Source organism: Asterias rubens (assembly GCF_902459465.1).
Source record: "Asterias rubens chromosome 8 unlocalized genomic scaffold, eAstRub1.3 super_scaffold_89, whole genome shotgun sequence".
In the NCBI taxonomy this organism is placed as follows: Eukaryota; Metazoa; Echinodermata; class Asteroidea; order Forcipulatida; family Asteriidae; genus Asterias; species Asterias rubens.
The window spans coordinates 851477-995655 of record NW_022985693.1 but is presented as its reverse complement, the minus strand read 5'-3'; the positions used below and the strand labels follow the sequence as shown (position 1 = coordinate 995655).

The window sequence follows — 144179 nt, the reverse complement described above, 5'->3', positions numbered from 1 at the left end:
TTTGTGTAGGGTCATCTGTCAGCGCAGACCCTTAGGGAAAACACCACACACAACTCTTTGATAATACAACCATGTCACTGACATTTTTAGTAAGAATTTCTGGGTCATTGTACTGAAAAAGTGGGTAAATAATTATTAAGAATTTAAGGTGAAAGGCTTTCAAGCTGCAAGATAAGAAAAGAATTTGCAACATCTTGCAAATATTATTTTACTCGTACTTAGCATTGCAACAATCAATCAATTTGATCATTCATTACTATTGGCATACAGAAATGAATTTAGCATGAAGCTTGCTTCGCATTGATATTGGGGGCGTGACCAAAAACATATAAATGCACTGTACATTACCATGCATGGCGTAGACATACAGTATTTCTGATATTCAAGTTGTCAGACTTCTTTATGGTTCGCTAGTCTACTATTCAATAACCAACATATTTCACTTAGAAATGACTGAGATGTCAAACTCTTTCTCTCTGTGACTTAGTCCTACATTTGCGTATCACTCAGTCAGTCATCCATAAAACCAGACAAAAGAAACCATTTGCTTTTGGAACTCGAAAATAACATACAACATAGATTTATTACATTGCTACTTGGTATGACTTTATGGGAGAGTGTATACGTGCAAAATAGAGAGATGTTTTTCAAAATGAGCCTAGACTGCAACAATAAACTTCTGAAACAATAGTGAAGGTGGATAATAGTTAATAACCCTCAACCCCAAACGGATCCTGTTGGAGTTCAAATACAGAGCACTGCCTTTTTTGTTGTGTAATACTACTGTGTTAAAATCATCAGTGGCGCCAAAACCAGCTCACCTAAATTTGTTGAAAATTTGATGTAACAACTAACATGCCCACATAGATGTACACATAAACACAATTTAAATTGGCAAAAGTATAAATTAGTTTTGGTTTTAATTCATTATGATTTATACTCCAAATAACAGTGGCTAGGTCACCCAGTTCTGTGCACAAAAAGTAATTGAAAGTACTGCGACTGACTAAGTGCAAAAATGATTAATTTGGAGGCTGCAACTACTGTTAGAATCACTACGCTAGATATAAGTTGTCAATCATTATGTGAACCTACATGTAATGTGCAGTATTAGACAATCAAAGATGATTTCATATTAAATCAACTAAATAAAGTTAGAACTCGAACGTGACACAAACCCTAAAAGATAGTTTTTAGTGTGTCAAAAATCTGAATGGCTTTCGTATTTTAGAAATCATTACAAAACTTATCAGAAAGTGAATCAGAAGGACTTGCCCTGAAACCAAACTGCTGATTAACATTTCACATAATATTGCGTGTCAGACTGATTAAACTGCAAGATAGTATTCCTACAGCCAACATGGCTAAGCATGTCTCAAGATGGTTCATTCAAACCAAACTGAAACAATCTATTTTCAGTAACTTGATATTTCTGCATTTCAATTGAATGTCTAATACCTTTACTGTGTATGAAAATAACATCAAAAGTCACATCTAAAAGCAAAGAAAAATCGGCTGATGTAAAATAAAATTGGCAATTTATAAGAAATACTAATGAAATAAAAGCAATGGTAACAACTTCATATTATTACTAACCAGACTGTAACAAATGATTTCATGGAAAGGATAAAAGATATGTAATAGTACAACAATAATTCTTGGATCAAGTGTTTTGAGTTTTCATTTCGAGTTTTCTAAAACTTCATCAAATAACTTTATTTTATTATTTTAACTATTTTAAATCTTTGGATTTAGGTACACACAGTATGGGTCCTAAAAACTACAACCAATAAAAATAATAAAAAACACTATAGGGGCGTGCTAGATGTGGTGTGGTCAGGCGACATTTGGGTGCACAGACCAGGTCCGCTATCCTGTTCACAGACAGACCCAACCCATTACCAGAATTTAACTAACTAGGGTCACATCAGGCCTGAAACTTCACAGAGGCAACGAAGGCGATGGCCTCCGTGTCATTGCCTTGGTGCCCTTGAAATGCTCCAGTACAAATTTGCAATTTCATCATAGGGTGCCCTATACCAAGAAGAAAATGCCTTGGTGCCCTTGCCCTTTCAAAAACGAAGCATACAGCCCTGTCACATTATAGACAATGTCCAGCCAAAGCTATAGTACGTCAAGCCAAACCAAACCTGTTTTGCGCTTTATTTTTAAAGGATAGGTACGGATGTTTTCAGAACTAGTTTGGTGTGTCGCAGCCTTTAGTCAGAAACTGAAGGCAGAAGAAAGTTATTTGAAAAAGTCTAACATTCATTTACAAACAAGTAGACGGCCTACGTGTGGATGAATCTTGTCTCAATTCCCTACCCTTATTATTTCTTAAATTATAGGAAAAACTTCTGTTGTAGATTGCAATAAAACTTGTACAGACAAAAGTTTCCACTGTTTGATGTATGTGGCTTTGTGTGATATTTAAGCTTCAAAGAATTTGATCAGCCCCAAAATGGATCATTGAGAAAGGAAGAATTCATGCATACAGACAATAACAGATCATTATAAAGGTCAAACCATATCGGAGAAAAGAACCAGGTTGTTACTCTTCGCTTGACTGGTTAACATTTTATGGGTAAAGTCAAAGTGACGCCAGTGTAAATAAAAAGGATGTCATCATTGTATTCCAGGCTTAGCTCTGACCATGTTCTGCTCAAATTATATTTTTGACTTTTTATAAGTTATCAAGTGCATTTTGTTTCCATGTTTTGTCTGATTTGAAAGATGTTTAGTCCATAATTTTTAAATAAGATAAAATCCACTAGAATGAGAGTTGAACTAACAAGCTCTTTCTTTGAATATAGGGGGAAAATTCAAATAAACCTTACTTATACCCATCAAGCAAGATTACAAGGGTGACAAGGATAGGAGACTTTAGAACACTAGGTGGCAGCAGACTAACCAGGTAAAGTTCTGTTGTGTACAAAGTTCTGAGCATGCGCACATTTCTAAGAACAATGGGTTCACCCGGTAAGTCTGCTGCCACCTGGTGCCCCTAACATGATGAGGGGCTGGCAAATAATAATAGAGACACCATGAGGCTGGACACCATGAATGATTAAATGAAGATCCTGTACTGGTGAAAAGAGACATTTCCACCATGCAAAATCTGTTTCGAAAATCTGTAGATTTCAGCTAAATTTTGTACGATGAATGTCAAGAATGTTTTATCTATCATAAGAAGGAGATGCCTAAAGTTAGGGGGTGTTTTGGGTTATAAATCACTGGCAGGCCTTCATAATTCCTCCCTTTGATAAGATTTGATACAGTACAGTGCTTTATTTTGTTGAAAATCAATGACTTATTTCCCTATATAGCAGGATTCCCGTGGAGACCCCAATTTGTTATTCCTCATTCTCAGATCCAAGTGACATCATCATCATCATCATTCCCATCACTAGACAGATACCTGATCTATGACATGAGTAGTAGTCTATCATTTTAAGCACGCAGCTGGATTCAATTCAATGTTCCCTGCTAGATATTCCTAGGTGTATCAACCAGTGTGTCTGACAGACAGACTTCTGACTGTACTTCCTGATCCATGTTAAATACTTTCTGTCAATTTGTGGACATATCCTGAATCATGGAAAATGAACATACCAACCAAGGGTCAACAGTCTCTGATAAAATATTAAGTAATAAAGACAAATACCAAATTTCTTTTGTGATGTAAAAAGAAAACTAAATTGATTATTCAGATATTGGAGAGACAAAGAGTTTTGCTGGCAATTATCTTAATGGGGTGCAAATTTTACCTGTAACATGTTTTCAGCAAATGGTGATTGTGAACAGATGAGCATTAAAAAAAACTGCAGACATTGATACCCTATGTTTACAAATAAGACTCCTTGCTTACGAGGTCTCAAGCCCAAAACATTGGCCGAGAGTCATGCGCAGCACACACAAGTTTCCATTGTTTAAAATCAAAGATGGCCGCCAATGCAAGGGGTCTTTAGCCACACCAGAATCAAGTTACTTCGGATGGGGCTTAGCATTGGCAGACTGTGACATCATTAATTGGGCATGCTGGCCACTGCAAAATCCATTAATTCCAACACAGTCTGTCATTCATTTCCACTTCTGCCCATTCACTTAGGGTTTGACAGTGATTAATTGAAAATGACCAACCAGGAATGACCAAATAGGAACGGCAACCTTGAATGACCAACAATACACTTTAAACTAAATATTCTACCTTTACATAAATTATGCAAATGATCCTGAGCACTACAACCCAAGTAGTTGTGAGTTGGAATAATATTTCTATAGAGCGCACAGTGAATGCGTATGGCTGATTGACCAGAAAGGTCATATATAAACTCACGGTGGATTGAATCTTTTGTTGAGAGTGAGTACTTGTTGTTGAACGAAGTCTCCGTTGTGATATGCAAAGCCTCGTTTGCTTGTACATTTTACATTATATTGTACAGAGCAAGAAATCGGCCAAGATGCGCACTATAATATTACATTGTATGAATATTTTAGGTTGGATTTATTGGGGCAGATACCCCTCCATCTTGACCACATTCAAGAGGAAGAGTCTTTGCGACAGAAACGTCATTTCTTATTCTATCCTTTTGTCTACATGTATGCGCTTAAATTCTTTGCTTGAATTGTCTTTGTTTATTTCTTAGTCCATACCAGGGCACTGACTACAAACAGAGATTAATACTTAAAAATAACCTGAAAAAAAAGACTTTCTCTAAAGTGAAGACACCATGTACATTATCTATCCATCATGTTTTATCATGGGTGTGTGCCTCAGATAAAGACAACCAAGGAAACATTACAATGGGGGTGTTGGCTCAAATTCCTCAAAATAAATCTAACGCATTTGGTAGTCTTTTAACAAAAGGCATGGGGTACAACATGGTGCAAGGGAAGACAGTTAATCGGATAATCTCAGGGATTGGATTATTCTAGGTATTTGCTTCCTAGGAATTCTCTTTGGAGGTAATCAGTATAGAGGATACACAGAGTCGCATTAAATTAAGAATAAACCCAGACATGCTGTGCAAGTTGTATTTGAATAAGTAAGACACCACAAGGCCTCAGAAACAATCAAGTGTTCAACTTTCTGTAGTCAAGTTTCATTTTTGATACCATAAGTTTGACCATGGTTTGACATGTAAATGGCATTTTATACTTTGTTTGAGAGTCGTTTATCTTTCAAAATGAGGAAATACTGTTAACGAAAGTCTAAACCAAAGCTTGTGTTTCATAAAATGATACAACAGACAGAACAATTACTTCAAATATTCATTTCAATTTGACATAACAATTTTCTTAATAGGCATTAAGTTACATTTTTATGACATTGAAGTTAATCATGTGTGTAGTTATAGATCTATCGAAAGGACTGATATAGACTCTAGTTTCATAACGTATGCAATAAGTTGTTACATTGTAAATGGCAACAATAAATCATTTGCAACGTTCTAATATAACCGCAAACAAAAACAGGAAAACATGAAACACTCTACAAATGTTGTTTTGGAGAGGAAAAATTGTTTTGAGTTAATACTTTGGATCTGGTCTATGAATTAGTTGCTTGAGTGACATATTTCATGGTTTTCACTGCTGGAGTTCAAATTAAATTGCAATTAGCTTGATGCAATCTGATAGCCAAAACCTTGAACTATGCAAAGAGACAACCAGTTTAACAGTTTCGGCAGAGAGGAAACAAGATGCCTATCAAAAGTTATCATAAGGAGAATTTAACATTCTCTAAAAAAAACAGGGAAAGTTGTAGGGCCTACATAGACCAAAAGTCTTATTTAAAAATTAAAAAAACACCAAGCAACAAAAAACACCCCAACAAATAATCAAATAAACAAACATAATTAGTGCAATAATTACTCCAAAATATGTACTATATTGTACTCAAAGATGTATGTGTTTATTGTCAGTCTCAAAATTAGTGTCGGGGGGGGGGGGGGGGTCACGGGCACAAGACTGCATTACATGTACAAGTAGCTCGAACATTTACTGGACTAGAATTTTGTGTACAATATATAACAACGTTGAAATGAGAATCTTCTTGTTCTTGAACAAAATGTATACTTTTCTACACAGTTTAACAATTGAAGTATTTGAATAAAGGGTAAGTATTCTTCTGAAAGTCAACATTTAAACACAAACACGAGACCACCAGACTAAATCCAGTCATGAGTTTACAGGCCGGATGCTAGAATCACAAGCCTCAGGCCTGCAGTCCACTGTAAAACTCAAGCCATTAAATAGTGTAACCTTGTGTTCGACAAATTGGCTCTGTTTTCTTGAAGAGAAAATTTACTGTGCAGCTAGACTGTCATGTTGGGAGAAAAACCTATTTGAAGTTCAAATATTTTTGAAAACATGTTATTATTTTATGGTATAATAAATACTATTTGCCATTTAAGTTATGTTTTTTTTATTGAGACTATAAGAATTGGGCGCTAAAAAATGAAAAACAGGGATGAAATGGAAGCATAATTCAGTGCTGTATTATACAATGGAACTATAGATTGTACTCTGTGGTAAATATTCATAAAAGATAAGTATCAGTTTATGAGCTTCACATTATGTGCATAAAGTATAAACATTTTACTAATGGGAGCAAAGAACACGCTTTATACTTTGTGTACACATAAACTATTGAAACACGTTGTGCAAATTATAAAATCAAACAAAATAAAAAGTATTTATGCGGATTAAGTCCTTTGTAAATCTCCGCAACGATTGCCTTTTTTATGGACCAATTACGTCTGAAGCAACCGATAGTTTATTGTTCTTTACACCAGGATTGATCCCTGGTAGTGAACCTGGTACGTGTCAATGGTCCCAAAGGGCAGAACAATGATAACTGACTGAGGTGTTGCTAATCTTTCACTGTGCAATGGAGCTGACTAGTCTGTGATTGCATTATTAGGGTGTAGGCAGGGGCTGTGATGGCTTCTTCTCAATTTTATCACAAGTTTCTTTGATAATTGCCAAATATAAGAGCCTGTTTTACAAACTCAATGGAAACTTGAGAGGATTGAAGTTGACTTTTAAGTTCCCCTGACTGATCACAGTTTACCTTAATCAGTGTATCACAAGACAACATAGAGCAAGGATGACATTGCTCTATGATGATCACACTACATTATCAGGCAATCCCACTCAATTAGAACAATTTGAAAGTTTGGACGGAACAATGCACTACTACAGGGTGCATCATGGCCTGGTACATTTACAATAATAATCCTAACTTGAAAATGATAAGAATTAATATCGAGAGACTCCAAGTAATGAGTGCAACCTGTGTAACTTTAATATAAAGACTATTTTGTCATTACATTGTAGTTCATCTCTAGACCAAGGAAAGATTGACAGACAAAACAGTTGGGACTAGTTATTGATATTAAGATGTGCACTGATACTGATTAACCACTTATAATCTATCCTTGATATAAATACTTACAGCATAAGACTTATTATGTCTCTGTCTCCGATGGTGCAATCAAGTGTGGTTACAATAAGTAATAACATTCATTGAAATTATCATAAAGCACTGTTCCAGGAAAAATCCAAGCAGTCAGGTAGGGACTGAAAACCTAATCCACGTAGTGCCCCTACAAAATTCGAACCAGGGTCCTAGAGGTGGAAGGCGAGCCAACCCGACCACTACATTCAACAATACAGCTAAACACACGTAATATTTTACAGGATGGAGAGGTCAGGATTGGTTTTTATTTATGTTTCTTTTTAAAATGTATTCCAACACAGTGCACACTCAGTCGCTTCAATTGGACAGTGAAAAAAACATGCATTTCATTGCATGTACATGTACTCAATAAGTGAACGGCATCATGTACACGCACATGTCCATGTACATGCAATGGGCAGTTGGTGTGGATAATTTCATAAGCATTTGTTGAGTCTCATTGTAGAATTTGAGATCAATGATTTTCATTGATTGGATCAGTGTGTTATATACTACATTGAATGGGCTACCAACACACTGACCAGAGAACCTTATCCTCTACTCCATTCATTCAATGAAATCAACTCAATATAAACAGACAAAAGAGGTATCTTCTTTAAACTGCACATAAAATTCACGCTGGCCACGAATCGAAGATAAATGATCAATGTCCGTTTGTACATTTTGTACATCCCTATTTTAAGAAGTTCATCGAAAAGTTGGGGATGACAATGTTTTAGAACCCTTCAAAATCCAACTGCATGCTTTGCTATACTCTTTTGCTCTACGGACTGCACTAGTAAAATAATGTTGTTGTTTAAAGGGATCATCAGTAGGAATGTTGTACAGGGGGTTAGATAACCACCATAATCAGAGTCCAAACAGTAAGTACTGGGTAGCCTAATGCCTGGTGTTGGTTTTAGTGTGCGAGCGTGAATAAGATTAACATGTAACCCTTGCTCAATGAACAAACCACATTATAACATTGAAAGCCACTAAGATCATTGTATGATATAATTTTCAGGATAAACATTAACTTGTCGTGTCTCCTGAAGACAACCAGAGTATACTGTTGGAAACGTCAATACCAAACCGGCTCTTTTCAGACCCAACACTCACTCATTAAGAGATTTACACTTATGGTTTTACCCGCAAGTTTACTTTTTATTTAAAGTTCCTTCTTGTTAACTTGTCGCTGGGAAAACGATGGATACCCCCGCTTGTCCTGAATGAAAATTGATGATCAAATCAGGGTGTCCCAACAAAAAGACCAACTCTAGGAAACAGAAATTCAAAATAAAGTTGACAAATGAAAAGGCTTAATTTAAATTGGGGTGTCCCAACGAAAAGACCAACTTCAAAACAGGGCATCCAAATGGCCAAATTCAAGACAAAGGTGTACCAATACAAAGGTCAACAAACGGAGAGACCCCTTTAATTGGGCCAAACAAAATTACATTCCTTAAAGACTGCATCATAACAAGTATAGAAGCATGGTGGTTTAAATCTCTCATCTCATTTATAAACATCATTTTATGACAGGAAATAAATACCACACACTCTGAATAGTGACCATAAACACTCCAAAAGAATGACTCATTTTATCCAGCTACACTAACCAGCCCTAAAGACATTGCTAAGATAAGAATGAGAGCCAAGTACAAAACCACTGATGATAACAGCAGAACAGAAGATTAACAAGTAGCCATGACAACCACTACAACCTGCTAATGTTATGAAAAACCATCATGTTATGCACATCATAATTCAAAATGTTTAAACATTAAAGATTTGTTTATCGCACGGGAGGTTGCGAGTATCTTTTTAAAACATTGTGTCTTCTCTGTGCATGTAGTGTGCACCTTTATACATTCCTGTCTATTGAATAGCATAACAGCTTGTGAGCGCAAACAGAGTCATGGAATTCACAACAATAAAATAGCTTCAAAAGGTATACAACTCTGCAAACACAGTTCCCATGGGAAAGCCATTGGGGTATTGGTGTAAGCTTGTGTTAACAATGGGTCTTGTAAGGCTCTATCATATTCAGGGATTAAACCAAATAAGTAGTTCGCAAGGGATCTTAAATGCCAGAAAGCTAACACCAAATAATATCCAAGTTTTAAGAACCCACTGTGAAAATCATGCTGGAGTTGTTTTTACATCAAGCTAGAGATTGTAGATAAGGAAATAATGTATACATACATTGATGTATCATAGGCCTACCGAGTCTGGGTTCATTTTGGCAGTAAGAACCAAACCCCTTTCGGTTGAATTAGCCATAATAGCTTATCAATGGCCAATGACCGAAACAGTTTTGTGTTACGACCCTCAAAACACACCTCAGATTCTAAAAAGGTGAAAATAATACAGTACAAAAAAAATAGATCAAAATGAAAAGTAGGCTATAGTGCATACAAGCTTGACATCTTTGTTTGAAAAAAAAAACTTTGTAAAAAATCCCATGATGAAAATGTTGATATTTGATAACAAACAAAGTTCTCAATAAATGAGATAAGGGTGTGTTTAATGGAATCTTTTTTGCAACAGGTTTTTCTTGATATCTATTAGAGAGTCTAATATTTTAACAGTCAGAACATTTTTTAACTCATAAATCTCAGCTGATACTAAACCAGCACAATAGAATATTCCGCAAGTACATTCCTAAGGTCAATTTACTTCAAAGGCCATGACCCAGAGTGAAACAAGATACTGTATTGATTCAACTCCAAGGGAAGGTTGCAATACAAAGTCATTTTGTGAGACAATGATCAAAGAATTGGGACAACTACAACTGTGTTTAGATCTTTAGTTTCTTATAAAAAATGCTTTAAACAACAAGCAAATAGTTTCATCCTTCATCCAGTGTTAAAAGTACGTAATTCATGTGGCCTCAGGTAGCGTACATAATATTAACTTCTAGACATGACTTTGAAACAACATGTGTACAGACAACATAATAAATAGTGAGAAATACAAAGTAAGATCAGATTTAAGAAAGAAGATGTTCTTGAAGATGACGGAACCAGGCTTTGACGAAACTAAAGATTTGTTAATAAAAACTGATCACACAGGAGAACATTCACAAGATATTCACAGCAGTGCTTGGGGTGGATTTCACAAAGAGTTCAGACTAGTCTTATCTTGAGTTAACTCATCCTAACTTAGGTCCAGCCTAAGTTTTGAATATCTCCTAGGAAGGACTAAGTCCAAACTCTTCATGAAATTGCCCCCTGAAGATGTGCTGCCTCAACATTACTGCATGACTGTGCATGATCAATGCATGGTTCCTCCATAGTTCCAGAAGGCTGAACAACCACCCCACATTGTGTTTTAAATGGAGTTTGAATAATGGGGCTTTATTAACCTGTTTTATGCAAGACACAGTGTTGTGACAGATTACTCAGTAGGATGAAATGATGACAAAGGCTGTTGTTTGGAAACACTGAATTGGCCAGTAAAGAGAATAAAAGGCTTACTGAGTGTATCCCATGTTATAGCTGTAGCTGCTGGCAAAACACCCTTTAACTTTCACTAGAATGTAGCGTTAACAATTTACCATTGAAGTAACCAGCTTATTAAGAATTTTTGCTCCATAAATTCAAAGGCATTTTGTTGAATTGAATTGAGTAATTGAGCTTCATTTGTACTTTTGTTGGTTTACAGCCCAACGCAGATTTCCTTCCTACCTAATTTTATACATCAGTACCTGGGGTGTTTCCTGGATATAATTTAAATAGACTGATAACATAATACAGTGTAAAGTGGTTGAAGCCAACAACTTCCTGAACAAGCAATCACACAATTAGACTGGTCATAACCCAATGGTAAGCAAGGTCTCGTTGAATAAGGAAGGAAATCATTTTGTTCTGCCTGCCCCCCCCCCAGAAAAAAATTTAAAAAGAATTTCATAGAGCTGACCAATTCTACTTTAGCAGAAATTAGCAGGATACCAGTCACAAATTGTTCATGTGACACGGTAGTTCTAAAGCTGGATAATCTTTTTCTGGTAAGCATAGTTTTGTTGTGCTTAGCTGCTTGTTGTGCTTTAAGCTGCTCTATGAAACTGGGCCCGGGTAATGTTAAGCCCACAAAATTTATCTAGAAAGGGTAAATTTATAGTTAGTTTATAGTTAAAATAGAATTGCTTACCTGTAAAAAACAGGAACCAATCTCAGTATCTTCTGTTATGCTGGCGTTATACGATGACATGAGAAACTGTGGTTGATTATCATTAACATCACGGAGTGTAACAGTTACTGACACATTGGCTGCTAATGATGGATCTCCAGAATCTCTGGCTTCCACTATGAAGGTTACTATCTCTTGAATCTCTCGATCTACGAGCTCCTTGGTTGTTATTAAGCCAGAAACCGGATGGATTTGAAACCAGTTTGAATAGGACCCTGGTGTGTCAAGGATGCGGTATGTTACAGCAGCGTTGCTACCAGCGTCAGCGTCATCTGCTTGCACTTGCTTCACCATCGATCCAATCTCAAAAATCTCAATAATTGAGGCACTATATTCAACTTCTTCAAATATGGGAGGGTTATCGTTAATGTCTTCAATGTATATAGTGATGTTTTGTCGAGTATGAAGTGGGGGTATACCAAAGTCATGAGCGTGTATGGACAGATCATAACTTGGAACAAGTTCTCGATCCAATGGCCGTTGAAGACAGATGAGATAAATGATATTGTTGCTTGTTATAACACCAAACTGTCCCTCCCCACCAACAAGGGTCACATTAACGTTAGTAAGCTCACCATCATCAGCATCATTCACTGAAACACGAGCAACAAAATCTCCCGGAGTTGCAGCTTCTGAAATTTTAGGTTCACCATTACCACTAAGGAAGACTATGTTGATCATGGGTGGTTGCTCGTTAACATTGAGGATGGAAATGGTTACAAAGGCATTTGCACTTTCTGGTTGAGTACCATTGTCTCTGGCAATGATCACAAGGACATTTGAAGAAGCTGTTTCATAATCCAAAGCTTTATTGAGATAAAGCCATCCAGTGATTGGATCGATACGGAAAAGTTCTCCTGGATCACTTTGGCGACGAACTTCATAGATGACAGCTCCGTTCAAACCTTCATCAGCATCAAAGGCTGTTACGCGCAATATCTTAGTACCAACTGCTAAAGTTTCATTCACAGTTGCACTATAAAGTGTTGGGCTGAAAACAGGTGGGTTATCGTTAATATCCAAAATGTTTATGTTTAGCGTCATGTTTCCTGTCTTGGGAGGAGTAGCACCATCATATGCCTCAATGATGAGAGTGTAATTAGATGTGGTTTCGCGATCAAGGCTCTGGTAAACAACTAAATCAAGAAAGACTTCACCGTTTGGTGCTGTCCGGAACTCCAAGATAAAAGTTCCATCCTCGTTACCAGATAGGATCCTGTATCCTTGGGTACTAAATACTCCTTCATCACGATCAGTAGCAGAGTCTAGTGATAGTTTGGTACTTATTGGAGTGGCTTCAGACAGATCAAGATGTGTTTCCAGGTTAAGGAAGACAGGGTAATTATCATTCACATCAGTCACTGTGATTTTAATATAAATCTGTGTGGTAGAACTAGACAAAGGTACAGCAATGAAGCTAAAAAAAGATAGATCCTCATGATCTAGTGGTTCTTTAGTTTGTATGACTCCTTGACTTGTCATCTCAAACGGTTGACCTTCATCTGGTATCAGAATAACAAGGTAAGGTCCTGGTGCACTCTGATCACTACTGATGTCACCAACTATAGATCCTGCTGGTAACCCTTCCTCAATGTTGTAATTGAGTTCCGTTAAGGCTTGGCCATGGCACAAAGAAATACACAGTAACAAGATGAGCATTGAAAACATTTTACTTCTGGATTTCCAATGTTTAAATGTTGACTTGTTATTGGTTCTGTGACATCCAACACATGGTATGGATGCCATATTTGGGTCAACTAGATTATCCTTCATCATTGATACCACATAAGCTTTGGATTCCAATGGAATCGCTTTTGACTTGCATGTTACTTCATAACAAATTGTCACATACTTTTACTTTCCTCAACTCCAATGTTCCTAAAGAAGGCTTACTGGCTCTCTGATTGCTGAACGTACACCTGTATGTAAGTGGAGCTGCTATGGATTCTATTTCATTTCTGAAGAGTGATGCAGGGGTACTACAGGATTTATCCGTTCTTGTCCAGGTTTGCATCCAAACACCCTGTTGATCAAACACATTCAAAGTAAACATGATCAGTTTCAAAAATGATTTTTGCAAGATTTATTGTCAATCTTTTATTCTTTTTTTAGTTTGTTTTTAACATATTGAAGTTTAGTTTAACTGAAACTAATTTGAAATCATTTTCAAATTTCTGGAAAAATATCATTGACATTGCATGCACTAAGACTACAACTATTTTATAGTACACTGTTACAGGATATAATGCCGCTTTAGAAACTCAGATTTAAGACTTTTGAAACTTGACCTTTTATTTTAAAATGCTACCTTTTCAAGTGAATAAGCAGGAAAAGCTATTACCAGCTCACTCACTGTAGTGTACTGTTAGTGTTACTTTTTGACATGCAGCAAAATTTGGTTCTTACTGAGCCGAGCTGATTGAAAAATTCATGAAATGCTTCATCCATTCTCATGATTCTTAGTTTATATTAGCAAGGTCTAACATTAATAAACATTTTGATAGATAAAGTTAACACTTTTTAAAATAATGATAAAAGCATGGCCTGTGTTGGATTAGTTAGTTAGAGTAACTATCAGTACTATTACCTTGCTCTATTATTAATTAATGTAACTGTAAGTAAGACTAGGTCTACGTCTAGGGTGTGTTTTCACTGCTGTCTGGAGAAAAATAGGACATTTTGTAAACATGTTATTTATTGTGAACCATTTTAAACTGAAATATATTTGCAGACAAATGATCTTGAAATTGTAAATCACTCACCAGAGTTTAATCCAAATCTAGCTTAGTCCTCGCCATCAGATTATTTGACTGCACTACTGTGTTGTGTGTTGTTGATCAATAGTCCATCAGTTGTTGGCCAAACAAAACGAAGATTTGAAACATGCAAACTCCGCTACCAGCTAGCTCCAACTCTAACAAATAAGTCTAAGAATATGAATCGATTCTGGACAATATCAACCGGTCTCAATGGCCACTAATTTAATTTACATGAATACGATAACTTTGTCCAGAATGTGCTCCAAATAAGTCGAAATTGCGGCAATTATTCAGCATACACCGACAACGATCTCACGGACGACCATCTCTTCTTGTGTCCTCTCAACACACGTCTGCCCAATGGGGTCAGACTATTTTGTTTTCCTCTTAGTGATTAAATGCACACCTTTGGATGGAAGTCAAGGCACCGTACAATTTACCATAGCATCACTGCCGATGTAAGTGTGCGCAGTCTGTACGCGCATACAAGGTATTATTTCTTATGAATATTCATAATACTTTTTATTGTACTCCAAGTTTTTGTACAGGAGACGGGTGGTTTGGAGAATTTACTTCGACCAATCACATGACGTTATATACGCTGTGGTTAGAATTGTCACTAGTGGGTGTGGTACTGGTAGGGACCTCTTATTTAAAACTTGCCACTTATTATATCAATAAAAAGATAAATAGATGGTGGGTTTTACAATGGGAATAAGATTTTGCTCAATCTAAAGAACAACAGCGTTTCAGGCCCAAGAAACAATGCCCATTAATATGCTGGATGAAAGAACCAGACGACCATCACTAAAGTGTAGAGACTCTAGCTGTTGACGACCAGAAATCAGCAAAACTTTTGAGCTTCAATTCCCACATTTCAGTATTTTAGACTACACTTCTCAAGCTATCACTATTTACCAAATTTTACAAAACATTCTTTATGGAGACTGATTGATAGTATACTGAGCCATAATTATGTGTGCCGGCTCACTTGCTGCATAAAGTGCAGGCAAGATGCTGGGCATCGACTACATCCATCCCGTGTGCATGTACTGTGCACGCACGACGTTGCTACATACAGCATGCAAGCTACACTGGAGCTGAAAATTAACGATGGGTCTGAAGTGCGCCCTCTGTTGATATAATTTATTTTACGTGTATATAAAATTATTATTTCCGCTCCTATCCCTCGTGAATAATTATTAGTAATAAAAATACTTTAACAATATTTAGAGTCGCTCAACCTCTTGAAAACCAATCAAATATGTTTTCAGACAACTAAACTTCAGATTTCTTCCAGTTTTTAGCAGTTCAGCCAATTCAACCTAGTGCTGTTTACCCCTGAAAAATACACCTGAATGTGCTTTTCCAAAACTGGCTTGCTCCCAGTGTACTGAGGTGCTCTTCAAATTAATTCCAAGAGGGAAAATTAATTGAATTGTTGAATAAATTATGATGATAATTGTGGACGGATGTTTTTCCGTCAACAGCCCTTTTTCATTTTTACAACGCAACGCCAAGGGCAATACTATTCCATTCCATTCCATTGTTCACAGGCCGATGGGGTTATTAGTCAAAATTATTGTATTGTAAAGAAGGCAAGAGGAGTGATTTTCCGTGATTTTCTGATCAATCTTCTTAACCTTTCAGCTTATCATTACTGGTTGAACTAAATAAGATGATAATTTGCTAAAAATGCCTTACCTTTAATAGATATTTAAATTGCTCCAAATAGTTTGTCTCATTTTGTTTTAGAATGATAAATGAAATATGATTTATAATGGATTTAATAATTCTCAAAATCATGCAATAAAAATTAATGTGACATTCCACACAATGACACACATTTCCACGAATAACGTCCAGGATTTTAGAAGTTAAAGGGGGTATTTTAAAGATAGTGCTCAATCTAGGGGCAGCACTTTATCCGATTTTGAGCAGCTCAATTCCAAGCGGCGGCTGACCTGCCAAAAATTGAAAGAAATCTTAAATAATTTAGTTGTCTGAAAACACATTTTGATTTGTTTTCAAGAGGTTTAATTCAAACTCCGGTGATTCTTATCAGAAAGTGTGGGTTCGAATCGAGACGTGGCACTTGTGTTCTTTAGCAAGACACTTAACCATTGCTCCGTCCTGAGGATAGGACGTAAAGCCGTTGGTGCCATGTGTTGTGTAAACGCATGTAAAAGAACCCAGTGCACTTATCGAAGGTTTTGCCCCGGTGTTCCTGGCTTGCAGCATATTGCGCCTGGGCACCTTATTAAAAAAAACATCACATGGTGCCAAGGGCGTCTCGAAATTCAAACTTCTGGCCACTCACCTTCCAGTAGAGTACCTGGCGCTTGTTGTCCTTTGGCAAAAGGCGCGTTATGATACGGTTATTATTATCTTGACACCTAGAAACAAAGTGCAGTCTTGAGATGGATCTTTCCAATATCAAAATTATATTATTCGTTTTTTATCATGGGGGTGTGATGAATCCATAAAGTAAAACAAAATCAAGCAACAAGTTTCAGACCAACGGGATATAAAAAAGCAATAAATAATTCCCGGCGGTGAGGGAGCACTATACACAGACCAAACCAAAGTCTAGTTTGACAGATCAAACTTCCATCCAAAAAGGGCTTAAATTCAATTAAATTCGTTGAATTCATTTCAGACTATACTTCTTAAGATATAACTTGAATACAAAATATTTATTACAAAGTATTCTACATGAAGACCGAAGAGTCGCACCAGTGTGTGTCATTTCTAACCTTTGGGTGCAGTCAGTGCATATTTTTTATATTATGTTCTGCGGCTCTACATGCCGCGTACACGTACACTAGAGAATAGCTCTCTGAAAATATTAACGGTGGGTCTGAAGTGCGCCCTCTGTTGAGATTGATATGTACATTTATTTCGCTTCGGCTAGCCTAAAATATCTGCCATCGCACTTCGAGGCTCGTGAATAAATAATATTAAAAAAAACTCAACAAAAATTAATATTAAGAGTCTCCCAGCCTCGTATGTTTCCAGACAACCAAACCTTTTTTTTTGCAGGTTAGCCGTTTGGAATGTTTGCTATTTACCCCTGAAAAACACCCTGACAATCTGCTTTTTTTAAATTCTCAAATCGTTTTTTGCATTTAGTTTTCATGAGGCACTCCTCTAATTAATTCCCAAGCCAAATAGAACCTTAAATTTATAGAATCTCCTCAAAGTTGAATCACTGAGCCCCATGTTGTAACAAATTGCTATTACTCAAGACTCAAAATTGTCTTGATAAAAACATTCAATTTGTTTTCCCTTTGTACAAGTACGAGTAAAGGCATAGCAATAGACAAGAATAACAACTCACAAATTCACAGAAATATAAAACTGGAAATTATCCATATGTTTATTAAGTTTTTCATATGGTGATTGGAGGTTTCCCCTTTTGAGAGAAATTTAATTGAATTATGGAATAATTGATGAAAAATTAATTTATTGTAGACTTCGGCCGACCTGACAAGGTTAGCTCATATCACACAAGACGGATGTGCTGCCATCAACCACACTTTTTCAATTTGACAACGCAACAGTCAAGGGCAGTCATAGCAGTACTGCACCCTCAATTGTTCCACTGCCAAACAGCATGATAGGCGGAAGGTCCCACTTTAATCTGGGCCCAAATCCACAAAGCTGTTAAGTAAAAAATACTTTGCATTAGGCAGGACACCAGCCACAACAATGCAAACCTACTGTTTATGCTCATCAATAATATTTTGTGCTTAGCAAGTTTTTGCGCGAAAGAATATAATCTAGAAGGTCACCTACTTTATCAGGCCTGATTCTTCATGGAGGCAACGGAGACGATTTCCTTCGAGGCCCCTGGTAATTGCCTTGGTGCCCTTGAAATGCTCCAGTACAAATTTGCAATTTCATCATAGGGTGCCCTTTACCAAGACGAAAATTCCTTGGTGCCCTTGCCCTTTGTTCATGACACCTTTTTTATAATGCACATCTGTCCCAAAAAATACAATGTTACTGTATTGGTTTGTACACAGCTTACATCCATAGATAAACCACTGTGTAATGAACAGCTTTATAAAACTTTAAGATATCCAGATGATGCACTTAGTCTAAGCAGCTGTTGTTGCTCTTTATTCAATCCTTGATGACAACATAACTTCTACATCAATCCTTGATGACAACATAACTTCTACATCAACCTGCTAATGGTATATGGCGTTCCATTAGCTCCATCCTACTTCAGTTCTATGTAGACCAGGATCAATGCTACCTATTTAGTTTGGAAGTGAATAAGTCCATAATGATGACAGGATCTGCTCTGCCATGTGTTACTTTCTGCACTTCCCCCATCAGGCGATTGATGGCTCTCTTGTGACCAGATTTGTAAGATTCAACCTGAAAAAGAAAATAATCAACAAATGAACATTAATGGCAACGTTGTTTATACAAAACATATAATTCATACACTCTGGTCTTGATGTGCGTAATCATAGGCGCTATACAAATTACGTTTGATTGATTGATTGATTGATTAGATTTTGCAAGCTTTGTTAAATCCAGCCTTGTTGGTCTCCCTGATACTACCTTCACAGTAAATCCTAAACTTGGGTGTGATCACTGCCCAGTTACAGGTTGAATAGCTTCTGACTGGAACCCCAAACAAAGATAATGACAAAATAGAGAGACCGCCAACTTAGAGCTAGATAAAGCGCTGAACGAAAATACATTAATCCAGAAATGGATTGTTCAACCAAAACTTTAAAATTTACCCAGTCAGTTTTCCTTGTGATTAATTACTTGATTTTGTATTCTCTTTGCACAAACAAAATGCATATAGCACTTTGTTTTGTAGGTGTCTTATTTTCTGTCTATAAAAGGTGAGTTAATTTGATGACAAGTCATTTGTGCTGAGGGTGATTCAGGGATGTTTCTTTCTAGTAACTCACCACTTGTTGATTATTCTGTAAAACTTGATCACAAAGTTGACTCAGTTCCTCTCGGTTTGTAATTTGTGCCCAGTCACCGTCTTTGATCATCTAGAATTGAATCAAAATTCATCTTATCATTATCCTGTAGAATATACACTGACAAATAAACAAAGTTGATTCATTTGTATTTCATTAACAATGAAAAAACACGTCTTCTTACTACTAATAATACAATAATTATAACAAATTGTTATATAGTGCACTTAACCTTAACCATCTCAATGCACTTGACATTAGTGCACTGGTCATTGGGCCAATACACATTCCTTTCAATCTTACTCAGCTCCCTGGGGAGTATACAACCTTTGTCGGGCAACCTTAGTGCTCCAAAGACGTTGTCATACACAATATCAACCTCTACTCTCGCAGGTACCTATTTGTACCCCTGGGTGAAGAGAAGCAATTACACTTAAGTATCTTACTCAAGGACACAAGTGCCACAACCAGGATTCGAACCAACACTTTGATGACTTAACCACCAAAACGTGAATGCTCCCAACTTCGATGCTCTTAACCACTCGTCCATGACACCTTACTTACCATAATATTGTGGCCACCAGAACTCAGAATTTACTAACTCCACTAGCCACAACTTTATACAAGTGAGACTTGATAAGCAAGCTGGTCATATATCATGCTATCATGTTCACAACTATCTACTTTTATAAGTGTAAGGTTTTGATGCTCGTTCATTGAAAAATTAAAGGCACACAATATCCGTAACAAGCATGGTACATACTAAATTTTCTCACATGAAATGATCAAATCCCAAAGCCAATTATGAGAAACTTTGTTGTCTTTATTTTGTTAAGTCAATGTTCCCTTGTGTGTGGCAATACAATTTTCAAAGGAAAACAATAACTCAAGAAGCCCCAAAAAGTTCTGAAAAATACTACCAAGGTTGGGCACACAAAATATTTACAAATACTGACGCTAAGTGGTTGAGAAATTTAAACAAGTATGAATTAAAAGTGAAATGTCTTGACAGCACAAATGAAACTAGCTCTTACCTCTTGAATGGTTCTTGTGTTACCGTCAAATATTTCTGTCATGATCTTCTTCCCAATTTTGGAAGAAATTGTTCCATCCCTCATTAGATCACAAAGCTCACCTAGTGTAGCAGAGTCAAGTGGGCTGCAGAGACAAATACATACAATCACATCAAGACTATCATCCAATTGTTGTAACAGCCATAGCAAGAGGTTATTGCATTCTCCACCACCCCTTTAACTAGGGGGGGGGTCTTCCAAGTTAGACTCAATATGATTATATTCACGGTTTTAATGAACTTGGAAAACACGGGCATTGTTTGTAATAGACACTGCCACAGTTACCTTTAAGTAACCTTTAGCATTGATGCATCACGCCCCCACCTTTGAAGTAAAATGATAATTAAACAGAGCAAAATGCACATCTGTGTTTGCAAAGCGCATAGTGTCAGCCAATGAAGTACCTTCCCTTGACCTTTAGATGAAGATGCCCTACTCAAATTATTTGCATAGGGTCTATAGAGAGGTCATACTGCAATACACTTGGCCTTTTAGTTACATACTCATTTAGGCAGTGTCTTAACTGGCGGCTGCGGCAGCAGCTAGAGCTATGGGTGCTGCTATGGGCTTCAAATGCTTCAACACATGTTGACATGATGATCAAGCCAGTCTTGGCCAATGGTTCCAATATGCCAAAAGGATGTAATTAGCTCTTACCTTTCAGCAACATGGAGGTCATACTCATTAAGGCACCTCAGGAGTTCAGTCTCAATCCAATTCACAATCTTTTGTGGATCTCGCTCAGAATTGTCTTGGATTACAGCTTCAAAGAAAGCCACTAAACCATCTTCATTCTGCACAACAAAAACAAGTAAATTATTCTTGTTATAAGGTCATTTAGCTGACAAAACAATGGTCAATGAAGAGTAGGATTTGTACAAACTTTTTAACAACAAAAATTGTTTTGTATCACAGCGATTGATAAACTTGTTACACAGATAATTAATTGAAGTGGGTTCAAATATACTGCAAGAGAAGCAGTTATGGTCAAGTGCCATGCTAAGGACACAAGTGTCATGACAGGGAAGCGGACCCACACCCTAAAGATTCAGCCATCAGAACTCAAGTCCGACGCAGTAAAACCAGTGTTGATAGACTTTTGTTTTTCCTACAATTTATACTGACACACGTACCACAAGCTTGACCGCACTATCCAGCCTTATGCCATAATCCACAACAAGCCTTCGTCTCTTAGCTTCTGGTAACTCTGGCAGCTGACCCCTGACCTCATCAATATTCACAATACTGCTGTTATGAGAGGCTTTATTAATGGTGTTACTATCATAAAGGATGAGTGGTGGTAGATTAGGCTCTGGCATAAAACGATAGTCTTGCTTTCCTTCCTTGTCACGCATGGGGACAGTCTGCCTGAAAAGATTTGAAAAGAACAAAACTCTTACAGTCAAAATATGTTGGTTCTTGAGTATGTAGGTAGTCTGAACCAAGCAAATGTGACGTTTATACCTTAAAAAAATAACAATAACATTTAAACATGACTTTAAGCTCACTGTATCTAGGTACTTCACACTGTTAGTACAACCATCATCCACACAACTTTGGAGGTTGGAAACTAAACAAAAGTTTGCAAATACTTCATAACAATATCTACTCCTGTAGTTACAGACTCACTTTGTGCTTCAGGAGATGCAATTATATTGAGTTAAAGGTATGACGATTATTTGGCTTGTGTCAACATAATGCTGATTAACAGAGGCACTTCAGACAAAGTGATTTTCCACGATCTTTAAAACAAGTAGGCTTTGGATACAAAATTACACAATTTCTTAGTGAGGTCGAACACCTAAGTACTATTCTACTTTTAATTGTTTAGCTCAAAAACACCATTACTTTGCCTTGACTTCGGTGCACATTTAGCCAAGACACACTAATAATAACTTACCCTGTTTTAAGATCAAAGGAGCGTGTTTCTGCTATGACATCGTGACCATCTTCAAGGAGCTCTATTTGTCTTTTGATCTCATAGTCTGAAAACAAAACCATTTTGACTTTATCTTTAATCCTCTGAACATATTAAGAAAATGAAATCCTTCAATTAGTCATCAAACTATTCAGAGTACCACAAGCACACTTATCATATATCTACTGAAACACACCTTGGCTTCATGGGTTATCCTCCTATTCATCGGGTTGCAGGTGGGGTATGGAAATGTGATATGTGGAGAGGCTGTGTGATTGAGGCTGGGGTGTGGAGACCTGAGGGTGTGGAGGGCTGGGAATGTGGAAAGCTGTGTGAGAGACTGGGTGTGGGGGGCTCGGGTGTGGAAAGCTGGGCTCGGAAAGCGGTTTGGGAGGAGCTCTGGTGTAATGGTGTGCCAGGAGCTCATCTGATTTTAGCAGTTTCCATGACTGAGTTTATGATATTAACATACCTATAGCATTCCTAACAAAGCGGACACTGTTGATGTTCTTGACCTCTGCCCTTGTACCTGGTGGGTCACCTGGTCTGTTCACAGAGACATTGGCATCAACACGAAGGGAGCCCTCTGTTGAAAACATGAAACATTTTTAGTGTAATCATTTAGCAACAACTCTCCGTGTTTTAGTCATAAATAGAAAAAATTAAATAGAGAATAAACACAACATGGATACATAAGTTTCATCTCACAATACTTGAGACCTAGTTAGCAGCAATATTTGTAAAGCACATATGGCGCATATTGGGGAATTTAGGCTGAAATGTGAAAAGTGCACTGGAGTTTTGATGTTATTTCAATAAGCAACTTTTTTTGATAAAACAATAGTATATAGATCATGATGATATTACAAACATTTGCTTGCTGAAATGGTGCCAATGCGCATTTCACATTCTAAAAAAGTAGATTGACCTCTAGTTTCCCATCATTGGATAGCAGTATTTTTTAGATATGAAATGAATCAAATGTCATGAATTTATGACAAAGAAAATCCTTACCATCCATACGCCCATCACACGTTCCGATGCATTGTAGAATGAGTTGTAACTCTCTGACTAAGGTTGCTGCTTCCAGTGAGCTTGACAAGTCTGGTTCGGTCACGATCTCCATCAATCCAACTCCTAACAATGTAATAATAATAATAGTATGCAGTTCTTATATAGAGCAATTATCAACTCAAAGCACTCAGTACTTTAAGTCAAACTACTAGCTCAATTTAACGGGACACCTCTGCCTTATTGGGCAATTTGGTGGGGCACCAGCCACAACAATGCAAACTTATTTTTTATTTTGACTGGTAATACGTGTCTCCTAAGCAATGCTATACTGTGCTTAGCAAGTTCTTGTGTTTACATGCTTTATGAAAATTCGGCCCAAGTTGTAAACATTATTCTGTTTTTGTAAAAATCTTTGTAAATATAAGATTAAAAACTTACCAGCTCGATTGAGATCGACCAGCGTCTCATGATTGACGTCATCGTGAAGACTCTTTCCTGAATCTTGCTCAAGTTGAACTTGTTTGATTCTTATTCTGTGACTTGTTGGCTTTTCTTTATGTTTCTTGTCAAATAATGTGAAAGTAATCTGACCATTCACTGCAATGGGAAGTCTCTGCTGAGTGATCTGGTACCCTGACTGCATTCAAGATCATAAACGAGAATATACTTGATTTACTTTCCTACTTACAGCTAAATTATGCAAATTCATTAAAAATTCCAACCCTCACATGTCCCAGTTGCTATTGAACAGGAAAGGTTCTGTTGATGGCCAGCTGTGCTACCACTCGAATGGTTTTGATTGGTTGGTGCATTACACCTCTGTGTGCTACCATAAATAAATGGAGTCTTTGTTTAATGAAGACTAATAATACAAGGCCTATCAGCTTATCTGCCACTTTACAGTTATGTCACCATTTTAAACAGTGACAGTGAATGGTTTCAAATTGGTGCATCAACTTGATATTTTTTAAAAGTACCAAAGTAGGAGGGTTAATAAACATAAAAGCGTTCATAGTATTACATATACCAAACATTCCAAACTAAAGTTAATCCATGTGTTGCAAAATACTATTTATTATTTACTCTTCTTACCTACCGGCAGGTCTGCATAGAAGTAGTGCTTGCGATCAAATAATGATCGTTTGTTGATTTGACATGAAAGTGCCAGTGATGTTAGGACACCTGCTTCAACACAACGCCTGTTTAATACCTACACACAGAGGAAAACAAAAAAATCATTTTAACTGAGATTATCTTTTACACTGTTCATTTGTAATAAACAAAATAATTACCGCAGAAACTGGTCCAGACATACAACAGAGTTAATAAAAAAAAAAAATCAAGTCTTGTACCAGCTCATCGTCCAACCAAGGACAACCAGCCAAAAATTGACCAAAATGAGAAGAAGATGGTTGGAGTATCTGAGTTGATTAGAATTCAAGTAAGCTTGTTTAAAGAAAATCTAGATACACTTGTACTTTCCTATCTTGATATTCTAAAATCTTGTCAACTAAATAAATAAGTTTGACAGTGTTTACTTACTGGAAGTGTCCCAGGAAGAGATGCATCGAAGTAGGAGACCAGAGAATTGGGTGGCGCCATAAATTGCACCTTAGACCCTGAGAAGAGCTTAGTTTTGGATGCAATCTGTGCATGGATCTCTAGACCAATGACGCTCACCCATCCCTTGTGTGCTCTACATACAGAGGAAATAGAAACAAGTTATTATAAATAAGTATTGGTCACCACAGTAGCACCAAGCACTATACTACAGTACAGTACAATAGGTATAGTTTGGTAGCACAAACAGTAACCTAAACAAATAGCTCCATTGATTGCCCCACACTTAAGTCAAAACACATGACAATTGGTACTTAACACTTGGTACCTGGTGGTTATCCTCTTGAAACTTCCGCGGGGAAAACTTGTCAACCACTTTGACAAGGAGGTCAGGAGAGCATCGTCTAATTATTATTTTTTATTGTTGTTGTTTAAGTTGTGACTGTAATTGCTTTGGAACACTTTATGGGATTCAGAATCTATGGGGGATTGTTGAAGATTATTCCGTAATTTCAATGTGGTTTTGAATCTAAAATGAGGGCTGTGGCCAGCTTTGATAACTCCATTGATCATCTTATTCTTTATCCCGTAACTTATTGGTGAATTTGTGGTTTACTCTGTAATGTGTCCCAACCTAACGAGCATGCTATAAATCACCACAGAATGAGAAAACACAAATGAAGCTGGCAGCTCTTCTTTGGCTTTGCACCATTTCCAGTGATGGAAAAAACCAGGAACTGATTAAAAATATAACATAACTTGTAATAAGTATAAAATACGGAAAATACAAACAAAGAGAGTGTTTTTTTTTGCCAGCAGCAGCTTTCTTTAAATTAAAAGTTTAATCAGTCAGTAAACCACAAAAAAGGTATATTGAATCATAAATGATGATGGCGCCCTCCTTTGATGACAGCGAAAACACCAGCATTTTACATTCTGTCTGATTGATTGATGAGTAAGACCCGTAAGACCCCTTCCCCAATTGATTACGATAATACCTTATTTTGGGCGCTGGATTTGCAGCCTGACTGCTGAAGAACTTGATCATGTTAAACAGGGGAAACTAAAGACGTAGCAGACTCTTCTGAAAAAACATAGTGCACAATTCATCACATGCGCCCAACGTCCACCACCAACACAGAGCACACTTGAGAAAGTTATCATGCCCCAACTGAGGTCTCCCAACTCGAGTCATACTCCCAACTACAGTTGGAACTACCCAACTTAAGTACATCTCAGTAAAACTATAGTTGGGCCAATCCCAACTATAGTTCGGACGATAATCTAGTTGGGTACAACATTGTCACGTCGCTTTTCCTAAACTTGTGTAAGTCCACATTTATTCAGGGAAGATGGATATAACCTAAACATAATATTACCCTGCTCTTTTCTGTCATCTCATAAAAAAGTTGATTATCTTCAAACATAAGTAACATATCAAATTATAACTAAAGATCCTCTTGAAAATGAGTGTTTATTGTGATTATATCCGTTCAACAAATAGTGGGCCACACATCGAGTCAAGTTTATTAAAAATGAGGTCGAAGGTCATCCAGGGGAGAGCAATTGCAATAGACTGGTACCTCTCTCCCTTTTTTTATTATGATTACTTGATACGACAGAGATACGGGAAACCAAACTTTAACTTAAAAGTTAAATACCGGTCCGCAAAACACCGGTACCGGCACAATTTAGTTGCAGATTTCAACTCTAAATACGTCCAAACCTCTAACAGGAGAGAATCAAAAATGGCTTTAAACAAACTCAGCATAGATAGCCTTGACTTTGGGCAGAAAAGAGTCATCATGAGGTATGTTACAGAGTAACCTGCTCTTCTTAAAATAAGCTGTCTTGATTTACTTTTACTTTGTGTGCACGTCACTGCACTGCTGTCAAAAGGAAGTGTTTTCAATTAATAATTGTCTTCTACTTCTACTTCTACGTGATACTTGGCAATGTCTATTGTTATTGACTCTATTTATTTGTATTTCCTTTTCAGAGTTGATTTTAATGTTCCTCTTAAAGATGGTCAGATCACCAACAACCAAAGGTACACTCCGTACATTTATTTATATGATTTGATGATTTGATTTTGAATCCATTGGATAACTTTCCGTATGGCGACACCACCTTTTCACTCATTTTTACAAAAAGGCATATCTCATTGAGGTAATTACGATTGAGGTAAATATCGAATGAAAAAGTGGTGGCGCTATACGGAAACTTTTCCAAGCCTCATCCCAGTTAAAAACGTTAAAATGTATCTTTTATAAAGTTTTAAATATATCTCAAAATAAAAATCTGTTCAAGAATGCTAATGTTTTCATATGTTCTTAACATTTTAAATATCAGGATTGTAGCGGCTTTACCAAGCATCAAACATGTTTTGGAGAAGGGGGCTAAATCATTGGTACTGATGAGCCATCTTGGTCGACCAGACGGAAAGAAACAAGATAAGTTCACTCTCAAGCCTGTTGCTGAAGAGCTCAAGAAACTGATGGGAAAGTAAGTACTTTTCAGAAAAACTAATAATATTTTCATTAGACTAACTTCGCTAACTAAGAAGTATTTATCAGAAATGTTCCTATCATATATGGTTTAAGAATCTGATCATCAATTGTTTTGTGTCGTTAAAAGAGAGATCCAGTTCTTGTCGGACTGTGTTGGTGCTGATGTAGAGTCAGTCTGTGCAGACCCTGCTGCTGGATCTATTATCCTTCTAGAAAACCTGCGCTTCCATCCTGAAGAAGAAGGAAGTAGTAAGGATGCTGCAGGCAAGAAGGTGCGTCTCTCAGCTTGTCTTTTTCCTTCCCAATACATTACATCTATCTCAGCTGGAAAGAGTGTAAGACATGTAAGTTCATTTAAATTTTTGCTTTGTTCAGAAACTTTTTGTCGAGTGACTGATCGATTTAACTTTTAAAACTCAGGTGAAAGCCTCAGCAGAAGATGTTTCATCTTTCCGTTCATCTTTGTCTAAGCTTGGTGATGTTTACATCAATGATGCATTTGGTACTGCACATAGGGCACATAGGTGAGTGGTTTGAACAATATACAGAGTAGTATTACAATGCATGTTCATGTTCCTACATTTATAAAGCGCTAACAGATTTGAATGCGTGTTGTTGGTCTCTTAGTAGCTCTAAGCCTAACCCAACGGAGAAGTCCAACCTGGGCTAGTCTTTTAGTTTAAGATGATTTGGTTCATCACTTTGTGGTTTATTTGCTTATTTAGTTCCATGGTTGGAGTTGCTCTACCCAAGAAGGCAGCAGGATTTCTGATGAAGAAGGAGCTAGCTTACTTTGCCAAAGCTTTACATAATCCAGACCGACCGTTCCTGGCAATCCTTGGAGGGTAAGTTCAAAACACAAACGCTTAGACCCTCTCAGTAAAGCCTGGTTCATCCTTTCTGCCAATGTGAATGCAATACGAATTTTGATGCCACATATCTGCAATGAGTAATTCACATCAGATGAGCTGTGCTGCGCTCCTGCGAAACATTTGCTGCTAAAAAGGTCCGGTGACTTTGAAATTTGTATTGCATTCCCAAGAAGTATACACCAAGCTTTACTCATTGATGTTTTCATATATTACTTGATTGATTTGAAAATTGTGGTAATCTGTTGTATTGGTTTTGATTGTTTAGGGCTAAAGTAAAGGACAAGATTCAGCTGATATCTAACATGTTGGATAAAGTGAATGAGATGATAATTGGTGGTGGTATGGCGTACACGTTCCTGAAAGTACTACATGGGATGGAGGTTAGTTTATACATATGTTGTTTCTTTATCCATATTGCTATCTTCGTCTCTCGTTGTAGTCATACATTTCTCTCTATGTAGAAAATACTTTGTATACATGAAGTTATTGGTATAATCCTTGGACCCTTAGATTGGTGGCTCTCTGTTTGACGAGGATGGTGCAAAGATTGTGGGTGACTTAATGAAAACTGCAGAGAAAAATGGAGTGAAAATCCACCTGCCGAGTGACTTCATTACTGCTGATAAGTTTGCAGAGGATGCAAAGGTTGGAACGGCTACCGTTGAGTCTGGTATTCCAAAGGGCTGGATGGTGAGTTGCATATTACTGTAAATGTGTAGGATCTATTTTAGCAAGCTACACTATTTGTTCTCGGAACAATTCTAAATAATTATGAATACATCAACACACACACCACTATTTATGTTAAAGTCTGTAACTTTGTGTTTCTTTCCGCATATTTCGATTATTTGATAGGTGTTATTTATACCATGCCACTATTGCAAATGCCAATCTCCTTCATTCTTATTTAAATTTTATGTTGGTTTAATGTTTTGTATATTTCCCTTCAATGTATGTAATCTTGATGTTTTTTACCTTGTAAATTCAATTGTAATTTAGCCTTTGGCTACAAATATTTGAATAAAATACCTATATTTGAATAAAATACATTGAATTTAATTGAATTGAACAAAATAATTTTGAAGCCAACATTAAATACAAATTGCAGTGTGTAGCATAACTGAATGCAACAATAATAATTGTTTCATTTCTATTTTCAGGGTCTGGACTGTGGACCTAAAAGTGTGTCAGAATTCCAAACAATTGTTGAGAGAGCCAAGGTTATTGTGTGGAATGGGTGAGTACATTGTTTACATAGATTTAAAATTATTCAGTCAACCTAAACTCAAACATGACATTTAATTTTGTTCTTGATTTTGACCTTTACAGGCCGGTTGGTGTTTTCGAATTTGAAAATTTTGCTGCTGGAACTAAAGCTGTAATGGACTCTGTTGTTTTGGCAACAGAGAAGGGTGCTACAACTATAATAGGTAAAATATTGTTACGGTCAAAGTTGAATGATATTTGGATTATTTGGTAGACTTGAACATTTATGTGACTTGTAATCTATTTTAGGTGGAGGTGACACAGCAACATGTGCAGCTTTATGGGGAACTGAAGATAAAGTCAGTCACGTCAGTACTGGAGGCGGAGCTAGCCTGGAACTTCTGGAGGGTGAGTTTTGAAGATTTTGAAGAATTATTGTTACGTAAAAACTAAGTTTGCACCAAAACCACATGACGAAATGGCTTTTAAATTACCTTTTCTTGAGGAAGTTTCCATAAATATTTAACACGAGAACATTTTTGTCTTTGATTTATTCCTGGTTTGAATTTGCTATTTTACAGGTAAAACTTTGCCAGGGGTTGCTGCACTGAGTGATGCCTGACTAGAAGAAGTAAATGCATCCAATCTTTGATGACTACAACTCTTTAGGTTTTACTGAGAGTAAATTTAGAGCTGAACTTAGAAAGTACTCAAACTATACCATAATAAATTGAAATGCTGTGTTTCACCCAGTGAAGTGATGTAGATCTACAATACTCCGCTATTCCGATGCATATATGACTGAAGAGTTGTACCATCCGGAATGAGAGTCAATTTCTGAGATGCTCTTTCATGCAGTATCAACACCGATAAAAATAACAAACTTATACAGTGGCAAAGTCTGCCTAGAAGATGCATCAAGGCACTGCAGTTTAATGGTTGACCTGCAGTTTAATGGTCATTATCCAACATTTTGTAGCTTATAATAAACCAAAAGAAAAATAACTATCAGGACATTTCTTTTCATTTGCTTTTCACCATCCTGTCATTGGCGTGTGGGCTGTTAAATGTGGAATAAAATTATTAACAAATAAATCAAGTTCTGTTTAGTAAAGGATAATTTATTAGCCAAATATAAGAATATCTCTGGTAAAGTACTTGATCTGCTAGATCAGGATGAGAATAGGAAGGTTTCTTTATAGGTTGCAAACGGTACATAAGAATAATTTGTTATGATTGATATTGGATAACTTGGGTTTCAAGATACCATTGCTACAATCCTTCTGAATGGTTCATTATTATTATTATTAATATCTTAATGTAATAATTTAGTAAGGAGACCTGGGCCCAATTTGATAAAACTGACTTACTAAGAAGTACAGTGTATAATGCATTTTCACTTCAAAATATTGTGGTTATGAAAAATATATAACTTCTTATCCCCTAAAATTTGAATGTGAGAATCGTTACAGCGGTAACACTTCTCAGATTGAGTATACATTCAAATGGCAGATTATTCTTCCTGCGTTGACATAACCTCTCCAGATTTGCAGCAATATTTCTACCACTTATTGAACTGAATTATTCACAGGTTATCTAAAAAAAAAAAGAGGGGTCCTCGAAGCAAAGAACTTGTTTATCTTCTGATTCCTTGTGACAAAGAACAGACCATGTTCCATGTTCATTTTCAGCTTGTAAGTTGTATGTGAATTCTAAGTTTGTGTCTGAATTGATGGTTATGGTTGGATCACTGTTTCATCGTACAATGAAGTATAGAATGTCTGTAGCAACAGACATAGCTGCAGCTGAACCTGCCACTTCTGATCTGGCTTAAAGACAGTGGACACTATTGGTAATTGTCAAAGACCAGTCTGCTCACTTGGTGTATATCAACATATGCATAAAATAACAAACCTGTGAAAATTTGAGCTCAATCGGTTGTAGAAGTTGCGAGATAATAATGAAAGAAAAAAACGCCCTTGTCACACGAAGTTGTGTGCTTTCTGATGCTTGATTTTGAGACCTCAAGTTCTAAACTTGAGGTCTCGAAATAAAATTCGTGGAAAATTACTTCTTTCTCGAAAACTATGGCACTTCAGAGGGAGCTGGTTCTCACAACGTTTTATACTATCAACCTCTCCCCATTACTGGTAATAAAGAAAGGTTTTGTGATGATAATTATTTTGAGTAATTACCAATAGTGTCCACTGCCTTTAACAAACGAGGACTGAAGTTAGTTGAGATTGTTTGATTCCTGACCCTGATTTATGTTTGCAGTTTCTAATAATGACTCATCGTGAAATTAGTTTATATAAACATAAATAAAAGTATCAAATCAATTAGTCTATTATATCTTTTTCATAGAGTAATACTTATGTAACATGCTTATGTTGATAAGAAAGCATTTTGACAGCTTCAGTTGCTGAACATGGTTTAATCCAGTCTTAGTCAATGCTTCTCTTTGAATAAAGAAACAAGAATGACATGCTGAATCATCATTTGCTTGGCATTGGAGGTAGTTCACTTTCAGAGTTACACATGGCATGTTCCCTGAAGTAATATCGGACAAGTCTCTTGGCCTTGTCTTTCACTGTGAAGTAGAAATAAAAACACACAAAAAACCGAGTAAGAATTTGTGTGAGCGGAGTTAATTATTTGAGTGAGTGATTCGTTTGGGGAAGCAGGGAAACGGCTTATGCTGATTGCTTCATCAACATTTTCCGTGGTCTTACTCTTATCACAATGAAACCCCCGACTTTACGACAGAAAAACTACAAAGGTCCTCATAAATAGCTCAGAGAATATGAGGGATATTTTAAAAACAAGGCATGTTTTCCAATACCTTGTGTCCCTCTTGGTACAGGTGAAATAAAGCGAAGTATGGTAGGTGCATGCATGTGCAGACTACACAATGGAGTGTCGAGTAGATATTTCCATCAGTCGTCTGGTCATAATTAACTGCCCCACCCTAAGTCAGTTCAGAAAAACTTGGCATTCAGCGTGAAGTAGTTAAAATGTTGCTCCAAAGATTGTCAGCAGAGTGAATCCAAACCACTGCATACACATTGTGACATTTCAACAACTACATGTACATCAGAGCCCAATCTCATAGAGCTGCTTAAGCACAAAAAGTAGCCAAACTACCACATCACAAGTACAATTTGTGACTGGTTTCCTGCTCATTTTTGCTTAGCAAAAAAAAGTTAAGCAATGTTCTCTGCTTAAGCAGCGCTACGAAATTGGACCCTGAAGTCAGTTTAACTTTTAGAACATTTGAACTTACATGATCGCTTGCTGATCCCCTCAGCTACTGTGATTTGATGAGCAAGACGTTTTGCAAGCATCTTAAAAAGGTCCTTGGAAGCAAACTTATTATTTTTGTAATGAGGCGTCAAGTATTTAACCACAGCATCTGCTGCTGTTCTCCGGAGATCTGTTCCAATTAACTTTCTGTGTTTCTCCATTGCTTCTTCTGACATCTCCTTGTCTACAATACTGGGGTCAAAGGTGACTGATTTCTTCAACTTTTTGTCATTGTTTGTGTTGTTATCCTCAGTAGGGGTTGGGCAGTCTTCATCTAATACTTTGGGTCTTTTCTCAGGGTTGGCAACCTGCTGATAAGAGAAACACATTTGAAAGTTTCAAAAATAGATAGCAAAGTCTCTGTTTTCAAGGTGCATTTGTGTTCTTAAGAAATGCACTTACAGGAACACGTTGCCTTGGATCAGACGAGTTGGTCTATAAAAAAGCGTTTGAAACCGTTTGTTATGAAATGTATATGGTTGGAAAATTGTTTTAAAAGTAGAATATAATGATCCACACAAGTATCACTCAAAATTGCACAGTTTTCATCTTACGTCGCGAATTAACACGGTCGGCCATTTATGGGAGTAAACTTTTTTTTGCCCTTTGCCCATAAATGGCCGACCGTGTTAGTCGACGAGTTAAAATGAAAACCACGCAATTTTGAGGCATATTTGTGTAGATCATTGTATTCTACTTTTACAACATCTTTCTAACCATATCAATTTTATAACAACGGTTACAAACGCTTTTCAAAGACCAACTCGACCGATCCAAGGCAACGTGTTCCTTTAACCAGTTTTGCTTCTTGCTCTGGGTGGAGCATTAAGCTGTCAGTCCCATGTTTTTGGTCATGCTTTTGGTCATGCAGATCCAAGTAAGGCACGATACTTGGGTTCTTGGAAAAAGGAAGTAGGAACATTTTCCATGGGCAAAATTTCTTAATAATGCCTGCCCAGAAAACTGTTTGCCTTGGTCTTTTTGGCATGATCTGGCAGCATAATGCGCCACTTCACCTTGTATTCCTTGCAAGGCGTTGTTGCTCAATCTCACAAACTTTGATGTTTCAGTGCCAGGAGATTCGTTTACAGACATAGCAATGAAATACTAAGTGAGAATCATTTAAGAACTAGAACATGACTTAATTTACTATCTAGCAACAGTGTTACATTTACCAAGTATGTACATACCATGGTGTTGAAGTCACATGATCTTTTCCTGGAAGATGTCAACTGCTGTTTACTGTCATCTTCGTCCATGGTAATAGATGAAGTGAATCCATCAGGTGATGCTGTGTTAATGCCATTGGAGGGACTAGTAGTATCTTGGTCATCAATCAGCAGTTGACTATCAGTTTCAATGTGATCTGTAGCATGGCTGTCATTCAATGGATCAGAAGGAAGTGCCTCATCCTTAACCATGGTAGTTTCTTCTAACTGTATTTCACTTGTTGTTGACTCATTTGATTCAGTCTCCAACTTTGGCATGTATAGAGTAGTTTGACCTTTCACCTTGGCTCTTGAATTCCATAAGCCTTGAGAGAGGAGTGCAGAAACTTTTTGGAATCCAGATAGTGTAATGTTGTCTGGTTGTATTGAGCCAGTACGCAAAGCTGAGTGTTTACTGGAAACTGACTCTGTGTCATCACAGAATACTGGTCGAGTAATGGAAGCACCTGATTGGCTGGCAAGAAGAGATGAAACTGTTTGGAAGCCAATAAACTTTTTATCATCGGAGGCACTCTGAGATAGAGTTGATGACTGCGTATCTATACAAGACGATACAGCAGTAAAAGGTTGTGTTTTACTCCCTTTACAGAAGTCGTTGATACGTTGATTTATTGATAAGTCAGATGAACTGGCAAGTAGAGATGAAACTGTCTGGAAGCCGACAACAGCACCTAATGATGTTGACCCCTGACATCAAACAGAATCATACATTAAAAGTATGTTATACATCATTACCTTGTAAGAAAATTATGCTGAGAGCTGCAGCAAGAAGAAATCAGACACTTATAAGTATCCCCCCCCCCCAAAAAAGGGAGGCATTTTGGGACAACCTATAGCAATGAGGGATAAGAATGAGTGGCAACAAGTTCATAGACGACCGTTTAAAACCTTGCAGGGTCAGGCCTTTATCTACTCGTTTATTCTAATTCATGAATGGCCTTTTGTTAAAAAACAAAAAAATTATATTATAGACAATCTGTGACATTATGTTTCTTTTGTAAGGTTTTAATGTTTGTACATTTCTGTTTGTTTCACGTGAACTAAAAGCTACAAATTGCATTTTGCATAAGTAAATTGCCCTACAATTTGCGCGCCCATTATGCATAACCAGGAGGTCTTAAACAGCTTCAGCTATGTCTTTTTCAGCCGTTTAAACATCCCCACGTAAAGCCCGGTTCATACTTCCTGCGACGTCAAGTATGAACCGGGCTTAATATGCTCTCCACCAAATGGAATAGCGAAACTGTCTGGGGTATTAATGAATGTCAGATTAAGATATGCAAATAACAACAAACCTTTCTTTTCTTATTTCAATTTATACTTATTACCTGGTTGCTGGAAGTGTCATCTATTGATTCCTTGTGTTGTTGCTCTTGTAAGAATACTTCATGAAGCATGCACTCTTTGGTAGATTTCTTAATACTGCTCACCTACATCATTAAAACCAATCACAACAAACCATGAACAGAATTACATCTAGAAATACATTGCAGTTACATTTATCCACAAATGCTTTACTCAATTCAATTTCAAAGATTTTTTTAACAGATTTTGTAGCGAAGTAGACACAGTTTGTTTACAAACTACCTCTTGAAACTAGTCCGATGGCTTCACCCATGTTTACATCGAATTCCATTCAACTTGACAATAATCAGTTACAAAGAGTTTTAAATGGTCAAACTATAAACCAAGTAGAACTTGTAGAAAACAGCCCTTAAACAATTGAGTAAATAAGCAAAGAAAAAAACACCACCAAATGTTTAAAACAATCTCTGGAGACCTATTATACATATATTGACTGGTAATAAGGTACGTCTATACCCCTGAGGGACTTTAAGTGACCAGACGAGGGACCTATTTCCCAGGGCTGAAGGCCGGGGGAAATAGGTCCCTCTTCTGGTCACTCACAGGCCCGAGGGGGGATAGACGTGCACTAGCTACCAAATTATGCCAGTCAATATGTGTTTTATAACACATCTCGGTCTAAAATGTAAAATATGAAAAGAAATTTGGAAAAGAAAGAAAGTTTTTTTAGTTGCTGTTCATGGTTCACGTTAAGAGAGGGTGCTGTAACCAGTCCCTCTTTTAAAAGACTAGTGCCCGGCGGGCACTATTCCTGCAAAACACGCGTGCTTGGTGATCAGACTATAATATTAGTTCAACAGAGAGAGAGACAGATGAATCTTACCTGACCAAGAATCTTGGCTTTATACATGTTACTCTGTCTAGATACTTTGAACATCTCATGTTCAACATCTATAGCTTTACAATGTGGCTCCCATTCACTGCAATCAAACAATATCAACTCTTAATAAAACACTCATTCTGTTCATTTTGATCATACATATAATCAGGTTGAAAGCCACAGTGTAAGATTAATAATAATAATAATACTTGGTTCTTATATAGCGCTTTATCACACCCCTAAGGAGCGTATCAAAGCACACAGTATTTTTTCTGCAAAGAATGTGGACCTTTGATTTGAAGTATGAGACCTATTCCTTTAAGCACAGTGTAATGGTTAACAAGGTGCTGCGGCAGCACAAAGTGCAGCCAATCAAACAAGGAACATCGGGAAAAATCCCTTCTCTTTTCGATATAAAGTGCACTGGGTTCTTTTTTGTGCCTTACACAACACACATGACCAACGGCTTTACATCCCATCCGAAGGACAAAGCAATGGTTAAGTGTCACCACTGGGACTCGAACCCACACTCTGCTGATCAAAAACACCAGAGTTTGAATTTAGTGCTCTTAACCGCTCAGCCACGATCACTCATTCTGCGAACCCAGCCTCAATTTGATTGTGCATAATCAAGTTGAAGATAGTGTCCTGTTAATCAAAGCCCTTTGCCCTAAAACTGCATATATAGTTCATAATTTTTTTAAATGAAAAATTACCTTGCTGCTAATTTGCCTTCATTTTCCTTCCAGTAATCTCTAAAGTTATCCTTTAGTGCTTTCTCGATCAGCATCAAACAATGTTCTCTGGACTGCAAAAGGAAATAAAGTTAAGAATGCTTTCTCAATCAATATCAAACAGTGCTCTCTTATTATATGGTTTATTGTTTGTTTTATCTAATTTATTTTCAGTAGTATATTATTAAGTTTCAGTATAGCAACCTCCAGGATGAGCAAACCCCGGTACCATTGTGTCATACACATCCATTCAGAAATGTTGTATGGGTGTTCACCGTCTCTTATGTAACTACGCAAAAGCTTGCCCCTAATCATGTGGCGTAGCAACTGTCTCGATAGTCCAAGGAATTAAAATGTAAGCGGTGCATTGTAACAAAGCGAGTCATTGTACCAGACATTATTCATTGTACCAGACATTATTCATTGTACCATACTTATTGCTTGCGGACAGTTGAGAGTAAGAACAGGAAATACTGCAAAGCAAAAATAAACAAATAAACAAACAAACAAACAAAAAGTAACAGCAGTTTGGCTGTTGCCCGAACACCTAATTAATAAATAGACTTTTGGGGTTGAACAAAGAATTGACTAGTGTGGGACTCGAACCAATGACCTCCGGATTAACACGCCGGTGCTCTAACAACTGAGCTATCTAGCCTTATGGTGGCCCTATTTTGTCAATATCTTTGTTGGAGGTGCCATATAATAAATAGACAGCAATATAACTACCAGAGATAAAGTTAATATTGTACCTTGACAGTGAGAGCAGGAATCTTGCTGCTAGATGCATCCCTCAATGGACAGTCAGCATCTGAAATAACAGGGTCATGTATTAACATTTACTTGTAATAACTTCATTTACATCTGATTACTCAATCAAGCAGTCAAATGTTATTTCTAGAGCGCCAAAATCAAATGTTTGCTTAAAGGATATGGGGCACAGTTGAATGGTTAGTAAGCCTGTTGAAACAGGGGAGCTGTAAGGAGTGTCTTGAATAAGGTAAGTGAACTGGCACTTCTAATTTGACTGGTAGATTATTCCACATTTTGAGGCCATATACTGAGAATGATCTCTCTGCAAAAGTTGAACAGTGAGTTCTTGGCACAACAAAAAGGGAACAAGAGGTAGACGTTTTTGTTGAGATCTCAATTGTAGCATGTCTGTGATTTATCCAGGGGCTTGTTTATGTTACGCGTTATACATTAGTATCATTCTGTATATATATCACGAACAAATGACGAGAACAAATGTCTTCGAAAATAAAAGAGAAATCAGAAAGAAAGAGCATTTGATCCTAACCTGGTTGAATAAATTCACTTGTCTTGAGTTGGTGCTGTGAAGGGAAAAGGTACAATAACTTATGTTTATATCAACTCATATTCACTTGGGATTGGACAACCTACCGAGAACTAATGTAATATGTATTCTTTCTTGTACATACTGTATATCTACTTGATCAAAACAACCAATAATTATGAATACTCATCAAAATTTGACAATTTATTGATTAAATTTCTGTAAGAAAATGAGACAAAATGAAAATCTTAGCCTTAAATACAGCCTTGCAAAAACACAATCTAGAGTAGTTAGTTATCGCTCAAGCTGCAAGGAAGTTTTTGACAAGTTGCATTCTTCAATATGTAACTGTAAACAATAGTTTGCAACTGCTTAAATACATGGTGTAGCATACAACATAGTCAGTTGTATGTCACTAAACACAAGTCAATAGTTCATCATGATTTATTACAATGAGCCAATAAAGTAGACTCAAGAAAGGTCCAAAGAAGGGTACAAGAAAGTGAAGGAGATACAAATGAGGCACAAGTTCAATGGGACTACATACCTTTTTTCTCTTTTCAAATTCTGCTTTGATCATACTGGTTCGTTCTCTTGCTGCTGCTCTATCATCATCACTATCAGCGTCTTCATTATCACTACCATCCCAAGCAGCTTTAGAACCACTACACTTACTCTCATAAAAACTATTCAATCAAACAAATACATGGAGTCAATAATCCAATAGTCAGGAGCTGAGCATCAAAGTCAACATAAATAGTCAGGTTAATAACATCTTTAGCTACCGGGCAATCTCAGTGGTCTAGTTGGTAAGACATTTGCTCTAGATTGGCAAAGGTCGTGGGTTTGAATCCTCCAGTAGTTCTATGCCTGTGTTCACATAACTTGAGAAAGTACCAAGTATATAGTGCTTACACACACAACTGGTGTGAGGGTAAAACTAAATATTCTATTCTTTGTTTCAAACTTAACATTTACTATATCCCTTGATTGGTTGAACTTGAGAGAAGGAGAGAAGCATCTATGGTTTATACCTATCAGCCCCGTAGCGTCCTCCACCATACAACTCCTTGTCTGCTTTACCCTTAGTATCTTTCTTGATGCAAGTCCGACCTGATTGATCCACCTTCTTCTTAGAGTTGGACATCACACCTCGCTTTAGATACTCCAGTTGTTTACTAACTTCACTCGGCGTTGTACAAACATCACAAGAACTGTTACAGTCTGGTGGGCTATCTCCAAAGAATTGGGTGATTCCAAGATGGCGACATCTAAAGAGAATTTATATCAGTATTAAATGAGAGTCAAAAGAAAACTGTTTGCAAGTAAGATTTGAAACTTTGCATGTTGGAAGTATAACTAAGAGAGATTTGCGGTTACACCATGTGAATGTCTGTGGTGAGAAGTGTTGGTTCTGAAAATCTAAATACTACTTAAAAGAGACATTCAAATGGCGTTACCTTTCTTGTTTACAAGTAGCTGGAGTGCTAAGAGAGGTTCAAGAAATAAGCATCTTCTTATAAAGTAGAGAGTGTCTTCTCTACAATGCAAGAAAATTTCTTATAACACACTTGATTGCACAACTAGCGTTATAACAGGATGGATAGGAAATAAGAAGAAATGTTCAGTTTAAGATGTGGGAGGGAAACCTTAAATGGGGAAAACCCACGCTATCAGGTAGGGACTGAAAACCCAATCAACATGCAAAGCTCTGGTCTGAGGTTGCATACGAACCAGGGGCCACAGAGGTGAAAGGCAAGGAAAGAAACCACTGAGCAAACCTGATCCCAAACAGATACAGACAAATCTTTCGACTTACTCTTCACTTTCACAGAACTTAACAAGACACTCAAAACTCTGAATGCTGGCCTTGCCGAACTTAGATTGACAAGCTTTCTTCTCCGGCTGAAAATTAATGACAAAAAGAAACAACATTGCGTATCAAACTGCAGTTTATTTGCATATCACAGTCAAAGTATCAAACATAAACTTTGGGGTGAATCTAAAGAACTGGGCCAAATTTCATGGTTCTGCTTACTGAAAGCAAAGAATCGGTGCTTACGGAAGCAGGGAATTCCGCGCTTATATCAAGCATATTTCACTGGTTAGCTGGGAATTTTTGCTTGTAAATAAGCGTACTACATGCTACTAGGCATTCCTCACTTCGGAGCTAGCATAGCAATTGGGCACTTGTGCAGTAAGTGCAGAATGGTGATTGTAAGCGCAGTATTCAGCAGTGAAATGAAAGCAGAGCCATGAAATTGGGCCCTATATACTACAGGGGTAAATGGAACGACACCTTCATATGTTTTCAAGAAAGTCCAATTTCCACACAGTGATAACTTACTGACTTTAGTCTTGCCTTTGATTTCAACATCTCTTGCGTAATGAGGTAGGCAACTTTGTTACGCTCATCTCTAGAGTAATAGAGACGGCAATACGCACGACGACCGTCTCGACCAGCTCTTCCTGATTCTTGATAAAATCCGGCCATGGATTTAGGAATGTTGAAATGGGCAACAAACCTACAATGACAAATAGTATAAAGAACTGATCAGTTATGCAGTTATGCTTCATCAAATAGTAACAAACTTTAAATTAATTAAAACATACGCATTTTAAACCCTAGGCAAAGATGGAAGAAGACTTCTCTTGATATCGAGTAGTAGCAATACTACACCAAGCTCCATGCACATTGTAATGGATTAATGATGGGTAATTACTTGTGGTTTGTTGTGCCAGAGCGGTCTAGATCACCAGACTCAAGCTCTGGTATTGTCAGTAGTAGAGTGTAGGTTCAAATCCCGGTCATGACACTTGTGCCCTTGTTCAAGGCACTGAACCATAACTGCTTTGTAAAAAGTTGTAAATGAAGTGCATTTTGCTCTACCAGCCAGGCTCATATGTGGATGATACCCATGCCTACATCCTTACAGATGGAGGGGATAACCCTGATTCATCCCCAGGAGTAGGTGGCAGTTGATTTGGGTTGATTGCCCAAATCCGTTATGCGTAGCCCTCTTTTTGAAGTGGCCATCCAAAGCCTTGTGATGTTAGGCATCTCTCACAAAAGAAACCAATTTAAAGTAAAACTGGTAACACTTGATAGCAAAAACTCACCTAACAGTTGCTTTATCCACACCCATTCCAAAACTAACAGTAGCAACTATCACTGGTACCCTGCCTTCAACCCAATCATTTTGAACCCGTAAGCGGTGAGCTGGTTTCAATCCAGCATGATATGCTTCAGAACATAGACCAAGACGAGAAAGACGATTAGCAACTGCAGAACATGCATCTCTTGTACGACAGTAGATGATGCCACAACCATCACTACCCTAGAAAACAAGATGAGAAATACAACTCAACCACTCAGTTTAAGACAAATGTAAGATGATTAGCTACTGCAGAACATGCATCTCTTGTGAGACAGTAGATGATGCCACAGCCGTATCTTAACAATTTCAGAATGCATAAATCAACATTAGTGGCTTACCCCTTCCGCGTTATCATTTTCTAGAACCTTCGTAGCAAAGTCCTTCAAATCTTGAATTGGTTCCTCTAACAGATCTTTGAAGATAACATCATAGAATAAGTTCTGTCTGAAACAACTTGCTTTGAAGATGGCAACAGGTTGATGTAGCTTTAAGGAATCAAGAATATCCTTTTGAACGTGTTGTGTAGCTGTTGCTGTTAAAGCTACACAAGGTACATCAGGGAATTTAGAACGTAAGTTACCAAGTTTGAGGTAATCTGGTCGAAAGTCATGCCCCCATTGTGAGACACAATGTGCTTCATCAACCACTATCAATGAAAGGAGTTTGCGAGATGCTAAGGAACGACATATAGACTGGAAGTTAGTTGTAGCTGCGAGCTCAGGAGTAATGTAAAGTAGCTTGAGTCTTGGCTTCTTGCTTGAGATGTCTGCTAGGATCGCTAGTCTCTTCTCACCCTGTATCTGTGAATTCAACGTCTCAGAAGGAATCTTCATCTTGTCCAGATGCTCAAGCTGATCTTGAATTAAAGCAAGAAGTGGTGAAACAACTAATGTGATTCCTGCTCGCACTAATGATGGAAGCTGATAGCACAAAGATTTACCAGATCCTGTTGGCATGGAAACGAACACATCTTTTTTACCTGTGAAATAAATCAAAGGAAGTATTTTTACTTTAAAATCCAAATTCAAAGAAATAATTTTATAGTTGTTGAATTCCTACTCAGTAGTTCTCTCATTGGATGATGCTGATGTACAAGAAGCTGTGTACTGTGAAGCTACACTGGCAATGCCTCAAATCATGGGTGATGAGCGTTCCGCCCAGCCAAACTTTCTTAATTTTGCATAATTTACATACAGTTTAATATAAATATATTTAGCCTCCTCAGATTAAAATAAATTAACATGAAATCAGCTGGAGTTCTTTTACACCATTGCAGATATTTTGTATTGTTTTGTCGCACCATTTGGCAAGGTGTTGCAGCCATTCCGTCGCTGTTTCTAATGGGATTTGCAAAGATGATCACCGCTAAGGTTGAACCCTGTCATAATGTTGATTATTTTTGTTTTGGATGGCTTTGTGCGACTTTACCTTCTGTGATTGTTTCTACAGCCTGTTGTTGCAATTTACTCTTGAAGTGTTCATGCTTGAAAACTGTCTGCAATGTATTCTGCACTGGATTACAGCTAGATCCAACATTACAATCTGCCTGGCTTGATGGATTCTCTTTGACCACTGGACCTGGACGGATGAAGTTTGTAATTTTCTGGCTTTGTACATTTTTACTGGACTTCTTGGCTGCCTTAGGCATCACTTCAGAACTTGCTGTTTACAAAGGAAACGTAAAAGGAAAAAACAAGAGTTACTTATTTAAAATTATAGTCATAACCTTTAGGGACATGAAAAATTAGCAAGTTTATTGCTTGTGCAATGATCCAAGTCAATCCTATCCTATAACAGGTTTGTATCAGTGTGCACATCAGAAATGACGTCTGAAAGAGGGCAGTTCAATGCATCTGGATGCAGATGAACAATCTCCATAAACTTAGCCCAAAATCAATTACCATTATTCACAAGAGCAATCATATTTCTTCACCACAAATGGGTCAGTAAACCTGATGGGATGATTGAGGCAAAACAACCTGTGGACTATTAATGACACAAATAAAGTTTACCACTTTAAAAAAATGAGTAAGCTAAAGAATACAAAAATTAATAAAGATTACTATTCAAGTTATATGTCGGACGCACTGAAAATACCTTTCATCTACTTGCCCTCAACTCAATGTCAACTCCCTTGGTGCCGTCAACTCACCATCAACACCTCCAATAATATATTTAAAATCCACAAAAGAGTCATAGAATTGTAATGCATTAGCCAAAAGAGAATGTTTACTAGTTTTATGTTACATTTTGGTTATGAAATGAGTTTTGTTTATTGTGAAAAAATTATCTGTAGGCGGCAAAGATGTCGGCCGCCATCTTGCTTTTAGCTAGATACTTACTAGATCGGTAAGTTTTTGATGCAGATCGTTACAGATGGTTTTTCAAAATAGCGAAAGATTTTGATATCATACGTGCTGGGGCCAAGGATACAGAGTGGATTGGACCGATTTATGGGGCTATTGTTAAGTATAAGTGCTATTTATAAGTGCTTAATCTGACCGCTCTCCAAATAATTTTTTTTTTATTTTCAGGTTAAAATTTCAGACCTTTCGACTCGTAAGGTTTTGCCATTACAATTAATTTGTAATACAAAGCACACATAGTTTTAATAATCCTTTGGTTTTTTTGCTGATTTTGAGCATGGCCTTGTTGTTGGCGTGTTGTCGGCTTAGAACTCTCTACCATTTATTCTTCGATCTTGTCTTTGTACCATAAAATTCAAATCTCTTCTCAAAACTTATCTTATGTCACAGGGTTTCAAGGACTAATTTTGTTGTGTCTGATTTTCTTTGTTTTGTTTTTGTTTTGTTTTTGGTTTAACTGCGCCTTGAACACCCAGCAGAGTGGATATGTGCGCATTACAACTTACAAGTCTTTTTATTATTATTATTAGTTAAGACCTGACTACTTCTAGAAACTATAAGGCTCCCCCGTGACCGTGAGCCTTATAGGGGTCTAACATTATGGACCTCCTTAACGTTCTACGTTTTTAAAATCGGCGTTGATAGATGACAGTTTTACGCCCGTTCGCCATCAATAACTAAATTTTCCTTTGTACTACAAACCCAAAACTTATCACACACACTTAATATACATTTGTGATGCTTGTATTGCGTGTACGCTCACAATCAACTGGCGGAGAATCATTAAAAGATGGCAGCGCCCATGAACGAGTCACGTTAAATGTAATTTTTGTACACGTTTTTGGGGGGCAATTTTCAAATCATCACATCTGGACAAAGTCATCATTTGGTAAGCCCTGTCTCCGTCATGTGTCATAGTAATTCTACAAATGTTAGGAATAAAACGAAGAACGTTGGTTGGAGTAGTGTAGGATTTTTCTAAAATGGGAGAAGTTTGCAATCAAACTACCACGCATTTTGCGACCTTGGAAAACTTAGTGTTTTAGACATGTATCGAAGGTGGGCTGTAATGGCGACAGTGATGAGACCGATGTTAAAAAAGCGGAGCTTTTGGGCGTGATCGGTCAATCTGCGCGATCGGTCGATCGCGCTGCACTATTGAAAGATCAATTAAGATCAATTGGTCGCGCAGCAATCGGTCGATCGCGCAACAATTGGTCGATCGCGCAATGAACATCTTTGCGCGATTGACCGATCGCGCTACGAGTATTTTTTCCCGTTATCAGCCGATCGCGCAGGAAAGGCTTTGCGCGATCTACTGATCGTTCAGGAATGGGTTTGCGCGATTGACCGATAGTGCAAAAAAAATTTGCGAGATCTACCGATCAGGTAAACCATTCCTGGGGGCGATTTCTCAAAGCAATAAAATTCATTGCAAGACAAATTTTCAGTATCACCATAGTGATTTATATTGTGACATCACACTTTAGTTAGCAACTACGATTGATTTGAAGTTACGATCAATCTTACATCTCTGTGAACATCGGCCGATCGCGCCAAACAATTCCTGCACAATCGGCCGATCGCGCAAAACCATTCCTGCACAAGCGGCCGATCGCTCAAAACCATTCCTGCACAATCGGCCGATCGCGCCGAGCCATTCCTGCACGATCGGTTGATCGTGCATGTTTGTTGCCGAATGTTGCGCGATCGACCGATTGTTGCGCGATCAACCGATTGTTGCGCGATATACCGATTGTTGCGCGATTGACCGATTGCTGCGCGACCAATAGATATTTCAATAGCGCAGTGCGATCGGCCGATAGCGCAGCGTGATCGATTGATCGCGCAGATTGACCGATAGCGCTCAACAGAGCCAAACAGCTCAACAAGAAGATGGGCTAAAACTTTTGGGTGTGTGTAGTACGTATACTAAATAAGTACAAAGGAAATTTTAGTTATTTGATTTGATGGCGAACGGTCGAAAAACTTTCATCTGTCAACGCCGATTTTAAAAACGTATAGCGTTTAAGGAGGTCCAAAATATTAGACCCCTATATAAGGCCAAGGCTCACGGGGAGCCTTATACTAATAGTTTCTAGAAGTAGGACCCGACCTCCTTTTTCAGTCTTCACTTTTGCTGACCTGACGTCTTGAATGAAGTTGAACTTTGTCTTTACCCCACCCGATTATCAGATTACAGGATTAGGGCTTTACTTTAGGCAGGCAAAGTTTACTTACTCTGTTATTTTATTCAAGTCGAGTGTTGTTTACAAGATCTTCTTGGACTGGATTCTGTCAAATTTCAAATTAAACTTCAATTTTCTGTCACAAAAGCATCAGAAAGCTCTTGTTTGTCAGTTGAACGACGATATTGCAAACCACGTCTGCATCATTTTGTGCATGTTTTTTAGTAATAGTCTGGTGCACAATATATGGATAAAGCCAAATGTGTTTGTTGAGTACTTAATCAGGGTATGATACACTTGGAGCCGTCAAAGGAGGGCGCGCTTAAATTTGATGACACCCCCCCCCCCCCCCAACAACACACAGTACACACGGCTGGGTTTTTAATGCAAGTTTTGCTGCATTACTAAGAAGAATTCTCTTATGAGAATAATTTACAAAAAACATAAATATCAAGACGGATGTGGGCATGGAAATGTGAGCATGTAAAATGGTTGTACTGGTAAATGATTATCATCTCTATTTCATCAACCAGGAAGGAGAAATAAAAATGTTTTGACTACTTGTCTTGTTTAGACGTAGACAAGCTTTCAATTCAATGATCATGCATTGGTCCACAGCATTTATATCAGGCATGTAAAATAAAGGTTCTAAGTTCGCCCAAAGCATGGCTTCCTCCATAAAAAGGTCTGAAATGGGTTGTATTTCTATGGGTTGTGCCCCTATAGCGCTCTAATCTCATGGATGGACAGAAGTGTTTGTTCATTGGGTGCGTTCATGTAGCTTCCCTGGGTCGACCCCGGTGTGTGACAGGGTTTTTTTCCAGGACAAATGTGGGTAATTTTCTGCACACGTTCATCCTGGAGAAAAAAACCGCCGCACACCAGGGTCGACCTGGGGAAGCTTAACGAACGCACCCTTTAATTAACGGTCCCAATAAATAGCGCCCTACTCTTACAGTTCGGTAAATCAGGGACACCATGACGTCATCCTTACACAACCTCGCTTTGGCGGTCACCCGCGTCTTCGATCGTGCTCACAATATTTTCGCTTCTCCCGCTTGAACCCCCTCCCATCATTCTGCTTTGTTGCATGTTTGCTTGTAAGAAAAATGTAGACACTGAAGCAATTTGTGAATAAACATTGTTTATTCATTAAAAATATTCAACAATGTTTGATCCATTTTTGTATGCATGTTTTTGTCTTTGGTGGGAGAATACTCCATGAATTTTGAGGCAGTATGTCCAAAGTAAAACAATATTTATTTCCCTTCCCAAAATTCCAACACAGTGAGTGCCCTTGTGTTTCATGATTGTTTTGCTATTTACCAAAAAGTTTCTAATAAAAGAATTATAATTATGTGAGCATGTAAAACAATGGTTCCAACTTGGCCCAAAATGGCACTAGTTCTCTAATAATGGTGCCCCTAAATAGCGCTCTCATTGGACAGAAGTGTTAAGTCTATTAATTAACGGTCCCAATAAATAGCGCCCTCTTACAGTTCAGTAAACCAGGGACATCATGACGTCATTACACAACCTCTACACTTGGTGGTCGACCCGTATTTCCGATCGTGCTCACGATTATTGCTTCCCGCTCGACCCCCTGAGGTTTTTTTAACGGTCCCCTTATATACCTCCCTCTACGGTTGGACTTGTTTCTTATTACCGCCCCCCCCCCCCCCGATGACCCGATGACGTCACTTTCATAATGAAAAAACTTTTTTCGGGCGGCCGCCATTTAATTTCTCGGTTAAGCGAAAAAACTTGGACATTTAGCTCGTTATGACAGCTTTCAGAACTGAAAGTTTGCTCATAATTGCCTTTTGGAAAAAAGACACTGTGCTTTTGATATAAGGTAATTTATGACATGAACAAATATAGCAGTTGTTTTTCTTTTGCCTATTTTGTAAAGTGTAGGATGATGGTCATGTCATTCACACGTCAAACAAATGGCATGCTTATTTTGTGCTGCATCCTTTTCGTGAAAAAGGGCAGGTAGATATTTTAATTTCATGCTCATTTCATAGCCTCTACTGAAACTGGCATGGCCAAATTTCATGAGCTTTAATAGAGCAGAAAATACTGCTTGACAAATTCCTTTGCTAAGCTAAGTAAAAAGTAAAAAACTAAAGCTGAGTGATCAGTGAGTGGGGCACGGCAGCAGTCACACTCACATTCCAACTCACTCACTTTTTTTCACAATTATTGTATTAATTAACTGTGTAATGATATATATTTTTTGGGATCAGTGATAGCCTGACCTCCTGGCCCCGAATATAAGCCCGTGTAACTACAAGCACAAAAACTTGCTTAGCACAGAAAAACAACTGCTTAATAATATAGAAATTTAAGGTCAAGCCAAAAAACCAAACATTATTTACCATTATTGGTGGCATTGTTGTGACTAGTAGTAATAGTATTACTAGTATAGTAAGTAGTAATGCATAACAACAAACTATGAATACCCTGCTCATTTCTAGTGTTGACTGTAGGAGCAAAGATATTTGCAAGGCAGAGTTTTCTGGTAACCACCTTTATGAAATATTGACCTGTTCAGTTGTGTTAAGAACAGTTAAGCAGTACTTTCTTGTGTGTGCATAGCAAGTTTTTGTGCTCGCAGGCTTTTTATAAAAATATTTAAATCACATATAGGCTAACTTGTCTATTATTATATTATTAATCTTCAGTCACTCATACAAATTAAAATGTCAGATGTCTGTCCATGCTATCACTTAGTCTCTTTTTGTCACTTTCATTCTATTTGTCAACATGCTTTCCTTGTTTTGCATTTATATTTACTAAATAGCTATTTTTTTTTTTCAATTTACACTAATTTACAGACACAGAACGTTCGGACAGTGTGAGGTTATCTCCGAATGGGAAACTGGTGAAAACTAAATCAAGATTCATCAAAGATTCAAGACCAGCAAAAGGTATTGATGTTTCAAGTTAAAACAAGTGTTAAAACCTTTGGAAAGTGTAAAAATGTTGTACATTTTAATACACAATTACTTTTATCAGTAGGATCGTTTGTGAATGAGTCGAACTAGACTCTAGAGGAGAAAGGGGCCTAAAATTCAATTCTCAAAGCCTGTCATTTCAGAGGGTAACAAAAGGGTGAAAGGGTCAGAGGGAATGGCTATCGATGACGATTGTTGTTTTTTGTTTGTGTGTGAAGCGCAATGATCATTATTGGAATCATGTTAAAGAAGAGCTGTTTGTGTTTTCAAGCTCAATTACCAATTCTCAAGAGAAAAACAAATAATAATAATCAATAATTTTAGAGGTACTCATTAATTGATTCTTTGATCGTAAAATTTACCCCTAAATCATTTTTATTATTATTTTGTTTTTTACTCTGCAGGCAATGTTTTGTTAACCAGGGACAAGAACTCATCAGTAGGATTTGAAACTTTGCATGGTTGGAGTACCATCATGTTATGTTTGCGGTAGCACCATTTTGTAAATATCTTTTGAGTATTATGATTGTTGGTTCTGAACCAGTGGTTGAAAACCGACAGTTTGATCAGTACACTACTCAAAAAAGATGTACACCTTGTGCACACATCACCTGAAGAACCCATCTCTGGGGAACATCAGCCATCAATGCTAATGATGTTTGAATTGTATTACAAAAATACTTAATTTTAAAAACAAATTTTCCATCCTCACAGCAACAAATTAGACAAACAAACTTTTAAGTTTTGGTACTGCTGAAAAAAAACACAAGTAAGAATATAAAGCATGACCATTTTTTTAATAATTAATATGTCCTGAGTTAGAATTTAGAAAAAAAAATCACGACATGCCTATTAATTTTACCAATAACTTATTATTGTAATGTTTACATCATTATAGTTTTACCAAACTTATTTGGACTCATTCATTGAGGATTCAGGGAAAACCACATACACATCACACAAAGCTACTTTTGTCATGAACTTTATCTTTGCAACTTTCTACTTTAATATTATGTGTTGAATATTAATATGTTTGCTTGTAAGAAAATTTAAACACTGAAGCAATTTGTTAATAAAACATTGTTTTCTCATTGAAAATATTCAACAATGATTCATCAATTTTTTTGTGTTTTTTTCTGTCTTATTTTTATTTTATGGGAAAAGAATCCATGATTTTTGAGGCAAGTATGTCCAAAGTAAAACAATATTATTTTTCCCTTGCAAAAATTCCAACATAGTGAGTGCCCTTGTTTTTCATGAATGTTTTGCTACTAAAAAGTTTCTAATAAAGAATTTTCACATAAGAATTGAAGAAAAGAAAAAAAACATCAAGACGGGTGTGGGCATGAAAATGTAAGCATGTAAAAATAATTGTTTTATTGGTAATTGACTAATGGGGTAGTCAACGACAATGGTCGTTCAATCAATATTAAGTGAGAACGGAAATCATTCATATTTATTATTGACTTGTTTTCTTTGGACAATCTTTCAAACAATTCGACAGCAATAAATAAGGCAATTAGTGGAATCTCATTTGGCCATGGCCCAACGATGGCCTTAGTTTATTATCTAACGGTCCCCTTTAATAGCGCTCTCATTGGACAGAAGTGTTTAGTTTAAATTAACGGTCCCCATAAATAGCGCCTCCATCGGTTAATGTAGTCAAGTTTTGTTAACGGTCCCCATAAATAGCGCCCTCTTACGGTTCAGTAAACCAGGGACATCATGACGTCATTACACAACCTCTACACTTGGTGGTCGACCCGTATTTACGATCGTGCTCACGATTATCGCTTCCGGCTCGACCCCAGCATGCTTTGCTGCAATGTGGGGGCGATGTATGGCGCACTGTCTTTTGGAAACGAAGTTGTCGGTTCCACATACAACAAAAGGAACAAGGTTGATCTGGACGCGACTGGACGTAATATTTAGGCGGCGCTATTTAAGGGGACCGTTAGCTAAACTAACCTAACCTTAACTGAAGGGGCGCTGTTCAAGAGGACCGTTAAAAATAAACGTAAACAATGTACACATGCTGCGGAGAGTGACGGTCATGTTACATGCATGTCATGTACTGTTTGCAGGATGCATAATCAGCAGGTGCATACACCATTTTTATCTGGTTCGTGCGGATGAAAGTGGATGCTGGTCATGGTGGTTGTGGCATGGTTTGCAGGGTAAGTTTGAATAAGCAAAATGTTGAACTGTAAACATGGTTTGATCCTTTCATGACAGTTCACAGGTTGTATTGATTATTTATTCGATTGTATTGTATGTTTAGTTGTATTGCTTAATTTTGACTGGCACCCCTCCCCCCTCCGAACATTGACACAAAAACAAACAGGGAGACCATTATATCATACGGCTAGATTCGTTGTAATGGTAGCTCAACTGGCAGAGCATTCATGTGCCGGCTTGTTAATCGGGAGCCCCGGGTGGTCCAAAATACCGCGCTTGAATTATTTTCATAATTATTAGTAAAATATTAAACACATCAATTGCGAAAGAGGGGGAAAAAATTACTGAATACACAAATGCTGATTTTAAAACACAAGTATATTTTGCTCTCTTTTTATACGATCTCCTATTAAAAGAAAAGTCTTTCAAATTAAGACTAACACTGCAATTATGAAGATGGTCAAAGCATGTAATGTAAAGAAGGGATCATTTGGCCCACTGGTCTAGTCCACTAAACGGTCACCCCGTAAAATAACAATTCCAAACACACGGCGAAATTTCGTAGTTGTACACATACTGTACAGATACAACATTGCATTTTTGTGTACATCACATTTTAATAATACGCGCGCAGATACAGTTTAGCAGACGATAGAAAAGTTCATGAATGATTGTGTAGGTAGTGACCAATACGTCACTTCGAGGCTGACCAATCATAACGCACTATGCAAAGCTTACGTCACTGCACGTTTGACCAATGAAATCGTTGTATCCAAAGAATTGGACGTAGTCTGTAGAGATCGTAGGGGGCGCTATCTAAAGGCACCGTTAACTAAACTGGCCTAAACTGACCTGAAGGGGCGCTATTTAAGGAGACCGTTAAATAAACAAGCGAAGGGTGCCGAATAGAGCTATAGAGTGTGGGAAGGAGGCGGAGATCGGAATGAGCGGAGGTTGGAGGAGTTTGCTGTGGGTGTGTCACGGAGGTAGAATGGGTTAATGATGTCTTTGAGAAAAACTGACGACAGAATAGTATCTAAGGCGAACCAATATGGCGCTGTGATCAGCACGACATCCCTTTTTATGTTGATGGCAGTTAACTACATCAAAGATTTACGCACACGCGCGCAATGCAATACGTGAAATAATCCCGACTGAAGAGGCCAGCGGACGCCGTTTTCTAGCCCTGGCAAGGTGAGAAACGTCCCGGACGTTTATGTAAACAAACCTGATGTTTTCATGAGAAATGTCCCGGATATTTATGTAGACAAACCTGATCGCATGTGGCTCAACTCATAATCATATCAAGCCGGCCAAGGGAAGGAGTAAGCATGAGGTAGAAATAACTTCTCAGATCCTGCATTATTGACTGCTAATATTTGTCTCGCCATTTCAAATCGATTTTTTGGGGGGACCGGCTTTTGCTGCTCAAGTGTCGAACCACGAAACAAAACAGTAAACTCATTCCTGCATCATACTTTTTCAAAAGGAATCCTTGAGAATTTAAAATGATTCTTTACTAATTAAAGCATGGCAGTGGACACTATTGGTAATTACTCAAAAAAATTATAAGCATAAAACCTTTCTTGGTGACGAGTAATGGGGAGAGGTTGATGGTAAAAACATTGTGAGATACGGCTCCCTCTGAAGTGCCATAGTTTTTGAGAAAGAAGTAAATTTGATTTCGAGACCTCAGATTTAGAACTTGAAGTCTCGAAATCAACCATCTGAACGCACACAACTTCGTGTGACAAGGGTGTTTATCTTTCATTATTATCTCGCAAGTTCGATGACCGATTGAGCTCAAATTTTCAAAGGTTTGTTATTTTCTGCTTATGTTGAGATACAACAACTGTGAAGGCTAGTCTTTGACAATTACCAATAGTGTCCACTGCCTTTAATACCGAACTAAAGTCCTTAATTTTAACTGTGATTTTATTAGATAACTACAATGCACTACTCCTAGTCCTACATTTACTTTGGGAGACGCATCGATAGCGGAACAAAATCAAAATAGTTATAGGAGTACAATGCATCCAGCCCTATGTACTGTCTATATTTGTTTATTTTAATTTTTTTCTGGCATCTCCTGTGCAACTTAGCCTCTTTTAGTTTGGGGGAGGGGGTCCATGACTCTTTCGTGTTTTAATGTTAGTTTATTTTTTATATAAATTGTGATGAGCTTTTAATTATGGTTATTGTTTTCTGTGGTATTGTGGTATAACTTGTGCAATTTTACATTTTAATATTTTGTATGTTGCTGTACAATAGGATTGAAAATTTCATGTACTTTATATACTTGACGAATAAACCATTCAATCCAATTCAATTCAATTCAACCTGGGCAAGCAAGTGTACATTACGTGGCACCCTACGCGACCTTGACGAAATGTAGCGCACATCTTCATCCGCATGCGCAAATTTGCCACACGCTAATTTCACTCCCATAAGCTTGAAGTCTGGCGGCCCATCTTGGCCATGCCAGCTTCAAGCTTGCGCAGGCAGCTAATTTGCATCCAACATGGACAGCAGTGACAGACCAATAACAAACCTATTGATAGATGTAACTTTTGCATCAGGGGGGTGGGGGGGGTGTAAAGAATACATATGTACATTTATACAGGAGAATACAAGTACATGATATACAGGCAAAAACTAAATATTCAAGAACAACGAGATGTATTTACCATCTTAAAGACACTAGACACTATGGGTAATTGTCAAAGACCAGTCTTTCTTACTTGGTGTATCCCAACAGTATGCACAAAATGACAAACCTGTGAAAAAAATTAGCTCAATTGGTCGTTGAAGTTGCGAGATAATAATGAAAGAAAAAACACCCTCGTCACACGTGGAAAATGACTTCTTTCTCCAAAAGTATGTTACTTCACCAGAGGGAGCTGTTTCTCACAATGTTTTAATGATTATATTGAGTTATGTCCACTGCCTTTAAACAGTTATGATTGTGTAGTTTAATCAAATTTTCAGTTTTTACTCATAAGCAACAATAGGGAGATAGAAAATGGGTAGAGATGACAAAAACCACATTAACCAAACAATGCTTCTTGTCAGGAATTTTATCCTTAAACTTTCTATTTTAATATTTTATATTGTACATTATCTTGTTTGCTTATAAGAAAATTTTAAATATGAAGCAATTTGGTGACTTTGATGAGATAAGTGTAAATGGATTTTGAAGCAGGATTCTTCCCCTTTTGTACAAATTACAATGCAGTGCTTGTTTTCATAAATATTTTGTCAAGAGAGGTTGACGAGAACACCATGTGAAAATCTTTTTGGTTCTGAAAAGAATTGGTGGTTAAGGACCCAACGTTTCGACTAGTATGCTTTGATCGTCTTCAGGAGAATGGTACTCTCTGTTGCTAGATGCTGCGTATGCACTGCCTTGTAGTAACACATGCCACCAATCCACCATATCAAAGTTCAAGTTATACTTTATATTTACAAAATGTTAACATCGTTACATATTTATAAAAGGTTAACATTGTGAAAGTGTTGGATATTATTGAATTGAATAAAACATCAAATCAGCTTTGGGCATAAAAATATGAGCTTGTAAAATTGTTTTATTTGTATTGACTTTTGGGTTGTTAGTAGTAGTTACCAATACATCAGTCAGTTCAGGAGGCCACTCTCTGGCGTAATTCACCAGCCTCGAAGTGTGACGGCAGATGTACATACTAGGCCATATCCGATTTAGCAGATACGTCTAATGCTATGACTATTACTAAGGACCTTGTATATTTCTATGCATGATTACAGGCCTGGAGTTTCATCTTTGAGAGGGCAATGCCATTTTTATTTTGCAAAGGGCACTTCCATTATAAGATTTTGAAAGCCAATGGGGAACTTTGAAGGGGCACCTTGAAGGGGCACCAAGGCCGTGGCCTGCGTGTAATTCCAGGCCTGATGATTATGCTGCAATCCAGCAGTAGCTGTAGCCACCAATTTGGACATTGTACGACTGATGCTACCAGGGAGGGGGGGGGGGGGCACCACAGGGGGCTGGGTCAGCACATATTTTCACCCTTTTAAAAGCAACCTTTTCACCATTAACTTCATTCATTAATCAGAAGACATGGTCGGGTTAATACAAAATATTAACCCGAGCTTGTAAGTTATTTTTCAGCAGGTTTACCATAATTCACAAAGAAAACAAATAATTGTAGTTGAAGTCAGCTGTCCCAGGATGCATTGGTATGAATGCTAGGGGAAGTTGGCGTTCAAATAGTTGTTATTGGAAGATTCACCAAGATGGACACACTTGTGCCAACCGAGCAAAAATCTAGATTTATACCTAATGAAACTCGCAAAATAAAAAGGTCTTGAAAAACTTTAAATTATAAGGAAATAAAGAAAATTCCTATAGAAAACAAATTTCCCTCACCATTGTTTATTTACTTATTCAGTTTCAGTCTGTCCCTGGGTTACCATAAACACAATAATTAAGTAGCTTTCTGTGTCCATTTGTAGAGAGTAACTAATTCAACAGAAACAGCCATTTTCAAGTCTGTGCGCTTGATACATCTTAAAACACACAACACAGCCAATTCAAAGAAATCTTGATTCTTGTTTATGTATCAGTGTTACAGTGTCATATCTAGGGGAAAATGGTTCACTATTCATTATTTTATGCTCATCCAGAAAATATAGAAATTGAATTTTTGAATCAAAACTGTACAAGTGTATCTTACAAACTTTTTAAAAGATATAGTGTTCACAACTGTTTATAGTCATTTTACTGAAGTAAAGCTCTGTAGCTGTTATTGTGGCTCTTTATTATTCAGGCATGCAAGTTACGATAAAAACAAGTAATGGTCAAGCAATCTAACAGTGGTTTTAAGTTTTCTTTGCCACTGTTACTAAAAGTATCAGGGCCCAATTTCATAGAGTTTCTGATGCAGAAAACAGTGCTTAAAGGAACACGTTGCCTTGGATCGGTCGAGTTGGTCTTTGAAAAGCATTTGTAACCGTTTGTTTTAAAATGCATATGGTTAGAAAGATGTTTCAAAAGTATAATACAATGATCCACACACATTTGCCTCGAAATCGCGTGGTTTTTGTTTTACTTTAAGAATAAACATGGTCGGCCATTTATGGGAGGACTCCCATAAATGGTCGACCGTGTTTGTCGCAATTTTTAGTGATAATTGTGTGGGTCATTAAATATGTTCTACTTTTAAAATATCTTTCAATAATCATATGCATTTTATAACAAAGGGTTGCAAATGCTTTTCAAAGACCAACTCAACCGATCCAAGGCAACATGTTCCTTTAACAATTGTCTGCTAAGCAAAAATGAGCAGGATACCAGTCACAAGTTGTACAGGTGACATTGTGCTTTGACTGTGCCGAGGTACTTTTTATGTTTAAGCATCTGTATGAAATTTGGCCTGATGCGAGCCTGATCATGACTTTATACAGTCAACAGAGTAATTGATCAAAAGAACTTGCTATTCTTGGAGCTTTTGTGTTGATAAAAGGTTGCCAATGTTATGTAGAAACATAACAGACTGATTGAACAAATTCAACACATCTATGAAATCCTTACGTAACATAAATAACTACATGTAAAACTGACTCGTGAACAAAAGCTCCTCCAAATGTGGCAATCAGATCAAGTTGTTATTAAAATGTCTCTTACAATCAAATTCTTTCTGGATTTGTACACAACCACCTGATGTCCAGTAGATACAAGAATTCTTTCCATGATTGGTGAGAATCTTTAGTACTTGGGGCGCTTTGATCCACTGTAATGATAAAAACAATCCACATATCAGCCTCACAGCCTCTGCCTTAGCCTTTAGTCAAGGCGCACACAGCACAGATGTCAAGCAGGACCCTGGATATCACGCACAAAAAAAGACCAGTGCGTGCGGCGAAGCCTCGAAGTGCCTTTAGCAATTTGTTTTGGGGCCTTAAGTTTTTCTTCACTTTTTGCCACAGATTTTGGTGGGGGGAAATGTAATGCATAATGCATGAGCGTGACGAGTTGTTGGCCAATAAGAAGACATAACCATTGATCACACGCCGCATGCAGGCTCCATGACCCACACACACATAAGGGTGCACTAAAAAGTCATGTTCTGAAGTCAACACATAGATAGAAGGTGCATATAAAAATAATTTATTAGATAACAGGTTGCTAAAGGCGCTTCGTCACTCGCTCTGGTCTTTTTTCTTGCGTGACATCTGGGGGTGCCGCGTGCGCCCTGATTAAAGGCTACTTCAGCTTTGGGCGCATTTTGGCACTCGTATCCAATAACTGTTTCGGCTGAAATGTTGGCCATTGGTTAATCATGGACAATGACTGAACAGTTATTGGTTAGGATCACCAAAAACGCACCTCTGAACACATCATCCAAATAAAAACGAAATCTAAATATAATCAAGGATTTATTTGTCTGCACTTGTTGACTTACCCTCCTTCTGCACCAGTCTTTCTCTTAGAAATAATCTGCAAGATTAAAATAAACCATGTAAGAATTTATCGTACAATATCTCATGCAATTATTAACATCAAGCATAATAATTCTACTTGATACATCTGCACACATGCCAAACTAACCTGATGCAATTCTTCATGAAATGATCAAGTGATATTTCATCTGTATCCTATGTATATACATACCTGGCTAATCTGCTGCCACTCTCTATCCAACTCTGCTTTCTCATTCTTTTCACCAAATGTTCTTCTTGTCTTTCGTCCTTCTGACATCTTTATGCCAAACTGGAAGGCCGCTCTTTAGGAAAAAAACAAATAAAACGTATTTAACATTGAAGCTATCATTATGAATGTTAACATGTTATTTACAAATTTATGTAAGCAACCCCCCCCCCCCCCCAAAAAAAAAAAAAATACAAGTATATATGTAAAAAATAAATAAATTATACAACATCTAAAGAATTAATTAGCTCACTAATAGAAATTCCTTCCACCATTCCGATTCCTTGACATTTTTGAAGTAATTTTTCGAAATGGAAACCTGATGTACACAACAAGTTCAATATGAACCTACTCTATCATAGTTTAAAGGTTAAAGACACTCATCACTATTGGTAATTGTCAAAGACCAGTCTTCTCACTTGGTGTTTCTCAACATATGCATAAAGTAACAAACCTGTGAAAATTTGAGCTCAATATTGGTTGTCGAATTTGCAGGATAATAATGAAAAAAAAAACACCCTTGTCACACGAAGTTGTGTGCTTTCAGATGCTTGATTTCGAGACCTCAAATTCTAAATCTGAGGTCTCGAAAACAAATTTGTGGAAAATTACGTCTTTCTCGAAAAATATGTCACTTCAGAGGGAGCTGTTTCTCACAATGTTTTATACTATCAACCTCTCCCCATTACTCATAATCAAGAAAGGTTTTATGCTAATAATTATTTTGAGTAATTACCAATAGTGTCCACTGCCTTTAAAACCAGCCGCTTTGTTTATAGCTCCAATAGTAAGCGCATGTGGCCCATGTGGCTGCATACTCGCAAGGAGTTGACATGGTTTTAGGAATAATCAGAGCCAAAGGAACAAGGGTGCTTTGAAAGTCCTGGACCCAATTTTATGGCTCTGTTCACCATAAGGAAAGAATCGGTACTTACAAAAACAGGGAATTCCACGCTTATGTCAAGCGTATTTCATGGGTTAGCAGGGAAGTTTTGCTTTATTACAATACAATAATGTTATTAAAGCAATTAACTTTCTTTGCCAAGGACTATCGTCGACCCTAGTTTTTACTAAGTTTGCCTGAACTCTGTCTAGTCGGTCTACACTAGTCGATTATTTGGAACCAACTGACCGGGCATGGTCGCATCGATGGTTACCAATAGCCGGTGCAGAGTGGACCAGTTAAAACAAAATGATAATGTGCGTTAAGTTGCCAGTCGCCCTGAGATGACACGGCAAGAGTCATTCACACTTCAACCACTGTATGCATGCCTTACATACATCACTAAACAACCACTCGTTAACCATTTTATCCTTGCGAGAACTTTACCTATATTGTAATGAAAGTAAAGAACTTACTTTGGCAATGCTTCCTTGTTGTTTACCTATATTGTAATGAAAGTAAAGAACTTACTTTGGCAATGCTTCCTTGTTGTTTACCTATATTGTAATGAAAGTAAAGAACTTACTTTGGCAATGCTTCCTTGTTGTTCATATACGTACTATACTCCTCCTGTGTGTCAAAATCCCATCTGCCAACTGGACCTTTCTTGTTACCCTGCAGGAATATCAACACATTGTAAAGTGTAGTGCTAGACCATCTAAATCTTAGCAGCACCCAAATACAGTATAAACACATACAATTATAACATGACGTCAAATTATTCAACCAGGGATCAGAAAATGTATTGTTTGAAGCGTTGCATGGTGTGGAGAAATACGAAGAAACTATAAATAAATAGTAAACTTGCGGGTACAACCATGTGTAAATCTCTTATGGTGAGTGTTGGCTCTGAAAAGAGCCAGTTTGGTATCGACACTTCGAACAGTATTCTCGACTCGTCTTCAGAAAAAGCTTTAGTTTGAATAATCTTAAAATATCCGTTTTAGTGTAATCCATTTTGGGATCAGACAACTTAACATTGAAGCTTTAGTTTGAGTAATCTTACCAGATCCATTTTAGTATAATCCACTTCATCGTCAGAATCATCTAGAGCATCAGCAGTCTCTGCAAACCTACATAAACCAACGACACATTATTAGTAAAGGAGTATCCTGAATTCACCAAAATCTACTCCGCTGTAGTAGAATATAAAGAAAGACGAGTTCTCCAAAAAACATAATCTACTTACCAAGAAGATAAACACAAGGTGTTACCACAAACCAAATAATATATTGATACTTCACAACTTCTCAAACCCCATGAACACATTACGTGTATTAGTTTATAACAGAATATCAGTTAAACTGCCCAAGGTTGGATTGGAACCTGTGACTTTATGGATTCAGGTACACTGCCTATCGTTCACCAGCTAGGGGCTCCAGGCTGGCTAGTCATCATCGGATTTGCTTCATGAGAATAGAACCCTTGTGTAACACGAGACGCTACAGGGACGCTCGGGTAATGCGCACATTTTCACGCACAAAGAACAGTTGCCTCCTTCGGCCTTAGTGAGGGTGCTTTTTGGCCTCATAGAGGGCTTTCTTTGAGAGTGTTCCGTCACATGCAAGGGGGTCTATTACAATTGTTATCTTGAATGGGATTCTCCAAATGCTATCCTTACCCTGGGTAGCATTCTGCATAACCATCCACAATGTCTTGCTTAGATCCTTTAGATCGCTTTCTGTCATCACCTTTTAGAGCTATGCTGCAAATACAAGAAATAAAACCACATTGAAATAAACTCTTGCCATCTCAGGGCTAACATACACATTCCAGCAGTAGGCTACGTACATACTGTGTGTAGCCACTTCAATCACACAGTTTTTGTTTCATAAAGAAGTCACAGCAGATTTAGTTATAATAAAAAGTAGTTGATTGATTTATAATAATAAAAATGTTTATATAATGTCTATGCAAGGCCTCAAATTTCTTCACAAAAATACAAAAATCAGCTACTACATATATTATTACAGATAGAAAACACTCAAAAAATTAGCAATACAATACATACCATGTAGGCCTACTTATTGCGCCCATTCCATAAAATGAAAACAAGTGCATAACAACAAAATTAAGAAACAATTAAATACAAACCAACAGCAAAAGGAGAATGATTAAAATGGTAAACTACAGCAAAAATAAACACAACAATTTGTTTAAAAGTCCCTTGCAGAACTTCTCGTACAATTAATGTTAAAAAGGTATTAACATAAAGATGGTAAATAGATAAAATGTACTTATGAGAGCAACAATAACTACAAAAACACCCAGTTAGAGAAGCTTGTTTAAATGATATATTTATGATGAATCCTTGCTCACCCTCTTTCTTTATCCTTAGCTTGTGATGCTGCCATATCAACGGCAGTTAGAGTCCCAGCAAACCGCTCCTCTGTCCTTGGCTGAACCTTTAATCAAATATAATGTTAAACAATTGAATAACTCTCAGGGGTGTCATGGCAGAGTGGTGTAGAGCGATGGACTAGAGTTCTATAATTCACAGAATGTGGGTTCCAATCCTAGCCTGGTCAGTCGCAACACTTGTTTTCTTGAACAAGGCACTTTATCATAATCGCTTATCTCCACCCAGGAGTACAAATGAATACCAGTGAGAGCCGGGGAGTACCCTCGATGGATTGGCAACTGGTCGAGGGGGAATAGAAATATTCTCAGTCCTTTAAAATGAACTGGTTATAAACACAAGCCTGATGTTGGCTCAGGACAGACTTGACCAACAACTCTCAATAACAAGAAAGAAATAACAAAACACAGTAAATATTTGATTCTGGATATGACCAGATGTTTAGAAGTGGCTCCTTTATAATTAAACAGACAAGCTGACAGTTATATTCCTACCTTTCCATATTTGTCATTGATGCTTTGAGTAAAGTCTTTCAGGTTGGATCCTCTCTTCATTGGTGGAGGTACAGGCTAGTTACAAAACAAACAAACGAACAACATTCGTTCCTTCAATTATTACAACAGAAACACACTATTAGAAATAGCACATTTAAAACATTTATTAACCGTCCTTGAGATGTTATTAATATCATTATTTATTTGGCCCAAAATATAAAACAATCATACAGACCGACATAACAGGAAAGCAATCTAATAAATCATTATAAGTATGATGTCTAGTTTATTAAAAAAAAAACAGATTTCAAGACCTCAAAGTTAGAATTTGAGCTCTCGAAATCAAGCATCTGAAAGCACACAACTTCGTGTGACAAGGGTATTTTTTCTTTCATAGTTATCTCGCAACTCCGACGACCAATCGAGCTCAAATTTTAACAGGTTTGTTATTTTATGCATACGTTGAGATACACCAAATGAGAAGACTGGTCTTTGACAATTACCAATAGTGTCCACTGGATTTAACAAGCCAATCAGTCCACAGTAAACAAGAACTTAGTTTACACATTAAACAGACAGCACATGAAGAGTGAAGATGGGGGATGTGTCAAAGGTCAAACAACAAATAGGCATAACTATCAATCATATAAAACAATTTAACATATATTTAAAAATGAGGTTTTACATGTGGGAGGAAAACCCCAGATACGTATTCCAGGGAACACCCACCCAGTCAAGTAGGTACTAAAAGCCTACTCCACATAGTGCCCCCAGTTGGATTCCAACTGGGCTCCTGGGGGCCTAGAGGTGGAAGGCAAGGAAAGATACCACCCAGCTAACCTGACCAGATGTTATGAGATAAGATGTATGAGCTGTAATAGTGGATCCCTAACTACTGGATCTCTTACCTCATCATCCACTTTGGGTCGCTCAAAATAACTCCTGGATTTTCTATCATCATCTCTTTCTCTATCTCGATGCCTGTCCCTATCCCGGTCATGGTCCCTGTCACGATCTCTGTCGTGATCCCTGTCATGGTTCCTGTCACGGTTCCTGTCACGATCTCTGTCACGCTCTCTGTCACGCTCCTTGTCACGCTCCCTGTCACGGTCTCTCTCCTTCGTTTCCTTAGTGCTAGGTCTGGTCTTGGTGAAACTTGGGACGTATTCTCCAACATCAGCGAAAATACTGTGGAGAAGTAGAGTCACCAAAGAATTTCAAATAACCCTACTCAGTTACTTGATATAAAGATGGATGGATATTAAAGTATGTTTTTAAAACTTTTATCACAACACATAGGGAGCTACAGCAATTTTACAATTAAAAGTAAAATAATCATGAGCTACATATAAAAGTACTTCTCAGTAATTTTTTGGTGCTACTGGCACATTCCTATTTAAACTAGTTTATATAATCTTTACCTGTCATCAGTTCCTTGTGTTTTGTCTTTCTCAAGCTTGTCATCTTTCCCCTTTGCTGCAAAAGTAAAAAGTAAATTGTTATTCTACTAGTAATTCAGCATATTTCATGATGGATACAGCAAGTTAATGCATCCTTTGATACAGCAAGTTACACATGCATCATTTGATACAGCAAGCTACAGGTATCTAAAAGAAGTTTGTGGTAACACCATGTGAGTAGAGAATAGAGCATATTGAAGCATTGAGTTGTTAACCAGGACGTCTTTCCAGAACCAACACTACTCAAAAAGAGATATTCACATGGTATTACCACAAACTTCTCTTAGTTACACTTCAACCATGCAAACTTTCAAATCCTACTTTAAGCTACAGGTTCACATGAATCCTAGAATATCCTAGAAGAGTTTGACTGAGACTGAGATTTGAATATTTACCTTTGTCCTTCTTCTTCATTTTCTTGCCTCGTTGTCCTTGTCTCAAGTAAGACAGAATCTGAGTAAGTTTGTTGATTACGATGTCATTAGTAGTCAGTGTTGTTTGAGACTGAAAATAAATTACAGAAACGGAGGTTAGAGTGTCTTGCCAAGATCATTGAAGAACCCATGAAGACGATAACATTAATGGCATTTTAAACAATGCCAGTTTATTTCATCCCTAAACAAAGACATTTGATAATAAGGGAGCCTGCTAACATTAGGTTTAGATTAATCCAGAGCTCACACAGGTTCAAATCCAGCTCTGGACATTTCTTCTATGTTTGATTACAAATAAAAAAAGATAAGTAATCAATATATGTTAAATTTGCATCGGGATAAAGAATACTAATTTTGGTTTTACCCTTGCACTGATGTGTGTAGGCACTGTGTACTCAGTAGTATGCCTATAATTTTGTTCACAGAACTCAGGAAAGTACAGAGTATACAGTGCTTACACACATCGGTGCAACTTGGGTAAAACCAAAATGAACAGTAATCAAATGCACCATTATGACTGTGAATCCTGAATGACTTGATTCTGCTAAACAGTGTGATATGATTGACTTACCTCCATGGTGGGACAGTCAGCTTTACTTCTAATGACTGTTGTTGGGATATCACTTTCTAGAAAGTCATCTTCTAGATCCACCTTGTAAGCCATCCGACCAGGTAAAAATAACTCATTACGCTCAGACATTTTAGTCTTGAATAAACTTCTATAGATGTTACGAGCTGTCAATAAAACATTAAAGAATTATTGGTAAGATGGGAAAAACAATATCAACTGAGATGAGAAAAGTAAAGCATTTGTAAACTCATGTCCAAGAATGAATTATTGGAAGAACCTCAAGAAAAGGCAACTGTGGTTTGAAAATAAATGATGCCAAACAGTTGAAACCAAGTAATACACATTAAGGCAACATTTGTGCTTTTTACAACGCCAAGAAGAAAAGCAAAAAAGCAACAAATAACAATACTTTAAAATATAAATAGTGTTTATGTCTAGAGGAGTTACTTCCCACCATATAACTTTTCTTAAAATAAAAATAATAAGTCCCAGAGATAACTGTTTATTTCAATCAGAATTCAGAAATACATGTTTCTGTTGTAAAATACACTAGATATCTGATTAAAACTGCAGAAATGTCACCTATACAAGCATAAATGGAATGCAATGTTTGATTTCTGATATTGACTGTGGGTGTCCCATCCAGTGGCAATGAATGATCTCACACGTCACTCACATCCATTTATGGATCTCAATGAAGTATTCATTATGCACTCACCAAGTTTTGTTTTGAACTGCAAGCTTTCCTCAGGTTCCCTGTTAAGCAAAGCAACAAACAAATGATGATTAAAAACATATCAAATTAAGTTCCACATTAGTTGTTCATCATCTAGATTCAATATTATAATCTCATGATATAATAATAATAATAATAATAATAATAATAATAATAATAATAATAATAATATAATAATATCGAAGTCTTATATAGCGCACGTATCTACCAAACAAGGTACTCAAGGCGCTGAGTATATACAAACTTTCAGAAAGATAGGTTATTGCAGTGATGAATTCTGAGACCCAATTATTTAGCACCTTATAAGGGTTTACAGGGTGCTATGGCGCATTAACCAGCCACAACCAGGAACACCAAGGCGAACCCCTTCTCTTTTCGATAAGTGCACTAGGTTCTTTTACATGCCTTACACAACACATAGGACCAACGGCTTTACGTCCCATCCGAAGGACGAAGCAATGGTTAAGTGTCTTGCTCAAGGACACAGTGTCACGGCTGGGGATTGGAACCCACACTCTGCTGATCAGAAACACCAGAGTTTGAATTCAGTGCTCTTAATCGCTCGGCCACGACACTTCCATAACAAGGAACTTACACATAGGTTTTCTTGGGCGTTTTACTGGAGCTTTGGAACGTTGTTTCCATCATATCTTCCTTCTCTTTCTCCTTGGTTGTAATTTCTGCTCGGACCTTCATTAAAACAAAAAGGTTTCATCAACACATCGTAAGAATTTCAAAACATCAGTAAACATAATCAGTTTAGCAAATGGGTTCAATGATGTGTAAATAACAATATTAAAAAAAAACTTGCTTCTGGATCTAGGTTAGAGCACAGGCTTGTTTGTGTCTTTTAAGACTGTAGTTCCTGAGAATGATCGATAACAAATTTCATGCGAAAATGTTATGAGAATATTTGGATTTGGATGGAAGTATAAGGGGAAAAATAAAAATGTGGACAAAAACAAAGGTGATTTCAGCGGGTGGCCTAAACCCCCAAATAGTGTACTTACACCTCGATAGTTTTGTTTGTTTGTTTATCTATCTATTAATTTCCACTCAAGTAAACAACAAGTCATACAACATTGGCAAAAGCAGTCAAAATACTACATTGGATAAACATGAAGAACCAACGACCCCTACTCAACTATTGGCAAATACAGGGTAATGTTCAAAACAAATTATGTAAACACACAAAAAACACAGATTGTCTTACAAGAAGGAAAAATTCACAAAACAACACAATGTGACGTGAAGAATTTAAGCAGATACTGACCTTATGAAGCAATGCATAGTCCAAGCCTTTCACTAAATGAGTATGTTCCATATCACCACCAAGGTATTTACTTTCTTCAATCAACTGTTTACGTCGGTTAGATGCCGTGTCACCACTGAAATATTAAATCATTATCATCAGAACGTTTCACCATTTTAATTTCTGTCAAGGGATGTCTGTTTTTCTTTTAAATAACTTTATTGTGCTATTTTATGTAACTTAATGTTTTTATCCATCCTGTAATTGGTGCTTGCGCTGTTCGGTGTGGCTGGAAAAAAAATAACAATCACCGTACAAGAACCATCAAGCTCAACATGTCATATAGCTGCTTATCTGGAAGCAAACAGAATAAAGTATTAAAGCAACTTACGCTTGTGAATCCGGGGCCACTGCACGATAGTTGGCTGTAGTACTGACAACCTCGGTTTCTTCATATTCATTCTTACCCTCACGACGCTCCTGAGCCTAATTATCAAAACACAAACAATACAAACATTTCATCTCTATTCCCATTCAAATCATTTGTATTATGTAAAGATGCAATCCCAATATGGTTAAGAGTTAACAATATTACAATATATAAATCTTACATATTGATCTCATTCAATTAACAAAGATAAACTGAATATAGATGTCATAATTTTGCTGATAATTTATTGTAAAATTAATTCACAAGTTGATAAGCTCAATCAAACATTTCTATCTTTGAGTTTGCAGGCCAGTTTGCAGGCCGGTATCTGAAATGGCTCTACAAATCTTGATTCTTACCCGATTTCTATATTTTTTTGCCAATTCTGCCTCTCTCTCCATCTCTTGTTTCTTGAGCTTTGCATAAAAGCTCTTCTTCTTACGACGTAAGGCTTTGGGATCATCTGCTTCATTGTAGTCTCGTGGCAGTCTGAATAATAAAGCAAAATAAACTTGTTATTCAACTTTAAAACATTAATTGATAATCTCATCCTTAGATCCAGTAAGGTTTCTAAACCATTTTTAATCATGCATGCTACCAAAACATATGGGGATTGAAGCCAAACAGATAGGATTGATATGTAATAACAAGACTTGTAATGCGCACATATCCACCCAACTGTGTAGTGTGTGTGGTCAATTTCTTAAACTAGAATGCTTGAATTCATATTGACTCAACCAATGTGTGAATTTGGAAAGATTTGTGTTGGGTGGGTTTTTGTTACTTACTCTCTATTCTGTTTGATCTTAGACGGTGGAGCTTCTCCAGGTGTGGCCCTCGGTGTCATCAATAACTTCCTGAAGTCAGCATTCGTCATGTGTGTCAATCTGGATAGAGATGGAAAGGCAAATATACAATGTTACCTTCAACCTTTCAAATGTACGTGTGCATGTAGACTGATTAAGGACATTTGAAAGTGGTTGTTCATTCTTTCTTTCTTTCTTCCTTTCTAGTGCAGCCTTCATGATTGAAGACAGTCGCACTGGAAGACACACTGGGGCTAACCCCTTCTCTTTGCGATAAGTGTGTACTGAGCTACAGCCAATTTCACGACACTTGACACAACTGCATTAGTCCACTTGCTAAGGCGCAAGTTGCGCCATCAACATTGCGCAAGTAGACAGACGCAGGTTGCAGAAAGTTTAGTCAAGTTGGCCGCTGGGGTAACTTACGTGCGTTGATAGTTTTTAAAACACCACAAAGGACCCACTGGGGACAGCTGTTTTTGCCCATCCGAACGATGAAGACATGGTTTGTAAGTATCTTGCTTTAGACACTAGTGTCACGACCGGGACTTGAATCCACACTCTGCTGGTCAGATACAGCAGAGCTTGACCACTCAGCCACAACAATTCCATTAGAATTAGAATTAGAATTAGATGAAGCATTTTTGTTTACTTACGATGCATCAGCCTCTTCTGCGGACATCCGTCTGGCCTCAGACGGAGGTAATGGATTGGAGAAAGGCTCATCCTTATCACCTGAAATAAAAAGAGTCAATTTTATACTTTAAATTAAATCAAAGGGAAAAGTTTCTGTATGGCGCTACCACTTTTTCATTTGATATGATACTGTATAGTACTTCTAGAAACTATAAGGCTCCCCCGTAAGCCTTATAGGGATCTAATATTTTAGACCTCCTTAATTTAACGCTATACGTTTTTATAAACGGCGTTGATAGATGAAACGGCGTTTTACGACCGTTCGCCATCAATAACTAAAATTTCCTTTTTACTACACACCCAAAACTATCCACACACACTCAATATACATTCATGATGCGTGTATGGCCTTTTTGTTGAGTTAAATTCAAAAACCTTTCAGAAATGCAATTTTCTGCTCGGTGCTCACTGGGTTTTTTTCTGCCGCAGCGCAAGTTTTTTTTACTTATGCTCAACGCTTTATTTTTGGGTCACTTGGTCACCAAGCGCTCTGTACACGCGGGCACCAGCCTACTCGCTTGCCGAACTGCCAAGCCACGATCGAGTTGGACTAAACCACTCTGTAGAAGGGCTGTATGTATGCGACAGTGCATGTGCACTTTGTGCGTGAACGGCAGGCATCGTAAGCGGACAGCGCGCCTGTCTTGCCGCGCAACACCCTTTTTATAAAATTACCCATATCTAAGGATAAGATTTATTTTAATAACCCATATAAAAAAAACAAAGAATAGAATTTGAATTTATAAATGTTTTGTGATTTTTTGTATTTATTTAATAATTAATCAGTGAAGAGAGGCAGTGCAGTGCAGTAACACTGACGTCCTACCAGACCAGGGCTAGGCTAGGGCGGACTATTAGTTCATTAAAAAAAAATTGTTTTTTTTAGTCCCATTTAATATTAACAAATAAAAATAGGACCACTTTGACTTTTTGTTTGGGGGGGGGAGCACTCAAAAAATGGGTTCATCAATTTGTTGTATAAAAAAGGCGTCGAAAATGTACTACCATTAACCATAGTAAACGCGTTTTAAAATAGTTTCAGATCAAGCTAAGTTATTACACTTACGTTCAGGCATTGTTGCAGTTAGCAACTTTTATCAATAACACTAAAACTTGCAACTTATTTGAGGGCAAATCTCAAGAAAATTCGACGATGCAGGCAAAGCGGTTTTTCATTCGGCGAGCTTTATAGTCTGATACTATAGGTTGTTTTATAAGAAAATGCTTTATATGAGTATAGGAACCAAACCTACGATGGACCTGGTCTAATTTGGTCTAAAGAGGGCGCTATTTCAATTGACCATTAATTCGTCTAAATCAAAAGGGAGGGGCGAAGAGAAAGGGGGGTACTTTTCTTCTTCTTAGACATAATATCTAAAACAATTAACTTCGTGGATCATGGATTCTGATTGGAAGATGAATGACATCAAGTTCACACAAATGGCCATGTTAGCAAACAAACAAGGACCATGAATTGTGAACTAAATGACAAATATTGCAATCTAGCTGGGGGCCGCAAGCTTGAAGCCGCAAGCCTGGGGCCGCAAGCCTGGGGCCGCAAGCCTGGGGCCGCAAGCCTGGGGCCGCAAGCCTGGGGCCGCAAGCCTGGGGCCGCAAGCCTGGGGCCGCAAGCCTGGGGCTGCAAGCTTGGAATGGAAGCTGGGGGCCGCAAGCTGGGGACTTGGAACAGAAAGGGGTAAAGGAGGGCAGTTATAGTCTTTATACTGATCACACAATAAGAACAAATTGTACAACATCTTTGGAGAACACAAGTACTGTACTTCAAATTTATGATCAATTCAGTATTTTTGTGTAAAATATTACATGCAATATTCCATTTAGCAATATGAAAAGCAACAAATCAGCATTTACAAAAAGAGTCACTCAATTTAAATATGTTCCCAGGTTGTTTGTTCTAACAGTTTATTATAATTGACAAATTCATGCATATTGGATAGACACCAATCTCTCAAAAATTGGTCCATAATTAAAAGGAAATGAAAGCTTACAAAAGCTAAGTGTAGCGTTACACATTTTTAACAGAATACCAAGAGATACAATAAAAGAAATCCAATACAAGTATAAGGTAGCTAAATTGTCCAGGTTAATTAAACTATTTGATTTTACAATCTGCGTGTAGAGTCATCATGAGTTACTGTGAGACTCTGACGCAAGTTTCCAACCAATCATGAAAGCAGCACAATCAAAGCTGATTTGCATTACATGAAATAATAAGCCAAGCTTTAAGCAGAATAAAGGCAAATGTGGCTTAGCAAGATAAGCCTGCTTAATCACCCTAAATATCTCAGTCAGCCTTGTAGGTACAAACCAACAAAAGCCATCTTTGATTATGGGTCGTTAAACAGAAACATGAGACTGAAAGTAAGCAAGACTGGAGCATTTATTACAATGATTGACAGTACATGTACATATAAATGTCTTATTCTACAGCATACAATAGCCCTATCATGCATGTTAATTAACAAACAAATATTATGCAACTGTTATAGTGTGTGACATCACTGCAATAAGAAACTTGATGGTTTTTCAATTTGCATAAACTCAATTTTTGTTTCAAAGTTTTAAACTTGAAGGAATGTCAGCTGTGAGTTTTTCAAACACATTTGTCTAAACATCAAGCTCTCAGAATAAAATTGAAATCGGGAAGTTAAAACGGATGAAAGAAAGTGCGTTCTGCCGTCGTCAATTAACATATGTACAGCTACTACATTGCAAACAATGACATTGTAAACATTCTTGTTATTCCAGATGGAAATTCCCCAAACTTTACAAAATCTTGAACTTGTTTTCAGATATGATTAACCAGTCAACAAAAATTAACTTGAATACTTTATACTGATAATACATGCTTTGACTTGCTTTCGTTTATTTTACACGGATTTTGATACAAATGATTTTAGACAGAAATACCATTGTTAGATTAAACTTGGGTCATTTCTGACAATGGGTTTAGTATTTCTGAAACATTTTGTAGACAATAAAAATCACATTACAAAAACTGGGCAAAATAATGATATAGTAAATCTCCACAGAACTTGCTATGCAGTTCAATCAATTATCCACATTGAGATACAAGCTAATTACAAAGCAGTGCTTTTAACAATCTAGTTTAGTTAATACCCTACAAATGATAATCCAGCTCCATCTACAGAACAGTCTAGAGCCCTGCAATGATTCACTGCAAAAGTTGGAATTTCAAAGACTAAATAAAACTATTTAAAAACAGCCTTAATTTTTATTTTTTTATCAACAAAAGCTTCTGACCTCATTTGATAGCATGGACCATGACTATTCTCAGTCATTGCATCTCACCAACCATAAACACACGACAACAACTTTGAAATCCTTTTCACAATTCATCAAATGCAGGTTGCAGATTATCATAATCTTCTGAATTCTTCCAGTTTTGTAAGCTCAACACTAGCCAAATATATAGTGTCATTTACAAATCCCTTTGTTAATTAATCAGATATTTACAGGTCTCTAATAACAAGTTTCAATTCGAACTGAATGCAATATACATTGATTGTTAACTGTTAATCATTTTATGCATAAGCTGCTACAATGTACATGACTTATAGTGATGCCACCAAGAGGTCAATTTTCATACAATCTTAATTAATGATCTCTCTGCATCGATGCCAGCCTCCTCCTTTCATTATCAACCCTAAGATCTCAGTGAGTATAGTACCCTTCCCCCATAGCTTCTACTCTAATGTACAGAGTCGCATTCTTCCATGTCAGGGTCAGGGATCATTTGTAATAAACAAAACTCATTCCATAGAGATTGTAAGGATGATAGCATTCTTCGGAATGTAAAGCTGAGTGAGTCAATTACAAAAGACGCTTCAGCTTTTGAGAAATGTCCAACACCTGCAAGTTGATAACTACCAAAGATGTCCAGTGTTTTTAATTTTACCCAAAAACAATTGTTGCACAATGTGATGGGATCTATGTCCTTTGTACATTCTCTGGGCAAATGGCACTAGTTTTGCCTTAAGTGCCATTTGCCCCCTTAGGCCTACAAAACACCATGGATCCCATCCCACCACAGCGGGCAACAATTGTATACTGTACAATGGCAGATATTCTCTTGCCTCTACAGCGCTGTCCAATTTACACAATTTAACAGTTACAGTTTTTATTAATTGATTGTTAACAAAGGGAACTAACATGAAAGGGCTAAGCAGGGCTTGTAATACCCACTGGACTGGTCAGGCTTGTAAAGCAGGGCTCAAATTAACCGCTGCTCATAGGCTCATCATTTTAGCAGTAACCCTACAACCAAACAAGTGCAGCAGTCTAGTGCTTCTCCCATCTCATACTTTGAAGGATTACTGAAAAATGCAAAAGCTGTTCAATCCTAAATATTCGGGTTCAGTAAATGTTCAACTGTGGACATGTGGTCCAATGGAAAATCTTATAAAATATCAAGCCCTTGTTAAGTAAATATTAGAGTCATGCGAAAATAAGACTTGGGATGATTCAGAAATGTTAAAAGTAATAAAAAGCCCCTAAGAACCTTTGAACCTCTCCATTATACATGATCCAAATTGAACATGCTTCAATTCCCCCCAAAAAGTACCCTTATAAAAAATCCTTACACTACAGTTATGTTCAGCTTTGTAGGATTTCCAGATTGATTAAAAACACCATAAAGCCATGTCTGTACTAGTACCAGTATTTAATACCGATGTACCAGCACATATGTACGGAGGCATGATATGCAGTCATGCAATGTACATTTCTTGTGAACTTTTAAGCAGGTGGTTGGATTGTGTTTCATGTGTATCAGGCATTCTGACTGGCCGTCAAACCATAGAGACATTTATGTCTTGACTCCGGATTTTAAGTCGGAAAATGCATTCAAAAATGGGTCAAAGTAATGGATGGACGTAGAGTATAAATCCCGCCATTGATGACTGCTTGTCGTAATATAGTTGGGCTATTCTTACATCCTGCCTAGTTGTCCTTCTTCTCACTGTCAGTAGCGGATTCTTCGTCTGAATACTCTGTGGGTTCATCTCCTGGTTTCAATAACTTCCCAACAAAGTCATATTTTTCTGATGAATAAAATACAGAAAAGAGTTAATGATTCAAAGTCATAATTTGTGATCTTTGTGGATTGGTAGTGAGAATCATTAAAGCCTATGACCAAATAGAGGAATCTAATTCAACCATTATCTTTCTCATTTACATATTTAATCTTTACACTCATGATAACAAATGTTGACAAATTTACTGATAGGAATGGATTGAACAGACAAAAAAGTGATTAATGACTCTACTATACACTAATACGCACCCATGAATTGCATTTCCCATTCTCGTACACCATCAAGTGACTCTTTATCTAGGTCGGCAAGATCATCGTATTCATCTTTGAAAGAATCCTTCTCCAATGAGAATGTTGCTAAGGCTCGGGAAGCATCATGGCCAGCAAAAACACCATATGGACCACCTACAGCGGAAAATGGAATCACATTAAATAGGCAGTAGGCACTATACAAATATACTGTTTAATAATTGTAATGTTTCAGAAAGGACTTCTAATTGTGAGGCACTTTAACAATTATGGCATCAGAATTTAAAGTTCTGGTTTCTGAACATTGTCCTTTACTGTTAATGTTATTGTGGTAAGCAGAATTTCGTTTGTGCTTAGCTAGTTTTTGTGTTTAAGTAGCTCTGTTAAATTGGGCACAGACTGTTGTACATTAAATTTGCCTGTCCATATGACCATTATGCATTCAAACAGTCAACAGCAGTGGCAAACAAACTTAAATGACAGACATTAACATTAAAATTAAATATCACTCCACTTGTTCCCTATGGCACATCACACAGGAATATAATTACATCATGTACCAGCGATATTACAACCTCATATCTGGGGGGTATTTCTATTATTGTACTACAAGGCCGTGGAAATGATCAACAGTGTAATGATGAAATGGGTTTACATCACTCATGTTCACCTCAACTACGTACTGCCTCTTTGTAGCAAATCATGTTCAACAAATCAAATTCACAAGCTAGTAACAGAGATAACAAGCAAAATGTGAAATTGACAACCTGAATTTGTCCAGTTTTAAATTCCAACCAACATGTTCCTAATGAGTAATCATTGAGAACAGAATTCATTTTATGTTAATAATTGGTCATATTAATAATTTGTTAATTTAGTCTGAGTATGCCTGACATGTTGCAATAATAAAATGCAATATATGCAGTTGGAGAGATTTGTATTTCTTTGTTGAAACTCTTTTAAGCCAATATTTACACAACTTTGTCAAGGATTTGTACATTGAACTACTAATCTGAAATCCACACAAAGTGCAGATAAAAATCTAAATATGTGGGCAAGTTTCTGGTTAATGTTATGCAAGCCTTGGAAGTAAGTAAATTTGACTGTGTACATATTGTGTCTACCTTGAAGCTAAAACTTATGGTAATTTTAAGGCCATGATGAGAAGAAAGTAAAATGCCAACCAAAACCGTGTCAAAGTAATACAAAAAATATGCTTTTCAATTTAGCTATGCAAGTTTTGATTTACTTTACACATCAAACCAATCTGTCCTACACATGTCCTTACGATATTCACAAAGAGAATCACCAAAACCATGCAAGTTTTGAACGCAAACAAACTCTGACAATTACAAACACTATTTGAAGTACATGATGTATATACCCGTGTCAATCATGTCATGATATAACCTGTTTAAAAGAAATTGTTAGTGTTACAGTATTGTTTGTACTGTAGGCAAACTGAAGGGGAAATATGTATAGTAAAATAGTGTACAATCAATAGGCCCACATATAGTCATACTTACAGTGACGCGGGAGGATGATCGATTACTCTACTGCAACTACCATTACAATTGAGGCATTATTGGTTAGACTTGTAACTAAGTTTTAATAAAGCAAGATTTATAATTATTATCAATAAAACAATGCAGTGAGTGTGACTCATCATTGGGTGCATTAGGTTTATATTTCTACCTCCAATCCTAGGCATACACCATTTCTAAGAGAATGTATTTATTGTTATCAACATGAATCATGATGATCAACCATTCATTGAAATTTTTTGTCAATTGACACTGAATTGCAAAAAAAAGATTTGTGTGTACAAAATACAATGTAAATTGTAATTGTAAACTGGTTGACCGATACTCAAGTAAGTAGTCCACTAGGATCGATCCGTCCACTGATTGGTACAAGCAAGGGGACCCCAAGCAAGCATCTAGTCATTAGCCATAATATATTTTTGGTTTACTTTACCTGGTCCGTAAAATCTCTTTCCTCGGGTGACATCAAAAACTTTGCCATTCACTGCAACAAGAACTCGTTTATCTTCACCCAAACCGTCATACTGTTTGAGATCTTGTAGCGTGAAATCTCTCTTTTTCATACGCGCGAGTGTCGGTTCTCTCGGTGGGTCAGGTTTTCTTCTACTTCCTGCGAATATTTTATAAACCAAAAACCCACATACAGATAGTAATGCGAGGTTTATTGGGTTAAAAAACAGCTCTTTCAGAAGTTCCTCGACCGCCATGTTTGTTCTCTTCTGCAATAGTCGGGCACCTTTGCAAAATCTCAAAGTACCAACTGATAATCCCCAACAAACTCGTTCAGGGTACCACACCACAAGTATGACGTTACAGTTTCGCGCGTTATTCAACGACCTTCGTCATGCACAAAGGACGCAAAATCAGAGACTTGCTACCTTTATTTGTTTATTTTGTTCATCAACAATCATTTATTTTTGTTTGTTTCAAATACTTTCAGAATTAAAAAAGCAACTCATCTTCACAAAAGTGGAAAAAATCTACATTTATGTAGCATAACAAACAAAAAACAATGAGAAAACTCGTCGCCCGTTTTTACGCACGCGCAGCAGGCGAACCTGTAGACTCGGTTTCAAGTCTGTGATCCTGGTTTTGGGTGGTAGTCAATCAGTATTTTTTGGAACAGCGCCCTCTTGTTGGTCAACCTTTGAGCAGAAACTACAGATTGCTGGATGCAAAACAATTAATAACAACGTGATCTCAGACTTATAATTAGGTCTAATTACGCGAACAGTCTGCTCTTAGCTAACTCTCTGGCTGGAATCTTTGTAAAATAAATAAATAATAATTAACCATTCTTATATAGCGCATAACACATAGAAATCAAACATGTCCCTAAGCGCTTCTGAGAAAAACACAACAGAATACAAAGACAAGATGTTCTGGGTAACAAACGAAATGGATGAATTAAATGGTAAATAAGTGCGTCTTTAAAGCAATCTTAAACCTAATAATGGAATCAATGAGCATATTTTGTATGATTTTACATTCACCCGGATATAAATAACCGAGTGCAAGGTGCAACTCCATCTCGGCGTTTGGGTGATATATTGTTGATTTTTTGTTTCAAAGTTCTTTGTTGTTTCAAAGTTCTTTGTCCGGGTCTTGTTATTTTCTGATGCCCAAGGTAGAAGCTCCGGTCTTTTTGGTACTAGAGCGACTAAAGTAAAATTACTGTTTTATTTTCTGCAGTATAACTGACAAAGTTTGGTACTTCTTCCATTTTCATAATAAGCCATAAGTTTTGGAGAACAATGTCCAACATTTTCAACAATAGTGTTCACACGTGGTCAACAATACTATTGTTGAACATGGTTGAACCATGCAAGGAAAACAACTAAATATTGCGTTAAAAGTTTTCTAGGCCAGCTGGCAAAAAAAATTGGGCGCGCAAAATTACCTCCGACAATTATTCACGGGCTTAATCTTCCCCGCAAAGAAAATGTTTTGTTAAATCCCGAGAGCAAGCAGCGATCTCAATGCACCGAGAATTCCCTGTACCCCCCCCAAAAAAAAAAACCAAACTGGAATGCTAGGAATGCTGATCAATTACACCTTTATTTCACGGAAGAAAGGGCAAACAGAAGCAAAAGGAACGGCAGCCACAGACAGAAGCAAACGAGCTACTACAATCAGGGCGTTATTAAAGATCGTGGCACAGGAGCTAACAGTAGTCATCTGTTTTACGTCCAGAGAACATGTTTAGTTTCTAGATCCCATCGTGTTCCTTTTCGTTTCTACAGATCCAACATCGGGAAGAGTAAGTTCTTAGATATTTACTTACGATGTTAAACAGGTTGGTTGAACTAACCAGTTTAATTTGTTTAAACTTCAGACAAATTGAAAGTGCGTTATTTCTGCAAATGGTAGTTCCTCTCTATGACTAAATGAACCCAAAACTCAATTTCAAGATTTCAATCATACATTACCATTTTGCTACTTTATTTATAACAATGATTTGTTCATTAAAAAAATAAGTTCATCTGATAGATCGTCAATAGTTATTGCATTTCATGAACTCTCAAACCTGAACTATGTTAAATCTGAACTCTTTACATTTGTCATTTTGATAGATTTTCTCCACCCACAATGAAGCCCCCATCTATAACCCTGATAATCTTGCTTAGTATTTCTGCTTTGCCTGGGACAAGAGGAGTTTTTTCAGCTGCAACTCAACCTCATCACAGAGGTGTACCCGTCAGACAACCTTCACTTATAGATAACATCCGCAAAGGTTTCTCAACTTTATCTTTAATTAATCTATAAATCTGACAGCCTCATATCTCTTTATTTTGGTTTACATAGATTAACTGTTTTCCCTCCATCCTCTGTGCTTATTATTTTGCTAAGCTATATGTAATATTTTGGGAAGAGTATGCAAAAAATGTTGACTTGAATTGGATTGGATATAGGCTTGAGTGTTCTGCTGTATCACAGCACCCATTTTTCAATCACAATGACTAAAACATAATCTTTTGGCTGGTTTATCCAAAAGAAAGAAAACACATTTTTTGTTCTGCAAAGTATTATAATTCTTATTTTGAATAGTTTCTGGGTAGGAGCAAAAATTCATCTCTAGAATGTTATCTGTTTTAAAAGTAAATTGTTATCATAATACAATATAAAAACGACAGCATATTTTTTGTTCTTGACTAAGACCTATTCCCAGCCAAACCAATGTAGATGAATTGTATTTGTTTTAGTAAGTTCAGTTGATATCATAATACAAATTCTATCATTTATAACAATTTCTAGAATTACACAAAATAAAAACAACAGTATATTTTCCTTTTCTTCACTAAGACCTATTCCCAGCTGCAACCAAAGTTGATGTTATGGAAAAAACACAACAAATTATTGATCAGATGCTGCAGCAGAAACTTCAGAGAACAAAAGAAATGTACAAATTGGAAGAAACACCATCTCGGAAAAGAAGATCTATTTCTTCCAGCTTGAGTGAGGCATATATTGGTGAGTATAAACTTAGTTTGTCTTTGATGAAACTTTGCCATCAACACCAAGTAATATCTTAAACACTGATCCACATTCATGCTGCTCAAGAAACTGAAAAAAAAGTCCAAGATCCATGTGATAATCTCTTCCACCTCGAACTGAAAAAGCTTTTTCATCAAATCCATTGAAAAGTTTAAGTACTTTTAATTGTCCTTTCTCATCTCGAAGAGGAAAATCTTCACGATGTTTGCAAGAAATCTTTTTCCAGGTCATCTTTCGAAGGAGACTCCAGAACTCTTCTGCATAGCATTTTTCACCCTCAATACAAATGATGCCTGGCTTACCCGGAAGGCAAAATCCAGTGACAGGAAACTCTGAACCCCAGTCTAAAATAAGTCGTCTCTTAATCTTGCTGTAGATGTGATGACTATGAATCCAAAGTCTTGTAAATGTGTCTTCTTCTTTTGTACGCTTTGGGGTTGTGGTATGAGGAAGGTTATTGTCTTCACATGAAGATGGTGAAACAGTTGCCACATATTTACAGAAGTTGTCTTGAATCCACTGAACAGCCTCCCCGATGACTAACTCTCCACGATCAAGACTCAATATATGCTCTGCCAAGTCATCATTTAACCTTTTCTGTTCTTGACGTGAAAATGGAGGAGCATCTGATCGGACTAATACTTCTGGGGTATCCTTTGGATAGGTCTGAGGAAGTTCACAAATTACTTGAACATTACACTGTTGAACAAAACATACATTAACAGTTATTATTATTATTATGGTTTTCTCAATGTCCTGCCCTGGTCCATGAAACAAAATAGTAGTAAAAGAACATAGGCTTGTGGGCACAAGGGGTGTCAGTACGTAAAGCAGTCACATCTTTTGGTTCCTTTTAATAAACAAATCCTCGGGAGTCACATTCAGAAAAAGAAAATGGTGGAGTAAACTGTTAGTGACAGTGTTATTAATTCAAACAGAACTATTTTGAGGGATGAAATCCAACCCTAAAACAACTGCACTAGTAACGGGATTCTAAAGTTTAATGTGTCAGTTGGTAAGCTTTGGCCACTGAGCTATGCAACAACTGCTGAACATCCCTGCAATTTGGCAATGAAAATGTTGTGTACTACCATGGATGAAGAATTCCTCGATAGTACATAATAATGGCTAGTACACTACATCATGCCTAACATCAACAACAATAATAACTGAACTAGCATGACTATATAATTTCGATGTGAAAAAGCGCTCTATATAATTTATAAACATTGAATATTTGTTGTATTTTTGTTATAATTATAAATAGAACAATACAAAATTTAAAAGTTAGAACTAAAAAAAACTCTGCAAATTTTCTTTTAATTAATTATTATTAATTTAATATAATAATATTAATAATTATTAATTTAATTAAGAAATTAAATTTTAAATGTCGGCTACCAAGAAAAAATATCTGATAATGATATCTCAAAATTTTCTGTGTCACTTGTCAAATCTTTTTTATTTAACATTCGAAGAAAAAAAAAATATATATACTGACCTCTGGTGTGTCAATCTTAATTTTAATTGTGAATGTTATCTGTGGCAATGAAACAACTCCACAATTATGTTCACTGTCCTCGCCGTCCACGATACTGCGTGCTTCAGAAATGGCACTCGGATCGTCAACACAAAACTCGTCTGGAAACATACTTTGCAACATATCAACCTCAGATATTTGAAGCTCGATCACCTCTTTTGAATTCATTTTAACCAAAGGAAAGATGTTTTAATGCTGTCCGACTACAGCCACCCCTATAATACACGTTTTCTACTTCTTGTTTTGAAACCAAATTCCTGCCAACTGGGCGCCGCCATTTTCTTTTCTGGATTTCTGGATGCACCTTGCTCACTAAGAATAAAATATGTGTTTTGAATTCGTTTAAAAAAATTAATTATTTGTTTCATTTTGTCGACTGAATTTTATAAATAACATTCGTTTTAATTATTTTAAAGATATTTAAGACATAAGTATTAAAATTATGTTCATACTAAAACTGCACACTTACAAATCTGCGATCTTCCATTTACGTCTGCGCATGCTCATAGCGCTGATGCGCAGAGCTAAGAGAGTGTGCCGTGTTTGTCGTCTGCTGATTTTAGTGTTTTTGTCTCTGTTTTTAACTTGAAAACATCGTTTCTTTACGAATTAATGCGTTTCTATAATAATAATAATCATGGAGGAAGGAAATACATCAGGTAATCATTGTCATCAGTCATCTGCTTGTTTAACCTATCTATGTTATGTGCAGTTTTAAAAATGTTCTGTTCATTAATTGTTTTACTTTAGAAAGTAGGCCGTCAGTGATAGGAAGACTGAACATGCTGAACTGAATGAAGATAAACAGAAACTCGAGCAAGCTAGCTAGCTAGGGAATAGTTAACGATTATGAATGATTGATGATGTTTGTCTCTGTCAGGACAGTGTCACTGTGATATAATATCACTGTCTGTCAGTGTCAGTCAGATGGTCAGTCAGTGTCACTGACCACACTGTCACACTCACAGTGTCAGTTCATTGCAATTTAATTACCGGTAGCATGTTGACCAATCAATGCAATTGCAAGGCTTTTTGGAAATGTCACTGAATTTCTGAAGTACTCAAAATGTTGGAGAAATAGTCTGAAAAATGCTGACATTTTACCAACTACCAAGGTTTATCGCGAATCAGAACCGCAATGCATTATGGGTAGGCAGATGGGGCATTTGCTATCGCGGTGTATGTTGTCAACCACAAGTTCACAACATGCGCACACATGGCCTATATCTTTGTGTGGGTTCAACAGCGCCCTCTCTTGATTTTTTGCTATTTGCGATAAACCTTATTTTTTATGAGCTTGTATTGTTGTTGTTAGTTCCTGTTGTTACACATAATGTATAACAAAAAAATAACAATTTCCCCAATTTTTAATATGAAAAAATGAACAATCATATTTATGTTATTCATTATTATGTAATTAACATTATGTTATATTTATTTCCATTTATTTTCAGAGTACTATCAGTTAATTGATGTACAGGGCTTAGATCATCTGACAATTCCTGATTGTATCGACATCGCTTACTTCACTCATAATGATCATCATTACATAGTAGCAGCCTCGGTCAACTCCACTCACGAACAGACATTCCTGTACCATTATCATGTAAGTAGTGTTGCATTAATTGTAACCTACAAGGTTGCCTTCTCTATTATTCCCATTCATAAATGCAAATTTGTTTTAAAAAAGCCTAAACTCATGTATGAAAAACTGCAGAACTCGTTTGCAGGCTCCATTTCGCAAGATTTCAAATTGCATGCGACGCACAACAATTGCTTAATAGTTGCTAAAAAGCTTAATATATTTGACAGTGAGTATCGGTATGTATTGTTTGCTTTAGGCATAAATTAGTAAACTAGTGTGCCAACACATGAATGGCTATTGAGTGCCAAACCTTTTGACAGCTCTGGTTAGGTCTTAAGCTATTCAGCTTTTTAAAACCAGTTGAAACGGTTGTGTGATTACTTTTCAACAAACAGGACTGTCTAAACTCAGGCCTGACACTTCACAGAGGCAACAGAGGCAACCCCCTTGCCTTTGCCTTGGTGCCCTTGAATTGCTCCAGTAGAAATTTACAATTTCCTCATAGGGTGCCCTTTGCCAAAGAGAAAATGCCTTGGTGCCATTGCCCTTTCAAAAACGAAGCATACAGGCCTGTAAACTAACTAGGGTATCTATTGAAAGAATACCCTTTGATATCTCTTTACCAACAGAATGAAGAAGCTAATTTATTGCAGACTCTGGACACAGCTGACGTACAAGACTTGACAATCTTCCAAATAGAAGAGAAAACTATTCTGATTGTTATGGAGAGCAATTCAGGTATTAAAAGATCTTGATGTGATCGATCTGTATCCATTTCCTGCATTCATCATATCCTCAGAGTAGAAAGGAATATTTAATAAACTGTTAATAAACTAAAATATCAACCAGGTCTCTAATTAACCCTTGACACCCACAGCTGTTGCTGTGGTGCCCTTTGCAAAGTTAGAAAACAAGTTGACACTTTTCTCATAGAGGTACCCCTTACCTGAACGGAGCAATTCAGGTAATTCAATCTTGATCTCATCCTCAGAAGGTAGAAGCACTACTCACAACAAACTAAAGCATCTACGAGGCCTCTTATTTGTGTCCTTTGCAAAGTTACAGCACAGTTGACAATTTCTCATAGAAGTGCCCCTTATCAGAGCAGAGAAAACTGCAAAGTTTACACATTCCTCATAAAGGGGCCCCTAACCAAAGCAAAGCTGCTGTGCCCCTTCAAGTGGGAAGTTGTACTAGAGGCTTCATCTACTAGAACATGTACTTGTCAATATGGTGCTGTATCTAAACCATCTGGACATTGATAAGACACTGTAAAAGGAAGCTGTTATATCGACTCGCAATCATTAAGAAATAGTTTCATTGATTTTGCTGTACAATATTTTAGCTCCTCCCCACAAACAGCCAGAGTCTCTAGAGGATTGTCTTGATCCTTGATCCTTCTTTAATCTTTTCATTTTTTGTTCTGTAGATACTACTGGTATACCGACTGGAACAGTGGTATACCAGTTTGATAATTCAACTCAAAACTTTGGGTACATCCAAAGAATCACAACGACTGATCCAACCAAGCCAGAAGCCTTCTTTACTGAAGATACTGCTTATGTCATTTTTGCCGGTGCTTTTGTTGAAACTGTTACTGAAGGATTTGAGCACAAATTATCAGCATTGTACAAATGGGAAGGTAAGTCTATATTCACCACAACAAGTTTATTATTAATTTTGTTTTTACCCTTACACCTATGTGTGTTAGCACTTTACACTTATTACTTTACACAACTAATACTCTTTATCCCCAGTACAAATTTAATATCTCTGAAAATATTTACTGAAGTTTTAATGAACATTCCTGTTGAATGATGTTGTATAACGGAACAAACTTGTAATGAATAGTCGCTTGCTGAATATTTCCGACTGAATTATTCCTTTCCTTGTTGATTTTGTTACACAGGAGGTCATTTGGATATGATTTCAACCTTCATCACAGGAGACGCAGTTGATGTATTTCCCTTTACAGTGTTTAGTCAAATCTTTGTTGGTCTGGCTAATCGCTCAGATTCCCATCTTCTACACTTTAATCCTCATCTGGAAGTCTTTGAAAGATATCAGGTATTGATTATAATCACTGTTATCAACAAGAACGCTTCCCTTGTGTTTGAAAGATATCGAGTATTGATTATAATCACTGTTATCACCAAGAAAGTTTCCCTTGTATTTGAAAGATATCAGGTATTGATTATCAGGTATTGATTACACTCACTGTTATCAACAAGAAAGTTCCCCTTGTTCCACATGTTATGGACGTCAAACAAAGTTGAATAAATGTTTGATAATTTCTTTCGATCTGCATCACCAGTCACTATAAAGTAAAAGATTTCTTACTGCTCTTTTACATGTTTATTTTCTGTTTGATACATAAGGATATTAGTGTGAGTGAAGCAGTAGATTGGGAACACTTCTACCTGGGACAATCTAGAGAACAGGATCATTTCTTGGCTGTAGCAAGTGGGTTAGGTAAGTATTTAATATTGTAATTTGTAAAGTTGTAAAACAGTTTCCACATCCATATATGGGACTTGAGGCATTGCATGGTGAGTTATCAATTTGTTTGCAGTTGCATCATGTACTTGCTAGGTAGAATTGGTTCTTTAGAGAACTGTCTTTCGTATATTCTACTGCCGCCAAGTAGATTTTCGGATATCGGGATACTTCTCAGTTTTAAAAAGAACTGTCCTGCTTTTTAGCTACTCCCTGGGCGGAAGGTAGAAAATCGGTCGAGATTTCGAACCCCAAGTTTTAGTGGATCTTTATTAACTTCACTGCTGTGGAGTGAGTTGGTCTCAATGTTTCGACTAGCGTGCTCTAGTCATCTTTAGTTTCCACATTCATGAAAGTGTACCCATCTAAAGTCAGCATAGTTGCCCTTCGGGAAAGGCTATGTGGCTCAGAGTTCTGGAAATGCAGTCAGCACAGGATCCAGCAGTTAATAATAATAATAATAATAATAATAAGACTTGTAATGCGCACATATCCACCCTGCTGGGTGTTCAAGGCGCAGTAAAACCAAAAACAAAACAAAAACAAAACACAACACAAAGAAAAACAGACACAACAAAATTAGTCATTGAAAACCTGTGACATAAGATAAGTTTTGAGAAGAGACTTGAATTTTGCAGTACAAGGACAAGATCGAAGATTAAGTGGTAGAGAGTTCCAGATGCGTGGCGCGGCTGAAGAAAAAGACCTGTCACCCCATGAGTGTCGAGACTTGGGTTCAATGAGGAGAAGCATAGAACTTGATCAAAGATTCCTTGTTGTGTACTGGACGTCATTACTTTTCACAGAGACGGATAAAGTAGATCTGTACAGTATTGCAACTCCTCCACCAGTCTTGTGAGGTCTTGGGATGTGATGAAAGTAGTAGCCTGCAGGGGTACACTGACGACATGTTAAGTTGTCGTCTGGTCTCAGCCATGTTTCTGAAACGGCAACAAGGTCCAGATCTTTTTGCAGAACAAAATCAGCAAAATCGTCATACTTGTTACAGATGGACTGTGTGTTTATAACACAAAGGCTGAGTTGAGATTTGGCTGGGGTCACTGGTACTGGAACAGATGGGAGTGTAACTTCGGGTACGGGGGGTTTATGAACAGTTCTACGGCGACCAGCTTTTTTACCACGATGTGTAGGTCGGTAAACAGTGCTGGGATTTACAAAAAGGCCAAGGTTCTGTAATGATAATGTACAGGAAGGCAGCAGAGTTGTAGCACGTGTGGATGGGGCATAACGGAGACTGAGAAGCTTGTTTCGTGAGTAGGAATTTGCAGAGTTTGGACTAGCTTCTGCTGAGTTTGAGTTATTGACACCTTCCAGGCCGGGATTTACAGCAATGTCACCAAAAATCACAATTTCCAAATGAAAAGTGGCTGGGGAGTTGTCATAGTAAGAAACAGGGCATTTCAGATATCTTCGATGGTGGATGAGGCCTAGATGTGTCTTTGGCAGGATGCAAGCACCAGACACAATTGATGCTGATGGAACAAAGCTGACCACAGATGAGTCAGTACAGTACAATGGTCTAGCAAGCAGGGAGAGAATGAAAAGGATACTTACCTCCATTGTCCCCAGATGGGCGAACAATGTCCATGGACTAGGTGGATGACTGCACAGGATGCAGCCACCTTAAGTGTGTGTAAGCTTTATACACCAGAATTCTCAACTGAGACAGTGAACAATTCCAACAGAAAAACACTATTTTCACAATTCAGATGACTCCAGGATACACAGAAAAGGTCCTGTCGATTCCAGGTGTAGTAACAAATCCAGTTGTATAAAAATAAGAACACAAATTGAGCAATATACTAAGAAATTAGCAAACAAACACAGAGCTGATTTGAGTGGCTGCTGTCAGGCGCTCAGTCAAAGTAGTGAAAAAAAACAATTGCTTCAGATAAATAGTTACTAGATAGCTCAGTTGGTAGAGTGCCAGGGCCCAGCACGTTAATCCAGATGCCATTGGTTCGCGTCCCAATCTAGTAAATGTTTCTTTGTTCAACCCAAAATCAATGGATTAAAACTAAATAATGAAATGTGGTGTTTTGTTCACAGCTGGTGCAAGCCAATCCATTATCTACAAGTACTTCCACAATGAGTTCGTTCCATTTCAAGCCATAGTCACAACTGGTGCCCATCAATGGCATGCCATTACTAATCCAAGTGGTACCTTGCGTACCCTAGCCTTAGCCAGTGACAGCGGAATCAGTTTCTATGTTTATAATGGATGGATATTTGAGGAGTCTTCTGTATCTATCGCTAGTTCCTTCAATCCAGGAAGAATCCACAGTTTCATCTCATTCATAGACGGGGATCAGATGCTTCTAGGTCTAGCTGATAATTCTACCTACAATGCTAATATCATTAAGTTGAATTTCACCGTGAATTCTCCAGTGGAAGATTTACATGAAGCTGTTAATGCATCATGCCTCAAGTTAAAAGAAAAAATTGCGAGGTGAGCAGAATTCATTCACTTTCTTGATTTAAAAACTACATTTCTTTCATATATAAGATTTGAGGCATTGCATGGTGAGGTATCATTGTATATTTGGTTTGCGGTAACACCATGTGTCTACTTGCCAGGTAGAGTTTGTTCTTAGAGAACTGTGCTTTTAACTATTACCTGGGCGGATGGTATAGAAAATAGGCATGGGACTACTACTTTAGCTTATAGGATCGTGATTAACTGTACTACCGTGGAGTCAGTTCTGAATTGGTCTCAACGTTTCAACTAGCTTGCTCTAATCATCGTCAGGAGAACATAAAAGTTAAGAGAACATAAAAGTCAGGAGAACATAAAAGTTAACAATCGTTAAGACATTTAGTTCTGCAAAAATTGTTAAGGCGCACAGGTCATGACTCTTGCTTTTTTGAGCAAGATGCTCTACTATAATTACTTCCCTTCACTCAAGGGTATAAATCACATCACCAGTGAGGGCAGAGATGTTTCTTTGTGATTGATTTAGCTTAGTGTGCTTCATATTTGGCAGCACAGGCTGTATCTCCCAAGGGAGCTGAGATGGTTTAAGGAATGTAATAAAATGGCCCAGTGTTAAGGGGTAACAATGTTGGAGCTTCACTGAGTGACGGACCTGAGCGCTATTTAAGAAGCCACTATTATTTCTAGGTCTTTAAAGCTATTGGAAATGAATTTAAATTGTTTTGCAAAATTTATATTTGATGATTATTTCTCTATGGAATGTAGAGAAAAATAGTTTGTAGAGTTGTGAGCGATTCTACTCTTAAATTATTGGTTTTGTTTTTTACAGTTTGGCTGCTGAACTGAATGGAACTGTGGAGAATTCCACTAATCTTGTTTACATCAACTCTACAGAGGTGCAGTATATTACCGGCAACAAGACGTTCAAGAATAATGTGACTGTTAATACGCTAGTGGCCAGAAGCAGTAAGTTCCGTCAATCCAACTTACTATCAACTATCAATAGATTTATCTATCTGTTAAATATTTTTTAAGAATTTGATTTAGTTCACATTATGGTGAGATGGTTCTCAGAGAAATTACTGAACACATCAATGTCAACAAGAAATGTTTTCTTAAAAGAATAGATAATTTGAGGATTGTGAAGCCATAACCCTATAAAACCATTCCAAACATGTTCCACTTTTATGTCCTGATGTTGGCTGAGTGTAGTTAATGTATTACTTCTCAACACTTCTCAGTCTAAGCATGAGACCAGGTGCTTTAATCTCATATGAATTGTTGATATACTGGCGAAGCTATCTACTACACCCTTTGGAATTCTCTTCCTGCTACCCTCCATTCTCAGATGAACCTGGACCTCTTTAGAATACACCTCAAATCTGTTTGCTAATCTTGTTTGTAATATTTAATTTTTAATTTTATTTGTAGATAACACTTGTATTTTGATATACTTCTTTGCGTTTTTAATTTTTTAAATGCCTGCTTGCCAAAGTTTTGATACATTTTTATTTCTAAAATGCTCTCCTTTTTGATTGCTTGTTTTTTGTCTTACTTGTGTACCTAAAGGGATTGGATAGTGATTTGGTTCGCTTTTGGGCAATCCCTAGGCTTCTGTTTGCTTTTTGTTTTTTGGTATGTCTCTTAATGTTTTCGTAATGAATGTGCACATTTATAGTTTTTGTTGCTGTGTGTTGATATTTTTATAGCCTAAAACAAATAAATAAATAGATAAATAAATAAATAAATAATAAATATAAATAAATATATTATATTTGTTTGTAAAGCGCATTGAGAGTTCTCCAAGAACTGAAATGCACTGTAAAAGCATGTCTTATTATTATTAATTTACTATCCTATATCTCCTTTGTGTTAGTTGATACTCAAAAGGGACTGATTTTAGATGATGGAGAAAAAGCGGAGCTTGCTGACATTGTATCAAACCAGACACAGATGTTAGCTTCTCTCAAAGCCATGGAAGATAAACTCAAAGGAGCAGTCAGGAAAACTGGTCCTGTGCAAATCATTACAGGTAAGGAATATGAAGATGTCCAATGTGTTGTTTCATAAGTCATTAATTCTATGAGTACACCATGTAAAGAACTCTGGAGGTGTGGACCAGTGCGTTGTTATTAACATTTCGATCTGGATATACATTCTTAAAACTGTTATTAGAGCGAAACGAGAAGAGAGAAGACAATTGAAGAAATTTCAATTTAAGATGTAGGAGGAAAACCCTATAGATTATTCCTGGGATAACCCAAGCAGTCAGGTATGGTTGTTTACGGTAAATAAAAGAGGGACTGAAAACCCAATCCACATATTGCCCCCCGCTGGGATTCGAACCAGGGTCCTAGAGGTGGAAGGCGAGGAAAGAGACCACTTTACCACATTCAACAATACAGCATAACATCCAAGGTTCAACTCCTCAGTAAAGTGCAATATTGAGACAGCATCCTACCAGGGGTACATTTCAACTAGTTTGCCCTACAAGAAAGTTTGACTTGGATTGTTTTATGACTATAAGGCAGTGTTGTTTGGTTGTTCAACCTAATCCATCTTGAATCAACTGCTTGTGACTCTCTTGTTTTGCAGGTCGTAAAACATTTCTTGAATTAGATGTATCTGTCCTTGAAGCTGAGACTGTAACTACAGGGAGTGATATCATCAATACAGATGTGAATCTAACTGATTTGACGACTAACACATGGTACAAAGACAGAGATCAGGTAAACAATCCACCAGGTCTTAAAATATCCCACGACACCAACAGCAACGGGTTGGAATGCTAGGTGGCAGCACACCAGGTAAATTGTCATTGTTCACGTAGTTCTGAGCATGCACACATTACCAAGAACAATGGAGTTACCTGGTTAGTCTGCTGCCACCTTGTGTCCTCAAAAGTATTCCATTGCCTTTGTGCCCTAATTTTTGCGGTGATGCCCTTTGCAAAGATCCAATACCAATTTACATTTTCCTTATAGAAACACCCTTACCAGAGGAATCTTGCTGTGCCCCATTCAAGAGCGAAGTTCAAATGCCTTATATTCACTCTCGATTCCGTTACTGTGGCAATCGTACTTGCCAAAATAGCTACCAGCAACACCTTAGATACAATGCACCTAGTTCCATTTAGTTCACCATAATGGGCCCAATTTCATAAAGCCTGTAAGTACAAAAAACTTGCTAAGCACAGAAAAGTATTGCTTAACAGGAACAGCTTACTAGCCAAAACTAAATGAAGTTTGCACTGCTGTGACTGTGCCCCGCTCAGTTTTTGTTTAGCAAAGACTTTTGTCAAGCAGTATTTTCTGCTAAAAGCTTTATGAAATTGGACAGTGTTAGATAATGCATAAACCGTTTTTGTATTGCTTGAAACGGCTGTTGTGGTTCAACCCCCAAATAACACACCAGTGGTTGCAATATATTTGCAGTTTGAATTAGTGTTTATCTTTTGCTTGCTACAGGTTGTGAATGTTGGATTTAGTATAGCTGGTAACCTGACTGTGGTAGAAGACCTGGCAATATCAGGAACACTAGATTCTATTCAGACATCATCAATAGTAACACTCACTGGTAATCATACAATTACAGGCAGTAAACACTTCCAAGCATCACTTCAAGTCAAAGGTATTTGGTATTTTAGCTTCTGTGTTCTTATGAAATAACCAAGGCAGATTTTCCACAACCAAAAACTGATAAAATTGTATCGCATTGAGGACGACAAGATCTATGAGGTTTATGTGAATTAATTGTTAATGAAGACACTGTACAAGATGGTGTGTCATGGTTAATGTTATTGAATTGTTAAGATCACCGGACTCGAGCTCTGGTGTTTCTGATCGACCAGGATGTGGGTTCGAGTCCCAGTCGTGGCACCTGTGTCCTTAAGCAAGACACTTAACCATGATGCTACGTCCTTAGGTCCTTAGGATGGGGTGTAAAGCTGTTGGTCCCATGCGTTGTGTAATGCAAATTTTCCTGGTCAGATATATTGCAGCATATTGCACCACAGCACCTTGTAAACCATTGATACAAACGCTTTGATATTAAAGCCCCTGTGGGTATGAACCTACTATTATTATTGTTTGAGAGCAAAATATGAGATATGGAACTGTGATTTGTAAACTGTAATTCATCAGTCATTAACTGGATTGCATCTGTATTAATAAAGGTAATCTAGATGCGATGCAATCCATTGATGGAGTCAGGGTATCTGAGGATAATCTTCTTTTGACGTATGGGGCACAGACTATCCAGACTGATCTGAATGTAACTGGATATGTTACCTTTAGCAATGATGTGGAAGTGGATGGGCTGGTAGATGGCTGTGATGTATCAGCTCTATATCAAGATGCTGTGTTGACTATTGGTGATTTCAATATAACAGGTAAGTTGTTAGTATTGGTAATAAAAACAATCACACTGTGAACTTGATCAAGTGTGTGTTGTGTGTCGGGGTGTAGTGGCCGAGCAGATAAGAACACTGAACTCAAGCTGTTGTGTTTTTGTTCAGCAGAGTGTGAGTTTGGCATATTACTCAGGTGGGATTTGGACCCATTGACCTTGGCAATTCTATAGCAGTAATTAGACCTTTGCTATTCTAGAGCAGCGTCTTACCAACTATACCACTGAGATTACCCAGTAATTAGAGACAGTACAGTTCCTATATTTAGCAGCTGGTACTGCAACGAGTCCCACCCGAGTAATATGTATGTGAAATTTGTTCACAGAGCTCGGGAAAGTATAGAGTATACAGTGCTCACATCAGTGTATAATTATATTTGTAAAACCCAAAATTAATATTCTGTTTCCTTGATGCAAGTTTCCAGCTTTAAGAGCAATCAGTCTGTGTACTTGATCAAGTGTGTGACGGGGTGTGGTGGCCAAGCAGTGTTTCTGTTCAGCAGAGTGTGGATTTTGAGTCCCAGTAGTGACAATTGTGTTCCTGAGCTATAATTGCTTCTCTCCACCCAGTGGTAAATGGGTACCTATGAGGGCAGACATGGTTCTTGTGATTGATTTAGCTTAGAAGCGCATCATTGTAGCACAGGCTGTATACTCCCCCAGGGAGCTGAGGTGGTTTTATGGAATAAAATAAATGGCCCAGTGACTAGGGTTATTAATATTGGAAGTGCAATATTAAAACATATTGGTATTATTATAAGTGTCACCAGCAGTAAAGATATTTTTTTAAGTGGATGATGATGGTGAATATTGAGGAGAGTGGTGTTAAAGTTGTTGACAATTTGGCCTAAGTATATCTCCAAGATCTCTTTCATCATCTACCCAACGCCTTAGCTCTTCTTCCACCGCTTCCAGCATTCCCGGGACCCTGCACCATGACACGGTATGGCAATTGTGCTGTCTCAGTCATAGCTCCAACACTTTGGAACAAGCTACCTACCCACATTCAAGTGGCACTTTCATTGGATAGTTTAAATCTAACTTAAAACCCGTCAATCTGATTAGTCTGATTATAGCGCTTAGAAACATATGCGTAAAGTCATTGTTTATATTATTGTTATTATTATGATGACTGACTGTCTTTTAAATTCATGTTTGCAGGAAACAAGACATTTACCGGTGATTTAGTACCTGAGCAAGGTGTTTTAATGGGGGAGGAACGGACCATAGATGGAGTGGATATATCGGTCTTAAATCAAACTATTTTGAGAGACACTGGCTACCAAAAAATAACAGGTACATTATCTTAAATAGGTTGACATTCTGCAGCATTTCAACCCTTTCCTAATGATTAATTGTACATTGAACAAATTGAAGAAGCTCAACCAGACTCATAAGAAACATGCATTCTAACAAGTGAGTCAAAAAGGAAACATAGTGGACCCCCAAGTGGCAGTTAAGCCCGATTACTCTCCCGGATATGCAAATGCAATACAATGTGCTGAACTCCTGCAAAATATTCACTGTGAAAACAGCAAAGTGACGCCAAAATGAGCATCGCATTCGCATTCACATGAAGTATGAATCAGGCTTCATGAAAAAAGTCAGTATTTAAAAATTGATATTAATAATTGATCAACTGTTTTTGTAATTGACAGGGAATTACACTTTTACTAGCGAGGTATCTATATCTGGTGATGTGACTGTGGATGGTCTTGTAGATGGTATCAACATTCCTACAGATATACTGGTAGCAAACTCAGCCACACCAGCTGTATTAACCGGCCATTGGGTTATTAATGATGATATGATTGTAAAAGACATCACTGTACAAGGAAGCATTGATGGCATCGCAGCTACAGGTATTATTTATAATTCCAACAACTTTTGTTTTTAATGTACTCACAATATTTCCATCAATCTCTTTGTCAGGATATTTCTCAGTTTTACTGACTAGCCTTGCCTAATACCCGGACATGTGTGTCTATTAATATACACTGTTCTTCTTGCAAAAACGAAAGGAAATAAACTAGACAATTCAATTTTGTTTCACGGTATTCTTATTTACAATTCTGTGCACATTAATATTTACAATCATTTATATTTACAAACATTCTTAGTATCAAATTCAGTTGAGTCTTCACAAGTGTATGTACAATTTCAAGATTACTTTTCAGTGAAGACTTTCATTCAATTCAGTTGATCAATACTTTCAAGTCTTCACAATTTTATGTACAAGCACAATATAATTATTAGTTGAGGACTACCAACCAGTTCAGTGGCTAACCATACATATAACTAGTAAGCCATAAAAGTTAATATAGCAATCTTGACGATCTTGGTTCACCATGTTGGGTGCTGGCTCTTAACACTGCCTTTAAGTGTAGGTGAGGGTAGTCAAGGCCGCTCACTTGCCACGCCCTTGGCTTCTTCAATCGGTTTGGTCTTTGGGAAGTCGGCCTTCTCGCCTCTCTCTCTCAAGCCTTTCTCAGAATGAATTTCCAGACCAGAACTCGGTTATAACTCTTAGCTGGTAACTCGGAACCATGATTCCTACAACACTGGCCCTGAAGAACTTCTTACAATATAGACAATTACGACTCGGTAATGCCTTCAACAAATAGACCGTACAAAAGTAATGTCTTCAAAAATGTCCATGCCCAAAATTATGTCTGCTGTAGCTGTAGCTGTGCCAGATGACAATATTCTAAAAATCATCTCCCCACTTTCCCGCTCTCACTCTTACTATACTCCAACTTGATCCAGTAGTGCACGACTGTTGTCAATGCCAGACCCTAGCAACTATTGTGAATTTGAAACTTGCCTTCAAGCATGACAACCCCAAAAAGCAAATTTGCTGACTAAGCATACATTGAAATCTAACAGGAAAAGTAATTCAAATCTAAAAGGAAAAAAAAGCTGCATGCTGCATACCTTGTGGTTTTCTTAGAAACTTATAATGGGTGATTATTAGTTTCAAAGAACTACTGAGCTACTGGGCTACACAATGGACTACTTAACTACTGGGCTTACACAAAGAAAATAAAGTTTTGCAGACTCTTCTTTTATACAAAAAGGGGGGTTTAGATAATATTCTGACACTCCTGACGATGATGATCAATAACAAGAAGTAGCCTTGATCCACTAAAGCTAAAAGTAGTAGTCCGGGCCAATTTTGTACCTTCCGACCTGGCAAGTAGATACACACATGGTGTTACCGCAAACCAAACATATTATTAATATTTTGTTTACATCTTGGGTGTACTTGAAATTTTGCCTATTAAGAACAAATACAAAAACTGAAGTTGCATACCCCAATACTTTAAAATGCCTTTTATCAGATGTTAAAGGAACACGTTGCCTTGGATCGGTCGAGTTGGTCTTTGAAAAGCGCTTGTAACCGTTTGTTATAAAATGCATATGGTAAGAAAGATGTTTTAAAAGTAGAATACAATGATCCACACACATTTGCCTCGAAATTGCGTGGTTTTCCTTTTACTGTGCGAACTAACACGGTCGGCCATTTATGGGAGTCAAAAATCTGACTCCCGTAAATGTATTTTTTGGGCTGATGAAGCATTTGCTATTTATTGTTGTTTAAGGATACCATGGATGCAATTTGACCTAAATAATAATTAATTTTTTTATCATTTTTCAGGAGGGGGTACAGGCCTAGAAGTGCTTCTTACAAATGGCGTTGATCAAACTGTAGAGGGAGCTATAATATTTTCCAATGGTCTTATTCTTGATGGATCCTCAACAGTGGATGGTTTAGTGGATGGGGTAGATATACCATCTATGGTAGCTGAGGCTGTCAAAGTAGATGGTGATCAAGTCATAACAGGTAGGAAGATATTGAAGTATTTGATTTACTCTTTAACTCTAATGCCAGTGGTAGTGTTGTAGTGACTGCTTCGTTAACTTCGTTCATAAAGCTGTAAAAAGAACAACTGACAAATCAACACAAACCAGAGAAGAGTAAACTGATACCCTGCAAGCTACAGGAATTGTATATAGTTTTTTTCTGACATGTGTTGAACTTGCAGCCATTTCTCTTTTGTCGCATTTTTCAATGTCAAAAAGTGAAACCAAAAGTTTAGCTTCATCGTTTTTATGATAGCAGTTATCTTCAACATTACAAGTTCATAATTTTGGTGTTAATTGTCATAGTTTCGCCACCACCAATCCTGATGAGTCTTCACTGGTTACCAGTTGATCCTCCTACTTGTGTTTCGCTGCCTCAACGCCTCAGCCCCTTCATATCTCATTGACTTATTGTCTAGCAAAGAACCTGTCAGAAATCTACGTTCCTGTTCCCACACATCAATTTTTCACATTCAAAGAACTAAATACAGTTGGGGGGATCGTGCCTTTTCTATCGCAACCCAAGGATGTGGAATCATCTTCCTCAGAACATCAGGCAATCTACTTCATTAGCAAAGCTCAAAACTTTGCTTAAATCTCACCTTTTTTTCAAAAGCCTACTGTACGGCGCTATGAGAAACTGTTGGGTTTAGCGGCTTATAGTTTTACTGATTGATTGATTGATCTATTATGTATGTCCAGAATATTCAGAGAGACCAGAAACGTTCCCAAATCCAGACAGGATTACGTCCAGTTTCGTTCGTTGTTCGTCGGAGTATAATACACTAGAATCAAAATAGTTATTCAGTCTCTGACATTAATAATTACTACAGTGTTCTTGATTTAGCCTAACATGTGTATCTTTCTGTTTTAGGTGAGAAGACCTTTGCCTCTGATGTGACTTTTCAGCAAGATCTCTTAGTGGATGGACTTGTGAATGGAATTAACATAACAATGTATGAATCTAATGCATTGAGACTATTGGAGGAAGATGGAGTCCTTGTATTCAATGGGAATGTAACTCTTTTGGCTTCTCAAACCACGGTAATCAAATTATCACTTATTGGGCTTATATTTTACAGTCTTCAAACTTAATTGTTGTGATACATTTCGACCAGCTTTACTATGTTCAATAAACAATGCCCTGAAAAGTTATAACTGGTCTCATCAAAAGGGCTCAAATTTTGCACTGGACTTCAGGCCCGTTGTTTTATGTTTTTTTTTTTACAATGCCCTTTTTGGGATGAAAGTTTATGACTGGTTTCATTACCAGGGCCTGACATTTCTACTGATGAAAATGAGAGACGGGATAGCAAAAAGGTGCAGAAGAAGAAGCAACATATTAATACAAGTTTCTGTAATAAACCATTGTTATTATCGACACAACTCAAACCTATTTTCTTTACTGTTGTTTTTTTTCTCCTAGATGGCCGGTCCCCTCATCACTAATGGACAACATACATTTGGGACAGAGAGAAACATTGAGGCTTTTGTTATCCAAGGCAGGACAGACTCCATCAATGGACTTAAGATCTTCTCATCAGATGTGAGTTCAACTGAAGATGTAGAAGCATTGATCGTCAATAGCATCAACATGTCTTACTACCTCCGAGAAGTAATAAGAACTATTCCTGGAAAGCTTCTTCTTATTGAGGGGAATGTTACCTTCTGGAATGATGTCATTATGAAAGATAACTTGGACATTCAATCACAAATGATTGACGGTAAGTCACAGCCTTGACTTGTTTCCTTTTTGTTCTTCATCAGCTGCCCCCTCAATAAAAAACAATTGACACTTAACATTTACAAGAAGTTAAATTTGCATCGGGGATAAAGAATCTTCATATTGGTTTTACCCATAGCACTGTACTTTCCAAGCTTTGTGGAAAACAATCACAAGCACATTACTGGGGTGAGATTCGAACTCACACCTATTGCATTTCAAGAAAAGTGTCTTACCAACTGGACAACCGGCATTGCCCGGTTGCTAGAAGCAGTTTGAATCCTATATTTTAACAGTGGGTACCGCATTGATTTAATGGATGTTCAATTTGCATTAGAGATAAAGAGTGTTCATTTTGGTTTTCCCCTGACACCACGATCATCTAAACAAACAAAGTCACTATTATTGCTGATGATGAAGAGTGTTTCATAACATAAATGTGGTTTTTTCCAGGTGTGTTGATTACTGACATTGTAACAATATTCAATTCATCGTATGTGAAACTGAATACAACCTTTCTTAATGCTGTGATTGCTCAAGACGTCACCATTGGCTCTATAACACTCTCTGGATTACTCAATGGTGATGATGTACGAGCCATCAATGCAAATACACTCAAGATAAATGCAGACGGTAAGTGGTGTACTTCAAGAAGATTATTTCAAACAGAACTACATGAATAATAATTTTGGTTATACATCGATGTGTTAGCACTGTATACTCGTTACTTTCAAAAAATCACAGGCATATTACTCTGGGTATGATTCAAACCCACGACACTCATGATTTATAATCTATAATTTGTACTAGTTTCTTTGAATTGATATGATAGTGGCTGATACTTATTGATTTCAAAGCACTAAATGGGCAAGCACCATTGTACGTTCTAGATATGCTCAACTTCTATTAACCATCCCTCAACATTCCATACGGAAATAAATAGTCCTCAAGAAGTAAAATCTCATCGCACCTGGGGAGACGGATTCATTTTCAGTTGCAGCACCACGTCTCTGGAATCAGTTACCCCTTCACAATAAACCTCTATAACTATTCATTCAATCAAAAAATCTCTCAATACACTCATCAATAGCATTAAGTTCCTATTAACTAAATTATCCTTTGGTCCCTTCCCCTTTTGTTTTGCTCTTCCTTTGTTACAGTGCCTTTAAGAGCACCTTTTGGTGGATTTGTGCACTTTACAAGACTTCATTGTTATTATTAGTTGTAATGATCATAAGGAAGAAATCTCTGTGATCATTCATCTTCAAGAATGAATTTGATCTTAAATCATTTGATATGAAGAGAAAGGAGAAATGTATAATTTATTTAATTTCTGTTTCATTTGGTCATTTACCCTCCGAGAAAGACTTGAAATGTCAGGCCATTAACTATTTTTTGCATTTAAACCATAGGTCGTTTTGGTTGGTAAGCAGTTTGAACAGCTTATTTTATTTTCTCACTTTCTGTTTTAATAACAATTTCAAAATCAAACAACATTTGTCAGGTTTTTTTTCTTACTTTATTTGAGCTAGTTTGAGACAAATTGATATTGACTCTTTTCATTTTGCAGGAATCCAGTATGTGACAGGCACAAAGACGTTTCTAAATGGATTGACAGTGATTGGGAAAATCATCGTTGTAAACTACACCAATGGTTTTGACTTGTCAGTCGTTGCTGACGATGCTGTTTATACCAATGTGAATGAGACACTTATTACTGGAGCCAAAGTTTTTACCGGGATAGTGCAGATACCAAATCTAGATGCACTTGGTAAGTGTAGGAACTTCTCATAAACTTGTTACTCAGCATGTTGAATATGAAAGAGCTAAATGCACTTAAAGCACCTGATCAAGGGCCAGAGGGGCAGAGAGATGGGGGAAGGTCAGGCAGGGATTGTTTGTTAGGTAAGGTTCATTTTTAATTGCAACCACATATGGTTGGATTCATTATAAAAATAATAAAAACGGGAGAGATGATGTAGTGCCATTTTGTACAGTGTTTTTCTCGGCTGATCCCTGCTGAAAGCTGGTGTGTGATCTTGTTCCGAGTGTATTGTTTTGGGGTCATGTTCTCATCATTCTGGCATGAGAACAGGGCACTCGGGCCAAGAACACACCGCACAAACTCAGCCATTATTTATGACCATTATGTAACAGGTCTGTAGCTCACCTTTCAGTTTGAAAACAGCCCTTAATTATATTCTAATATTTTGATATTATCTCTTGACACTTCAGATCATGTGGATGGTGTTCATATACCAACATTCAACAAACAGGTTATTAAACAGTTTCTCACTCAAACAATTGAGGGCAGTATTCATTTCACTCAGAGTCTTCACTTCCAGGATGATCTCACGGTTGCTATGACAATAAACGACCACATTGTTGATAAGGAGCTGAATGGTGTATTGCTAACAACAAATAGTACTTACAATGGTAAGTGACATTCCCTGCATAAAGGACAGGAACACGGCTTGCTAAGTTGCTAGGGATTTAAGCTTACATAGTCAAAATATTATGGTTAATGAGTTGATCATTTGTGCTAACAGAGGTACTGATTGGGCTACACGGATTAAAAAGGACGGAACAAATGTGTGTGACACACCAAAATGTTATTTCAAAAATGTAATTATTTCTTATGGTTTATATTGATATTTCTTTTGTTCTGATTATTCAACAGGCAATTTGCAGTTTTCTGACATTGTTTCCGGACCTAATATAACAATTGATGGATTCATAGATGGTTTTAAGATGGAAGATTTTGTTCTGCGAGTTTCAGATGTGAGTTTCCCTTTGATTAGATAATTCAGTGTTGTTGTTATTTAGACTCAGTCTGTATCAAACTACACCCCCAAAAAACATGATAGCAAAATCATTAATTGACTTTTGGGCCAGTTTCAACTGCTTTTATTTTCCAACAAGTTCAGGTCTTTGGAAAACATGTACGACAATACAAGCTAGATGCAATATTATTGGTATCATGTTCTACCTCCATCATAAATGTACCAGGTCCAGATTACTTGGCAGCTTGCCATAGATAAAATGAAGGGGCAGCTTGCCCAGCCTCTATATATCACATTAATTAAACAGCAGCGTTTTTAAATTAGGACATTAAGGCCTACCAGGCTCAAAATGATTGTCAATAAAAGCTTAGCAGTTCTTGTAATCTTATAATAGATTACCATCAAATCTTGTCCCATCTAATTGAATGCATTTATATTTTATCTCCTTGCTGGCACTCTTCATTTTCACTAATATTTAAGATGCTAAGTATGATTTCAATCAGTATGCTCTGATCGTCTTCAGAAGAATGCAGCATTCTCCTGAAGGCAATCAGAGCATACTGATCAAAATGTTGAGTCGTTGACCATTGGTTATTTTCAGAACCAGCCTTACTCAAATGAATATTTACATGGTGCTACCGCAAATCTTAATATTTAAGATGCTAATCTTTAGGTTTCATCCCCGAGTGGTCAATGCATAACCTGAGTGTGTAATTTTTGTTTTATTTAGTTCCAAACCATAACTGGTGAGAAAGTGTTCATTGGAACTTTGACGGGTCAGGAGACAATGATCGCCCTCTTATTAAATGGAGTCTCCCTGGATGATCTGAATGCAGTAGCTGCCAGACATAATGAAACAACCGTTTTGTTTGGCTACACAACATTTACAAGTAAGTAAAGGCATTTCACTTCTTAATAATAACAATAACAATAACACATGTACAGTACTTTATCGCTGCATGTATCAAAGTACTCATTATTTCCACAACAAGTTTGCAAAGCTATGTTTGAATTGTGAGATTGCCATTTAGCACCTTGTATGGGTTTGCAGGATGCCATAATGCCATAGACACTTGGGTCCACCTATAAGCGTACTTAGTTCATTCACACAAGGTCTCCACCTTTACATCCCATCAGGGCTCAATTTCATCAAGCTATCAAAGCAGAAAATTCTGCTTAGGAAATTTCTTTGCTAAGCAATTAGTGGGGTCACAGCAACGCAAACATACAATTGTTTGGCTGGTAACTATTTTTGGAAAGCAAGAGTTCACTATCCTTAGCATGCTTTTGTGCTTTTAATACCTACTTATGAAATTGGGCCCTGTAGAGCAGCAATGCCAAGACCAGTACCAGACAGCTCATCATTATCAACAGTTTGTTACCAACCAACATTAGGAACATTAACTTGATATCAAAGTAGTTCATTTAGCTGCTACATGTATGAACTATATGTTGTGGGATACAAATGTGGGATTTGAGGCATTGCATGGTGAGGTATCAATATCTACTTGGGTTACGGTAACTAGGGGTTTGTGTGTATCTACTAAATACGTTCTTTTGGAAACTTGTCTCACCAACGTGTTGATCTACCTACCAAGTAGATGCACACATGGTGTTACCAAAAAACAAATATATAGGGATACAAATGCTTGTAACTTGTGTTTGTTTTGTGTGTTGTTGTAGGTGGGATAACCTTAGAGCAGAATCTAACAGCTGATATTCTAGTGGATACAGTGGATGTACGATACCTTGAAGCTAATGCACTACTTACTAAGAAAGATGGAGTTACTCAACAGACTGTGTATGGAAATGGAACTTTAGATGATATATATGTCCTTGATGTAAGTAGTTTTTTATTTCTTTTGTATTTTTATACTTTCTAACTCAGGAAGAGGAAATTTAATGATTTGAAAAACAGAAATACTTAGTGGTTAGTGTTAAATTTCAACTTCAATTTCTACAAGTTTCTGAGGTCCTGTCCAATATCTGAAATATTTATGTTGACACTCAATCCTAGCTGGTAAATTTTTGCAATGAAAATAATGGTGGATTTCATCATTGTGACCTCTACTCCCCCCCCCCCCACCACCCCGGCAATGTAATGTTTCAATGCCTTAATTATGATGACACATGACTACTACATTTCAAAATGCAAGATTTGTGATACAATCAAGCAAAATGTGTTGCTTGTCGACCCAGGTTTTGTTTTTTTGTTTTTTTTACTGTTAAAAAAACCTGTTGATACCACCTTTTGATCAAAAGCTGTGAATGAAACTGAGATAAAGGGAGTTTAAAGTCAAGTTGTTTATTGAAACTACATCTCACATTTTCTTTCAATGCTAATTTTAACCCCCTCTTGATGTTATTTTTCAGGGAGGAGGTTGCCCAATTTAAAATAAGATATGTTTTGGCATTTCAATTTAACAAAAGTTCACCCCAGTTTGTCTGTTTTGGCTTGTTTTTCCATACTAGTATTTCCGATAAATGACTCATGATCACATCACATTTGTTAACTGAGTTGTCTGAACGACTGCACTTTGATCTTTACGCAATGAGAACTGAATCAAACTAAACTTTGACATTTGATTTGCCCGTTTGTCTTTGTTTATATAGAATGTAACTTACAATGGTACCTTGGATGGCATTAATCTGAAAGAGTTGGAGCAAACCTACATGAGCTTAACGCTCCCACAAACAGTGACTGGAAATAAAACCTTTGTAGATACTCTTAGGATAGCATGCCAAGCTTCATTAATAACACAGACTATCATACTGGATGGAGACTTAAATGGTGTCGATTTCGAAATTTTTGCTCAATCTGTTTGGATTGATGGAAGAGAGAATCAGATCTTAGGAATCAAGACCTTTGCAGCCAATACAACACTTGGTGAGTTCAGTTTTGCAATATTGCAACTCAGTTTTTTTTGTACATTCCATTCTGTGGACGACCACAAACCATAACTTTTGGATTAATTACACATGTTTTAAAGGCACTGGACAGTGGGTATTTACACAAAATAATTGTGAGCATAAAAGCTGACTTGGTAACAACAGTATAACAAACATTGTGAGAAATGGCTCCCTCTGAAGTAACATAGTTTTTGAGAAAGAAGTAATATATCACTAAAATATTTGAACCTGAGAAATACTATAGGCATAGAGCAATTCTCAGATATAAAGCCTTTCTCAGGCATCTGAAAGCACACAAGTTTCTGTAAGAATGGTGTTTTTTTCTCTTCTTTATCTTCTTGCCACTTCGATGACGAATTTAACCCAAATTTTCACAAAGATAAATAAAGTATAAAGAACATACTTTATAAAAAATGAAACAACAAAATAATTTCTGTTGTCAGTTTCAACTTGGGAGAAGGCGGTAGCTGTAAATAAAGTTCTATAACTGCTGTTAAAGGCAGTGGACACTATTGGTAATTACTCAATACAATTATAAGCATAAAACCTTACTCGGTAACAAATAATGGGGAGCTGTTGATAGTATAAAACATTGTGAGAGACGGCACCCTCTGAAGTAATGTAGTTTTCGAGAAAGAAGTAATTTTCCACGAATTTGATTTTGAGACCTCAGAATTAGATTTGGAGGTCTAGAAATCAAGCATCTGAAAGCAAACAACTTCATGTGACAAGGGTGTTTTTTCTTTCATTATTATCTCACAACTTCGACAACCAATTGAGCTCCAATTTTCACAGGTTTGTTAATTTATGCAAATGTTGAGATACACCAAGTGAGAAGACTGGTCTTTGACAAATACCAATAGTGTCCAATGTCTTGAAGTGGTTACCAAAATAACATGCTTCAGAAATCCCTGATTAAGACGTTGTTTTTTCCCTGGTTCCATCATTAGGTAACCTAGTGATTGATGGCGTCATCAATGGATTAGATCTCTCAGATAATGCAGTGGTAAACAACCAAGTCAACATCATCACAGGCATTAAGAATTTCACTGGTAGTCCCGTGAGCTTTAGCTCCATCACTATGACGAATCTAATGAAAGTTGATGGAGTGGACTTATCTGTATTTCAAAGCAATGCCGTCACATTAACAGGGAACTATAATATCCTGTTTCCTATTGAAATATCCGGTATCATTCTGCAGAATAACCTCATGTAAGTAGTTTGTTACTGTCATCCTCAGAATAACCTCATGGAAAGCTATGAATGGAAGGGCTCCTCCATATCTCAAAGAAATTCTCTCACCATATACACCTACTCGCAATCTTCGCTCTACAAACCAACTTTATTTAACTGTCCCTAAAACAAACACTTCCAACGCAATCATGCTTTTACTGTATCCGCACCCACACTCTGGAACTCTCTTCCTTTACATATCCGAGCTACAACGTCTCTGGATATTTTTAAAACTCTGCTAAAAACCCACCTATTCAAAATTTCTTATGATTGACTTTCTGTCTGTTTTTAACCATTTATTTTTGCCAACACGTTTATGTAATTCAACATTTTTATTCAACGTACCCTTATTTCTTTCCAAGCTTCGTAATTTGTATTTTTGTTTTTGTTTTGTTACTCTCTTTGTTTGTTTTATGCGCCTCGGAATAAGTTTAGTCTTAGATAGATGGCGCTTTATAAGTTTTAATTATTATTATTATTAAGTAGTTTGTTTCTGTCATCCCCAATAAAGGTAATAACCTGAAAAGAAATGATGTTAATTTTGATCCCAAAGTCTCCTCCATCAGTCCTTCTCTCAGGACGTTCCTTCTGTTGAATCGTTCAAACTAAACCTTAAATCGTTTCTCATCTAAGAACACTATCACTCTTAACTCAAACTTAAACTCTATCTACAACTTTATTCTTAAAGCACTTAGACCTGGCCTGCAGTAGACGCTATACAAATATGTTATCTTATTGTTTTTACTTGTTATATAAAGATGGTAATGGTAGTAAGCATTCTGCCACATTATTCCGTCTGAAATGCCCACATTGATTAGAAATCATGACCAAGTATGTTGAACAATTTAAATCTCCAAAGATCACTTTGGATGCTGCCCTCAGTCGGAGTCTGTGGTAATAGTACCAATGTGAATGAGGGGTACTATTAAAATTAAAACCACAAAAGTACTTAGTTATTTTCTCACTGAGTACTCACTATATTCTACTGAAACTTTCACAGATGACATTTATTGTATCTTTCTTGATGATTTTGCCCTACCTTGTCAAAAACTGAATGATGATCCTACTTTAATGGAGAATTATAACAGTTATTCCTTTGGCTATACCATCATCCGGTTTTTCAGTTTTCAACATTTTGACTTTATGTGCCCAGTGAATGAACATCACAAATCTGAATTGACACTTTTCAAAACATTGAGAACAACTGCCAGCTTCTTTCTGAGCCAGCACCTCTTCTAAGAAATGTTTAATAAATGTTGTACCCACAAATATTTTCTAATACTATAACAAGCCTCAAATTCTACATCAATGAGAGGGCTTAAGGGAATTTTACAAATGTTTATGCAAACAAATAATGCAAGCTTTGTACAAGTTAACTTTTAGATAGAATTTATTGTTGCCTCTTACTTAAACTATTTTTCCTAACAGGCAAAATGAAATGATTTTACGTGGTCAAGCAAGTCACAACTAGAGATCTAAAATATCACAATAACATTATTCTAGAGGTGCTAATGACAGGGTGTTTTGTTTCAGCGCTGGAGGCAAAGTTGATGGAATAGTCGTCTCGGAAGACAATTTATTACTTGAGACAGGAACTCAAGAAGTGACTGGAGTGAAGCGGTTTAGCATGGATGTAAGCGTTGCTCCAAATATTCTAATCAATGGTCTGGTTAATGGAGTGGATCTCGTGGAGTTATTGAATAATACAGTAAGTTGTGAATCTTCAAATCACTGACTGTAATCATACAGCTTTTTTTATTAATTTCATTTTGTATGGTTTTTTTTATGAGAGAGTGCCTAACATCACAAGACTGGACAGCCACTTCAAGGGGAGGGCTTCACATAAATGATTTGGGTTTTGACCTAAATTAACTGCTACCAGGGGCATTCCTTTTTTTTAAATTGGACATTCAAACTGGTTGAATGACTGATAGTTTAAAGCTACTTTAAACTGTCAGGACACTAGTCAACTAAGTTGACGTGTTAAAAGCATTTAATCTGGAAGTATTCTTGACTAATTTCAATAAATTACTGAATTTCAGTGTGTGGTCAATTCTGAGTTTGTTTTTAAGTAGACTTTTGCTGATTTATACCGTAGTAAAATGTTATTACTATACTACCCTTTCTTTGAAACAGTCAATTTTATTTTTAAATATTATGAAAACTGTTTTTGATTTATTGACAGCTACTGAAAAGCATAGCTCAGACTATTGAAGGAGAATACACCTTTCATGGTACACCTATCATGAGTGATATAACAACACTGGGTTATGTGGATAATCTACGTATTCCTGAGTTATATCGCTTTGTCTACACATATCCATCATTTACAGCTCTTAATATAAGCCTACTAGCAAGATGTCAACTGTTGGATCACATGCATTATGCACAAGAAAGTAAGTAATCATATTCAATATTGGCTTCATCAAGTTCAAACAAAATGGACTACATATTGTTGGTTACTCAGATAATAAAGCCGATACAATACTTCAAGAGTTAAGCACTTTCAACAACTAACAAAGAATTGTTGGACATTTTATAAAACTCATCTGAATAAACTATTTTGTCAGTGCTGACACTTATAAAAGGATTATTAGATTATAGGAATATTAAAGCCAATAATGTGTCTTTATACATGTCAATCTCCTGCTTATTTATCTGAACTTGTTACCTTTATTCCTCACTCGAATTTTGCGATCATATCAATAGTATTTGCTTGCCACAATTCAACTACAAGAACTTCTTCAATTGTTTATAGTCAAAGATCATTTTCTTACGCTGATCCTTTTCTTTGGAATAATCTTTCTGTGCATTTTCCCCAGGCTTTCTCTTTACACTGTTTTAAGTCTCTGTTGAAAACTCATTTGCTTGAAGCTGCTTGTTTGTTATCTGCTTCTTGTATTGTATCTTTCACTCATTGTAAATTTGATTGTTCTCTTTATGCGCTTAGAAGCTTTTGCATTAGATGCTTTACAAATGTCATTTATTATTATCTTTAGATGCTGCCGTATTACTATCTCATCTGGATGTTTTGCAAGCGATTGATACAGTTGGTTATGGATCGTGGCATTCCTTCTATTATAACAAGACACAGTGGCTGGTACTCGGACAGAGAACCACCTTTCCTCCTGTTCAATGTATTCAATCACACATCTACCAGTGGGATCAAGTTACTGAACAATACCAATATTATATGGTAGGAATTAATATTAAAGGGAAACATCACCCCTAGGTAACATTTTTAAGGGCCTGGAACTGCCTTTTAACTGACCATATACTCATTCAGAGTCCAAAAAGGTCAGGTTGGTGCATACATTGTAGGCGCTTTTCACACCCCTATTTTGTATTTTGAACAACTCTTTCTTGAGACAAAGGTACATGTGAACTGTTTTCTTCTAATTTATCCAGTCCATACATCTTAAATCAGCCAAAGATGTTGATTCTTTCATGATAAACACCCTAACACCTCTGGAACTCAGGTTTGAACCCAGCCAGGGGCACCATGTGGATTGGGTTTTTTCAACCCCTACATGACTTCATGAGTTTTCCCTGGAATAATTTTCTGGGGTTTTCCTCCCACATCTGAAAACGGAAATTTCTTTGTCTTCTTTCTTCTTGTTTGGCTCTAACAAGAGCGTTTAGAATATATATCCAGACCAAATGTTGACTATGCTTTGTGGTGTTTTAGTGTTAAATCATCAGTAGAGTAAGATGATATGATAAAAAAAGTTCCAACCTTGTGGAAGCTCTCTCTACTTTTGTGTGGTGGCGCTAAACTACTACCATTACTTGTTGTTAACCCAAACAATATTGTCACACCTTTATATTGTAAATTGTTGAAGAGGAATATATCAAGATTCTATCGAAAAATAGTTTGTATTCTGAACAATTTTTTCTTGAGACAAGGGTACATTTGAATTGTTTTTCTTGTTATTTCTCCAGTCCATACATCCCAAATCGGCCACAGATGTTGATTCCTTCGTGATAAATGATAGACTTTTCTTAGTCGTTGCTGCTAAGAATATTGATGCAGGGGATTGTATCTTCCCCTCTCTGCAAGAAGGAGTTGACATCGATGGTATAGTCACACTAAATCGATGTAAGTATCAAATAAAAAAATCACACCATAAGCCAGAGTCAAACTATACATACTTATACTTCTTAACTTCCAATTTACATTGCCTTTGATTTGATGTTGATAATGTGGAAATAAACTGATTGATTGAGTAATTGATTGAAGCCAATGTCTCACCATAAGTCAAAGTCTCACTTTAAATCAGAGCAAGAAATTATTACCTTAATTGTGCACTTCTTTAGAAGACCATCTAAAACAAATACATGAAACTAAATCTTTCATATTAAAAGCCTGTTTCGTACTTTCAATTTGGATGGACGTCACCGGGCTGCCCTTAGGGAGTGTTGAGCACATTTCAACTGTTGACGAATTTCAAAATATTATCACATTCGCAAGAAGTATGAAACAGGCTTTAGGATGTGTCATATTTTCCATGGAAATATAATTCAAGCCTCTATGTAAACATTATCTTTGATTGATTGATTGTGTTTTTGTGTGTTTATTACAGCTTCAATACCGAGTGATTTCCTTGGTTACAGTACAACCAGCGTCTTGATCTGGCTACCAGAGAATGAAACCTTCTACCTGTATCAAGCTCTACCTTGTATATCACCAATGGATGTAGAGATCTATATAGACCCACTGACTAATCAAACCTGCATAGCTATCTCAAATGAGTTACATATTGATGAAAACTTTGACTTCCATACAGTCTTACCATCTTACATCTTTTGTCTGGAGAGTTTAGAAACAGGCTTTTATTTGAAGGACTACATTATAACTGTTGGAGCAAATAAGGTAAGAATTATTTTCGTGTAAATTTTGCTTGCATTATTTTATTCATCAGCGTAGCCATGAGGTGGGGAAGCAATGGCCCATGTCACCCCCCCTCTTTGAATACATCACTGTGCAAGGATGCACTCTCTATTCAAGTATGTATTTATACAAAGTACTTGTACACCATGCTTAAAACAGGTCCAAAGTAGCTTACATCAAACAGTCGCGCAAACAAAACTTATACTTATTCTTCCTCAAAACTGAAAATATCTTACCTTAAGATCCAATGAGAAGATAGAATTTACTTGTCAAGAATACAACTACATTCCCTTTTACACACAAGAAAATCAACCTTCTTGGGTTTCTTTGGTGTTTGGATGTTTGAAATTGATGCCAAATCAATGTGTAAGCACTGTGAAATTAGAAAATAGAATTAGCTGTTGCAAACTGCTTGCCAACCAAAATGAACTGTGGTATTAATGCAAAACAAAGTTAATGGCCTGATGTTTCAACCCTAGAAGAGTCTTTCTCAAAGTTAAGCCTTCGAGAAAGACTATGCTGGGGTCAAAACGTCAGGCCATTAACTATTTTTTGCACCTTAAGATCAAAATTTAGGAGTGGTTTGTGGTACATAAATGATGCCAAGATGCAACTTCCTTCAATCTTTATCTCTTCTTTGATTGTCTTTTTTTTGTAGATGAAACATTTCTTTGTAGATGGCGTTCTGCATTTGAGTGTTGCTAATTATTTGGATGACATCAGGCGTTCTTTCACTGCGTCTTCTTCTGTATTCCAACAAGTCAGTAACGGATCCTTCACTGAAGTTGTCACAATGGAATCCACAGCTGCTTGTGATATTCTGGCTGTATCAATAGAAGATAATCACTACATCATTATTGCCAACTCATTCACAGGAACACTCAACAAAGAGAATTTTGAAGTGCCGGTCACAGTTTTCAAGTAAGTAAAGGTTATTGACCTGAAATAGCAGTAGCTATTATTTAAGTCAAGTCCAATGTCTAGTCTCTTTGAGATCATTCAGACATATGGACACTTTTTCGTCATTCAAAAACAACTTTAACTCACCTGTTTACAGTTGCTCTTTAAATGTACTTGTTTTTCATTGTCTGTTATTGCTGAGCGCCATTATCTAGATGAAATGGCACCATCAAAATCCTGTTAATATTATTACTAAGCCTCCTAATGGATGCCTTTTGTTATTCCTCTTGATAGATACTCCGATACTAACACCATTGAACATCAGCAAGATATTGATGCATATGGAGCCATTGCACTGGAATCCTTCAGCACAACAGATCAACTGTTTATCATCATTGTAGACCGTACATCAACAACAGTCTATCAATATAAGGGAATTGAGCTATTCGTTAAGATACAAACACTCAAAATTTATGGTAAGTTGTAAAGCTGGGTCACACCAAACTAGTTCTCAAAACATCTGATTACATCCTAAGAAATTATAGTGTTGACTGGGGGTTGCGATGAACACAGCTTTAATGATACAAATAACTGGCTTTACTGTCCCTGGTTCCGTAGCTTTGTTTACACTGAGTAAGTCATAAAATTACCTGAAGCAGAAGGCCTAAACCAGAGGACGCCCTCTCTGGCAAGCAGGTCACTTACCGATCGACCAGCAATGCTCTGACAGGGAGTCGTGCTGGCGCCCCCTACTGGTAGATCAGCACCGCCGCTACCAAATCTTAAAAATGGGTTTTGCTAGATCAGAAAGCTTTTGCTGGACAATAATAATAATAATAATAATAATAATAATAACAACAAAACATGCTACAAAAGGACCAAATCTGCGTTTACACATACATCCAAATGACCCTTGGCCGCACAATGTGTTAACATACCATAGAAAGTTGCTACTACGTGTACTCCATTTGCACACAGTTTAAGCCCATTCGGCTACATTTTTTGTATCTTATTGAGAATGAGTTTGGTGTGATGAGGGCTTAAAAGTTGGAATCTGAATAATGGGAACAACAGGGTATTTAACTAAATAAACTTAGTAAACCATCACTTTCTGTTATTTTGAAATTGTACCCTTCCGTTCTGTTGCTGAGACAGTTGATTGTGCCAGAGCCTAAAGCTCGGTTCATACTTCTTCGAATGCGAATGCAAAGCGAATTTTGATGCCATATGGCTGATTTTGCAGGAAGTATGTACCAGGCAATAGCTGTGGTTTATAGTTTGGTCTTTGACTATTAATATCAACCATTGTTTTCCAATACAGATGTGAGTAGTGTGACTGTGTTTCCATTTGGTGATACTGGAGTCATACAGGTTGCTATTGTGGCTTATGTTGAGGAAGATTTATTCTTTGAGGAGCAGATAATTCACGCTCTTCCAGCTCCATCAATGGTCCTTAATTTGGTGATTCTAGGTAAGTCAGTCAGAGGACATTTCAAACCTATCTAAACAGAACCAAAATAATACAGAAGGAAGTTCCTCTGGTAGTAAAGCTTTTGGTCCCATGTGTAGTGTAACGCACATAAAAGAACCCAGTGCACTTATCACAAAGAGAGGGCGGTTCCCCCAGTGTTCCTGTTTGATCAGCAGCATATTGTGCCATAGCTACTTGTAAGCCACGTAGCTCCACATACCTTGCAGGACAAAATACTGAGTGCTTTGATAAAGCGCTATTAAGAACCTAGTATTACACGATTGCATAAGAATGAGTCACCTTTAGTTATGATTGCTTGTCTACAAAATTAACAATCACCTGATAATCTAATCAACTCAGTTTCTATGGTGATTATTGTTTTCTTTCGTTAGTTGGACACAAAGACACCTATGGTATAGCAGGCCTGATACATCATGGAGGCAAGGAAGGTGATTGCCTCTATGCCCCCTCGTCATTGCCTTGGTGCTCTTGAAAGGTTCCAGTCAAAATGTACAAGTTCCTCATAGGTTGCGCTTTACCAAGAAGAAAATGCCTCCTTGCCCTTTCAAAAACGAGGCATACAGACATGGTATACAATTGATTTCCCACATTGATAATGCATTGTTGTATTTGCTTTGAATAGGTGAGAAGGTAGATTCGCTTAGCTGTAGCGGTGATACACCAGATGATTATGTTGCGACTGGAATAACAAACCAAGGGCCTCCTGGTATGTATTCTTTATTACTCCAGCACTAGAAGTATATTGTATGGTTATCTTTTAGTAATTATTTTCTTTTAAAGGAGCTGGACACTATTGGTAATTACTCAGAATAATAATTAGCATCAAAACTTATTTAGTAACAAGTAATGGAGAGCTGTTGATAGTATAAAATATTGTGAGAAATCATCATCATCCATTTTCCTCCCGCCGTGATGTCCAAATGTGGATCATCTCTTTGGTTGTTGTCCATGTCTCAGCAGGATGCTTTCAACGCAAAATAACTGAAGGCCCTGAAGAACTTGATTTTAGTAGTTATGTCAAAATCAGACTTTCAAATCTTATCTTAAACAAGAGTGTTTTTAGATGTTGTAATCTGCCTGTACAAATTCCTTGCTCTTATTTTTTTTTATTAGAGCCATTTTCTCATTCAATCTACAGATGCAAGTCTTCGATGCGCTGGATTTCCTTACAACATTACTGGTGCCAATTGATCGAGAGAATTCTAATGATATACTGGAGGGTATTTCACAGTGTCATATTTAAAGAATTGTACAAGGTTATCATAAATGTAGTAAACTTTATTTTTGGTAATGTTGCTTAAAAAGGAAAATATATCATAGATAAGAAAAAGAACTGGTTGCAGGGATATTTGTCATTTAAGGATATGGGCACTTTTTGTAACACAAAACACAATGTCCACAGATTTACATAAAACCGTTTGAAGGTAATGATAGTAGAAAGCTTTAAAATAGCAGATGCTGAGGCGCTGTAGTTTTTGAGAAATGAGTAAAACAATGTCATGAAAATACGTTTTTACATGCTACAATAATTTTCGTCTCATTATCAGTGAGACGAAAATTATTTTCATGACATTGTAGATCTGTGTTTTTTTGTCGCCCAAAAAGTACACAGACCCTTTAAGTAGTTTGGGTTTGGAGGCCTTGAATTTCATCTTTGAGAGGACAAGGCCATTTTCATTTTGCAAAGGGCACTTCCATTAGAAGATCTTAAAGTCAATGGGAAACTTTTGAGGGGGGTACCAAGGCCAAGATCTGCGTGTAATTCCAGGCCTTGTTTGAACACAGGCAAATTGACTGGAGCGGGACTTGAACCAACGAAGCTCTACCAACTGAGCTATCCAGCCCTATATATGTTGAAGGTCTCCCCCATTAGTCAATATCTTTGTTCAGGGGTGCCAGTCATAAACCATATAACTGTTAGTGGCCAAAGGGTCACACCCAAGTTAACGATTGAACCTGGAATAAATTGAGATAAATTTGATACTGACATGTTTAATCTCTGAGTGCAATATCATTCAAGATTATTGGGAAAACTTAGCTTTCTGTAAATTGAGAATTTAAAATGTTACTTTATTTTGGTTTACAATAGACTTGAAGTCTATTTAGTCTGGTTTTGTGATGTTGCACGTATGTTCTCTTGATTCAGTAAAGATTGCATCTGGGATGTAAAGTGTTATAGGAAATAGAAACGTTTTATTTTTGGAAAAATTATAATTTATGACATTGCCTTTAAAATGTATCATGTCAAAGATTTGTATGTTTTAAGTTAATTTCAAAGAAACGTTAATTTTTTTCCTTTAGTTGATACCACAATACTGTACTGGAAACTGTTAATAATTATATCTAAACATTTATTTATTGAATAAACTCATTTACAAGGACATACAGGCCTTAATATTGGTATTTATTTCATAGCTGTTGTCATTTCCTTTTAGTCTGAAAGCGTACTGATGATGATTCTATGAAATCCACACTAAAACTGTTTTTCTCTGGGAAAATTTCCCTCTAAAATGAAGTCATAATGCAACAAAAAACTTCACCAGAAAACCTAAAAAATCACCCATGATTTAAAGACGTTTTTTACATGCTGGACATTGTGCATGGTTACCGCTATTTTTTCTTATAGGTAGTGGACACTACCTGTAATTACTCAAAATAATTATTAGCACAAAACCTTGTTACGAATAGGCCTAATGGGAAGAGGTTGGTAGTATAAAACATTGTGAGAAATAAAATTAGAAATTGAGGTCTCAAAATCAAGCATCTGAAAGCACAACTTCGTTATTATCTCGCAACTTCGACGACCGATTGAGCTCAAATCTTCACAAGTTATTTTATGCATATGTTGAGATACACCAAGTGAGAAGACTGGTCTTTGACAACTTACAAATAGTGTCCACTGTCAATTAAAGGGTCTGCAATGACTGAAAACCGATGGCAATACAAACATTTCGATTTTAACTACTTTGGTTATGGTAAAAAGATATCACTTTTTATCAAATTTGAGTATACGAAGTTTTACCATGGTAACTCTTCTCAGATTGTTTATTCTTGTTAGTATTTTCTTCGTGGACATAAACTTACTAAGCACAGACATATATTGCTTAGCAGAGAAACAGGTGTCAGTTATTCAAACCTAACCAAACATATCTCAGATGAGTATTATAATACTAACTTGCCTTACCTTGAAGTGAATGTTAAACTATTAATGTCATAATTATTATTAATAAAACGATAGTACTATGTGAGGTTGAGAGAGATTGTATGCAAATTATATAGTCCCTGTCCTGTGACTTCTGACCAATTACGTAAATGTTGTAATGCGCATGCGTGGGTCACTACACATAGCCACCATAGACCTTATCGCAAATACCGGGGCGCGCGCGTAAAGCTTGGAATTAGGTGCATTGTGGTCTTGCTGGTATCAAAATTTCATCCATATCTATCTCACAATGCACCTCATTCAACAGTCTGCGCTTGCGCATTGGTATTTGCGATAAGGTCTATAGCTGATGTGGTTTGGATACACTGATTTCATTGGACAATGGACAGTGGTGCAGTGACATAAACTTTCCATATGTGTTGTGATTGGCCAGAGATGATTATCTGTCTGTTGGGGTTTATTAGAGGGCGCTATTTCAAAGGGTCGCCGTCAGCGAGATAAGTTATTCAGAAATGAGAACCATGTCTTTGTTTTCACCGTTAGATTGTCCTATGTGGGACTCTTCCTCTATAGTACAATACGAAAGTGTAAGGCCGCCAGGGCTAGTTGTTAGAGAGCCATCGGGATTAGGGCGCACAATCGACTACTGAACAACTTTCTTAGCGTTTTGTACCTATCTTTAGCTTCTTTAGAGAGCCACCTTGTGCGTCGTGGCTCCCAGGCGCTGAGTATCAGCATTTTCAGCGATTTATGTTAAAGTGTATTAATTTTGATACGAAATTTGGCAAGGGGGTGATTTGGGTACGTAGTTGAAGTCATGGTGGCAATTAGTTTGCATAAATCGGACGTCAAGTAAACGTTTAAAATAAATATTCACATTAGGCAAATCTTTATTGTAACGTCACTTTAATTAATTATGATTATGCACACCATTGGTTGGCTTCGGTTGGTTGATAAATGGCTGATTAATAAAATTGTCATCTTAATATTATAAACCATAATAATATATTTATCTTTATTCATACTAAAGCTGTGCACAAAGTGACTGATTATTTATTACGTTTATTTCACGCCCGATTTCTGCAAACTATTTGCCCACCATGACTTCAAGTACGTACCCAAAATACCGCCTTCCCAAGTTTCGGGTCAACAATTATTATTATTTTCCTAAACAAGTTGCTGTTACTGCGGGATAACCCGCCACTGGGAGCCACGAAGTACAAAGTGGCTCTCTAAAGAAGCTAAAGACAGGTTCAATATGCTAACTTTGAAAATTATCACCAGTCAACTGCGCGCTACTCTCAGGCACAATAACTAATGCAATGAAAAGCTTTCCCAGCAAACAATGGCAACCATATTATGATATCGGTTAATTTCTTGAAAAGTTAATACCCTCCTATATTGAAGCACCCGCCACACTTCTGTAAAATGCTGCACTCGTTCAATGAATGACAAAGTGACTTGGGGGGGGCTGGGTATAAAGAAGCACAAAAATAATTCCAAGCGACTGATAGACCAACAATGTACGAACAATTCGGAAGTTTAGTTATCCGAAAGCATGTCCGATTTGTTTTCAAGAGGCTGCAGGACTTCATACACGATTTTGCTGAGTATTTTTTTAAATGTTATCATTGGTTTCCTTGATGAGAGTTAGTATAAGGTTTCATGTATTGTGTGTGGTGCGCCTAGCTATCAAAGTGACCACCACTAAAAATTCAAACAGCGCCCTCTTTTGATTAACACTTTTTGCATCTAGGCAAATCAGAGCGACTTTTATCGTCCGTGAAAAAGTTGCATTCTTTTGAACTTCTAAAAATGATGTCTGATTGAGCACACCCGCAACTTTTGGGATAGTCAGGTTTGTTTGTTGTTTGTTTGTTTGTTTGTTTAGATGACTTTCTCATCATGGGAACTCTCAGTGTCATTCAACCCATGGCAGAAGGCAACTTGTGCCATTTTATTCATTGTTTTTTTTACAATGCCACCCAAATAATTAAATTTTATAATCTTCTGTCTCAATCAAAATTAAATTATTACGATGAAGTTTCATACAAATTATGTCCCAAGATATCGGCTGAAGTGTTCTCTAATTGTATTTTGTTGACTGCATAGTGCAGTTAGCTGTTATAACGATTTATCGTTTTATTTATCAGATTTAACAGATAATACAGTTTCAAAAAGCTAAAAACATACTTGTGCAAATAACTTCAGCACAAATTAATTTGCCCATGTAATCATGACCATGCACGTCCAAATCCAGGATTGTTTTTTTTTTTTTTTTTTGCTCATAAACATATATTTAATGTCACATGTGGATTCAACAGTAACACTCCCCTTTCAGTTTAGTTTTGAAACTGCCACTATAGTGGTTATTTTAGCTCGTAACTGTTTCAAGTATTACACAATGGTTTTTTAAAATGTAAATCTACATTTTCGGGTCAAATCTGCACAAATTTTGACGTATGACCGTGTGCGGGACCAGAGCCGCGGCCGGTCGGCCGGACATTCGTACCAATACCGAAAAAAAAGAACAAGGGGTTCCTTATCGAAGACACGACCCACGCCCAGTTTTAACTTCTTAAAGTGTCATTGTTCTAAAACCATGAGTACAAAAAAAATATATATAATTTTATTTATTACAAAAGTTATGTATTTATAAAGGGGAAATCCCAGCAAGCGAGTATAAAATATTGCATAATTAAGCCTGTTGAACTTCACTTTGAAATAATAATTATGTCATTCCAGGGAAAAATTACACATCCGCTAGAACTTTCAGGAAAACAACACACGCAACTTCATTTTGGTTGATAAAACAAGGAACAGAACGTGACCCGGAAAACCAGTCATAATATTATTACACTAATGTGAATATTCATTTCTATGCTAAAGAGACTTGGTTGCACAGCGTACGTGTTTGGGTTCAATTCAGATCAACACAGTACACCCCCACAACGTCATTAACTGTAAGCAATAACTGTATACGTAATGTACAATGTGACACAGCAAAGCAGGTCGAGTCGGTCAGTTCACCTATCACTGTATGTTATGTACAACGTTACAGCTGTACGAAGCAGAGAGCTAGCCGACCGGAAGACCATTAACTACTGGAGCCAGCCACACGGCGCACAGCACCGACTAGCACTGCACTGTGTAAACTACACACATAACACTGGTCGTGCTTTATATACAGTACACTGAACGTACTTACTTCAGGTCACTCAGTGAACTCCACAAATCAACCTTCTCTGTAATAATTAACCCCCTATTTCGGGGGGTAATTAAAAGTATCATAAACCGCCACCATTGTGGTTGTAGTAGACACTATGGGGGATTCTCGATCCCCCAGCAAGAAGCAAGTTATGGACCGACTTCGCGAGCGATTGGAACGGTGTCGGAAACACCAAGAGCTGTCTCTTTACCGTTATGATTCTACCAGGGACGAACGATGGTCGCATGAACGACAGGGTACGGACGCCCTGTTCCAACGCTACCAGGACAACAGAAGCAAACGACAACCTAAAGGTCCTAAACAGGATAGTGGACAGAATAAGACGAAGAATGAAGCAAATGTCACTGGGTCAGGAGGTGGAGATGGCATAGGAGTGGGGAGGCAACAATCTATGGTAAGACTAAAATCTTGTTTGTTACTTGTTTACATGGGTTTCAATGAATGGCGTCTGGTTGCCGGTTCAGCTTACCGTTCACAGTATACACCCATTTATTTAGCCGCTACTCCCTATGGGATGGCTTATCGTGCATAGACACATCAGATAAGACAAACAGGTGGGATACACAACAATTAAGCAAAACACATTATGTACTAAACTAGTACAGTTACTTTATTATAATATAACTAATGACAAGCACAACAAGTTAAGTTAAAAATCCCCCTGGCATTGAATTGAAGACAAATTAAAATTGAGTTGGTCATGAATTTGAATACAAGTTGGTAAAAATGTTGACTGAATAACTGACTCGGGCCTCCCTGAATTTTAAGGTAGTTTTAATATGAATAGAGAAGGTTTAAATTAATACTATGAAAACACACTTGAGGCAATTTATTAATATTCACACTTAATCGGTAATTGACTGAAAATGGGAAAAGGTACTTTTTATTTATGCAAACATTTTTGCTTTGTTTTGAAATGATGCCCAATTTTACTAGTACATTTTTAATCAATGGCATTAAAAAACAAGAGTATACAAGAATGATACTAGTTTTGTTCATTTTGAGTGTAAAGTGGCTGTCAGATTCCATGTAGTTTTTTACAAAATGTAAAGTTAAAATCAATGATTGAAGATGAATTATTTTGGTTTTGAATCTTTGCCAGCATCACACTCTGAGGGGAAACAATAAATAATATGATTTGAAATGCCAATTATTCTAAATGTTTTTGTTTTACCTTCTTGTTTGATAACTGTTATTTATTGAATAACATAAATATAAACAGCAATATTAATAATAAGGATCCATTTGTCAACATTTTTCATTGTTGGTTCAATGTACATTTTTTGAATACATGACTTCAAACTAGTGAGTCTTATACTGGTAAACAAATCAAATTCCATTCCACAACACAGTCCAAACATCCCATTAAGTCCAGTATCAATGCCGTGTTACCTACCAAGTACTACTACATGTAAAACCAATTCACTGACGTGTACTTGAAGGTATTTTTTGTATGGCTAATTAAAATTGGTACTGAACAAGTACTTGCAAATCCCAAAAAGCTTGAATTGCATCTTGGGTCATTAGTGATAAGGTTGTAATGTAACATGGCAGTAGAAAGTGATGGAACAGTAGGTCTACAAACTTCATGCTTGGCAATTGTGTTGCTGACAATAATGAAGCCATTATATACAAAGTAGAATTCATTTTTTGTCCCGGAGAAAATAACACTCCGTAAAATTCACTATTTCCTAGCTGTGTTAGGCCTACATGTATGTCTTATTAATATTTAATGTGGATGAGTGCAGGCATGTACATGTCATAACATGAGTGCCATTGAGACCATGCCTTTTTACACCCTGGTTTTGGCCTTGTGGCACCTCTCCAAAATTTGTCTATAGATTTTGAGATCTTCCACCAGAAAAGCCCTTTGCAAAATAAAAATTCCCTTGCCCTCTTTAAGACAAATTCGAGGCCTGGGGTGGATTTCACAGAGAGTTACATTAAGACTAGTCTTACCTCAAGTTAGGACGAGTTACTTATTCTAACTTTGGTCTAGTCTTAAGTTTTATATATAATTCCTGAAGAGTCGTAGGACTAGTCCTAAATAAGTTACAATGTAGGACTAACTTTATGAAATGGACCCCTGGACCGCTTCCCAAAGCTAAATTTGATTTGCAGACATTGAAAATACATTGAGTATCTCTTAAAATTATTAATTATTATGCAGACTAAATCATTGCAATGTAAGTCTTTTTGGAAAAACCCCCAATTGTCTTACATGTATTCTTCTTTAAAATCACGGTGGTGCATGTACATGTACAGTTCCAGGGGCCTGTGATGAACACATTTGCATTGCAAAGAAATATTACGCTTAGCAAGAATAGTTTATCAGTAAATACTATAAACATTAAACAAGTGATGTTTATTGTTTGTGAGATGTTCCAAGTTGATTTATTAACAAATGAGTGAATGTTCAGGTCAATATTTTTCTGTTAAAAGCTTTATTGTGACATTGAACTTGTACCTCAGTCATTATGGATAACCATGTTTAAAGGATTTGGGTACTTTTTGTAACACAAAACATAATGTCCTCAGATTTACATTAAAAACTTACACCGTTTGAAGATAATGATAGTAGAAAGCTAACCTTAAAATATTAGTTGCTGAGGTGCTGTAGTTTTTGAGAAATAGTTTTTGAGAAATTAGTAAAACAGCGTCATGAAAATACGTTTTTACATGCTAAAATTATTTTTGTCTCATGATCACTGAGACGAAAATTATTTCCATGACATTGTTTAACCCATTTCTCAAAAACTACAGCAACTCAGCAAGTAGTATTTTAAGGGAAGCTTTCTACTATCATTATCTTCAAACTGTGTTAGTTTAATGTAAATCTGTGGACATTGTGTTTCTTGTCCTACAAAAAGTACAAGATAGACCCTTTAAACTTGCCATATAAAAACACAGTTTCAACATGACCTGACCTTATTGAGAAAATTTCACAGCCCTATTTAATTTTGAAGGTTGAATTTTCGTCTTGATAAATAATGATCGAGAACCAGTCTTTAGCATGTTTAAATTACTAGTTTAAAACCTCTTCAAAAACTTTGATTCCCTCACTATTAATTCCAATTCTACATCCAAGTTGTAAGATTACACTACTAGTCCTCTATGACTGCAGTCATTATATGAGGGCAAGGACGCAAAGTGCATCTTAGCAGGCCTGATACTAAACGGAGGCAACAAAGGCGATTGCCGCTATGCCCCCCGGTCACTGCCTTGGTGCCCTTGATAATAAAATGCTACATGATGGTATGATACAGACTCTTAAGGAAGTCCAGGTCTACATGTAGTAGGCATAAGCCATGTCCATGTGGGCAAGAAGGTCCAGCAATGTACATTGAACTACTCAATTGTAGTAATGTGCATGAATAATTTATAATGCATGAGTATAGATGCTATGAATAAAGCATTTGACCAATAAAACAATGTTTGTTGCTTATGATATAATCTTGATGGTTGTTTATCTTTCTGTACGGGACATATCATGATTAAGAAGAAATAGAAATAAAAAATAGGCATGAACTTGAATGAAGTAGACCTTATTTGATGGTGTTTTAGGCAGTGGGGTATCCAGGTCTTTCCATTGAGTAATCAGATCAAAGGATGACACTCCAATACTCTGAAGGGCAGTCAATTTGGACACCATCATATACAAAATTCTGGCTACACTCGTCCACTTTTGTCCCAACATAACAAAATATCACCATGTTGCCTTATTTTTACACAGCAGAATTGAAGCGTATTTCATAGAACCTTGTACAGAGACTATGGCTAGAGGCAGGTTGACATTATCACAGTAGTCAAGTAGTCACTCCAACCCCTAAGACAATTCCCACATAAGCAGTGAGCCACAGCTCTCCATTTCCCTAGTTACCAAATGGCTGATTTTAACAGGCAAAGAGCAGATTATGCGCATATTTGTTCCATTTGAGAACTGTCCCGCACTGTCAAAAATGCCTTGGAATGTTTGCAGGCAGATACATAGATAATACATAAGTCTTCACTGCATATTGTTTCTCTTCGCTTTTCTGTTAATGACAACATGAAGCTTAAGCACTCACAGAAAGTTGTTTCAATAAACTCACTGACAGCGGACGGTTGGCTTGAAATCATTTACCTTGGCATGATGGGAGTCATAAAATAAAGTCAGTTTTATAAAATGTTACTATGATTTATACTACATCGTAGATCCCTCTGCCCTCAAGCATTGAGCACTGTTCTTGGCTGTACATGTTTCTACTAATTTGTGTGTACAGATTACATTTCAGATTTATACAAGTCTGTCAATGATTTAGTTAGCTATAACACACACACACACATTTAATTGTTATCACTAATATTTCTTCAATGTGGCCATTTGTTTGTAAGCACAAACTTAGAGACCATACAAACATTTGATGATTACTGTTTTATAAGTAAAATTGTTCTGTCGAAAAACAAACATTGAAGCACAGCATATAATATTTGACAAGCTCTTGCTCATCCTGTGGAACTGGATGAATCCAAATTGAAATGCACCATCGACAACGTGGTGTTACAGGAACACACAAACATTGTGCAGTGTCAAAGGTCACAATGCTTGGTGTAGTGACTAAGCCTGGGTATACCCTACTCCGATTAACAAAGAGAAAGTTTGGAATTGACTACCACGGCCGGCTGTACTGTCGTAATCCTAAGGAAGTGGAAGTTTGGTAGTTCCCATATCGGTGAACAAGAAAAACGAACTGAACGGACAAACTTCAAAACAGGAAGTTGTGAAAATGAGTGGGAGTTGTTCTTGAAGGTCTATACATTGATATAGTGGTCGTATCCAAGGCTGTGTGTATACATGTCTTCATATTCAATTGGAAAGACATGTCAGTCATAGAATCTATGTTACAAAAGGGACTTTTACTATCCTAGAGATTTCTATATCAAGACTAGTGCTCATTGAAGGGTGGGATCGGTCCACCTCGGACCTTGTGTAGTAGCAGGTTAGAAATGATATACAAGTACATTAGGTAGGCTTTGTATTCAACAATCAACATGATTTGGAAAGAGTTTGTTTGTTACTGACGGGCACAAACTGAACACCTGTAATCCCTGTATACCCTTTCTGAACGGAACCCTAAATATAACGTGTTGCCTTGAAAAATTAGCTGGTAAAAGTGAACACTTGTTCAACCATTTAAAAAAAATTTCCTTTACTAAGCAAGATTTCTTTTGAACATTTGGTTTTTAATTCGCTTTGGACACTAAGCAATAACTCTATTGAATAAAGAGAATACAATTTCAGAGTACATGGATAATTGTTTTCCTTTTTAGTCAGTGAACTAGTATTGGTTACCTTGTAATTTATACAATTAATATCAATATTAGCATGCCATGTTTCATCATCATTAGTCCATCATGTGTTCACTTCATATACTAAGGAGAATCAAAACTTCTACCATTATCCTTGAGATATGTTTGTGCATAAACCTGAATTGTTTTTGAGTAAAATCAGGTACTGTAAGTAGAGATTAGATGATTGGTACTGGTCAATTGTCACGGTTCATTGGTTATTCTGGGATGGCACGGCATTAGATGCCCAAGGACCTTGTAGATTCTTGGTTCTTATTGTTCAATGATTGTAAGTAATTTATGTACTGGGTGGTTATTTCTCTGCCCATTCAATGAGAAACACTGAGTGTAAGTAGTAGTCAAAGAAAAATGCTTCAAAAATGTAGATCAGTTGCTTCGCAAAAAGAACATTTTCTACGTACTCAATATTTGCATCCAGTATGCACAAAAATTGTGTAGTCTAAAATAACGATTCAAAATTAAATGAAGACTGAGCTGTATTACCTTTCATACCCTAATAATACATTATTAGAATCACAGACAAGAAAAGAGCTGACATGTGGTGGTCATCATGCTTTATGTTTGAAAGGGAAGGGGCACCAAGGCGTTTTCTCCTTGGTAAAGGACACCTCTATGAGTAAATTTCTATTGGAAAAGTCCTAGGGCACCAAGGCATTAGAGGAGATAATTGCCTCTGTTAATGTTCAGGCTGTTTTAAGTATTATGCCTGCATGTTAGTTGGGTTTCTACTTTGTCAGTAGACTTTTGATGATTTTTAAAAAACATGTTTAACTGAAACATTTCTGTTTGTCTGCCCCTGCCTATTGGCCAAAGTACCAAGCAACTGAGAAGGCTTCCATGGTATCGTCCAGACAAAATCTAAATAAATATGCAGAAAAATAGTCTGAGAAATATGAGTTATTGGATAACAATGGGAGAAATGTTAGCTGAATCTTATTGAGGAAGAGTATTCAAGATGCGAGGTCATTTCTTGTACCTGGATCAAGGACTAAGGCATAGCCTATTCATGTCATTGTTTGCTACTGTCATGTGAATCTCTAGCCCTCAAGGGGACAAATGACCACAATGGCAAACCTATACAGGGTACACCATACATGTACCAGCCTAAATTCAGTGTTTATTTTAAACTTTGATAGTAGATTGATAAGAAGATGTTTTGTTGCCATGTTTCTGTGAAATCACACTGACATGCGAAGACTTTTAATTAAATACAGTTTTAACCTGGCAGTCAGTCTCCTTGTGTAAACTCCAGGTAACCTACATGCACTGCACTGTCTGAAAAGTTATTAAAACCTACAGAATGAGGCTAGCAGTATTGACCTCAAGACCCATGCATGAGGCTAGCAGTATTGACCTCAAGACCCATGCATGAGGCTAGCAGTATTGACCTCAATACCCATGCATGAGGCTAGCAGTATTGACCTCAAGACCCAAGAATGAGGCTAGCAGTATTGACCTCAAGACCCATGCATGAGGCTAGCAGTATTGACCTCAAGACCCATGCATGAGGCTAGCAGTATTGACCTCAAGACCCATGTATGAGGCTAGCAGTATTGACCTCAAGACCCATGCATGAGGCTAGCAGTATTGACCTCAAGACCCATGCATGAGACTAGCAGTATTGACCTCAAGACCCATGCATGAGACTAGCAGTATTGACCTCAAGACCCATGCATGAGTCTAGCAGTATTGACCTCAAGACCCATGCATGAGGCTAGCAGTATTGACCTCGAGACCCATGCATGAGGCTAGCAGTATTGACCCCAAGACCCATGCATGAGGCTAGCAGTATTGACCTCAAGACCCATGCATGAGGCTAGCAGTATTGACCTCAAGACCCAAGAATGAGGCTAGCAGTATTGACCTCAAGACCCATGCATGAGGCTACCAGTATCTATAGCACCCCAAGGCTCAAGAATGAAAAGGAACCTCCATGGTGATACCTCACAATTGTATGTATTTAGAGTTCTTTTTGAAGATCTACTGACAAGTAATATTGTTACATGTATGTCTGTCTTGGATGTTAATTTGAGGTCTTTTCCAGATTTTTTAACATTAACCTAATATTCCTGTTTTAAGAAATGAAAACTGCAGGTTAATATTTAATGAGTATTATTTAGGCTACTTCATTTTATCCCTTACCTCAATCTCAAGAACTAATTTCAGATGTTTGATATGATTTCTATAATATTTTTGATACAATGCCTTACCCCCCCCCCCCCCCCCCCGAAAAAAAGGTTGAACAAAAACAACCAGTCAGCTCTCATGAAATATTCATTGAATAATTTTAATCACTCTTACACTTAAATGTAATTCAATAACTAAGCCAGTACATTAGACAGACATATACCCAATCATAAATTCTGTTGGCTGCTCATTATGACAGAGCTCCGCTCTACAAAACCCACAGATATTTGTGAGCGTGAAGGAGATGAACTGGCAGTGTACAGTTAGCTTGTACTGGGTTCGCACTAGCAGTGTACATACCCTAAGGCCTTTATATGCATATTGACAAAAGTGTAGAGAAGGGGCTTCTTTTCAGCAGGCTCGGTTCTACACCGTTTGTATTGGACAAGATTCCCAGTGTGCAGAAAGTGTCCAAAATTCAATGCCTTCCAAACATCAAGAAACCCATTTTTGATAAAATAATTATGCCTCAAATCTTGGTTTGTTTATAGATTCTTATTTTCAATCCAATCCTCCAGCCCAGCAAGTTACAAGATTGATGCGAGTCAATTTATTTTATCATTTATTTTACTGGAAATATTGATATCAGAAATCATTAAAAATGTCATACTTTAAATGTATTTTAACGAAGATATTGCCAACAATGAAACAAAGATTGGATGTTGTGATTATTCATTTGAGTCACAATGTTGTTCAAAACATCACAACAATTCACTACCTCAACTATCTGTTTGGGTCGTTACCAAGACTATGAAAACGTGGACTTTACATTATTATTCAATAACTATTTTAGTTCAAATGTTCCAAAGGTGTATAGCCTATTACGTGAAAACCTAAACAAGTTGAGGTCTGATTAAATCGCAGTTATAACAAGTCACCTGTAAATGCATAGAAGAAAGTATGGGGGAAAAAAAATCCAATTGGAAATCTAAAGTCAATTGTAAAACTTCATGCTGATCTGATCATGCTAAAAACTACAACAACGGAGACTGACAAAAATGGTAGTCTGAGAATAATGATGTCCATTGAGCTTGATTGTAAGATAAGGCTGTAATTTGCACCCACTAGAACTTGCTGTACCATTGTATCATAATGCACACAAACATACAGGTAGTATAGTGTACAGTGTATACACACACAGTGATAAACCATAGTCTTAACTGCACACAAACATACAGGTAGTATAGTGTACAGTGTATACACACACAGTGATAAACCATAGTCTTAACTGCATGTGGGCCTGTGGTACAAGTGTACACTTACATTACATTATACCTGGCCTAGCACTGCATGCATAGATAGGTGTCACCTGGTAAGAGTTACCCAGGGCAACAGAGGTCAATAAGGGTCATGAATGGCCAGGTTACCCTGGCTAGGCACTGTGGAACAAACTACGTCGTCGTAGCTTTGAACTTGTGCATTACATGAATACAGGGGAAGATGCTAAACCAGTACACAAAACCAATTGAAGAATCAAATATCATGAGTGCATCAAGTTCAATCATTGAGCTGTGAGCTTTAAGGCTCATTGTATTGTTGTAGGATACAGCTGACTGGAAGCTGAGACTACGATATGGCAGACTAGGTCCATTCTAAGGCCAGGTCACGATGCCCAGTTAACAATGTTTCTCCCCTTGGATTCATCCATCAATTACTGTATTCATTATGAGTACAACAAACACTACATCAAACACAATGTCTTCATGTTTTATTGCAAGTAATTAGCGAGCAGACTCAGGAATGATTTTTAAGTCCGATGTTAGGTTGTGTTCGAAGCGTCCACTTTGGCTACAGCTACAGCTAGATCAGCGCGTCTGCCAGTGTTGAAGTGTAGGCAGACGCCACCATATAGCTGTAGCTGTAGCCGAAGTCCCTGTTTTGGACATATCATTAGATTGTTAGTACAGCCTAGTGTGTATGCAATGTATGTAGATTTATAATACTGCTATAGTTTGATCATATTTTTTGAGTTATGAAATCACTCAACCTTGCCAATTGCAGTACCATGGCACTCCAACGTTGTGAGTAATGTTATGGAGATCCATCTAGAAGTAACATGTAAGAAGTCGAGCCAATCCCAAGTGCATGATGACATGTATGGTATAACCCAGTACACCCTACACAAGATATCCAACTAACTAGAGTTTTCCTGGAGGAAACCTTGCCCACTGTCAATTCCTTGGGATATTTAAATAGGCTCTGCTACTCAAGTTCTGTCTTCCAGAGCTACTAGGCCCACTGGCCCATTTGATTTTTTCAATGAAGCAAAGATCCTCTTGCTATCATGGCACGCTCTTTCTATCGTTGAATTATTCATTCATCTTAGTGAATTCTCTTCGATCTTGAGGGGTTAAAATAAACAGTTATTAACTGAATGTTTTGACAATGGATGTTGAATCCAATATTACACCCATTCATTGCTTAAAAAAGCCCTCACTTGGGTCAAAAAGCATCCTCACTGGGGTCAAAGGAGGCAAATGATAGCTGTTCTTTGTGCGTAAAAACATGCCCATGACTGCAGCTTCTCTGTAGCATTTCGTGTTATGCAGTGAGTCTATTGAGACCTAGTAGTAATAGTGTCTTCTTATACACGTGTAGTGCTCAGGTCTTGTCACTCAGTAATGCTAATTGCGGTTCAACCTAGCAGGTTTCCCAAACACTGACTTGGCTGCAATGGAGTTTGGTTTGTTTCATGTAGGACAGGAAGCTTCAGAGCAACCATGGTTAAATTGTCACAGATGCATGGAAGAGCCAATTTTAAACAAGGAAGACTCGCACTGCTAACTTATTTAAAGTTGCAGCTTTTTACTTAAAGGCACTGGACACGTTTGGTGACAATGCAAAAAAAAAAAAAACAACTAGAGGAAAAGATGCATTTAATAAAAGGCTTCAGGCCTGAAGTCTTTAAATATATATTTGAGTGAGAAATTATTTCTTTCTCAAAAACTATGTTACATCAGAGAGAGCCGTTTCTCACAATGGTTTATACTCAGCTCTCCATTGCTCGTTACCAAGTAAGTTTTTATGATAACAATTATTTTGAGCCAAAAGTGTCCAGAGGTGGATTTCACAAAGAGTTAGGACTAGTCTTATCTCGAGTTAGGAGCAGTTACTTGTCCTAACTTAGGACTATCCATGCAGTTTGTATATCTCCTAGGACTAGTCCTAAATTAGGACTAGTCCTAACTCTTTGTGAAATCGACCCCTGTGCCTTAAATAATTTTATTTGACTTTATTGTCAACTACCCATTTTCATTCTTGAAGTTCTGAATGTTTTCTAACAAACTATGAACAGCACATCATAAAAAAAAACTTGTGACTTAAATAAACACTGGAAACCTTGGAGCAGGCAGGAAATAAATGTTTAAAATAATGTTTGAAATTATTAACACGATACTGCCTTGGACAGTCCATGAGTTAGGTCTTTGATCTATGAAATCATAACCGTACTTAAAAACTATTCACTGTAAAATGTCATTATGAAATAATTTGATCTACTGTAGTTTTCACAGGCTAGTATCAGTTGGGTTAAAAAGGGTTATTAAAACTCTAGGCTATTGTCAGCTGCTGAAGTCCAGCCCACACTGTACATATTTTTGGTCATCAAAACACATGCCTGAAAGAACAACAAGAGGGATCTAGTTAATGAAAACACAGTAGTGTCCACGTACACACAGGGACCTTGGATTCAGTCAGACCTAATCAATGTCAATATATTGTATGGCTTCATATCTAATGATCTAACGCATAAATTCAAATGTCATTTTTTTCATACTAAAAACTGACTTACATGTTAATATCAGACAAATGAACAAACACTGTACAAGGGGGAACTGTAAAGGTTTGTATAATTTCTACATGATTGTCTATAAATACACGTAGCTTGGGCCAGCCAAATCACCCCAAGTTTCAAATTATGTTTAAATTTATTAGTTTTGCTAGCATTGTTTGGACAATTCACTTTTTTCTCTCAAAAAATTGACAACTACTGAAGCTGAAACTTCTACAGGTAAATTATGTTACACACCTCCAGTCACAGTGAGTAGGTAAAAAACTTGGTCTAACAAATGTACCAAAACCCTTTATGACAAAACACTAAGTATAAGACTAAAGCTGATGCAGTATTTTGTACCCTCAGATAAGATCTGAAATCCAATAAACGAGACAACGATCTTGCATGCCATTGTCACTCCAGCAGTGGAGATCAGTAAACACCATTCTCCATGTACCAGCAATAATGTTCAACTTCTAAGAATGTATTTTATGACAAGTGGCAACCTGTATAAGATTATTGGGTAAGAGTTCAGGTTCTTCTGTCCCACATGTCCCATGCAGTACTGCTTCAAAATACTGCTCACAAATCCCACCAGTTTAAAGTTCCTCACAATCAACATGTTGCTGGGTAAAATAGAGGTCAACTTTTGTACAGCACACTGTGTATTAACTTGTACACGTGAAGCAAGACCATAGCAAAAGACGTATCAAACTGATACACATCAGCAAGACGGACAACAACACATGTACGCTGCACTTGTTTCTAAGAAGTTATGTATTGACGCATGCAGCCAATTTCTGTGTACCAAGTGTATGAACATGATGTACACAATATATCTGTGTTACAGTGCGTTTTCCAAGTTGAATTCTGCAATTGAAGTTCTGTGTAACAAACAGTGATCACCTTTACAGGCTGTTTTTGACTTGACCTTGAACTGATGTCTTTTGAGGTCGAGGGTTACATCAATGGGCTGGGTCATGAGATTGTGTGCAAATCACTATGGTGTATTTTGTTTAAGTATCAAGTCTCCTTCATGTCAGAAGTCAGCCGTTCTGGTATTTCGTTGTGTGCAAATCTAACAACCCATCATATTTTTACAGTGGAGGGTACACATCGTAGAAAGTGCTTAAAGTCTGCCCTTGGGTGGATTTCACTAAGAGTTAAGACTGGTCTTCTCGAGTTAGGACGAGCTACTGGTCCTAATTTAGGACTAGCTTTAGGTTTAAACAAAATTCCTACGACTAGTCTTAAAAAAAAAAGGACTATCGACCTCTGGAAAAGTTCCTCGCACAATTGGTAGATTGAGGTTATTTAGCATTTTGATATTAGCATTTTGATATAGTTTGTCATGTTTATTGTTATCACCCCCCCCCCCTTTTCGTGTGTGGGTATGTACAGTAGGTTTACCCATCTAAACCAAGAGCCTATAACAAAAGGGACAATAGGGTCCCCGGTTGGTTGAAGGTCCCCTGTACAAATAAACCAATGGAAGCTGTCGCTATGTACAAACAAAAGAGGGACAATAGGATGTCCCAAATTGAAGTTGTTTACGCGTTTGTCGTGTCCTTTTGGGGTGATCTTTATTAATTGTTTTTGACACTGTTTTATAAATGTGAGAAACAAACACATTAAATTTGAATTGAGTTAAAAAGATTACATGACCCCCTGCTGCAAGTATGGAAAATTGCCTAGTAAACGACAAAGAGATAATTTTCCCAGCTTTTGTTTTGTTTCTTGAAGTTGTTGGAGTTTGTGCATCACGTACTTATTCGTTTGTTGAATCCTACAGGGAATGTAGCAAGGCAGTACATAGTGAGACTGTACGTGTATATTGCTTGATATGAGTAATAGTCTGAGGGTGTGTCTTGTAGTCTAACTCTACTCAGGGTCGTAGCTCGATTCAACCCAACGTTTCTACCTTAACATTGACAACTTCCTGACCTAAGCCTGCTGTATAAGGCGTCCTGTACAAGGCGTCCTGTACAACAAGGCATCCGTACGTATTCTTCCATTGTCCATCTCCTCAGGATAAGAGGATATTTTTCATTAGTCAAACATTTAGAACGGAAAAAAGTTTTCAAACCATTTGGAACACAATTTTTTTGTTTAAAGAACTTTAGAATACGGTACCAATTCAGAAGGATTCTGCTGTGTTTGTTAAAGGGTGAGAACTACTTGGCTATTAGAGTCATATAACAAAGAAACAAGTAAAATCTCAAAAAAGCAATTTAAAATTTAAAATTCAAAATGTGTCGTACTTCCTTCATCCTTCATCTTCATTACATTGTATTGTGTCTTTGTTACGATTTGCGCATGATAGATAAATATATTCATCCAAAAAGAAAAATAATTCCCCATCAACATTTCACTTTCCATATTATGCCGACTCAAATTTCAAGCATGTGCGTAAATCCCCATTTAATAATCCTCAGTTTAAAAAAAAAATAAGGTAAAGAAAAAAAGGATAAGGTAGAGTGTGGTGATACGGTCCTTGGCTGTCTCAGTCAATAGCATTTAGAGGTGTCATTGTATAGTTTGATGAGGCAAGACGTAGTTGAATTTCACAAGATGACCTTTTGGTATTAAAGCTGTGAACAATTTTCTAGGGACCTCTTGATATAAGAAAGAGCTTGGCTTTTTTCTTTCTTCCCTTTTCTCTATTAAAGGGTGGGGGATATGGAAAGAATTCCCTTATTTGTTGATCATTTGATGGGCATCACTTTTTCTTTGATAAATTGGTTAGTGATGCTGCTCGTGCGTACGTAACTGAAAATGAATACTGTATTAACGCACATGGGCACGCACATTGTGCAAGATCTAGAGTAGTATCAAATTGGCAAATTGTAATAAAGCTGGCTCTTCAAGTTCTGGTTTGGTGTTAAAGGTTTTTAAAGCACAATGCTGTTCCATTTATTAATCTGATAGTCATAATCCTCTTTGATTTCAAGAAAAATTGGTGAGGAGTCTACTTTAGAATATTGAGTGAATTAGATAATAAGATATTATTAATATTATCAGACTTTAGGTCTGACTTATATTTTGATCAATGACAGAGCGCCAACTTCCCTTGTTATGAAAAGGAAGCATTTATCTGGAAATGAATCAATATTGATTACTTTGATGCCAATAAAATTACACCGTTGGTGTTTAGAAATCATATGAAGTTATTTTATGGAAACTAGAGGGGGCAATTGTTTCTACACTGTAAACGGGCTACCCCACCATGGGCACAAATCCCTAATGGGTTAATTACATTCAGAAAATCCACAATTACAAAATGTTGGTAAAATGTGACTAGTGTATGATGGACCGGCGCAATTTTCTCAATGGCAAAACAATTCTTCTTGTCAGGTCATGTCACATGAATTTGTTAGCCCTCTAGTTCTTTTAGATAATTCTACGTTGGCCTTCCACGGTAGGTACATGCTGGTCATTAATATACTGATTAGTCATTGTAGGATTGAGTGGCAATGAACTTGTAGTCACACTGATCACAGAGTAAGTTACTCTACGCACTGATGGAGCTCTTCTGTTTGAAGGCTGAATATTGTTGGCAAACTTCCATCCAAACATCTTGACATTAAAACTGCTTATCATTGTGTGCTTGAAGGCCTTATTTGCATAGAATGTTCCATAAAATTACATGTACTATATTCGTATGCAAATCTAGCAAAGGCCTTACTGTTATCCCTTTTAACTTTCTAACGGGACATAATTTTTCAGATTAAGTTCATATCATTACCAACTAAAGTATCACAGAAGAAAATATGTTAAGCCTTTGAAAAAGGGTCTAAATGTGGGGTAATTTTACATTTTACAAGTTTGACTTGACACATTATTACATGTTTAAAATTGACAATGTTTTAGTTGTGCAATTGGACAACACTACATGGCTACATGTGTTGTATTTGAGTAACTGTCAATGGTCAGTGTTGTGGTTACTGTGTTGTGGTAACTCCCAAGATTAAAACTGTCTGGATCATCTGCTAATACAATACATGAATACATACTATCCACTAATACAATACATAGGCCTTATACATGTACTATCTATTCTTATTGAATGTACAATCCATGCCATTGCCCATGTATTTTCTTCGTTGTAAACCTGATGACCATTTAATTGTAAAACAATCATGAAATTGATCAACTGCATGTATTGCTGAAGGACAAGTTATTGTTTTATAATTTTATGTGCATTGTTTTAGTAGATAGAAACAAAAGCTTTGCAGCTTTGTACTATTTGTGAATGAGGACAACAAGTGGTCAAGCATACAGAAAAGACTAAGTGGACTGTAATTGTTTGTATCATGATAAACTAGTGTACATTGTTCAGTTCAATCTCATACATTAGCCCTGTACAATAGCCTAGATTGTGTATACACAGTAGTGTGTGCATATAACCGTGAGAAGTTCTTTCATGTCCAAGAACCGTGCATATTGGTTATTCATCAATTACAAATCAGGGTGGTTGTCCATCTTGTTGGAGGTTGATCCTTGTGTAGGTTGTCTGATGGGTTGGTGGGGGGGGGGGGGGGGGGCTTTACCAACAAGGCATAGTTATCTATAATACATGCACAACATAGTACATATTGACAACTTGTTTACAAGTGCCTGCAGACAGTGTAACTACACAGGCAGGCTAAAAGTTTACAAGAGATTAAGGCAATTCTGTTGTACACTCTGTTGTAGGTTAGGCTATGTGTACATTTACCATGTGTTGTTGTACATGTGGAACATTTACGATAAAAGTACACTATAGGCCTAAGTATTACCATGAAACATTTACTATTGGTATAGAAGTACGTGCAGTAGTAGCAGTAAGCTTTGTGACTAAGATCATCTATATTTACACAACTACGTATTGTTCATAAGACCAAAGTAAAGGAAGCTAGTAAATGTAATATGTAGTACACATGTACATGTTTAGACATAACCCCTTTACCTCACATCCTTCCTGGTTTAATTTTAGAAAAGAAAACCAATCTTTTTCCATTTCAACTTTGACTAGGAAACCATAGATTGCCATTTAACCTTGCCTGTATTAACATACACAAGTACCTTGGCTAGATTGTTGTGGTTCTAAACCTTTGGATTAATGTTATTAAAAAAATTATGCAACATGGAGTGGTCATTCATAACGGGGTTGTTTGAGACAGTAACACAACATTTTACATTACACATTTTGTTCGCTTTAATATATTTATATTGTGGTTAGGGTAACATTTATTAGAATGGCTTAAGCACAAAAATGTGCTAAGCTCTAAACAAGTGTTTATTAAACCAAATGTTGCCAGCCTCACTACCTTGTGTACTGCTCTAGACTGGTTCCAGCCCCATTACCATGTGTACTGGTTGGGACTGGTTCCAGCCTCATTACCATGTGTACTGGTTGGGACTGGTTCCAGCCTCAATACCATATCATGTGTACTGCTTGTAACTGGCTTACTGCTGGGTGACCAGTGATTAATTTCTGTTAAACAGCTCCATGAGTTTGGCCCAAGATGCAGTTTGGAAAAGCTTTTGTGGAGAGCTTATCAATTAATTTTGAAATTTGTGTGCTAATCCTTTCAAAGTATTTTGAGTTTCAAAAAACAATTTAAATTAAAATTATGAATTTGTTCAGCTGAAAGTACAGTCTCTTTTGAGTATGACAGTATTTGGTGTTTGGTCTGGGCTGTTGGATTGAAACCAGTTCGTTATTTCATTTGCATACATACTTAACTTTCATAATTACTCAATTTAATTTTGATTCAATACATGTAAATCTTGGTACTTTGTATTTGTTATTAATTGACGTTTTTGTTGTTGTATCTTTCCAGCACAAGCATACCGAACGTAAACGACCTCACTCAGAATCCACAAATGGTCCAGACCCTCCTAACATCACAGAAGCCCAAGCCAATGGATATGACAATACAGCAAACAAACGTCCTTGTACTGAGATCTCAGTCCAAGTTGTACAGAAGTCTGGTGAGCATACTGACCTGACAGTCACTACAACAATCCAGCAATCAGTAGATGGAACATCTGACGCTAGTAATAACTTAAGGTCTCAGAATGGTTGTAAGACAGAGTCAGTCAGTCAGTGTAATGGTCAGCAGCACCAGGAATGGACCGAGGAGAGACGTAAAACTCTGGAAAATCTCCTGGATGATCCGGAAGGACTGGAAGAGTTTATGAAGCAGTTAGAGAATGACCCAGAACAGATGAAGGGATTTGAAGCTGAACTGGAGAAGATTTGTAATAAAATCCAGCAGGATTTAGGAGATGGTACATTCACTGAAGGGGCTAACATAGAAAACCAGCCTAACCAGGAGATGAATCCAGGTAGTGAAGCTGTTGGACCTGTTAATGGTGCCCCAGCTGTAGCAGGTTCACCCGCTTTACCTGCAGCTCCTACCCACTCCGAAGCATCAAAGCTGCCTAATACCAAACCAAATGCTCCAACAATGCCAGTTGCTCCTATGGTACGTGGACAGACATGTTTTCCAAATATTCCAAGCCCTTCGGACAACAATCTGAAGCAACGCATAAAGACTGAACTGGTGCCCACTACCAAAGAGTCTGAGGTTTATGACCCCATGATGAAGGGACCACCAAATACTGTTGCCACAGATGCACGCTCTGGTAAGGAAGGACCATTGCCAGCCATTGCAGAATTTAAGAATCCAGCTATTTTTGATGGAGCCAATATCAAAATTGAGCCCCAGGCTGCAGGCAAGGCTGAGGTGCAACATGCAGGTAATCAGTTGCAGGCAAAGTTTCAACAAAAACAAGGGCAGCCAAATGTTAACCTTAGGCAAATGACACCTGCAGTTAATCAGAAAACTATGGCTCAGTTGCAGTCAATATATCGTAATGCTCAACAACAGCAACAACAACAGCAGCAGCAGCAGCAGCAGCAGCAACAACAGCAGCCACAGCAACATGTAGGACCAACTGCAGGTGCTCAGCTGAGTCATTATAGTAACCCACAGCAGCAGGCTGTACATCAGCAGCAACAGCAGCAGCAAGGTAGTATAGCTACAACAGGTCCACAGTTTGGAATGCAGATGTCAAGGTCTCTGCAGTCTCTACAGGAGCAGTTGAAACAGCGACCTCATGCCTTAACTGGAGCCGTTGGTGGTACAACCAATCCAGCGATTCCTAATACACAGTTTACAAACAGGCCGGGTCTAACAACTGGAAGGTTGCCAAGTATGGCTCAGATTGTTGCTCAAAACAGGCAACAGGTACAGCAGCAACAGCAACAACCACAACCTCAACCACAACCTAGTGGATTCCCAATCGATGCTGGAATCCTACAAGCACGTCAGAACATGCCAGGAACGCCGCAGCAACCACAACTAACCCAGCAGCAGCAGCAGCAACAACAAGGACAGTTTGTTCAGCAGAACCAACAACTTTCTCTTGCGAGCCAGCAGTTGTTGAGACAACAGATGATACAGCGACAACTCCTCAAACAGCAACAACAGCGTCAGTTGCTGCAGCTCACTCCAGAGCAGAGAAAATTGCTCCTCGCTAAACAACGCCAACTAATAGCGCAGCAAAATCGAAAGGATATGCAGCTTTACCAGCGAGGACCACCACCAAGGTATGATGAAGCTCAACATCGAAACTCTACATTCACTAACTCACCGACTGGCTTAATTCAACAGCCAGCAAATGTCACTTCAAATCAAATGACAGGAGCCATTGGGAACATGGCAGGTAATATTAGACAAGGAACACCATTGCAGCAAACACTGCAACAAAGTACCATGCATCACCAGGGTATGCGAACCAACCAAAGTATGCTTCAAGCTGGACAGTTAGGTTCTACTGGTACTGGTGGTACGCAGCATGCCCAGAGCATGTATCCAAACCAGGCTCAATCACAGTTTATCCAACAACAAAGGAGACAACAAATTCTTCAGAGTATGGCAGGAAACAATATGCAACTTTCTAACCAGTCTAGTCAGCAGGTGCTAAACCAGCTGGGTGGGAATAGGTTACAAGGACCAAATACATTGAGTGGTTTAGGAGCAGCTGGGGTTTACATGAAACAACAGAATAGGGGCCAAACCTCAAGTCAGATTCCTGCTGCTCATGGTACCCAAGCTACAAATGTCATGACTGGAGGCAAACCAATGGCTCAGACACACCAAGTGTCTACAGTGTCCAGATTCCCAGCCAACTTTGTTAACACAACCACAAATGTTAGAACTTTCATGCAAAATATGCCTACTCCAGCAATGAACATTCACACAAGCACAACAACACATCTTCAGCAGCAGCAACAGCAGCAATCAGGTTATGTAAACCAACCCAGCATTATCACTTCAGTCATGAACCCCACCAATCACAATGAGCCTTCCATAGTAACAGCAATGCCTTCTGTTGCAACATCCACTGCAAACCAAGGTACCTTTGGAGCAGCGTCAGGCCAGTTACCCTTAGACCTCTTGGATAATAATGTTAACTTGGGGAATAGTAACATGAGTAATGTTGATTTTGACTTAGAACTACTTGAAAACATTCTGAAAACAAAAGAGTAAAATAATCCACTCCTAAAGATTCGTCCTTAAACTGAAGAAACTTAATGAAAAGAGATGCCTTTTTCATCATCTACCTCAAAACATTTTGTAGAGCGGCCAAGTACAGTTTTGAAATTCTACCTTTCAAAGAAAGCATGCAGTTATTTGTAAACAGTTTAGATTTGGACCAAGAAACACACATGGTGTGTAACAAGCAAACTCTATCTTTTCGCCTGAAATCGGTTAATGCAGAAAGACTACCTGAAAGGCAAACATGAGTGATTTATTAACAAACACTATTATGTTGGAATTCAATCTGTCAAAAAGAAGATTGTTTTTATTAGTTCAAGATTAAAACAATGTTTCAGAGACTTGGTAGTTTTACTCACATACAGATTTCATTTATCTTTGGATGAGAAGTTCTAAATCCAAGACAAAATGTTACTCAGAAACAAAAGTCATGAAAGCTTCACATAGAAAGTTGTGAAAATATTCCAAATGGAAAAACTTGTATTCTGTGCACGCCATGCATGTGTGTCAAGAATTAAGAATTCACAAATTGGTGAAACTTTCAACTAAAAATAAATGCATTTACCCCCCCCCTCCCTTTTAAGACTTAAAGTTGATTGCCAAGTTCAGATGCATTTTGTTTACAGACTGTTTTCAAGATACTTTCCTTGTCATATTCAGTTTCAAAGTAAATAGTGTTATGAATTCTTAATAGCTACTGAGAATACATATTTAGGAGTCTTGAGTTAAGTTTCAAATGTTTAAAAGGAAAAACCAAAAGTAAATGTTTTCAATTGGGTAGAAGTAATTGGCTGAAGTAAAAGGGCGTTCTTTTCTAATCTCAAAGTATTCAAGGCAATAAGTCATAAAATGGTGGTTGGAACAGAATACACTAAGCATGGTTGTACTTATTACGGTATGTGATGTATTTTTTAACTAGAGAACCACAGGTTAAAACTTTGCACATTTCAAAGTCACACTTTTTCACATTTTAAAAAACCATTTTTCATGGTAGTTTTTTCAACTTTTGTTTTTACTTAACCTGCCCGCTCTTAACTTGGGTAAAAACAGTTTTGTAATGTTTTTGTGAAAGACAAGCAACAAATAAGATGTTTCAACATTTTTCAAATCGTTTTGTAAAAAAACAAAAATTACATTAGAATGACTACGGAGGTTTGGTTAATGGTATACATTTCTTAAGATCTTTATTTGTACAGTCTTAAATAGTTAATTTCTCAGATTTATATGGAGTCTTTAATGGTCATATAAAGTCACATTCAAAGTGCTCTGTTTTAGTGTAGTAATTAAGTCAGATTTGTTAATATGTTATGTACATTTTTTTAAATAAGCAAATCTCACGTTTTTGGAAGATGGTTTAAACTTGATAAATAGTATTTACCTGTAGCTTTTATGATTATAATTGAGGATAATTTTATTTTTTAAGTATTAGATGTTTACTGCTGACATATTTTAAGGGAAAAACAGATAAAAAAAATAAAAAAATCAAGTAATAAACCACAAAGGCAACTGACTGGGTAAACTCTATTAAGGTAAGATTTGGTTGAACAAAGATAAACTGAGCAGACAGGATTTGAGCCTGCGACCCTTGGATTAAGGTGCCAGCGCTCTACTAACTGAGGTTTATAGCCCTTATATTGGTAGTCTCCCCAAATGTCTTTGGTCAATATCTTTGAATGGGGAAACCGTCAGCATCAGGGCTTGAGATAGCTCAGTTGATGGAGCATTTGCACGTCACTCCAGAGGTCGCAGGTTCATGTCCCGCTTTAGTAAATCTTTTTTCTGTTCAACCCCAAATTATTTAAAAATCTGTGAAGTAAAGTCTGGGAACATGATACTGGAATCTATCTGAAATTGAACACGTTTACAAGTAAATGTAATTGTTTTTAATCTTCACAGAGTTGCGGCAGTATTTAGCATCTTGTGTTGTTGCCGTTGTGAATGGCACTGACACTCTTTCAACTTTCTGTAGTTCAGCTGAGTCTCTGCTTGTTTTTATAGTTCCACACAATGCCAGGTTCGGATCATATAATACAAATATGAATGCAAAGGTGTGAACATTTTCAAGAAATTAAAATATTTGCACCATTCCACGAATGAAAAACATTCATTATTTGTTTTATATAACGTCCAAGCAGATCTTTGTCACATGGACTGGAGGATACAACTTACAAAACAAAGCGTAAATTATTTAATTGTGACATTACACCCAAAGTTTCCTTTTTGGCTTGGGCTTGTTTGGAGTGCGCTCTGTACTGCTGCGTATTTTGAGATACACAGTATTTAGAGAAATGTGTACTTCTGCAGTATCAAAGCCACATGCACACAGGGATGTGGTACACACCGTGCAATAGAACAAATTGTATGGAATGAAAATTCACAGTAAATGGAGCAAAAAATGCACGGCTAATGACATAGCAAGCAATGGTACGTTTATTTGCTATCATGTGACGGACCATCCTCCAATGAAATGGCAAGGATCTGCTCGGGTGTTATATAATACAAACTAGTGACGGTACTGTGATTGGAAATTATCACACAATATAAATTTCATCAATCTTATTTGTATCTGGCTGATGCGCTTCCTTTTTGAGAGAAAAAACAAGTAAAGTTGTTTTTAAGAACACTTTTTTTAACACATAAAATTTGAAATATTTATCAAAATTAATTTATAACTTGACCAGGTGGGCAGATCTGTGATGACACAATTTCTGAATTGGTTACTGTGGTTTATTCTAATGCAGATTGGGTGACATTTCACAACCATGTATACAATCATTGATGCATTATTCAGTTATAATCAAGATGCGTAACAAAGTTTCATTATCCAATGTAGATAAGGCATGCTCATGTCGCCATGGTAGCAACATTATACTTTGTGTTACAGTATTGAATGTGTTCAGTTATTTTTAAGATGGTAATCTTGCTATGGTTTTACTGTTCTCAATGTTTCCCCCAAAACCTACATACATGCTTCTCGGGGGGGATTCGAACCCTAGACTCCTGCATACTACAGCAGGGACCAATTTCATGGATCTGCTTAGCATTTGTAAGCAAAGATTTGGCGCTTGCAGAAGCAGGGATTTCCGCGCTTACATCCAGCGTATTTCACAGGTTAGCAGAGAATTGGGGCGTGTGCGCGTGTGTACTCCAAGTTACTAGGCATTCTGTGCTTACACAGCTAGCGCTGAAATTCAGCGCTGGCACAGTAAGCAGAGAATTCAGTGGTTTCCAAGCAGAGACATGAAATTGGGCCCAGATGTCATAACTACTAGACCAATTGAAATCTTGTATTTGGTGTGTTTCGATTAGCTTCCCTGGGAAGACCCAGGCCACAAAAACGTGGTTTGAACAGATAAGTATTGCTTAACAAAAATGGGTTACCAGCCAAGATTTCATGAAGTTTACATTGTTGTGACTGGTGCCCCACTCAATTTTTGCTTAGCAAATAAATTGTTCCAGCAGAATCAAGCAGAATTTTCTGCTTAACAGCTTTATGAAGTTGGGCTCAGGTCTGACCCCATTGCATCTCAGTAGCTTTGACGTCATCCTGTGGCTTATCAGGGTCAGACCACAGTAAGCTGCTTGTGGAGCGGGTTACTTGAAGCCGACCAAGGTGCATGATGTCACAACCAAAAACTTTATTAATGGCTACCATTTTTGTTTTATTGAGTGGTTCACTATCAGAAAGTCCCGACACCCTCAAACAGCAAATAATGTTCATATTAATGTTTTTTTTTAATGAATCCATGAAGAGTTTCAGACGTATGAACGTAATGGAATTAGTTCTTGGTGGCTGTCCCAAAATACATAGTTTGAATGCTTGGAGAGTTGGCATGAAGCACACCTAGGTCATTCCAAGTCATTCCAGGTCAACCCAGGCCAACCCAGGCCAACCGGGGCCAACCTAGGCCAACCCAGGCAAGCTAATCAAATGCATCCAATAGTGTTTTCTCCCTAATCAGTCTCAGAATTGTGTACATTTTCCAAATTCAGGCCACTGCTTCAGGACCAAGGACTACATTATTATTAACATGAGTTCACTTCTGTATAAAAAGAGACACAGGAAAAATATGTGGCAGGCAAGCCTTCATTATTATTGGTAGACACCATGAAATCTTCTACTCTGAATACAGTAAGATGTAGAACTGCATAAAGCCTGCTTCAACTTCCTGCGAATGATGTGTGCAAAGCAAATTTTCCTTGCGTCAATTGGAAAGGGAGCGTGTACAGATTATTGCATCACCTAAATTCGCTTTGCATTCACAGGAACCATCAACCTATTTTACTCAGTTTGATACTGTATGAGTATACGCCTCAAATCTGGCTCGCCTACCAATAACAATGAAGGCTTGCCTACCACTGCTTACATCCATGTAATATGAGGTGTATAGGTTACGTCTAATAATGAATGTCATCCCATAAATGGCCTATTACCAGTTGTAGTATTTCATTGTATAAAATAGACTTGGGTTGTAATATCCTTGGTTACTTGTTGGTGGTGTTGTGGTCATATGATTGTTACAAAGTCAATCTGTTTCTACTTGTAACATTTTTCTCTTTGATATCGAATTAAGTTGCATGTTTTAAAAACACCTATTTTTTATGATAGGTATTGTATATTTGTGTACTTAAAGTAACCTAAGGTTTACAATAAATTTTGCATGTTTATGATACATACTATTTCTCTAAAGATTATTTTCAAATGATAAAGTAATGACACACTGTTTCTGCATTGAATCAATAAGATTTGGCTCCTGGTGGTTGCCCTAAAAATGACAAAGTTAAGATGTTTAAAAAACAAGGTATAATCATGGAGCTCCTCATCCCTCATTGGTTTATCTAGTATTCTCAATATTTGGATAAAAGCCTTTTTATTGTAAAGAAAGTACAGGATAAGGTGACTATGAATTACTGGACTTGGGTCAGGGTACTTTTCATGTGCTTACGGTTAGCAGCGATATGAAATGGAAATGACACAGTAAGCACAAAATTGGGTCCTGCTGGATTGTATTGATTCAATGTCTGAGTGGAATGGTCGAGAGTTGGGTCATATGTAGCAACTACACATCATTTATAATTCAACTAGAATTAAGTTTAAAGTTTAGGAAAGTTTTTTTTAACTATGGGCAGTAAAGGAAAGTGATGATGTCATTGCTATTCAGAAAGAAAAAAACCCAACTCAATCATGTGGTATTAGGTCATCAAAATAGTTACGCTCCTAAAAATCACTTCAAAACAAACTTTCCTTAACAAAACAACACCCCCCAAAAAATACATGAATGTGTTGAGAATATAATATTAAGAATCAGACATTTGAGTTGACAGAAATGCTTCTGTTTTCCACTGTTTGCAGTTCAACAAAATGGCGAAATTTCTTTGGGTTTTTAGATCTGTTTTTCCTGAATCAAAACTATTTTGTCAATAACTCTCATCGAAAGTACACAAGCACTCTCTATAAAAAAGTCCCCAGAAAACTCCCAGTCTATGAGGAAATGTTTTCATCAGAAAGTTGTGGACTGTCAGAAGGAAACAAATGAGTTCTTCCTGTTCATGTATGAGAAGCTACTATTTAAAACGTGAATTCATTTCTCAGTCAATTAATAGCATGATTACAAATCAAGAAAACCAAACCAGATCATCAGTATGAAATAGTCCCATAAGTATATGTATTGCCCCCCCCCCCCCCACCCCCCATTGTCTAGTTATTCCACTGGTGATTTGTCTTGTCATGTGTTTAACAAAAATACAATGATGACTTGTCAGTATTTTATGTACCCAGTACGCCTAGTGCCAAGTACGCCTAGTGCCAAGTACGCCTAGTGCCCAGTATCCAAACCACCTTGTTTGACATTATTTTTTATTTTTTATGTACAGTGTTTTTTTTCATAGCCTAATGGAAGGAATCTCATCATGTGATAATTTCAGGAATGTTTCATTTCATGAGGTGAATTCCTCTTAATATGGATCAGAATTACAGTTTATCTCATTGCATGATGTATTGCCACTCAATGTTTGCTTAAACTTACTATAGTCCAATAGTATTTCCTGTCAGACGGTATGAGGTAACTGTTAATATTAATGTATGTCACATGATATGTTTTCCCACCAATCAAATGACACAAAATTTATGAGTGGTTTCTGACTTTCAGAACAGATTCCCGGAGTAAATGGTTGACTGCACCATGCCTCCTTCTGCTTCTTTGCATCAGAATAATTGTATTTGTTTAATTGGAATGAAACAAAATGGCTCAATGAAAGGTAGATTTGGATTAATTGTTTTTTTGCTCCTTTCTTTTGAGCTCTGCCTCTATTACGGTCTGACCATTCTCTATCGTTACAGTTACAACAAAAGTAATGTCTCCAATCCAATAAATCAGTTGGGTTTTTAGTATAATTCTTGATTAAGTTGTAAATAGTAAGCTAGCCAACACTTTATCTAACAGCCATGAAAATTAGTGCTGATATTGCTGTACATTATACCGGAAACTAAGGTAGACACAGTAATTAAGGATCATGTGTGCGTTTATTCCCAGTTTTTACAAACAAAATTAAGGATCAAATTGAAATACATGTAATTTTTATTTATTGTTTTTTCTTTATAATAATTGATAGAACAAATTAAGTTGGTCCTGATTTTGTACCAAATAAATATTGAAAGCTATGTTTTGAAATAATGTCAGGATGTTTGTTTTATGTTTTCCTGTGGTTTTATTTTTTACTCCAATTGTCAGTGGCGTGTCATGGCCAAGCGGTAAAGAGCATCGAACTCAAGCTCTGGTGTTTCTGATCAGCAGAGTTTGGGTTCGAATCCCAGTCGTGACATCTGTGTCTTTAAGCAAGACACTTAACCATGATGCTTCGTCCTTCGGATGAGATGTAAAGCCATTGGTCCTGTGTGTTGTGTAAAAACCCAGTGCCCTTATTGAAAAGAGAAGGGGTTTGCCTGGTGTTCCTGGTTTGATTGGCAGCATATTGCACCAACAGCACCTTGTAAACCATTACATGGTGCTGTGGCGGAGTATGCTATGTTGAGGAGTAGGTCTCATTATTCAAACTTAGTCCCACATACCTTGTAGGAAAATACTGAATGTGCGCTTAAAAACAAATGTGTGTCAGGAAGTATTTTGATTCTGTTACGGCCATTGCATAACATCCAACACAACCAGGCATGAACTCAAGTGGGATTTGGACCCCAACCCCTACCAATCTAGAGCAGAGCCTAATTTCTTCTGTTTACTGCTGAATTCTGCGCTTACGATCACCATTCTCAAGTGCTGTATTTCTGCGCTAGCTGT

At 37.2% G+C, this 144179-nt stretch overlaps 9 protein-coding genes and 1 long non-coding RNA gene across 14 annotated transcripts in view; 4 read left to right on the top strand and 6 right to left on the bottom strand.

The window, feature by feature from the left end:
- Window positions 1–14782, bottom strand: part of LOC117305510 (protein dachsous-like) — a 39965-nt gene extending 25183 nt beyond the window's left edge. Inside the window, exons 1-2 of the mRNA XM_033790377.1 lie at window positions 14413–14782; window positions 11612–13673 (exon numbers count right to left, since the gene is read on the bottom strand). Coding sequence (XP_033646268.1) covers window positions 11612–13426 — 1815 coding nt within the window. The 5' untranslated portion in view covers window positions 13427–13673; window positions 14413–14782. The remainder of the gene's footprint in view (window positions 1–11611; window positions 13674–14412) is intronic.
- A 3585-nt stretch (window positions 14783–18367) lies between these two features.
- Window positions 18368–26045, bottom strand: LOC117305511 (glutamyl-tRNA(Gln) amidotransferase subunit B, mitochondrial-like). Its single transcript, XM_033790378.1, has 12 exons — window positions 25931–26045; window positions 24915–25068; window positions 24469–24582; window positions 23811–24009; window positions 23373–23495; window positions 22831–22944; window positions 22341–22425; window positions 21574–21808; window positions 21098–21234; window positions 20402–20525; window positions 19350–19439; window positions 18368–18798 (listed from the first exon to the last, which is right to left on the bottom strand). Exons 1-12 carry the CDS (start codon window positions 25978–25980, stop codon window positions 18670–18672), a joined length of 1554 nt encoding a protein of 517 aa, XP_033646269.1. The 5' UTR covers window positions 25981–26045; the 3' UTR covers window positions 18368–18669.
- A 527-nt stretch (window positions 26046–26572) lies between these two features.
- Window positions 26573–30882, top strand: LOC117305547 (phosphoglycerate kinase 1-like). The gene is made up of 12 exons (XM_033790430.1): window positions 26573–26742; window positions 26932–26982; window positions 27285–27437; window positions 27570–27714; window positions 27863–27966; window positions 28168–28287; window positions 28580–28694; window positions 28825–29004; window positions 29475–29551; window positions 29644–29744; window positions 29830–29928; window positions 30102–30882. Exons 1-12 carry the CDS (start codon window positions 26681–26683, stop codon window positions 30140–30142), a joined length of 1248 nt encoding a protein of 415 aa, XP_033646321.1. The 5' UTR covers window positions 26573–26680; the 3' UTR covers window positions 30143–30882.
- A 784-nt stretch (window positions 30883–31666) lies between these two features.
- LOC117305572 (ATP-dependent DNA helicase Q5-like) lies at window positions 31667–46184 on the bottom strand. 3 transcript variants are annotated; one of them, XM_033790452.1, is made up of 16 exons: window positions 46034–46184; window positions 42855–43088; window positions 41765–42405; window positions 41389–41606; window positions 40616–40793; window positions 40088–40173; window positions 39303–39539; window positions 38816–38954; window positions 38272–38305; window positions 37724–37782; window positions 36954–37045; window positions 36241–36337; window positions 35381–35482; window positions 34014–34739; window positions 32804–33134; window positions 31667–32110 (listed from the first exon to the last, which is right to left on the bottom strand). In XM_033790452.1, the coding sequence occupies exons 2-16, from the start codon at window positions 43072–43074 to the stop codon at window positions 32016–32018; spliced, it is 3255 nt and encodes a 1084-aa protein (XP_033646343.1). In that variant the 5' UTR covers window positions 43075–43088; window positions 46034–46184; the 3' UTR covers window positions 31667–32015. The 3 variants fall into 3 exon arrangements, with proteins under 3 accessions (XP_033646343.1, XP_033646344.1, XP_033646345.1); XM_033790453.1 differs by having other exon boundaries at window positions 32804–33131; XM_033790454.1 differs by having other exon boundaries at window positions 41765–42372.
- Window positions 46185–47688: 1504 nt separating this feature from the next.
- LOC117305574 lies at window positions 47689–50033 on the top strand. The gene is made up of 3 exons (XR_004520702.1): window positions 47689–47836; window positions 48822–48914; window positions 49346–50033. It is a non-coding gene; the product is annotated as an uncharacterized LOC117305574 (long non-coding RNA).
- Window positions 50034–56403: 6370 nt separating this feature from the next.
- Window positions 56404–69173, bottom strand: LOC117305550 (protein Red-like). Its single transcript, XM_033790434.1, has 20 exons — window positions 69055–69173; window positions 67949–68027; window positions 67275–67373; window positions 66846–66975; window positions 66448–66542; window positions 66078–66192; window positions 65400–65494; window positions 64787–64824; window positions 64069–64232; window positions 63459–63567; window positions 63025–63079; window positions 62512–62791; window positions 61604–61678; window positions 61070–61155; window positions 60372–60455; window positions 59757–59823; window positions 59277–59365; window positions 57772–57883; window positions 57563–57597; window positions 56404–56890 (listed from the first exon to the last, which is right to left on the bottom strand). Exons 1-20 carry the CDS (start codon window positions 69062–69064, stop codon window positions 56866–56868), a joined length of 1842 nt encoding a protein of 613 aa, XP_033646325.1. The 5' UTR covers window positions 69065–69173; the 3' UTR covers window positions 56404–56865.
- LOC117305549 lies at window positions 67705–112075 on the top strand. Of its 3 annotated transcripts, none has more exons than XM_033790432.1 (37): window positions 67705–67801; window positions 76930–77592; window positions 78162–78329; window positions 81348–81499; window positions 82108–82216; window positions 82908–83120; window positions 83388–83545; window positions 83857–83950; window positions 86045–86444; window positions 87259–87395; window positions 88306–88461; window positions 89025–89158; window positions 89897–90059; window positions 90604–90819; window positions 91998–92132; window positions 92495–92698; window positions 94495–94680; window positions 95575–95744; window positions 96127–96424; window positions 96877–97056; window positions 97994–98194; window positions 98659–98859; window positions 99104–99204; window positions 99937–100096; window positions 100890–101047; window positions 101820–102093; window positions 103067–103328; window positions 104883–105057; window positions 105535–105745; window positions 106349–106545; window positions 107292–107448; window positions 107933–108222; window positions 108899–109161; window positions 109435–109616; window positions 110462–110611; window positions 111255–111338; window positions 111771–112075. In XM_033790432.1, the coding sequence occupies exons 2-37, from the start codon at window positions 77448–77450 to the stop codon at window positions 111821–111823; spliced, it is 6537 nt and encodes a 2178-aa protein (XP_033646323.1). In that variant the 5' UTR covers window positions 67705–67801; window positions 76930–77447; the 3' UTR covers window positions 111824–112075. The 3 variants fall into 3 exon arrangements, with proteins under 3 accessions (XP_033646323.1, XP_033646324.1, XP_033646322.1); XM_033790433.1 differs by lacking the exon at window positions 67705–67801 and having other exon boundaries at window positions 76926–77118; window positions 77432–77592; XM_033790431.1 differs by lacking the exon at window positions 67705–67801 and having other exon boundaries at window positions 76926–77592.
- Window positions 69762–75599, bottom strand: LOC117305553 (membrane-associated progesterone receptor component 1-like). Its single transcript, XM_033790436.1, has 3 exons — window positions 75292–75599; window positions 73315–73470; window positions 69762–73072 (listed from the first exon to the last, which is right to left on the bottom strand). Exons 1-3 carry the CDS (start codon window positions 75563–75565, stop codon window positions 72972–72974), a joined length of 531 nt encoding a protein of 176 aa, XP_033646327.1. The 5' UTR covers window positions 75566–75599; the 3' UTR covers window positions 69762–72971.
- Window positions 78318–80162, bottom strand: LOC117305551 (RWD domain-containing protein 2B-like). The gene is made up of 2 exons (XM_033790435.1): window positions 79855–80162; window positions 78318–79052 (listed from the first exon to the last, which is right to left on the bottom strand). Exons 1-2 carry the CDS (start codon window positions 80059–80061, stop codon window positions 78342–78344), a joined length of 918 nt encoding a protein of 305 aa, XP_033646326.1. The 5' UTR covers window positions 80062–80162; the 3' UTR covers window positions 78318–78341.
- Window positions 112076–116693: 4618 nt separating the features above from the next.
- On the top strand, window positions 116694–140311 carry LOC117305554 (ras-interacting protein RIP3-like). The gene is made up of 2 exons (XM_033790437.1): window positions 116694–117418; window positions 134158–140311. The coding sequence occupies exons 1-2, from the start codon at window positions 117119–117121 to the stop codon at window positions 136873–136875; spliced, it is 3018 nt and encodes a 1005-aa protein (XP_033646328.1). The 5' UTR covers window positions 116694–117118; the 3' UTR covers window positions 136876–140311.
- The last annotated feature ends 3868 nt before the right edge of the window (window positions 140312–144179 follow it).

Coding starts and splice junctions, on each gene's coding strand:
- LOC117305511 (XM_033790378.1), bottom strand. CDS start 25,980: ATGATCAAGTTCTTCAGCAGTCAGGCTGCAAATCCAGCGCCCAAAATA. Junction 22,426..22,830: donor CTTTGTTAGGAATGCTATAG/GTATGTTAATAT, acceptor TTTTGTTTTCAG/ACTATGAGATCAAAAGACAA. Junction 19,440..20,401: donor ACACAAGAACCATTCAAGAG/GTAAGAGCTAGT, acceptor ATTCAATTCTAG/ATGATCAAAGACGGTGACTG.
- LOC117305547 (XM_033790430.1), top strand. CDS start 26,681: ATGGCTTTAAACAAACTCAGCATAGATAGCCTTGACTTTGGGCAGAAA. Junction 28,288..28,579: donor TTCCTGGCAATCCTTGGAGG/GTAAGTTCAAAA, acceptor TTGATTGTTTAG/GGCTAAAGTAAAGGACAAGA. Junction 29,745..29,829: donor GGGTGCTACAACTATAATAG/GTAAAATATTGT, acceptor AATCTATTTTAG/GTGGAGGTGACACAGCAACA.
- LOC117305572 (XM_033790452.1), bottom strand. CDS start 43,074: ATGCCTAAGGCAGCCAAGAAGTCCAGTAAAAATGTACAAAGCCAGAAA. Junction 41,607..41,764: donor AAAATGATAACGCGGAAGGG/GTAAGCCACTAA, acceptor CTTGTTTTCTAG/GGTAGTGATGGTTGTGGCAT. Junction 38,306..38,815: donor AATTTGAAAAGAGAAAAAAG/GTATGTAGTCCC, acceptor TTCCCTTCACAG/CACCAACTCAAGACAAGTGA.
- LOC117305550 (XM_033790434.1), bottom strand. Junction 66,976..67,274: donor AAGATCAAACAGAATAGAGA/GTAAGTAACAAA, acceptor TTTATTATTCAG/ACTGCCACGAGACTACAATG. Junction 63,080..63,458: donor AATGAAGAAGAAGGACAAAG/GTAAATATTCAA, acceptor TTACTTTTGCAG/CAAAGGGGAAAGATGACAAG.
- LOC117305553 (XM_033790436.1), bottom strand. CDS start 75,565: ATGGCGGTCGAGGAACTTCTGAAAGAGCTGTTTTTTAACCCAATAAAC. Junction 73,471..75,291: donor AAAGAGATTTTACGGACCAG/GTAAAGTAAACC, acceptor TTTCCGCTGTAG/GTGGTCCATATGGTGTTTTT. Junction 73,073..73,314: donor ATGGGAAATGCAATTCATGG/GTGCGTATTAGT, acceptor TTTATTCATCAG/AAAAATATGACTTTGTTGGG.
- LOC117305549 (XM_033790432.1), top strand. CDS start 77,448: ATGAAGCCCCCATCTATAACCCTGATAATCTTGCTTAGTATTTCTGCT. Junction 98,860..99,103: donor AACAAATAGTACTTACAATG/GTAAGTGACATT, acceptor ATTATTCAACAG/GCAATTTGCAGTTTTCTGAC. Junction 106,546..107,291: donor AACAATACCAATATTATATG/GTAGGAATTAAT, acceptor TTATTTCTCCAG/TCCATACATCCCAAATCGGC.
- LOC117305551 (XM_033790435.1), bottom strand. CDS start 80,061: ATGAATTCAAAAGAGGTGATCGAGCTTCAAATATCTGAGGTTGATATG. Junction 79,053..79,854: donor TTAAGATTGACACACCAGAG/GTCAGTATATAT, acceptor TTTGTTCAACAG/TGTAATGTTCAAGTAATTTG.
- LOC117305554 (XM_033790437.1), top strand. CDS start 117,119: ATGGGGGATTCTCGATCCCCCAGCAAGAAGCAAGTTATGGACCGACTT. Junction 117,419..134,157: donor TGGGGAGGCAACAATCTATG/GTAAGACTAAAA, acceptor GTATCTTTCCAG/CACAAGCATACCGAACGTAA.